The 128,589-nt window shown below is 51.9% G+C and overlaps 1 protein-coding gene and 1 long non-coding RNA gene across 4 annotated transcripts; one reads left to right on the top strand and one right to left on the bottom strand.

The window, feature by feature from the left end:
• Window positions 1-14,467: 14,467 nt before the first annotated feature.
• On the bottom strand, window positions 14,468-125,618 carry ASH1L (ASH1 like histone lysine methyltransferase). Of its 2 annotated transcripts, none has more exons than XM_082275397.1 (28): window positions 125,509-125,618; window positions 83,019-83,315; window positions 64,205-68,057; window positions 59,419-59,508; window positions 54,652-55,294; window positions 54,296-54,475; window positions 50,842-50,936; window positions 49,885-49,958; window positions 49,752-49,797; window positions 48,686-48,794; window positions 48,400-48,606; window positions 47,639-47,785; window positions 43,571-43,679; window positions 42,998-43,159; window positions 40,496-40,590; window positions 35,163-35,311; window positions 34,929-35,081; window positions 33,734-33,788; window positions 30,725-30,857; window positions 30,401-30,649; window positions 24,373-24,459; window positions 24,206-24,296; window positions 23,805-23,943; window positions 22,512-22,684; window positions 22,250-22,416; window positions 21,155-21,195; window positions 20,787-21,061; window positions 14,468-14,672 (listed from the first exon to the last, which is right to left on the bottom strand). In XM_082275397.1, exons 2-28 carry the CDS (start codon window positions 83,313-83,315, stop codon window positions 14,581-14,583), a joined length of 7,911 nt encoding a protein of 2,636 aa, XP_082131523.1. In that variant the 5' UTR covers window positions 125,509-125,618; the 3' UTR covers window positions 14,468-14,580. The 2 variants fall into 2 exon arrangements, with proteins under 2 accessions (XP_082131523.1, XP_082131524.1); XM_082275398.1 differs by lacking the exon at window positions 125,509-125,618 and adding an exon at window positions 95,158-95,270.
• On the top strand, window positions 59,818-61,092 carry LOC309569532. 2 transcript variants are annotated; one of them, XR_014226075.1, is made up of 4 exons: window positions 59,854-59,914; window positions 60,093-60,143; window positions 60,456-60,737; window positions 60,829-61,092. It is a non-coding gene; the product is annotated as an uncharacterized lncRNA (long non-coding RNA). The 2 variants fall into 2 exon arrangements; XR_014226074.1 differs by having other exon boundaries at window positions 59,818-59,914; window positions 60,456-61,092.
• Window positions 125,619-128,589: the final 2,971 nt, after the last annotated feature.

The following is a 128,589-nucleotide window of genomic DNA, read 5'->3' as shown; positions in this document are numbered from 1 at the left end:
CTTTGCTTTCCATTGTGGTGGCTCCTTTAACTTCCAGACTCACCCTAGTAAAATGTTGTACTCACTGTAAAACACCTTTCTTCGAGTTTACTGAGGGACACTGGAAGTCTTACACTATTGGGTTATACTGCAACCTACAGGAAGACTGGGCACTGGGAAACAAACATTTTTTTAGCCAGTCTTGGATAACTCCCTCCTTCTCCCAGTCTTGAAATGGCAGTCCAACTGAGGGTTGGGCAATGGCAAATAAAACACTAACAGTCCCAAGAAAACAATAGAACTGGGGAGTGCCTGTAGCTCAAAGAGCCGCCTGAAAGCCCTTCCACCAGGAGCCAGCATTAGAGGAGGCCTGAACACCTACCTGGTAGAACTTAGAGAATGGGTGCAGAAAAGACCAGGTATCATCCTTATTCTGGGAAGGAGCTGCCTGGAAGACCTTACACCAAATGCTTGCATCAAAGGAGGCCTGGAGAAGCTTCAGAATAGGTAAGTATACAGATCTTCTCTTTACAGGGTTAGATAGAATAATCTTGGAACGGGGGGTGGGAGTAGGTTTAGCCTTAGCTAGAATTTTGCTTGAACTTCCACTTTAAGGCTACAATTGTTCCAAATCTTCTATGACCAGGCGTGCTGGGTAGAGGAGGGGTTATCCTCGACTGGTCTACATTTTTTTTGTTTGTCAATGTTCAGTCCTGTAGTGGTAGGTGGTCGTATAACCTGAAGGGCGAAACTTCCCTTGTCCCTCGATGGACAAGAAAGAACGTGCATTTCTAGACACAGAAGATGACCAAACCTGACCAGATTACATTACCTGACCCATTATCTATACCTGACCCATTATCTATACCTGACCCATTATCTATACCGACCAAGATAACAGCTACACTATGAGTGGCACCTGGAGGATATCCCTGGATAGAGGCACCAAACATGGTAGAGTATATCATGGGAAGGGGAAACCACACACCCTGTGGAGGACATCTTGTGAAGGGGGCGCCACACACACTCAGTGGAGAATATCTCGGGAAGGGGACACCACACACACTCAGTGGAGAATATCTCAGGAAGGGGACACCACACACACTCAGTGGAGAATATCTCAGGAAGGGGACACCACACACACTCAGTGGAGAATATCTCAGGAAGGGGACACCACACACTCGGTGGAGAATATCTCGGGAAGGGGACAACCCACAAACTCAGTGGAGAATATCTCGGGAAGGAGGCACCAAACATACTCGTGGGGGATATTTCGGGAAGGAGACAAAAGACACGCTCAGTGGAGGATATCTGGAGAAGGGGGCACCACACACTCTCGGTGGAGGATATCCCGGGAAGGTGGCACTACACATACTAAGTGGGGGGGCATCTCAGGAAGGGGACAACACACACTCGGGAGGATATTTTGAGATAGAGAAACCACACTCGCTGGAGGAAATCCCAGGTAGGGGGGCCTACACATACTCAGTGGAGGACATCTCAAGAAGGGCACACCACACATACTCATGGGAGGATATCTCAGGAAGGCGGCCCTATATACTCAGTGGAGGACATCTTAGAAAGGGGACACCACACACACTCAGTGGAGGACATCTCAAGAAGGGCACACCACACATACTCATGGGAGGATATCTCAGGAAGGCGGCCCTACATACTCAGTGGAGGACATCTTAGAAAGGGGACACCACACACACTCAGTGGAGGACATCTTAGGAAGGGGACACCACACACACTCAGTGGAGGACATCTTAGGAAGGGGACACCACACACACTCTCTGGAGGATATCTCGGGAAGAGGACACCATACACACTCGATGGGGGACAGTAAGGGAAAGGGGCACTACGCACACTCAGTAAAGGATATCCCTCAGAAAGGGGCACCACATGCTTAGTAAAGGATACCATGAGAATGGGGCACTACACATACCCACTGAAGGATTTCTTAGGGTACAGACAGCAGATACTCATGGGAGAATATTCAGGGAATAGGGTTTCACACACTCAGCAAAGGATAAGGATATATCAGGAAAAGGGAACTACGCACACACTTGGAGGATATGCCAGGAAGGTGGCACCACACACTCTGTTGGATATCGTAGGAAGAGGGCATCACACTCGCATTCCACCATTCGAAATGAAGATGTGATGTAACCAGTAGTAATATTCTTGCTATACAGCAAGGAAAACTGAAGAATGAGCGGCCCTGAGGAAGGAGATTTCTTCTATAATAGGTCCTATGAGTGTACAACACATCACCCTTTCCTACACCCGGGGTTGCCATCTCCTTCAATCACAACTCATCTCCATACTGAGAGATGGCTCTCCACAGACCCTAAGATCTCCCTGCACACCTCATCCACCAATCACATGCCGACTTCCTGATGTCATTACAAAATAAATTCCCGTCAAAGGTATGGCGGGGGAATTGTTCTGTGAATTACTTCGTTCCTAATGAAGATCAGAGGTGAACTGTGTAGGATGCATGGGGGTCACCTCTGACCTGTGACCTCATTGCCTTGACGCCATTTAATTTTGACGCACAAACTCATCAAGGGTGGCTCAGCTGATCAAAGGGGATTCATGGGGATTTCTAGTCACAGGTTTTAACCCCCTAATTGCTGTTTTTACACTGAGCATTGGAGTGATCCAGAACTAATGGAATAAAAGACTGGCTGGAGTGGAGGAGATGGCTTGGAGGTAAGTGTTCCTGCTAGTGAGATAGTATAGTGAGTTCAAACCATTCCTGTATTATGTTATAATCCCACCAGTCCTTGTCCTGGAAGAATAGGATGAACACAACACATCTTGAGAGAGAAGCGGATATCTGGTAAAAAGGTGCTGTGGGTTCTAACCATTCCTTTACCTGCCGTCCTGAAGAGATAACGGGATGAGCAAACTGTCCCACATAAGGAGCAGAAGGCTGGCAGGCAAATGCCAGAATTGTGAGTTCAAGCCTTTCCTTTACCACTTGTCTCCAACCAATCTATGGCCTGGTGACATAAGAGGACAAGCAGACCACATGCTGTTTAGGGGGCTGTGGGCTGACAGGTAAGTCCTCCAGGCAGGCTTTGTGCGTTCAAACCAATCTTTTACCGCTTTGTAATTGGATCAGTCCTTGTCCTGGAGAAATTAGAAGGTGACCCCACTATACTGCGTAATATAGCAGGGAGGTAAGTGCTCTGGCTGGTGAGTAGGTAGTGTGAGTTCAAACCATTCCTCTGTTGTTTTATAAATCTACCAGTCCTTGTCCTGGAGAAATAGGAGGAACACCTCACCACAATGGCCTGGAGGTACTGTAAGTGCTCTGGATGGTGGGCAGGGTCTGTGAGTTTGAACCATTCCTTTGCCTCATTATAATTCCATTAGTCCTTGCCCTGGAGAAGTTGGAAGGTGAACTCACTATACTCTGTAGTATAGCTAAGAGGTAAGTGCTCCAGATTGTTAGCTAAGTCTGTGTGTTCAAACCATTCCTTTACTTCTTTAGAAGTTCACAAGTCCTTGTCCTGGAGAAATTGGAGCACATTGTAGTGTTCATGGTGGAAGAGGGCTAGACAGTCAAATGCCGAGGAGGTGCCAGGGGTTCAATCCCACCCAGCATTGCGCCATCTTTTTTACACCCGGATCCAGAACTCCAGGAGATCTCAGTAGCTGATGGATGTATACCTGATGGCTGTGAGGTAAGTGCTCTAGATAGTGAGATGGTGCTGTGAGTTCTAACCATTCCATTACCTCTTTATATTTCCACCAATCCTCGTTCTGGAGAAATAGGAGAACAAACACTCCATACTCTGTGAGGTAAGTGCCCCTAGCTACTGAGAAGGTACGATGGTCTTGAGCTACGAATTAAGAAGTCCACCAGTTAGTGTTCTGTAAAGATAGGATGAACACCCGATAACCTACATGAGGAGCAGATGGCTGAGAGGTAAGGGCTCTGGATGATGAGAAGGTGTCATGGGTTTGAACTATTGCTTTACAATTCTGAGTCCTTGTCCTGGAAAAATAGGATGGCGGAGCAAACCACCCAATCAAAGGAGCAGATGGCTTAGAGTAAAGTGATTTTGGTTCAAGTCTTTTCTTTACCTCGTTATATCTCCACCAGAAATAATCTCCACCAGAAATAAAAGGACTATCACACCACACTACACTATATAAGGATGAGATGGCCTGGAGGTAACTGCTATGGTTTGTGAGCAGTGTCTGTGAGTTCAAACCCTTCCTTTACCACTTTATAATTCCTCCAGTCCTTGTCCTGGAGAAAAAGGAGGATGAATACATCAAGCTAAATAAGGTGCAGTTGGCTTGGTGGTATGTGCTCCAGCTGCTGTGCTGGCATTGTGAGCTCAAGCCATTCCTTTACATCTTTATAAATCCACCAGTTGCAGTACTGGAAAAAAAAAAAGAGGACACATGGCACTGGGAGAGGTGGAGACAGCTGGGAGGTAAGTCCTGAGAAGGTGCCAATCATTCTACCCCAGGTTGTGTCGTCTTTATTACACCCAAATCCTGGACTCCAGAAGGAGATCTCAGCACCTGAGAACCGGCACAAACCTTTTATTCCCACTATAAAGGAAGAATGAGCCGCCCTGAGAAAGGCGATTCCTATTATAATAGAGTCCTATGAGCCTACAACACATCACCCGTCCCGACACCCGGGGGTGCCATCTCCTCCAATCCATACCGCGAGATGGTTCTCCACAAACCTGAAGGCCTCCCCGCACACCTCTCATACATCACACATCATCCCCCAATCACGACTTCCTGACCTCATTAACAAATGCATTTCCATCAAATATATGGCGGGGGATCCATCTGTGATTTTTCTTCCGATGAAGATCAAAGCTGAATTACAGAGAAGATTCCTGCCCTGACCTGTTACCTCATCACTCTAACGGGATTTAGTTTTTTTTTTTTTTTTTTAATTGTGAGGAACTCACCAGAGGTGGCTCAGCAGGTTAATGGCGGTGGCTGGTGACTTCTAGTCATGGGTTCAAGCCGTCTTATTGCTTGTTTTACACTGAGTATTGGAGAGATTCAGAACTAAGAGAAAAAGTAGTGGCCATCATCAATGGGGGAGATGGCTGGGAGGTAAGTGTTTTGGAACGAAGAGAAGGTGCTGTGAGTTCAAACCCTTCCTTTACCACTTTATAATTCCCACAGTCCTTGTCCTGGAGAAATAGGAGGATGAATAAATCAATCTAAATAAGTTGCAGTTGGCTTGGTGGTAAGTGCTCCAGCTGCTGTGCTGGCATGATGAGCTCAAGCCATTCCTTTACATCTTTATAAATCCACCAGTTGCAGTCCTGGAAAAAAAAAAGAGGACACATGGAACTGGGAGAGGTGGAAACAGCTGGGAGGTAAGTGCTGAGAAGGTGCCAATCATTCCACCCCAGGTTGTGTCGTCTTTATTACACCCAAATCCTGGACTCCAGAAGATCTCAGCACCTGAGAACCGGCACAAACCTTTTATTCCCACTATAAAGAAAGGAGAATGAGCCGCCCTGAGAAAGCCGATTCCTATTATAATAGAGTCCTATGAGCCAACAACACCTCACCCGTCCCGACACCCGGGGGTGCCATCTCCTCCAATCCATACTGCGAGATGGTTCTCCACAAACCTGAAGGCCTCCCCGCACACCTCTCATACATCATCCACCAATCACGACTTCCTGACCTCAATAACAAATGCATTTCCATCAAATATATGGCAGGGGATCCATCTGTGAGTTTTCTTCCGATGAAGATCAAAGCTGAATTACAGAGAAGATTCCTGCCCTGACCTGTGACCTCATCACCCTAACGGAATTTCATTTTTTTTTTTTTTTTTTTAACACAGGCAACTCACACCAGAGGTGGCTCAGCAGGTTAATGGCAGTGGCTGGTGACTTCTAGTCATGGGTTCAAGCCCCCTTATTGCTTGTTTTACACAGAGTATTGGAGGGATTCAGAACTAAGAGAAAAAGTGGTGGCCATCATCAATGGAGGAGATGGCTGGGAGGTAAGTTTTTGGGACAAAGAGAAGGTGCTGTGAGTTCAAACCCTTCCTTTATCACTTTATAATTTCACCAGTGCTCGTCCTAGAGAAAAAGGGCAAACACTCCATACTATGGAGTGTTTGGGAGGTACAGTAAGTGCTCTAGATACTGAGAAGGTACGGTGGGTTTGAACCATTCCTTTACTGCTTTAAATTTCCGCCAGTCCATGATTCTGGAGAATAAGTGCAAGAAGCTCAATTGTGCAGATGGCTTGGATGTAAGTGCTTCGGATAGTGAGAAATTCCTATGAGTTCAAACCATGGCTTTAAAAAGTTTGCCAAGCCTTGTCCTGGAGAAAAAGGGGGGTGAGAAATGCATAGGTAAGTGCTCAGAAAGATGAGAAGGTGCTGCGAGCTCAAGCCTTTCCATTTATAACTCCTGAAATCTGTGTCCTGGAGTAAAAAGGAGGACGAGCTCTCCCAGCAATGTAAATGGGTGATAGCTTGGAGGTTAGTGTTCCGGCTGGTGTGATGACACTGTGAGTTCGAACCCTTCCTTTACCTTCTTATAATTCCACCAGTCCTTCTCCTGGAGAAAAAGGAGGATGAGTTCACCAAGCAATGTAAATGGGTGATAGCTTGGAGGTAAGTTTTTCCGGCTGGTGTGATGACACTGAGTGTTCGAACCCTTCCTTTACCTTCTTATAATTCCACCAGTCCTTCTCCTGGAGAAAAAGGAGGACGAGCTCTCCCGGCAATGTAAATGGGTGATAGCTTGGAGGTAAGTGTTCCAGCTGGTGTGATGACACTGTGAGTTCGAACCCTTCCTTTACCTTCTTATAATTCCACCAGTCCTTCTGGAGAAAAAGGAGGATGAGCTCCCCCAGCAATGTAACGGGGTGATAGCTTGGAGGTAAGTGTTCCGGCTGGTGTGATGACACTGTGAGTTCGAACCCTTCCTTTACCTTCTTATAATTCCACCAGTCCTTCTGGAGAAAAAGGAGGATGAGCTCCCCCAGCAATGTAACTGGGTGATAGCTTGGAGGTTAGTGTTCCGGCTGGTGTGATGACATTGTGAGTTCGAACCCTTCCTTTACCTTCTTATAATTCCACCAGTCATTCTCCTAGAGGAATAGGAGGACGAACGAACACATTATTAAGTGTGAGGAGGAGATGGCTCAGAGGACTAACAGCCTGCAATGTGTGCTGATGGTACGATGAAGCTGAGAGTTTGAATCCCTGAGTCATCTCCTAGTGTCTGTGAACAGGTCACCTCACCTCCAGTGTACCAAGCAGTGCTGCCTGCAATGGATGGTGACACCACAGAAGGCTGTAGGTAAACCCCCGACAAGTCACCCACCTGGTGATAATGTGAAGTCAGTGCAGAAGGTTGCCATCTGGTGATGGTGACTGTCACAAGGGCCGGTGGTAACTTTCCCTTGAGACGTTCCAGTTAATCAGGAAAGGCTCTTATTGGTCCATTTAAAAAAACAAAACAATTTTACAACATTTTGGCAGAGCACCTCACTTCAGGCACCCCCAGATTCTGGGCTGAGATCCCAAGTGCTCCTTGGACTAAACCCCTTCACATTCTAGTGCAACCTTAGGCCCTCAGTCACTGGCTTGCATGGCACTCTTGATCAGGGGTACCCTGTTGTACAGCACTCTTGGTCACAGGCCAAGGCTGAGAGGAGAGGTAAGGTGAACTTGCTCAGAATCACCAGGAGATGAGGGCTCAGGGATTTGAACTCACAGCTCTGAGCTCCACAGCCAGAGTACCTTTCTCTGAGCCATCTCCTCCTCTCACAGATGATATAGGTGCTCGTCCATCATACTTCAGAAGCTTTACCTTCAACATATAAAAATAAAATAAACAACTTCTCCGAGACTGTAATGACTGATGATCATTGGTGGCCCGGCCTTTTCTAAAGCCTCGTACACACGCAACGATTTTACGCCGACCGATCGTCCGTCTTTTGTTGGTTGGAATGTGCCTAGACAGCACACGATTTTTCCCGCCCGACAAAACTCTACTTCAGAAGTGATGTCATGTGTTGGTTTGCTTTCTTTGTGGTCTTTCTTCTCTGAGCATGCCCAGTCTGGCTCATAAGATTTTCCCTGTCGAAATCTGTACTGACTGCACGAAAATCGGCCGTGATTTGATGGAGGACAAAAATTTTATAGTCTGCACACCAGATTTTTTTCGGCCGAAAAGTCAGAGTCGGTTGTCGGAAGCATCATACTAACAATCCGAAAATCGGCAGATCGGTCGTAAGACGAAAATTCCCTGCCGAATTTCGACGCGTGTGTACGAGGCTTAAGGCTGTGGGGAGATCAGATTGACTCTGCAGGTAAAGACTGAGGAATATGCTGAGCAGGGCCAGACCAAGGGGTAGGTAGAAGAGTTGGTTGCAAAAACAGCCGAATCTGCAACCTATACTGCTAAGGTAGTTCACAGCTCATAGGAGAACACTTTGGCCTTTTTTGCCCTGAGTGCTATTGGACCTTGTCCCAGCAGCGAATCCTTGCAGTCAGCGCCTGCGAAAAGTTAAATGTCCAGTGTGACAGCAGTAACGGCCCCTGGTGAAAAGGTAGGAGACTTACCTGCAAAAGGGAACGCTAATGAGGTAGACCCTATACAGGCATTCCCTGAGTTACAAACATCCGACTTACAAACGACTCCTACTTACAAACGGAGAGAGACAACAGGATGTGAGGATAAATCTCCCCCGAGGAAGGGAAATTCACTCCTGTAAGAGTTCTCATGGGAAAAAGGTGTCTCCACTGAAGCTTTATCACCAATCCTTGTTTCCACAACCCCCCCAAAATTTTCATAATCCAGTTGTCATAGGGACAGAAAGAGACGTGAAATCTTCTGAACACAGGTACAGACAGCAAAACAAATGGTACAGGGGTGTTAACCCTTCCCTATGCTATCCAAAAAACATTAAAATTATTATCTTGGCTGGGGCTACACTTAACAAATGTATCTGTTCCTACTTACAAACAAATTTGACTTAAGAACAAACCTACAGTCCCTATCTTGTTTGTAACCCGGGGACCACCTGTAACAAATATGTAGAAGGATTCCAGATCACCATCCTCAGAAGGTAAATGTCTCTGGAATTGTTAGGAGAACGTTGTATGGGATCACCCATTGTCTCCTCTGTGTCTAGGTATACATGTTATCACTGTCGTTTTAAAGCAACCAGCTCAGGCTACAGGGCCAGGACTCAGGTACTCACAAACAGGCAGTTGGTAGCCAATGAGGGTCTGAAGGCCAGAGGTGACCAAGAGAATGGACCAGAGATCAGAGCTCCATGTGGCTCTTTTGCAATGTAGGAGTAGTAGTAGTGGGATGGTGGTGGGAAAGATAGTGCGACACCTGCACATGACATCATCGCTCAGTCCCTCAATATTACCCACTTCCATGGTAAAACGGACAAAAGCAGCAAATTTAAAGGCGTCCAGTGGTAAAAAATAACGAGGAGGCTCCCGCTGTTCAGCCTAATTAGCCTACTTCAGAGTGAGTCTTCAGAGACATGGCAAGTGCAAAGACAAGGGCTCTGAATGTGAAAGGCGATCGACGGCTAACCTGTTACCAGAATAGGGACTGGAAAACACCTAAAGCGCAACTCAGTACCTCAAGGTAACCTCCAGGCTAACTCCCAATGTCCAGTCCAACGGAGTCTTCCAGAGTCATGATTAGGGTACACCGATCAAGATAGGTGCCACCTACAGACCAGCTCCAACAGTGAGGTCATGAGGAATCTTGAAAAAAATTGTAGAAGAAATAAAAATAAAATGGACTAACCCGAAGACATCCATCCGCCTGGGGCACCAGAAAAAAAAGCGAGGAATACCGAGTAGAGGGTTTATTGTAATTGCCAATATCAAACCCTTCAGTAGGCAGCAGTAAAACCCTTCGGTATAGGACTGTGTCCCTCAATGGATAAAAAAAATAAAAATTAAAGAGGCTTTTGAACAACCTCAGAAGTGTCTCAACCCGCCATGAACAGCGCACAGAATCTGAAACCTTTCATAGCCCTTCCATCCAATTATTACAATCTCCACATTTCACAGCGTTGGGGGTTGAAAATATTTTCTAGAAACAGGAGTGTAAAGGAGGCCAAACCTGACAGGACCGACGAACTCCATTATCTATAGAAGATGAGCTAAGAGAACACATCGGGTACGATACACCGGCCAGAGGGGACATGGGCACCTAGAGGGGCAGACACTTGGTGGAGGACACCCCAGAAACAAGGCACTACAAACATACTCTGGGGAAAATATTCCAGTAAAGGGAGCATCACTTACACAAGGTGAAGGATGTCCTAAGAAGAAGGTACCACACACTATTGGCAGAAAATATTCATGGAACGGGGCACCACACACACATTCAGTGGAGTATATTCCAAGAAGGGAGCACCACACACATTGGAGGGCATTGTGGGAGGAGCCAAACACCACAAACACTTTGTGGAAGATATCATGGGAAGAAGGCTACACACACTTGATGAAGGATATTGAAGGAAGGGGGAACCATTGAGGTAATCAAGCAAGAAGGCACCACACACACTTATTGGAGGATATCTTGGGAAGGGAGGAACCACACACACTTGGTGGAGTATATTGAAGGAAGGGGGAACCATTGAGGTAATCCTGCAAAGAAGACACCACACACACTCAGTGGAGTATATTCCGTGTAGTGAGCGCCACACACATTCAGTTCAGTACATTGTGGGAAGGGGTGAACACCACAAACATTTTGTAGAAGATATCACAGGAAGGAGGCTACACACACTTGGAGAAAAATATTGGATGAAGGGAGAACTATTGAGTTAATCCTGCGAAGACACCACACTCAGTGGAGGATCTCGGGAAGGGGACACCACACACACTCAGTGGAGGATATCTCGGGAAGGGGACACCACACACACTCAGTAGAGGATATCTCGGGAAGGGGACACCACACACACTCAGTGGAGGATATCTCGGGAAGGGGACACCACACACACTCAGTAGAGGATATCTCGGGAAGGGGACACCACACACACTCAGTAGAGGATATCTCGGGAAGGGGACACCACACACACTCAGTGGAGGATCTCGGGAAGGGAACACCACACACACTCAGTGGAGGATCTCGGGAAGGGGACACCACACACACTCCGTGGAGGATCTCGGGAAGGGGACACCACACACACTCAGTAGAGGATATCTCGGGAAGGGGACACCACACACACTCAGTGGAGGATATCTCGGGAAGGGGACACCACACACACTCAGTGGAGGATATCTCGGGAAGGGGACACCACAAACACTCGGTGGAGGATATCTCGGGAAGGGGGCACCACACGCTCATTGGAGGAAGGGCGAACCATTGATGTAATCCTGCGAAGAATACACCACACACTCTGTGGAGAATATCTCGAGAAGGGAGTAACACACACACTCGGTGGAGGATACCTCGGGAAGGGGACCCCACACACACACTCGGTGGAGGATATCTCAGGAAGACACCACACACACTCAGTGGAGTATATTCCGTGTAGTGAGCGCCACACACATTCAGTTCAGTACATTGTGGGAAGGGGTGAACACCACAAACATTTTGTAGAAGATATCACAGGAAGGAGGCTACACACACTTGGAGAAAAATATTGGATGAAGGGAGAACTATTGAGTTAATCCTGCGAAGACACCACACTCAGTGGAGGATCTCGGGAAGGGGACACCACACACACTCAGTGGAGGATATCTCGGGAAGGGGACACCACACACACTCAGTGGAGGATATCTCGGGAAGGGGACACCACACACACTCAGTAGAGGATATCTCGGGAAGGGGACACCACACACACTCAGTAGAGGATATCTCGGGAAGGGGACACCACACACACTCAGTGGAGGATCTCGGGAAGGGAACACCACACACACTCAGTGGAGGATCTCGGGAAGGGGACACCACACACACTCCGTGGAGGATCTCGGGAAGGGGACACCACACACACTCAGTAGAGGATATCTCGGGAAGGGGACACCACACACACTCAGTGGAGGATATCTCGGGAAGGGGACACCACACACACTCAGTGGAGGATATCTCGGGAAGGGGACACCACACACACTCAGTGGAGGATATCTCGGGAAGGGGACACCACACACACTCGGTGGAGGATATCTCGGGAAGGGGACACCACAAACACTCGGTGGAGGATATCTCGGGAAGGGGGCACCACACGCTCATTGGAGGAAGGGCGAACCATTGATGTAATCCTGCGAAGAATACACCACACACTCTGTGGAGAATATCTCGAGAAGGGAGTAACACACACACTCGGTGGAGGATACCTCGGGAAGGGGACCCCACACACACACTCGGTGGAGGATATCTCAGGAAGGAGGCACCACACACACTCGATGGAGGATATCTCAGGAAGGGGGCACCACACACACTCGGTAGAGGATATATCAGGAAGGGGGCACCACACACACTCGGTAGAGGATATATCAGGAAGGGGGCACCACACACACTCGGTAGAGGATATCTCGGGAAGGGGGCACCACACACACTCCGTAGAGGATACATCAGGAAGGGGGCACCACACACACTCGGTAGAGGATATCTCGGGAAGGGGGCACCACACAAACTCATTGGAGAAAGGGCGAACCATTAATGTAATCCTGCGTAGAATACACCACACACTTTGTAGAGAATATCTTTAGAAGGGGCACCACACACACTCAGTGAAGGATATCTCGAGAAGGGAACACCACAAACTCAGTGGAGGATATCTTGGGAAGGGGGCACCACACACACTCGGTGGAGGATATCTCGGGAAGGGGTCACCACATGCACACCCGCACAGGTAACATCGGAGATGTGAGGAATTAGCGGAACAAAAAGGAGCAGACAAGAAGCGAGGCGTGCCGAGTAGGAAAACCAGGACTTTTTCTGTTTAATACTAGATTCTCAGGAGCTGAGACTGCAGAGTACATCCATTGCTAGAATCGGGAATACAGAGATTTTTACAGAGATTAACATCAAAACAATCCACTAAGGTTATGTCTCTTCTCTCTTTGTAAAAATGAAAGAAATTAGCAGCAAATTACAGAACCCGATGGGGCCGGGCGCGCCACTCTGTAGTGCTTCTAGACTGTAGAAACCTTCTGCTTCCATTATTATTATTATTATTATAAAACAACAAAAATGACATTTCTACACCGGTAAGAAAAAAAACCAAAAAAACAAAAAACCTCAGAAACACAGGCACACACACAGAGGAATATATATATATATATTTATATCGCTGCTCGCTCGGAATCCTGTGATTGTCAGTCGGAGCCTTGTCGTCGTCTTCTCGTATAATGACTCGATTATAATAAATTGATTTCCCTTTATTATTATTATTTTGCCGTGAAAATGATGTGGAAGTGGGTGAGCCGCAGAAAGTATTACATACTCCACACCGGCTTAGCAGTAAGAAAATATTCAAAACACTTCTCTGGCTTTTTTTTTTTTTTTTTTTAATAAAATATTCTTATTATTCTTCTTCTTTTTATACTGAAAGGAAATTTCATTTTTCTCTGTCAGGAGCTGGCGGCCGGGACGACAGAACACGGAGCTGTATACGTCAGACGTGGCTCCGCGGAGCCCACATGTATAGTATTGCTTTACACCCACGCTTATATACTCATGTATATATATATATATAATATATGTATATATACACACCCCATACTTGGCACATTATTAAACAATCTCTTTTTTTTTCTTTTTCTTTTTTTTTTATAAGGACATTAAAACCGACAAAACAAAATCCTTAGGCTTTGCTTGAGTTTTGTAACCTCCGTTGGCCAGGACGTCCTTGTTCCCAGGCGCTGGGAGGTTATGGGGGCCCTGCAGTCCATCTAGGGGGATGGGGGACGTATGGACTCTTGTCCAGGTGGGGGCGCTCTCTCTATATTATGTGAATTGTTCAGGTAAAGTGCCTCTTCGCGGTTGTCCGATATTAGGGGAAATAAATATAGGCGGATCTGATGGGATGGTTGGCCATCTGTGTCTGAGCTGCCATAGATATGCCGTAGCCAGGGGGGCCTTTTATCATCTACACTCCCCCAGAGGGAACATGGCCGCCCTGTAATGAAGGAGCACTCAGAGGGAGTCCAGCTTCCACCCTGTATATCCCAATTGGACGCTGAGGTTCCAGTTTGCGGCACAGATATTCCTTCATCCAGTTGGGAGAGATCCCCCTTCCTGTGGTCCTCCAGGATGGCCGCCATGTTGTTCGGAGAGGAAAAGTGCTGTTTCTGGGCAAAGTGCGTAAAAGACTGGACAGGTGGGAAGGACAGCGGAGACGTCTAGCAATGAGCTGGGAAGAAGTGACCACACAGCACAGGAAGCCGCCATGACAGGGCCTGCAGGGCTCTGCCCACAATGCTTGCAATACGCACACAGTGCACAATGGGCTCCGGAACATTCTCTGCTCCTTCTGGGTGATGGTAAGTGCTACGCCAGACAAGGGGCCTCCCACCCCCCCCTGCAGGGTTCATAGTGATGTCCTGCGGCCTCCTCTACATTCTGGACACAACAGGCCCCGCCCTCACTTCCTGAAGACGCATTCGGGTAGGTTGAGCGTGCGTCTCCTCAGCTTCCTGCAGGGACCCTCCTCCAGCAGATACGTCACATCGATGGCTGCAGAGAGAGAAAGATAGAGCAGGCGTGTCAGGAATAACCAAAGTGGTCACAGCCCCTCCCCCGAGATTACAGGCACCACCCATCTGAGTAGAAATAACCAATAAGATGTGAACGCAGCAATACTAACTGAAACCTGACGAGATTCGGAATCGGTCAGATTCCCCAATGTGCATATAATATAGTGAATGTATTGTGGGTGGAAAGGGAAGGGATAAATGGCACCATCATCCCTCGGAAAGGAATTTTCTAGGTACAAATTCCTCAGCAACCATGTAACTGTTACAATGACACAAAATGTATTTGCAATTTACTTTAAAACCAATAAAAAAGTAATCTAGAAATCTTGACAATATGTTCTATACATAGTAATGATGTTGAAGAATAGACCTTTACACATAATTCCTGATGAAGCCAGAATGGTGAAACCTGTAGGAGGGATACTAATAAAATATAAAAAAAAAGACCTAGAAGATTCAAGAAACACAAATCTATATACATGAGATGATCCCCAACCAACCAACAATAATTCTGCCTCCCACAGACTGGTTACAGTAGGTGGGACACAGATTAGTCCTGTCAATGTAAGAAGGAGCTCCTAACGACAACTCGTTATTTGTATAGAAGACACCCGTCCACAGAATCTCTTTCCTCCAATCACACCTCACCATCATGGGAAGACCAAAGAGCTGTCAGAGGAGGTCAGGGAGAAGATTGGAGACCGGCACAAGGCTGGGGATGGCTACAAGAATATCAACAAGAAGTTTGGTGAGAAGGAGACAACTGTTGGGGCGATTATTCACAAATAGAAGAAATACAAAATAACCATCAATGGCCCTCAGTCTGGAGCTCCATGCAAGATTTCTCCTCATGGGGGAGGATTGAAGGGGGAAGAGAGAAAGGCCATTTTAGTTATAAATAAAATATTTTTAATATAAAATGCATTGGTAATGAAGCAGATGGTCAAACATGGTCTATTTCCTCTTTTCTGTAGACCACCAGCTACTCACCCCTTCATTTACAAGATTGCCATCTCGGCCATTGAAGACGTATTCAGCCAACGAGCCTTGGAAGTGACAAGTCTATGTGAATGACCATCCGCAAATCAATGAATGTCACCAGAGACTCAAATGGGACTTCAAAGGAATTTAGTTAGCCAGATGCCACCCACTTCAGAGCATATAAATTGTAATAGAAAGTCCTTAGTCAGTCAGAGCTCCTGTATTCCGTTATAAACCAACACTACGTAATGTGATTGTGGTGCTCTGCAGGCGTGTATTTCTACATCGATGTATTTATTATACAAGCATGCATTTTATAATCTGGTTTCAACAGTCAAAAGGTTACTGAAACCCTTGAGTTTTCGGGGTCTCCCCTACAGGATGATCATGGGAAAAGTGAGGGATCCGCCCAGAACTACATGGGAGGAGCTTGTGAAGGATCTCAATGCAGTTGGAACCACAGTCACCAAACACACCATTGGTAACACAATACACCGCCATGGACTGAAATTCTGCAGCTCCCGCAAGGTCCCCCTCCCCCTCAGGAAGACACATGTACAGCCCTGCTGAAGTCTGCCTATAAACATCTAAATGATTCAGAGAAGGATTGTGAGAAAGTGCTGTGGTCAGATGAGACCCAAATTCAGCTCTTTGGCATTAACTCGACTTGCTGTGTTTGGAGGGAAAAAATGCTGACTATGACCCCAAGAACACCTTCCCTACAGTGTCACCCTCCCCTACAGTCACCGTCCCTACAGTGTCACCCTCCCCTACAGTCACCGTTCCTACAGTGTCACCCTCCCCTACAGTCACCGTCCCTACAGTGTCACCCTCCCCTACAGTCACCGTTCCTACAGTCACCGTCCCCTACAGACACCGTCCCTACAGTCACTGTCCCTACAGTGTCCCCCTCCCCTACAGACACCCTCCCCTACAGTCACCATCTCTACAGACACCCTCCCCTACAGTCACCTTCCCTACAGTCACCTTCCCTACAGTCACCATCCCTACAGACACCCTCCCTACAGTCACCATCTCTACAGACACCCTCCCCTACAGTCACCATCCCTACAGACACCCTCCCTACAGTCACCATCTCTACAGACACCCTCCCCTACAGTCACCTTCCCCTACAGTCACCTTCCCTACAGACACCCTCCCCTACAGACACCCTCCCCTACAGACACCCTCCCCTACAGTCACCGTCCCTACAGACACCATCCCTACAGACACCATACCTACAGTCACTGTCCCTACAGACACCCTCCCCTACAGACACCCTCCCCTACAGTCACCGTCCCCTACAATCACCGTCCCCTACAATCACCGTCCCTACAGTGTCCCCCTCCCCTACAGTCACCATCCCTACAGTCACCGTCCCCTACAGTCACCGTCCCCTACAGACACCGTCCCCTACAGACACCGTCCCCTACAGTCACCGTCCCTAAAGACACCCTCCCCTACAGTCACCGTCCCTACAGACACCGTCCCTACAGACACCGTCCCTACAGACACCCTCCCCTACAGTCACCATCTCTACAGACACCCTCCCCTACAGTCACCTTCCCTACAGTCACCTTCCCTACAGTCACCATCCCTACAGACACCCTCCCTACAGTCACCATCTCTATAGACACCCTCCCCTACAGTCACCATCCCTACAGACACCCTCCCTACAGACACCCTCCCTACAGACACCCTCCCCTACAGTCACCTTCCCCTACAGTCACCTTCCCTACAGACACCCTCCCCTACAGACACCCTCCCCTACAGACACCCTCCCCTACAGACACCATCCCTACAGACACCATACCTACAGTCACTGTCCCTACAGACACCCTCCCCTACAGACACCCTCCCCTACAGTCACTGTCCCTACAGAGACCATCCCTACAGAGACCATCCCTACAGACACCGTCCCTACAGTCACTATCCCTACAGCCACCATCCCTACAGCCACCGTCCCTACAGCCACCGTCCCCTACAGTCACCGTCCCCTACAGTCACCGTCCCCTACAGTCACCGTCCCCTACAGTCACCGTACCCTACAGTCACCATCTCTACAGACACCCTCCCCTACAGTCACCTTCCCCTACAGTCACCGTACCCTACAGTCACCGTACCCTACAGTCACCATCCCCTACAGTCACCATCTCTACAGACACCCTCCCCTACAGTCACCCTCCCCTACAGTCACCTTCCCCTACAGTCACCTTCCCCTACAGTCACCCTCCCTACAGTCACCATCTCTACAGACACCCTCCCCTACAGACACCCTCCCCTACAGTCACCTCCCCTACAGACACCCTCCCCTACAGACACCCTCCCCTACAGACACCATCCCTACAGACACCCTCCCCTACAGTCACCGTCCCCTACAGTCACCGTCCCCTACAGTCACCGTCCCCTACAGTCACCGTCCCTACAGTCACCGTCCCTACAGACACCATCCCTACAGACACCGTCCCTACAGTCACCGTCCCCTACAGTCACCGTCCCCTACAGTCACCGTCCCCTACAGTCACCGTCCCCTACAGTCACCGTACCCTACAGTCACCGTCCCTACAGTCACCATCCCTACAGTCACCATCCCTACAGTCAGGCATGGAGGTGGAAACATGATGCTTTGGGGCTGTTTCTCTGATAAAGGTACAGACTGACTTTCCCGCATTGAGGGCCTGGGGCCATGTATTGTAAAAATCTTGGAGGAGAACCTTCTTCCTTTAGCCAGAACACTGGAGATGGGTTGTGTATGGGTCTTCCAGCATGACAATGACCCAAAATGTTGGATTAAGGTTCACACAAAACATACCGCCAAGGTAACAAAGGAGTGGCTCAAGAAGAAGCACATTAAGGTCATGGAGTGGCCTAGCCAGTCTCCAGACCTTCATCCTATAGAAGATTTATGGAGGGAGCTGAAACTTCGAGTTGCCAAGCGACAGCCAAGAAACCTTAAAGATTTATAGAAGATCTGTAAAGAAGAGTGGAGCAAAATCCCTCCTGAGATGTGTGCAAACCTGGGGGCCAACTACAAGAAACGTCTGACCTCTGTGCTTCCAACAAGGGTTTCTCCACCAACTACTAAGGGGATCAAATACTTATTTTATAAAAATTATACACCCGCCATTTCTTTGTAAATGGGCAAACTGACACAATCTGCAGGGATCAAATCATTATTTCCCGCACTCTATCCAAGTATATGGATGTGTAATAGGGAATAACCCTAAAGTATGGGTTAGGAGGACCCAAGACCAAGAATCCTCCACACCTAAGGAAATCGAAAAGGAAAAAAGAACCAGAGATCCAGCGTAATCACTAGAGGCCCAGTAGGATTCCTGGATAAGAATAGAGACAAAAACAAAAGATAGAAACACTAAAGAACAAAGACAAAGGAAAAGATAGAAACACTAAAGAACAAAGACAAAGGAAAAGATAGGAAAAAGTGAGAGCTGGTACCATACGAATATGTTGTATAACTCAGTAATACATCATGTATATAAAACAATCAAAACTTTTATTCTGTAATTAAGATCCAGGAATCCTACTGGACCTCTAGTGGGTACACTGGATCTCCGGTTCTTTTTTCCTTTTCTATTTCCTTAGGTGTGGAGGATTCTTGGCCTTGGGTCCTCCTAACCCATACTTTCGGGTTATTCCCTATTACAAATTCAATTGGGATGTAGGTACCTTGTTTATTAGTAACACATCACCACAATCGCCTTTCTATGTAGTATATGGATGTTTATTATTTTCCCGCCCTCTATCCTATGTATATGGATGTGTACTATTTCCCGCACTCTATCCTATGTATATGGATGTGTATTATTTTCCCGCACTCTATCCTATGTATATGGATGTGTACTATTTCCCGCACTCTATCCTATGTATATGGATGTGTACTATTTCCCGCACTCTATCCTATGTATATGGATGTGTACTATTTCCCGCACTCTATCCTATGTATATGGATGTGTACTATTTCCCGCACTCTATCCTATGTATATGGATGTGTACTATTTCCCGCACTCTATCCTATGTATATGGATGTGTTTGTTGATCCTTTAGGTCTTTTTTGTATATTTTATTGGTATCCCTCACACACAGATGAAGCCAGAATGGTGAAACCTGTAGAAGAGGTGTAAAAGACTGTTTGGTATCCCTCAAACACAGCTCCTGATGAAGCCAGGATGGTGAAACCTGTAGAAGAGGTGTAAAGGACTGTTTGGTATCCCTCACACACAGCTCCTGATGAAGCCAGGATGGTGAAACCTGTAGAAGAGGTGTAAAGGACTGTTTGGTATCCCTCACACGCAGCTCCTGATGAAGCCAGGATGGTGAAACCTGTAGAAGAGGTGTAAAGGACTGTTTGGTATCCCTCAAACACAGCTCCTGATGAAGCCAGGATGGTTAAACCTGTAGAAGATGTGTAAAGGACTGTTCTTCGTTATTATGTATACAGAATATTGGCCAGATTTCTATATTTCTTTTTTATTGGTTGTAAAGTAAATTGGAAATAAATGTTGTATCATTGTAACAGTTTCCTGCTTGTTGAGGACTTTTCCCCTAGAAAATCCCATTCCAAGTACCTTGGTTGGTTCTCAAGGTGCATAATTTTGGACGGCATCCTTGTCAGGTGATTCCCATTTCCCCCCTCCCCCCCCAGTTGTTGAACTCACTACATGCCAGAGACCGCTCTCTTACTGTTATTTGGGGCCCCAGGACTACCGATTGATTGCTTGTATGTGAAAGATAACACCATGAACATGGTGTCCGGGGGGAGGGGATTTAATAACAGGGTCCTCTGAAGCCTCGGGGTCCCTGCTCTGGAGATCCCCACTGTATAAGGGTGTCAGCGTCTCGAATACTCATCCGGAAGTCACCTGTGCAAGTTGTACAGAAACTCCGCCCTCCAGACAACCCGACCCACAGTGAAGGTGAAGACCAGCCCCAGTGGCTGTGCATCAGGGGGCGTGGCTTGGGAGGATCTCAGGCTGGGATTTTAGATCAGGCGGGGGGGCGGAGTTTTCCATAGAACTTGCACATGTCCTGGTGACTTGGTGGTGTTGATGATGTTGCTTATATTGGGTCAGATGGCCTCTGATTGGTTGCTCACCGTTCTTGCTGGGTAGTTTGTCCAGCAGGTGGAGGAGGATCTGGTTGAGTTTGTCTCTTTTGGCTTGCTGTCTCTCGGGGGAGCAGATAGGTGGTGGGGGGATGTCACTCTCCACCGTGGCGCTATCTCCACCCTCCAGCTGCGTGGAGCCCACCTCTGAGTCCTCCTGTACCACGGGGTCATGGTTCACCATCAGATCCTCTATGAGAGGCATGGGGTCCTCCTGCTGGAGATCCGCGATGGGGGGTTTGGGCCGCTCGGACTTCCATGATGACCTATTGATAAACGGCACAGAAGGCGGGGTCTGGTGAGGGATGGACTAGCGGGATGAGAACATGAATGCAGATCAGTGAGGAGAGCACGCTCACCTGCCGCCGTTCCGCTTGTAATTATCTGGCACATAGTGAGGCTGGAAAACAAGATGGCGGAGGGTTACAATGCTGGAGTCACGGGGACCCCCATCCCTTCCCCCGCGTGCCACTCAGTTCAACTCCAACCAAAACCTTCCACTTCTATGGATGGAGCATGAAAGAGGCGGAGCTTCTTCTTCCTGTCCCTGTGACACCCGTACAAGAAATGGGGCGTGTCACCAGGACAGGAAGTTCTAAACTTTATTTCCTGTCCTGACAGGAAGTGAGGGGAACCTGACATGTGCAGAACCAAAACATTTCTTTCCTTTCCTTATTTCAAGAATTTTGTTTTATTTATTTTCTAATTCAATTCGACATTCAAATTTATTCTATCCTATTGTTTTTTTTTCTTTTGAGTTATTTTCTATTCTATTTTCTTATTTTCCTATTCTATTCTAAATCAAATTTATTCTATTCAAAATTCGAAAGACGTTTATATTTTATTTTACTCTATAGTTTTATTTTCTATTCGAATTCAAAAGATGGTTATATTCTATATATTTTTACTCTAAACTATTCTATTCAAATTCATGCTATTGGAAATTCAAATTTCAGAAGAGTTATAGATTTTTTTTTAATTTTATTCTATTGTTTTTTCTATTCTATTCTGATCTCCTCAATTCCATTAATTTCTATTAAATTCTTTTATTTTCTATTCTATTATTTTCTAAATTTTTTTTATTCTCTATTCTATTAAAATGTATTCCTTTATTTTCTATTCTATTTGATTCTTTTCTGTTTTACTCCATTATATTATTTTCTATTGCTATATTCTCTACTCTATTTTATTTGTTTCAGAATTGGATTCTAATTTCGGCCGAATTTCGTTATTTTGGATTCGTTGAAATTTGTTACCTTTGGAAATTTGGATACATCCGAATAACAAAAAATGTATACGAATTTAGTTTTGGAAGGAACGGAAGAGCACAGGTCTAAGGGTAACTCCCCTCCCCCCCTAAGACCGACATAAAAACCCTTCCCTGCTCCATCAGATGTTTGGCCTGGAGGTCCACCCCACCCCCTCCCGGGAGTCAGAGGAAAGGCGCTACTTACAGAGAAGTCTCTTTTTGGGGCCATCTTCTTGGAGAAGTGGTCGAAGGCGTAGCTCTTAGTGCAGACCGGGTAGCGGTTCCGGTGGATTTTGTAGAATAAGTGCGCCGATTTGTCCAGCCGGTAGTCACAGATGTAAACGTCTTGCTCCTTCACTCCCTTCGGCCGACCTGTGGAGAAGACATAGAAGGTGTCACAGAAAAGGTGTCCTGTGCGTCCCGTACAACTGACGCAGCGAAGGACTCCGCCATGGGGTGGCACTCACCTTTGCAGTACGTATACAGGTCCAGCACGCAGCATGTCCCCACCACGGCCTCCAGCGGGATGATCTCGTACAGCGGCATACGGAAAAGCTCGTTGTGGTAAAACTTGCGTGATGGCGCGTGGTGCGTCTCGTGGGGCCGAAAATAATGGTGACCAAAGGCGAATCGTTCACCCCTATGGAGGAATAAGAAACATGATGCACATATAGGGGGGGATAATGGGAAATCCTTTGCTTAGTCCCATTGAAGGACACCGGAATTCATACTGCTTGGTTATACTGCCACCTACAGGACGATTGGTAAACTGAAAATCTGTAGGCCAGCCCCAGGAAAATACCTCCTCCTCCCAGCATGCCTCAGTTTGTAGCAAGCACTACCTACAGTGAGGGGAGGGATCGGAGTCCCTCAATGGACTCCAAGAAAAGGAACTTCCAGTGAATACAATAAACTTTCTTTCTCTCTGGCCCATTGATAGATACAGGAATTCAGATCCAGTCTGGATGTCCACAAGTAGTCCAACTAAAGGGTGGACAACACAGACTAACAGGCCCAGAAATTACTGGGGAATCGCCAGTGGCCAAGAGGCTGCCTGAGGGACCAACGCCCAAATCTGAACCGGATGAGGCCGAACCCCTGACTAGATAGGAGAACCACTAACACAACCAGCGAAGGGATCACCTGGAAGCTCAGACCAGGAAGAAACCATCACCGCCAAAGGAAGGACTCCTCCCTTAATCAGAACCCACCAAAAACAGGCAGGGCAACAATTTCCCACAACCTGATAAGATCAACAAGAAAGGGGGCCAAGTCCTTAGAAGGAACTAAATAAAAAAGCAGGTCCTTCCTTTCCAGTGGCTACCAGTGCTTCAACCCCGACAGCCTTCCTCACCAGAGAAAGTCTTCAGAGACCAGGCAATGCCAATGCAGATACCTCAGGTCTGTACAATGCAGAGCCCAGGGGCCACAATCCAGCATGGCCTCCCAATCCTCCAGTCCAGCTACGGCCTCCAAAGTCAGGCAGGAAAGACCAGCCTGGAGATCAGCCCAAGCGGCAATGTAATGCGGAACCGTGATTGAAGTCAATGGAATCCAAAGAAACATGGTGAGCGAAGATCGGTTAGACTTTCCCCACCCCCAAGGACACCAGCTAAACACTAAGGCATGCAGGGTAGCGGCAGGGTTATCCTGGTGGTATAACCCGATAGAATGTGAATTCCTGTGTCCCTCAATGGAGGAGGAATGGAATATAGAAGACCCCGTGCCCCCCACAGGCAGATCCCAGGCAGCAGACTTACTTTTCATTCTTCCACAGCTTCTCTATGCGAAAGATGTCAAGTTTGTCGCGGTTGATGTGAGATAAGAGCCGGTAGGATTGTCTCACCGGTTGTCCATCTGGCGTCCGCCGGCTGTCCCTCATGAGATACACGCAGTCTCCTGGGAAGACAAACACAATGGAAGAGATGTGTCAGAGCCGTGTGACATAACACCCCTTCCCTGCACCGCTCTGTTTGTCCGTCGAGGTGCTTGGAGATACCGACTAATTTCCAGGTTTGGGGGATCAGGTGACCCCCCCCAGAATGCAGCCAATTGCCATGCCCAAACACTGTCATCAGGGGAGGGGGTGGAAAGTCAGCAGGGATTAGAGGATCCCATGTCTACAGGACGGTGTGGCAATGGTCTGCAGGAGGTGGCGTACCTTGTCGGAGGAGCAGATCGTCGCGCAGGAGGCAGATGAAATAGATAAATCCCGGCTGGGCGTAATGAGGACACGGGATCATGGGAACTTCCTGTAATAGAACATTCTGGGGTCACTCAGTGCACATGGTGGGAACTCACCCCATAAAAAAATTTGACTGTCCTTACCCGATCCACCGGCCGCAGGTCACACTGCTCACACAGGTAATGTTCCACGTCTGACGTCACCCCCATACAGTCACAGTGCTGCCAAACCTGTGGGGACAAACAAGAAGGAAAAGACGCTCAGGTGCAAGTTCAGAGCCTGGTGCAGGTCGGATCCGCCGTCCAAGCACAGAAATTTCCAAAGATAGAGACCGCACTCAAGGTGTAAAAACAATTGAACTCCTTTATTCTTCATAAATGAAGCAGACAGACAGACAGTGCACAAACAGACGTGTCGGGTAGACGCGATCTACAGCATCGTGAAACGCGTCTACCCGACATGTCTGTCTGCTTCATTTATGAAGAATAAAGGAGTTCAATTGTTTTCATCTTAAACACCTTGAGTGCGGTCTCTATCTTTGGAAACCTGTGGGGACACCAATGTCAATGGGGGGATGGGCAAACTAAGATCCCCCAACAAAAATACCCCCAACAATGAGACCCCCCACAATGAGAACCGCCCCAACAATGAGACCGCTCAACAAAGAGACTGCTCAACAAAGAGGACCCCCAACAATGAGACCACCCAACAAAGAGACTGTAACAGAACCACGCCCCACACTGTGTGGGCTTCCGTCAGTATACGGCTTCCTTCAGTCTTGAACATAGATATCAGATTTTCCTAGCCGCCCCCATACAAAGCTAGCCGACAACTTAGCTTGTTCTGGAACCTTCCCCTTTATTGAACAGTCACACGGTTTATATACAGCATGGACCTCCCCCTCCTGATCAAATTACCCCATACAGAAATAGAATTAACCTAAACTAATTATCAAGCCATCTGGACAAAAACAATACGTGAGTTCATTAACAATTAACAATGGGACAGACAGGCTTAACAGAATCCACATCACACCTAAATACACAGACAATAGGGAGAGCCTGTCTCTGACATTGAAGTACAATACACATTATCATAAGTGTAAACACAGAACCCATTTGAAGCAATCCAAACCATTAAGTATCTGTCTTTTACTCCCAGTGATGGCGAGTACCGTCACATATCTTACCCCCAAAGGTAGACTAACCAGGTACCAGACCTCCAATCAGTCTGTGTCTGAGTTAGTCGGGTAACAAGTCCCAAAGGGTCAATCCATCATGGCAGCTTCCCTGACAAAATTCCACATAGTTTGTAAGTTTGTCCCGGCAGGGCGCATGGAGCTCTCATAGCCGATCAGTTTGTGGAAGTCTAGTTTGGGCAGGCCAGACTGGGCTTCTTGGTCACCCTGTGTCACTAATAGACCCCGGGGTGACTTACACATAAGAGGGCCCTAGGGGGCTGAGAGAGGGATTTCCCAACCTCTCTAAGGTAAGCTGTGTTCCAAGCGCCCCCCAAACAAAGTGACTCCTGTCACATCTCTCCCCTTTCTGAAGGAGACTAACACAGGAGGGGACCCCAAACGGGTTGACTTTGAAGGTAGTCTGTAGCTCCAGTCCCCCAATGTCTGTACCCACACAGTACCCCAAATTGTCCCGAACGGAGCAGTACTCACCCAGCCAACCTCTGCCTCTCTCGTAGAACATACCCGCTGCGGGGGAGAAGCGTGGGCTGTCCCTTCTCCCTGGCTGGGCTCACTCCCTCATGCTGTTGGGGACCTGGGCTGACTGCCCAGCATCCCTGGGATATAGAGGGGAAGACCGCAGTCCCATCCACTCCCACAGGAACTCCATCTTTTGTTAGTTGAGGGCAGAGGCCAGCCGCACTCTGCTCTGTTGCCAGCTCTTCTGCTGGGTTGGTGTCATCATTCTGGGGCTCCGTGTGCTGCTGGGAAAGGGAGTCTGCTGCTCCATCATCCTTACCCTCATCTGGCGGTTGGGACAACCTTTCTCTGGTACGGTCTCCCAGATGTACAAATCCTGGCTGGGGAGGGAAGACAGTTTCTTCCGCTCTGACTGTTGGGGAGGGAGGACAACAACCTCCTCTCCCTTCTGACACTGGGCCTCCGGAACTGCCTCAGGTGTGGGGCCGAGGTTGTTGACTCTCTGTCCGGCTGCCAGCGTTTCAGCTGGGTGTAGAAGCTTCACTTCATCAGCTTGTCGCTGGGGCGAGGGGCCGATTTCCCCAGCTTCCTGGAACTCTGTAGCTGTTGTGGGTGCTGGGCAGAGGTTGGTAGCACTCCGCCCTGTTGCCAGCACTTCTGCTGGGGACTCCACATAATCCGTTCCGGTTAACTGTTGGGGAGGGAGGCCGGCTTCCTCCGCTCCCAGACTCTGGATCTCTCGCTGGGGAGGAAGGATGGCCACCTTCTTCTCCGAACTGTGCAGCTGCTGTTTGGGAGTGATCACCACCTTCTCACCCTGGGCCTCTGGAACTGCCACAGGTGTGGGGCAGAGTTCTTGGACCCTCTGTCCAGTTGTCAGCGCTTCAGCTGTAGAAGTTTCTTGTAACTCCACAGATGGTGCTGGCAGGAAATCCCAGGTCCCTGTCAGTGGTGTAGGAGAAAGGCCGGCTGCCTCTTCTCTCAGGGAGGCTGAAGCTGCTGTTGGTGTTGGGCATCGCTCAGTAATGCTAGGCCCTGATGCCCGCTGTTCTGCAGGGAAGTAAACTGAAAAGTCAGTGGCCTTGCACACATCTTGCTGGGTCACCAATTGTTGCAGGCAGAGGTCAGCAACGCTATGCCTGGATCTCCGCTCTTCTGCTGTAAGCTCACTGGGATTTTCCTCCTCAGCAGAAAAGTCTATTAAATCCCCAGCCTCTGGAATTGCTGAAAGTCCAGGGCATGGGCTGGTGGCACTTGGGCCCAGTGCCAACACTTTGGCGGGTGATTTATCATCCATATCATCCTCTGATGGAAAGTTAATTAATCTGTGATCCGTGGTTGGGGAATGAAGATGGCTTCCTCTTCTCCCATACCTTTATCCAGTGGCTGATCAGACGCATTCCTCCATCCAAGCTGTGCAGAAACAGGTTCATCCAGGTGAGTCAGCACTGCATCCGCCATAAGACCTCCGCATCCAAGACCGTGGGTGCAGGGGAGCAAAGCCACTATTACTGTGCCACATAGTCCATTCTTCAGTCAGGATTTCTGGACTTCTGGATATTCTCAGGCAAGGGGAGCCCAGGCCCGGTGTTCCGTGAGAATTACCTACCCGTGAGAAAAACCTACCCTCGTCACTTCCGGTGTACGAAAGTGTCTGTAACGCCGCGGAATTACATTAAAACAGCTCGCCAGAAATATCATGTGATCTCCACTGCTATCCCTGACACTTCCCTGGTCTTGTCTACTAAATATAAAAGCGGCTGTATGACAACATAAATCACGGAGCCGCCAGCCGCTTTTATATTTAGTAGACAAGATCAGGGAAGTGACAGGGCAAGGAGCGGAGCTTACTCATATTGCAGTACAGCTGTTTTAATGTACCCGCCGCGATGGTAGGTTTTTTACACGGAACAGTCATCATTTCAGACTAGTGCGCATGCGCACTAGCGGCTGTGAGCATGCGCACTGCCAGGGTAGGTTTTTCTCACGGGGTAGGTAATTCTCACGGAACACCGGCACTGAGCAGAGTCTAGCAGCCGTCTGTAGGCGATCTCCAGCTCCCATTCCCGAACGGCCAAAAACTCAAAATCTTCCAGTGCCCAGAACACTTCTGAGATGTTCAGGATCTCTTCTCTGTAATCCAAGATTTCCTTCAACCGCCACTCCAAATCGCTCCCAAAGTCGGGGTCCTTTGGACAGCCTCTCTAATAACAGCCCTGGGCCGCCGTAGCAAAAGCCTTTCATTGGGCTGTCGTCCGCTGTCCATGGGCACACTTGGGTTACATACCGGCGGAGGGCTCTGTAGCTCTCGTCCAACCGCATCTTCACCTGGACCAGCCTGCTTAACTCAGCTTTCAATTCCTTGGGAGGTTGTCTCCCCAAAAACACCATTCGCACTTCATACTGTGACCAGTACCTTTCCTGGAAGGAGGGGAGGATTTTTCCCTGGTGTCGCTGCTCACGGGCTAGCGCTTCCTCACCGAGTTCCCAGCGGATTGAATCGTACCATCCCAGCAGAACCTTCTCTGACACCGGTCCCCTGTGCTGAGGACCTTCTCTGACACCGGTCCCCTGTGCTGAGGACCTTCTCTGACACCGGTCCCCTGTGCTGAGGACCTTCTCTGACACCGGTCCCCTGTGCTAAAGGACCTTCTCTGACACCGGTCCCCTGTGCTGAGGACCTTCTCTGACACTGGTCCCCTGTACTGTATCCGCATCTCTCACAACCTCCTTCCAAATTCCTCTTCCATGGCGGCTGATATCTGTACCTCTCCTCTTCTGCTCCCCGGACCTTGGATCCCGGTGGAGGTTTGGATGTCCCAGACTCCAGGAAGCATTCCACCGCTTGCCACCAATGTAACGGAACCTCAGACCCACACTGTGTTTGTGGGCTTCCGTCAGTATACGGCTTCCTCCAGTCTGGACATAGATATCAGATTTTCCTAGCTGCCCCCCATACAAAGTTAGCTGACAACTTAGCTTGTTCTGGAACCTTCTCCTTTATAGAACATTCTCACACAGTTTATATACAGTATGGGCATCCCCCTCCTGATCAGATTATCCCATCAGGTCAGGGGTTGCCTGATTACATTATCATATGCAGATGAAATTGTATACAGAAATAGAATTAACCTGAACTAATTATCTAGCCATCTGGAAAGAAACAATATGTGAGTTCATTAACATTTAACAATAGGACAGACAGGCTTACCAGAATCCACATCACACCTCAATACACAGAGAATAGGGAGAGCCTGTCTAATTGAAGTACAATACACATTATCATAAGTGTAAACAAAGAACCCATTTGAAGCAATTCAAACCATTAAGTAAAAGTATCTGTCTTTCACTCCCAGTGACAGTGAGTGCTGTCACAGAGACCTCCAATGAGACACCCAACAACGAGACCTCCAACAAAGAGACCCCCCAACAATGAGGCTGCCCAACAATGAGATCCCCCCAACAATGAGATCCCCCAACAATGAGATCCCCCCAACAATGAGACCCCCCCAACAATGAGATCCCCCATTTTATTTCCTCAAAGTGTACAAAACAGCAATCACATCGAGACTCCCCTGGATGCAGCCAAAAGGGTGACCCCTCACCATACACTCTTCCATCGGTGACCACTCACCATACACTCTTCCATCGGTGACCACTCACCATACACTCTTCCATCGGTGACCACTCAACATACACTCTTCCATCGGTGACCCCTCACCATACACTCTTCCATCGGCGACCACTCACCATACACTCTTCCATCGGTGACCACTCAACATACACTCTTCCATCGGTGACCCCTCACCATACACTCTTCCATCGGTGACCCCTCACCATACACTCTTCCATCGGAGACCACTCACCATACACTCTTCCATCGGTGACCACTCACCATACACTCTTCTATCGGTGACCACTCACCATACACTCTTCCATCGGTGACCACTCACCATACACTCTTCCATCGGCGACCACTCACCATACACTCTTCCATTGGCGACCACTCACCATACACTCTTCCATCGGTGACCACTCACCATACACTCTTCCATCGGCGACCACTCACCATACACTCTTCCATTGGCGACCACTCACCATACACTCTTCCATCGGTGACCACTCACCATACACTCTTCCATCGGCGACCACTCACCATACACTCTTCCATCGGCGACCACTCACCATACACTCTTCCATCGGTGACCACTCAACATACACTCTTCCATCGGTGACCCCTCACCATACACTCTTCCATCGGTGACCACTCACCATACACTCTTCCATCGGTGACCACTCACCATACACTCTTCCATCGGTGACCACTCAACATACACTCTTCCATCGGTGACCACTCACCATACACTCTTCCATCGGCGACCACTCACCATACACTCTTCCATCGGTGACCCCTCACCATACACTCTTCTATCGGTGACCCCTCACCATACACTCTTCCATCAGTGACCACTCACCATATACTCTTCCATCAGTGACGCGGTGACACTCACCATACATTTCTCGCACTGAATCATCAGCCCCTCGTCTTTGTAGAGGCCGCAGATACAGCGGATGATGTCGTCCTCCTTCTCGTGTCCGCCATCTTTATCACACAAGGAGGTCTCGCAGCTGTCCGCCTCGCTCGCCGTCTCCCCCATGATTTCATCGATCTGCGCCGAGGACTCATGGCGCGCGCTGTAATACGCCTTCCTCAGCCGGCACACATCGCGGCCAATGGCGGACTTCCTCCCGTGGTATTTCTGGAAGGGAAGCAAAGCGATGATTGGCCGGCTCAGTCATTATATGGAGATAATGGAGGTGCGGGACGCACTTACCTCTGCATTGCGGAAAACCTTCAGCATGTCCGTGTCAAACGCTTCCACCGTCTTATAATGACCGCTAAGAATCTGCTTCTCAATGGTCAGCAAGTCCAGGGGGTCCCCCACCTTCTCATAGTAATACGGGTTCCTAGGAGGGACAAAGAGCATCACAAGAGAGGTGACCCCCAACACCCCTCACTGTGTACAGAGTAACCCCAAAACCCCCCCTCCATGTACAGAGTGACCTCATCCCCCCACCGTGTACAGAGTGACCCCAACACTCCCCCCCATATACAGAGTGAACTCATCCCCCCACCATGTACAGAGTGACCCCAACACCCCCCCATGTACAGAGTAACCCCAAACCCCCCCCCCCCATGTACAGAGTGACCTCATCCCCCACCGTGTACAGAGTGACCCCAACACCCCCCCTCCACTGTGTACAGAGTGACCCCAACCCCCCCCCCCCATGTACAAAGTGACCTCATCCCCCCACCGTGTACAGAGTGACCCCAACACCCCCCCATGTACAGAGTAACCCCAAACCCCCCCCCCATGTACAGAGTGACCTCATCCCCCACCGTGTACAGAGTGACCCCAACACCCCCCCTCCACTGTGTATAGAATGACCCCATACCCCCCCCCCCCATGTACAAAGAGACCTCATCCCCCCACCGTGTACAGAGTGACCCCAACACCCCCCACCATGTACAGAGTGACCTCTTCCCCCCACCATGTACAGAGTGACCCCAACAACCCCCCCCCACCGTGTACAGAGTGACCCAACACCCCCCCCCATGTACAGAGTGACCCCAAACCCCCCCCCCCCCCATGCACAGAGTGACCTCATCCCCCCACCGTATACAGAGTGACCCCAACACCCCCCCCATGTACAGAGGGACCCCAAACCCCCCCCCCCCCATGTACAGAGTGACATCATCCCCCCACCATGTACAGAGTGACCCCAACACCCTCCCCCCATTTACAGAGTGACCCCAAACCCCCCCATGTACAGAGTGACCTTGTCCCCCCACCTTGTACAGAGTGACCCCAACACCCCCCCATGTACAGAGTGACCCCAAACCCCCCCATGTACAGAGTGACCCCAAACCCCACCCGGTACAGAGTGACCCCAACGCCCCCCATGTACAGAGTGACCACAACACCCCCCCTCACAGTGTACAGAGTGACCGTGACCCCAACCCCCCATGTACAGAGTGATCTCATACCCCCACCGTGTACAGAGTGACCCCCAACATCCCCCCATGTACAGAGTGACCTCATCCCCCCACCGTGTACAGAGTGACCCTAACAACCCCCCCACCGTGTACAGAGTGACCCCAAACCCCCCCATGTACAAAGTGACCCCAAACCCGGTGTACAGAGTGACCCCAACGCCCCCCCCCCCCCCGTGTACAGAGTGACCCCAACGCCCCCCCTATGTACAGAGTGACCCCATCCCCCACCGTGTATAGCGTGACCCCAATAACCCCCCCATGTACAGAGTGACACCATCCCCCCACCGTGTACAGAGTGACCCCCCCACCACCGTGTACAGAGTGACCCCCCCCCATCGTGTACAGAGTGACTCCAACCCCCTCACCGCATACAGAGTGACCCGATCTCCCCACCGTATACAGAGTGACTCCAAGTACAGGGGATACCCCACCTTCTCATAGTAGTACGGGTTCCTAGGGGGGGCAAAGAGTGTCACAAGAGAGGTGACCTCAACACCCCACAGTGTACTGAGTGACCCCAACACCCCCCCCCCCCCCCCGTACAGAGTGACCTCATCTCCCCATGTACAGAGTGTGACAAACTCACTCAGGACAGAGGTTTTTGGAGGGGACCGCAGGCTAGCCCCTTGCCTACTGACTGTGGGCCCTGGCTTGTGAGGGAACACTGCTCTTTGTGAGGTGTATGCTGGGGGGACCCTTGGAGTAATGTTACTTTGGATTCAAGTCCACATCTCCCGAAGACACACAGACTCTGGGACACTAGGCCTAGGATCCATGTTAAAGGCCTAGCTGCCTATTACCAATAAAGGACTGCTCCACACAGTAAGACTCATAGCAGAGGCTAATATAATCAGCTCAACCAGCTGTCTTCCACACATTATTAATTGTGCTAATTAACTCACCTATTGTCTACTGTGGGGATGTGTTTACACTTATAATAATGTATATAGTGCTTCAATGTAGGAGAAGGAAAGTCGGCTTCTGGGGTCTCCTGCTATTGTCTCTTTAATAAGGTGTTCTGTGTTTATACGTAGGATAATGTGTAATGTACTTTGTTTTAGCCTTGTTGCAGTGCTGAGTTAATTAGCATGTTAATTATAACATTGTCTGGGTCTGGATTCCCATTCACATATTGTTTCTGTCCAGATGGCTAGGTAATTAGCTCAGGTTAATTATGTTTCTGTATACAATTTCATGAGGCACCTGACCTGGTGGGGTATATATTGTGTGTGAGTTTGTTCAATAAATGTTCCAGATCTTATACGAGCTATTCTCAGCTAGTTTTTATTGGGGGGCGGCTAGAATATCTGATATCTATGTTCAAGACTGGAAAGAAGCGGTATACTGAGTGAAGCACACAAGCACATTGTGGGTCGCGGTTTCATTACACAGAACAACCCCCTCCGGTGTAGAGTGACCCCAACAAGCTCCCCCGTGTACAGAGTGACCCCCAACCCCCCCCCCCCCCGTTTACAGAGTGACCCTATCCCCCTACCATGTACAGAGTGACCTCATCCCCCTACCATGTACAGAGTGACCCCAAACCCCCCCCCCCCCCCGGTGTACAGAGTGACCACATCCCCCCCACTGTGTACAGAGTGACCACATCCCCCCACCATGTACAGAGTGACCCCCCCTCCCCCAGTGTGCACACACAGGACAGACAGGCCACAATGAACCTTTCGCCGGGTTATTGTTGGGATTTATATCAGACAGTAGTACTGGAAAGGATGAGGGGAAGAGGGGGAGGGGAAGCGGGGGTGGAGATGGGGTCGGGGGATCTTACTTTTTCTTGGGTGGAAGACTGATCAGGGGGGCTGCCAGGGTCCTGTTCATGGAATCTGGAAGGAAAGGACATCTGTGTTACACACAACGTATATACATCTAATAGGCCTATGAAATCACAGGCTCGGGGCGGAGTCTGAACCTAGCAAATCACAGGCTGGGGCGGAGTCTGGACCTAGCAAACCACAGGCTGGGGGCGGAGTCTGGACCTAGTAGATCACAGGCTAAGGGGGTGGGTTCTGGACCAAGCAAATCAAAGGCTGGGGGGTGGGTTCTGGACCTAGCAAATCACAGGCTGGGGGGGGGGGTGAATACCTAGACCTAGAAAATTACAGGCTGGGGCCTGGACCTAGAAATTTAAGGCTGGGGGGCGGGTTCTGGACCTAGCAAATTACAGGCTGGGTGGGGGGGGGGTCTGGACCTAGCAAATAACAGGCTAGGGGGGTGGGTTCTAGACCTAGCAAATCACAGGCTGGGGGCAGGTCCTGAACCTACGAAATCCAAAGCTGGGGGCGGGTCCTGAACCTAGGAAATCACAGGATTGGAGTGGGATCTGGACCTATGAAACAACAGGCTGGGTGGGTTCTGGACCAAGCAAATCAAAGGCTGGGGGGTGGGTTCTAGACCTAGCAAATCACAGGCTGGGGGGGTGGCTACCTAGACCTAGAAAATTACAGGCTGGGGGCGGGTCCTGGACCTAGAAATTTAAGGCTGGGGGGCGGGTTCTGGACCTAGCAAATTACAGGCTGGGGGTCTGGACCTAGCAAATAACAGGCTAGGGGGGTGGGTTCTAGACCTAGCAAATCACAGGCTGGGGGCAGGTCCTGAACCTACGAAATCCAAAGCTGGGGGCGGGTCCTGAACCTAGGAAATCACAGGATTGGAGTGGGATCTGGACCTATGAAACAACAGGCTGCAGGGTGGGTTCTGGAAGTAGCTAATCACAAGCTGGGGGCGGGCCATGAACCTAGCAAATCACAGGGTGGGGATGGATTCTGGTCCTAGCAAATCACAGACTGAGGATGGGATCTGGACCCATGAAACCACAGGCATGGGGGGTGGGTTCTGGAGCTAGCGAATCACAAGCTGGGGGTTGAAGTCATCAGTGGAAGCCCAGGACCAGGCTGTGCTGTGTGGTAGAGGAGCCTTGATTTTATGTGGGAGACGTGCGTGTGGATTATCGATAAGGAAGTCACCTTTACAGCAGACAATTCCATCGCAGATCTCCTTGAAGATTTGTGCCAGGCGGGCGGCCCGTGCCACCTCGATGTTCTCCTCCGCGGCAGCCAGCCGGCGGGTGCGTACTGACCGCGACGTCTGCAGAGCAGCAAATTGGGTCATGAAGACATCTGGAAAACATGGTGGACAGGAGAGATGAGAGGAGCTCCGGGGAACATGGCCACCATAACACGACTCTCCAGCGCCCTCACCAGCCTTGATGTTTCCATCGTCTCTGCACACACCGTTCCAGCGGGTATACAGCGACGCCGCACTCAGGTCATCCTTCACCTCCTCGTGTCGCCGACGGGTTTTCTCCCAGTTCCGGATCAGGAAGACTCTGTGCTTCAACACAAAGTTCCTGCAAACACAGAGCACCGGGTTCAACGCCATATGACAACACAACATGTGGAAGAGACCAAGAAACAGCAGGACAGGCAGAGACCAGAAGACAGCAGGACAGGCAGAGACCAAGAGACAGCAGGACAGGCAGAGACCAAGAGACAGCAGGACAGGCAGAGACCAAGAGACAGCAGGACAGGCAGAGAACAAGAGACAGCAGGACAGGCAGAGAACAAGAGACAGCCGGACAGGCAGAGAACAAGAGACAGCCGGACATGCAGAGACCAAGAGACAGCAGGACAGGCAGAGACCAAGAGACAGCCGGACATGCAGAGACCAAGAGACAGCAGGACAGGCAGAGACCAAGAGACAGCAGGACAGGCAGAGACCAAGAGACAGCCGGACAGGCAGAGACCAAAATACAGCAGGACAGGCAGAGACCAAAATACAGCAGGACAGGCAGAGACCAAAATGCAGCAGGACAGGCAGAGACCAAAATACAGCAGGACAGGCAGAGACCAAGAGACAGCCGTACAGGCAGAGAACAAGAGACAGCAGGACAGGCTGAGACCAAGAGACAGCAGGACAGGCAGAGAACAAGAGACAGCCGGACATGCAGAGACCAAGAGACAGCAGGACAGGCAGAGACCAAGAGACAGCCGGACATGCAGAGACCAAGAGACAGCAGGACAGGCAGAGACCAAGAGACAGCAGGACAGGCAGAGACCAAGAGACAGCCGGACAGGCAGAGACCAAAATACAGCAGGACAGGCAGAGACCAAAATACAGCAGGACAGGCAGAGAACAAGAGACAGCAGGACAGGCAGAGAACAAGTGACAGCCAGACAGGCAGAGACCAAGAGACAGCCGGACATGCAGAGACCAAGAGACAGCCGGACAGGCAGAGACCAAGAGACAGCAGGACAGGCAGAGAACAAGTGACAGCCGGACAGGCAGAGACCAAGAGACAGCCGGACATGCAGAGACCAAGAGACAGCAGGACAGGCAGAGACCAAGAGACAGCAGGACAGGCAGAGACCAAGAGACAGCCGGACAGGCAGAGACCAAAATACAGCAGGACAGGCAGAGACCAAAATACAGCAGGACAGGCAGAGACCAAAATGCAGCAGGACAGGCAGAGACCAAAATACAGCAGGACAGGCAGAGACCAAGAGACAGCCGTACAGGCAGAGAACAAGAGACAGCAGGACAGGCAGAGACCAAGAGACAGCAGGACAGGCAGAGAACAAGAGACAGCCGGACATGCAGAGACCAAGAGACAGCAGGACAGGCAGAGACCAAGAGACAGCCGGACATGCAGAGACCAAGAGACAGCAGGACAGGCAGAGACCAAGAGACAGCAGGACAGGCAGAGACCAAGAGACAGCCGGACAGGCAGAGACCAAAATACAGCAGGACAGGCAGAGACCAAAATACAGCAGGACAGGCAGAGACCAAAATACAGCAGGACAGGCAGAGAACAAGAGACAGCAGGACAGGCAGAGAACAAGTGACAGCCAGACAGGCAGAGACCAAGAGACAGCCGGACATGCAGAGACCAAGAGACAGCCGGACAGGCAGAGACCAAGAGACAGCAGGACAGGCAGAGAACAAGTGACAGCCGGACAGGCAGAGACCAAGAGACAGCCGGACATGCAGAGACCAAGAGACAGCAGGACAGGCAGAGACCAAGAGACAGCAGGACAGGCAGAGACCAAGAGACAGCAGGACAGGCAGAGACCAAGAGACAGCAGGACAGGCAGAGACCAAGAGACAGCCAGACAGGCAGAGACCAAAATACAGCAGGACAGGCAGAGACCAAAATACAGCAGGACAGGCAGAGACCAAAATACAGCAGGACAGGCAGAGACTAATGCCCCATACACACGTGCAGATTATCTGCAGACTTACCAAAACCATATAATATGAGGTCAAACCTAAACACTTTCAATTGTATGCAATCCGGCAGGCCCTTGCACTACATAGAAAAGGTAAGTCTGCAGATAATCTGCACGTGTGTACGGGGCATAAGAGACAGCAGGACAGGTAGAAGGGAAGAGAACAGCCAGAGACAGGCAGACAGGAAGAGAATAGTCAGAGACAGGCAGAATGGGGCACAGTACAGAGGGTGAAGGGGGGCACAGTACAGAGGGTGAAGGGAGGCACAGTACAGAGGGTGAAGGGAGGCACAGTACCGAGGGTGGAGGGGGGCCCAGTACAGAGGGTGAAGGGGGGCACAGTACAGAGGGTGAAGGGGGGCACAGTACAGAGGGTGAAGGGGGGCACAGTACAGAGGGTGAAGGGAGGCACAGTACAGAGGGTGAAGGGGGGCACAGTACAGAGGGTGAAGGGGGGCACAGTACAGAGGGTGAAGGGAGGCACAGTACAGAGGGTGAAGGGGGGCACAGTACAGAGGGTGAAGGGGGCACAGTACAGAGGGTGAAGGGGGAACAGTACAGAGGGTGAAGGGGGAACAGTACAGAGGGTGAAGGGGGGCACAGTACAGAGGGTGAAGGGGGGCACAGTACAGAGGGTGAAGGGGGGCACAGTACAAAGGGTGAAGGGGGGCACAGTACCGAGGGTGAAGGGGGGCACAGTACCGAGGGTGAAGGGGGGCACAGTACCGAGGGTGAAGGGGGGCACAGTACAGAGGGTGAAGGGAGGCACAGTACAGAGGGTGAAGGGAGGCACAGTACCGAGGGTGGAGGGGGGCCCAGTACAGAGGGTGAAGGGGGGCACAGTACAGAGGGTGAAGGGGGGCACAGTACAGAGGGTGAAGGGGGGCACAGTACAGAGGGTGAAGGGGGGCACAGTACAGAGGGTGAAGGGGGAACAGTACAGAGGGTGAAGGGGGAACAGTACAGAGGGTGAAGGGGGGCACAGTACAGAGGGTGAAGGGGGGCACAGTACAGAGGGTGAAGGGGGGCACAGTACAAAGGGTGAAGGGGGGCACAGTACCGAGGGTGAAGGGGGGCACAGTACCGAGGGTGAAGGGGGGCACAGTACCGAGGGTGAAGGGGGGCACAGTACAGAGGGTGAAGGGGGGCACAGTACCGAGGGTGAAGGGGGGCACAGTACAGAGGGTGAAGGGGGGCACAGTACAGAGGGTGAAGGGGGGCACAGTACAGAGGGTGAAGGGAGGCACAGTACAGAGGGTGAAGGGAGGCACAGTACAGAGGGTGAAGGGGGGCACAGTACAGAGGGTGAAGGGAGGCACAGTACAGAGGGTGAGGGGGGCACAGTACAGAGGGTGAAGGGGGGCACAGTACAGAGGGTGAAGGGAGGCACAGTACAGAGGGTGAGGGGGGCCCAGTACAGAGGGTGAAGGGGGGCACAGTACAGAGGGTGAAGGGGGGCACAGTACAGAGGGTGAAGGGGGGCACAGTACAGAGGGTGAAGGGGGGCACAGTACAGAGGGTGAAGGGGGCACAGTACAGAGGGTGAAGGGGGAACAGTACAGAGGGTGAAGGGGGAACAGTACAGAGGGTGAAGGGAGGCACAGTACAGAGGGTGAAGGGGGCACAGTACTGAGGGTGAGGGGGGCACAGTACAGAGGGTGAAGGGAGGCACAGTACAGAGGGTGAAGGGGGGCACAGTACAGAGGGTGAAGGGGGCACAGTACAGAGGGTGAAGGGGGAACAGTACAGAGGGTGAAGGGGGAACAGTACAGAGGGTGAAGGGGGGCACAGTACAGAGGGTGAAGGGGGGCACAGTACCGAGGGTGAAGGGGGGCACAGTACCGAGGGTGAAGGGGGGCACAGTACGGAGGGTGAAGGGGGGCACAGTACAGAGGGTGAAGGGGGGCACAGTACAGAGGGTGAAGGGAGGCACAGTACAGAGGGTGAAGGGAGGCACAGTACAGAGGGTGAAGGGGGGCACAGTACAGAGGGTGAAGGGAGGCACAGTACAGAGGGTGAAGGGGGGCACAGTACCGAGGGTGAAGGGGGGCACAGTACAGAGGGTGAAGGGGGGCACAGTACAGAGGGTGAAGGGGGGCACAGTACAGAGGGTGAAGGGCGGCACAGTACAGAGGGTGAAAGGAGGCACAGTACAGAGGGTGAAGGGGGGCACAGTACAGAGGGTGAAGGGAGGCACAGTACAGAGGGTGAAGGGAGGCACAGTACAGAGGGTGAGGGGGGCACAGTACAGAGGGTGAAGGGGGCACAGTACAGAGGGTGAAGGGGGGCACAGTACAGAGGGTGAAGGGGGGCACAGTACAGAGGGTGAAGGGAGGCACAGTACAGAGGGTGAAGGGGGGCACAGTACCGAGGGTGAAGGGGGGCACAGTACCGAGGGTGAAGGGGGGCACAGTACCGAGGGTGAAGGGGGGCACAGTACAGAGGGTGAAGGGGGGCACAGTACCGAGGGTGAAGGGGGGCACAGTACAGAGGGTGAAGGGGGCACAGTACAGAGGGTGAAGGGGGCACAGTACAGAGGGTGAAGGGGGGCACAGTACAGAGGGTGAAGGGAGGCACAGTACAGAGGGTGAAGGGGGGCACAGTACCGAGGGTGAAGGGGGGCACAGTACCGAGGGTGAAGGGGGGCACAGTACAGAGGGTGAAGGGGGGCACAGTACAAAGGGTGAAGGGGGCACAGTACCGAGGGTGAAGGGGGGCACAGTACAGAGGGTGAAGGGGGCACAGTACAGAGGGTGAAGGGGGCACAGTACAGAGGGTGAAGGGGGGCACAGTACAGAGGGTGAAGGGGGCACAGTACAGAGGGTGAAGGGGGCACAGTACAGAGGGTGAAGGGGGGCACAGTACAGAGGGTGAAGGTGTGCCCCCCTTCACCCTCTGTACTGTGCCTCCCTTCACCCTCTGTACTGTGCCCCCCTTCACCCTCTGTACTGTGCCCCCCTTCACCCTCTGTACTGTGCCCCCCTTCATCCTCTGTACTGTGCCCCCCCTCACCCTCGGTACTGTGCCTCTCTTCACCCTTTGTACTGTGCCTCCCTTCACCCTCTGTACTGTGCCTCCCTTCACCCTTTGTACTGTGCCCCCCTTCACCCTCTGTACTGTGCCCCCCTTCACCCTCTGTAATGTGCCCCCCTTCACCCTCTGTACTGTGCCTCCCTTCACCCTCTGTACTGTGCCTCCCTTCACCCTCTGTACTGTGCCCCCCTTCACCCTTCACAGTACAAAGGGTGAAGGGGGCACAGTAGAGGGTGAAGGGGGCACAGTGCTGGGATGTGGAAGGTTTATACCTCTCCCTGTTGGACATGGGTTTCATGTGGAGTTGGGAGCCGAGTCTGTTCGATGCCCCGACACTATCGCTGCGATCGTCACTGTGGTAACCCCTCTACAAACAGAAAACTGGATTTAATCTACTCATCACTTTAGAAGTACAGTTGTGGTGAAAAGTCCCCCCCCTGGAGAATTGGGAATATACAGGATGTATGAGTGAGCAGCAAAACCAATTTCTTCTATTTCTTATGGGATTCCTATTCTGTAACTGGAGGTGATCACAGAACTGCCCAATCATAAAACAAACCAATAAAATTCTCCCCCCCCCCTACATTCAGAAGTCTGCACCCCCTTAGTCCTGTGTATTGCCCCCTTTATCACCAATGACAGCGGTTAGTCTTCTAGAATAATGAGGAATTCCTCCCGGCGGTAGAGCTGCCCATTGGTCTTGGCAAAATGCCTCCAGGTCATGCCAAGTCTTTGGTGGTTTTGTATGAGATCCCCCCCCCCCCCCCCAAAGGGGCTCGATTATATGAAGGTCAGGGGATGGCCACTCCAGAACCTTCATCTTCCTATGCTTTAACCACTGGAGGGTCAGCTTGGCCTTGTGCTTCGAGTCATTGTCCTGCTAGAGGGTCAACTTGGCCTTGTGCTTCAGGTTATTGTCCTGCTGGAGGGTCAACTTGGCCTTGTGCTTGGGGTTATTGTCCTGCTGGAGGGTCAGCTTAGCCTTGTGCTTGGGGTCATTGTCCTGCTGGAGGGTCAGCTTAGCCTTGTGCTTGGGGTCATTGTCCTGCTAGAGGGTCAGCTTAGCCTTGTGCTTCAGGTTATTGTCCTGCTGGAGGGTCAGCTTAGCCTTGTGCTTGGGGTCATTGTCCTGCTAGAGGGTAAACTTGGCCTTGTGCTTGGGGTCATTGTCCTGCTAGAGGGTCAACTTGGCCTTGTGCTTGGGGTCATTGTCCTGCTAGAGGGTCAACTTGGCCTTGTGCTTGGGGTCATTGTCCTGCTAGAGGGTCAACTTGGCCTTGTGCTTGGGGTCATTGTCCTGCTAGAGGGTCAGCTTAGCCTTGTGCTTGGGGTCATTGTCCTGCTAGAGGGTCAACTTAGCCTTGTGCTTGGGGTCATTGTCCTGCTAGAGGTTCAACTTGGCCTTTTGCTTGGGGTCATTGTCCTGCTAGAGGGTCGACTTGGCCTTGTGCTTGGGGTCATTGTCCTGCTAGAGGGTCAACTTGGCCTTGTGCTTGGGGTCATTGTCCTGCTAGAGGGTCAGCTTAGCCTTGTGCTTGGGGTCATTGTCCTGCTAGAGGGTCAACTTGGCCTTGTGCTTGGGGTCATTGTCCTGCTAGAGGGTCAGCTTGGCCTTGTGCTTCAGGTCATTGTCCTGCTGGAAAGTCCAAGAGCGTCCAATGAGCAGCTTTTCTGCAGAATTTAAATGGTCTGCCAGTATTTTCTGAAAACACGCTGCATTCATCTTACCATCAATTTTTACAAGATCAACCCCCCACCCATGCTTAGAGCCCCCACCCCCTAAAATAACAGTGAGCCACCACCATGATTCACAGTGGGGATGGGATTTTTCCTCTCCAAACATAGCGCTGATGGTTGTCACCATAAAGCTCCGTTTTGGTCTTGTGACTCCAGATTATGATGCGCCAGAGGCTGGGAGGCGTGCCAAGGTGTTGTCGCCATATTGTAACCGGACTTACTTGTGGCATTGTCGCAGTAAAGGCTTTTTTCTGGCAACTCCATCATGCAGCTCACTTTTGTTGAAGTATTGTCATTGCTCCTTTGGACACCCACACTGACTTTTTCCAGAGCAGCCGATATTTCTCCTGAGGTGACCTGTGGGCTGTTCTTTGTATCGCAAACAAATCTTCTGGCAGTTGTCGCTGCAATCTTTCTTGGTCTACCTGACCTTGGCTCGGTATCAAGAGATCCTCAAATTCTTCCACTTTTTAATAAGGGATTGAACAATACTGACTGGCATATTCAAGGCTTTGTATCCTCTTTCTTCTTTAGAGAGTTCCATTACCTTGTTATGCAAGTCTTTTGACAGTTCTTTTCTGCTCCCCATGGCTCAGTATTTAGTCTGCTCAGTGCAACCACGTGAGGGCTAACAAACTCATTGACTATTTATACCCAGAGACCACAGATATGGGAAGGGAACCTCCGATGTGTGTCACCTTGTGTGTCTGTACCAAGGCCAAACTTTCCTTGGGGGGGACAATCTGATAATTAATGGCTTCATATCATCACTATCCCACCCACACCATCACATACCCCTCCCCCACCATCACATACTCTTCTCCTATCATCATTACCTGAAAATAAAAGATCAGTCATATCTCCACTATCAATGCCGAAATGTCTCCATTTCTGCCGGGGGGGGGGGGGGGGGGGCAAACTTTTCAGCACAATTGTATGAATTGCACCATCTGATGCAGTCACTGGCACCCCCTTGTACAGAGTGCAGCCACAAACTGTATTCTGCTCCCAGCATCCCCCATCTCCCCCGCACTCACCCTTCTCTTCAGCCGATGCTTGGACTTCCTCTTCTCCTTGGAGCGCCCCAACCTCCGATGAGAGGGAATCTGATGAGCGCCTTTGTTGGTCAGTCCGTTCATTCTCTGACTCTTCCCACCAATGATTCCCCGGCATCGATCGAAGCCACACTTGCACAATTGCTGCCAGGAGAGGAAGAAACACCTTTCATGTACACAGAGGTCTAGGAAACCAAAACATGGCTGCCACCACCTACCTAGGGGTACACAATTACCACCTACCTAGGGGTACACAATTACCACCTACCTAGGGGTACACATCTGCCACCTATCTGGAGGTACACAACTGCCACCTACCTAGGGGTACACAATTACCACCTACCTAGGGGTACACAATTACCACCTACCTAAGGGTACACAGCTGCCACCTACCTAGGGGTACACAGCTACCACCTACCTAGGGGTACACAGCTACCACCTACCTAGGGGTACACACCTACCACCTATCAGGGGATACAGAGAAGAGGACACCTCAAAAAATTGGGTCACACAATAAATGGGGTCACACAACAAATGGGGTCACACACCACTCACCTGTTTATCTGTGTTGAATGCGTGGAAGTTGTAGTCGTAGGTCAGCTCGGTTCCCGCTGGCATGTCCTTCAAGGCGTACAGACCGATGCGGTACACCCCATTCACTGACCTGGTCACAAGACAGTGATGTCATTACATGAGACAGATCTTCCAGTAGGGGGCGCTGTAGGTATTATAAAGGAGAGGACAGATCTGGCAGTAGGGGGTGCTGTAGGCATTATACAGAAGTGGACAGATCTGGCAGTAGGGGGCGCTATAGGTATTATACAGAAGTGGACAGATCTGGCAGTAGGGGGCGCTGTAGGTATTATACAGGAGAGGACAGATATGGCAGTAGGGGGCGCTGTAGGTATTATACAGGAGAGGACAGATCTGGCAGTAGGGGGCGCTGTAGGTATTATACAGGAGAGGACAGATCTGGCAGTAGGAGGCGCTGTAGGTATTATACAGGAGAGGACAGATGTGGCAATAGGGGGCGCTGTAGGTATTATACAGGAGAGGACAGATCTGGCAGTAGGGGGCGCTGTAGGTATTATACAGGAGAGGACAGATCTGGCAGTAGGGGGCGCTGTAGGTATTATACAGGAGAGGACAGATGTGGCAGTAGGGGGCGCTGTAGGTATTATACAGGAGAGGACAGATCTGGCAGTAGGGGGCGCAGTAGGTATTATACAGGAGGGGACAGATCGGGCAGTAGGGAGCGCTGTAGGTATTATACAGAAGTGGACAGATCTGGCAGTAGGGGGCGCTGTAGGTATTATACAGGAGGGGACAGATCTGGCAGTAGGGGGCGCTGTAGGTATTATACAGGAGAGGACAGATCTGGCAGTAGGGGGCGCTGTAGGTATTATACAGGAGAGGACAGATGTGGCAGTAGGGGGCGCTGTAGGTATTATACAGGATACAGGAGAGGACAGATGTGGCAGTAGGGGGCGCTGTAGGTATTATACAGGAGAGGACAGACAGGTGCTTCAAAGACAGACAGTCTGTCACTGGCAGTCTCTTCCTATTGTCTGTGTATTGAGGTGTGATGTGGATTCTGGTAAGCCTGTCTGTCCCATTGTTAATGAACTCACATATTGTTTCTGTCCAGATGGCTAGATAATTAGTTCAGGTTAATTCTAAGTCTGTATACAATGTCCTCTGCATATGATAATGTAATCAGGCAACCCTGACCTGTGTGTGGTAATCTGATCAGGAGGGGGAGGTCCATGCTGTATATAAACTGTGTGACTGTTCAATAAAGGGGAAGGTTCCAGAACAAGCTAAGTTGTCGGCTAGTTTTGTATGGGGACTGCTGGAAAATCTGATATCGATGTTCAAGAATGGAGGAAGCCGTATACTGACGGAAGTCCACAAACACAGTGTGGGTCGCGGTTCCGTTACATTGGTGGCATACGGCGGGATGCTTCCTGGAGTCTGGGACATCCAAACCGCCATCTGGATTCAAGGTCTGGATAACAGAAGAGGAGAGGTACAGATATCAGCCGCCATGGAAGAGGAATTCAGGAGGTTGCGAGAGATGCGGATACAGCACGGGGGACCAGTGTCAGAGAAGGTCCTCAGCACAGGGGACCGGTGTCAGAGAAGGTCCTCAGCACAGGGGACCGGTGTCAGAGAAGGTCCTGCTAGGATGGTATGATGTAATCCGCTGGGATCTCTGGGAGGAAGCGCTAGCCTGTGAGCAGCGACACCAGAGAAAAATCCTCCCCTCCTTGGTCGCAGTACGAAGTTCGAAAGGTGTTTTTGGGGAGACAACCGCACAAGGAATGAAAAGCTGAGTTACGAAGGCTGGTCCAGGTGGAGTGTTGGCACTGGGCCCGAGTGCCAATAACCCATGCCCTGGACTTTCAGCAATTCCAGAGACTGAGGATTTCATAGACTTTTCTGCTGGGGGGGGGGGGGAACATCCCAGTGAGCCTCCAGCAGAAGAGCGGCATCCTGCTGACCTCTGCCTGCAACAATTGGTGACCCAGGAAGATGTGTGCAAGGCCACTGACTTTTCAGTTTACTTCCCTGCGGAACAGCTGGCATCAGGGCCTAACATCACTGAGCTCTGCCCAACACCAACAGCAGCTTCAGCCTCCCTGAGAGAAGAGGCAGCCGACCTTTCTCCTACACCACTGACAGGGACATGGAATTTCCTGCCAGCAGCATCTGTGGAGTTACAAGAAACTTCTCCAGCTGAAGCGCTGACAACTGGACAGAGGGTCCAAGACCTCTGCCCCAAACCTGTGGCAGATCCAGGGGCCCAGGGTGAGATAGTGGCGGTCACTCCCCAGCAGCAGATCAGGATCCAGGGGGAGAAGGGAGAGGAGATTGCTGTCTTCCCTCCCCAGCCAGGATCTGTGCATCTGGGAGACAGTACCGGAGAAAGGTTGTCCCAACCGCCAGATGAGGGTAAGGAAGATGGAGCAGCTGACTCCTCTTCCCAGCAGCAGACGGAGCCCCAGAATGATGACACCAACCCAGAAGAAGAGCTGGCAACAGAGCAGAGTGCGGCTGGCCTCTGCCCTCAACGTACAAAAGATGGAGTTCCTGTGGGAGTGGATGGGACTGCGGTCTTCACCTCTATATCCCAGGGATGTTGGGCAGTCGGCCCAGGTCAAAACAGCATGAGGGAGTGACCCCAGCCACCCTGTCCTCTATCCAGCGGCTGAAAGGTCTCCAGGGAGAAGGGCCAGTCCACGCTTCTTCCCCACAGCGGGTATGTTCTATGAGAGAGGCAGAGGTTGCCTGGGTGAGTAATGCTCCAGTCAGGACAATTTGTTTGGGGTACTGTGCGGGTATGGACTTTGGGGGACTGGAGCTACAGACTAACTTCAAAGTGAACCCGTTTGGGGTCTCCTCCTGCGTTAGTCTCCTTCCGAAAGGGGAGAGATGTGACGGGAGTCACTTTAGTTGGGGGGCTCGTGGGACACAGCTTACCTTAGAGAGGTTGGGAAATTCACATAAGAGGGGCCTAGGGGGCTGAGAGAAGTAAGTCACCCTGTGTCTATTAGGGACACAGGGTGCCCAAGAAGCCCAGTCTGGCCGGCCCAAACCAGACTTCCACAGACTGATCGGCTATGAGAGCTCCATGCGCCCTGCCGGGACAAACTTACAAACTATGTGGAACTTTGTCAAGGAAGCTGCCATGGTGGATTGACTCTTTGGGACTTGTTACCCGACTAACTCAGACACAGACCGATTGGAGGTCTGGCACCTGGTTAGTCTACCTTTGGGGGGAAGATATGTGAGGGTACTCACCGTAACTGGGAGTGAAAGACAGATAATTAATGGACACTAAGAATATGGTTTGGATTACTTCAAGTGGGACAGTAATATTTGTCACCCATGTCTCTCGAGAAATATATGAGGACTATTCCTGGCCTGATTGATTCTGAACATGTTCATTGAAAGAACTGATCACATTGGCCTCTGTTCCATGTTCTTCAATGTCAGAGATGGACAGTCTGTCACTGATGGTCTCTCCCTTTTGTCTGTGTATTGAGGTGTGATGTGGATTCTGTTAAGCCTGTCTGTCTCATTGTTAATTGTTAATGAACTCACATATTGTTCCTGTCCAGATGGCTAGATAATTAGTTCAGGTTAATTCTATTTCTGTATATAATTTCATCTGCATATGATAATGTAATCAGGCAGCCCCTGACCTGATGGGATAATCTGATCAGGAGGGGGAGGTCCATGCTGTATATAAATTCTGTGTGACTGTTCAATAAAAGAAGATTCCAGTACAAGTTGTCAGCTAGCTTTGTATGGGGGCGCCTGGAATATTTGATACCTATGTTCAAGACTGAAGGAAGCCGTATACTGACGGAAGTCCACAAACACAGTGTGGGTCGCGGTTCCATTACAGGGACAGTAGGGGGTGCTGTAGGTAGGGGGGAGGGGACAGTAGGGGGTGCTGTAGGTAGGGGGGAAGGGGACAGTAGGGGGCACTGTAGGTAGAGGGAGGGGACAGTAGGAGGAGCTAGGTGGGGGAGAGGGGACAGTAGAGGGTGCTGAAGGTAGGGGGGAGGGGACAGTAGGAGTGCTGTAGGTAGGGGGAGGAGACAGTAGGCTCACCATTTTTGCATCTCACAGTTGGGGTCACAACTGTGGTTGATGAAGCGGGCCTCGTTGCCCATGCGGTAACTGTCTATGACGGTCCCGGAATCCAGGCTCAGGCAGTAATGGTCGTTGTGGTTGTGATATTGTTCAATCGTCCGATTCCTACACACAGAGATCACATTATACCACCCCTGACTCCTCCTACTACCTGCCTGACTCCTCCTACACACAGAGATCACATTATACCAAGCCTGACTAATCCTACTACCGCGCATGACTCCTCCTACTACCCCATTACACTCCTACTACAACCTCGCCTGACTCCTCCTACTACCCTGCCACACTCCTACTAACGTGCCACACTCCTCCTACCATCTCGCATGACTCCTCCTATCACTCCGCCACACTCCTACTACTACCATGCCACGTTCCTCCTACCAACCCCGCCACACCTCTTTTACTATCTTGCCACACTCCTACCAACCCGCCACACTCCTACTACTACCCCGCCAGACTCTTCCTACTACCCCGCCAGACTCTTCCTACTACCCCGCCAGACTCCTCCTGCAACCATGCCATATCCCTCCTACAATGCTGCCACAGACGCAGCTACTGCCGCAAGATTTCCTAACCCGGAAGCAGGTGGCGCCACTGACTGCACTTCAGGGCTTGCTGAATAATGCGCACAATTCTCCCTTCCAATTCCGCCCACAAATCTCTAAGGCCCCCATGCAGCCAGCCAATCACAGCTCTCTGCTGACACACGTGGGACTTACCTGAACTCTTGCTCGCTCACCACTTCCCCCAGATACTCGATGATGAACTGCGAGGCTCTGAGTGGCTCCTTGGTGCGGATGCCCCACCCTTTCCCCTCCGCACGGAAGCGCTCCAGGCACTGCACCCACTCGTGTCTCTGGATTCGCTGGTTGCTGCATTGCTCCCCGCAGGGACACGTGTTCGGGGAACACTCTGCAAATATCATCCTGCAAAGGGGAAGCCAAACCGTCAGCCTGGGAGGAGCCACCAATCACCGACTCTCGTGTCACTGCACCGCATGCTCACCGATTCAGGCAATCCTCCACACAGCCCCAGTCCACCCGACTGTCCGGCCTCCTACAATTACACATGGTGGCCTCATATCCCGACAGCGGCTTCACATCCACGTACACATCTATGGAGACAGAGAGGTCAGAGAGAGGGGCCTGATATCCTGAGAGGGTGAGAGGGAGCTAACCATTGTGTGATGTTTGGGGTAAAAATTTGGCTCATTGTTCATGTAGTGACTGACATACTTCTCAAGTGTATAAAAGTCGGTTTCTTGTTCAATAAAGGAGTTGATGTTTTCAGACACATACAAGGTAAGTTGTCGGCTAGATTGGAATATCTGATATCTATGTCCAGACTGGAGGAAGCTGTATACTGACAAAAGACCACAAGTACAGTGTGGGGATCGCTGAGAGGTCATAGAGATGGCACTATGGAGACTGCTGGGGTCCTACCATCCGGTCACACTAAATCCACAGAGGGCGCTATGGAGACTGTTGGGGTCCCACTAAATTCAGAGAGGGGGAGAGAGGGCGCTATGGAGACTGTAGGGGTCCCACCATCCGGTCACACTAAATCCAGAGAGGGGGAGAGAGGGCGCTATTGAGACTGCTGGGGTCCCACCATCCGGTCACACTAAATCCAGAGAGGGGGGGAGAGAGGGCGCTATTGAGACTGCTGGGGTCCCACCATCCGGTCACACTAAATCCAGAGAGGGGGAGAGAGGGCGCTATTGAGACTGCTGGGGTCCCACCCTCCGGTCACACTAAATCCAGAGAGGGGGAGAGAGGGCGCTATTGAGACTGCTGGGGTCCCACCCTCCGGTCACACTAAATCAAAAGAGGGGGAGAGAGGGTGCTATTGAGACTGCTGGGGTCCCACCATCTGGTCACACTAAATCCAGAGAGGGGGAGAGAGGGCGCTATTGAGACTGCTGGGGTCCCACCATCCGGTCACACTAAATCCAGAGAGGGAGGGGGAGAGCGGGTTCTATGGACACTGTTGGGGTCCCACCCTCCGGTCAGTGATGTGTAATGTTTGGGGGGGGGGGGGGGTTATGAAGGAAAGGACTTGGGGGACTTACTGCATCGGATCTTCTTGTAAAGCGGAACATCCGGCTTCTTATACAACTAGAAGAGAGTAGAGAGGATTGCCCGTCAGATCATTCCATTCCCCACACCCCACAGCGGGTGACCACCCCGGGGGAGGACACTTACCTGATTGTGTTTCCACTGCCACAGGATGTCATATGGAAGCTGGAAGTCACTCCTCTTATGTCTGAGATATTTCCCTGCAAGAGATACACACATGAGACCCAACCCATTGTGGGAGGGGCTGGGACACAAACTACTGCAGGAGATCTCCCCATTGTGGGAGGGGCTGAAACACTAACTACTGCAGGAAATCTCCCCATTGTGGGAGGGGCAGAGACAAACTACTGCAGGGAAATCTCCCCATTGTGGGAGGGGTAGAGAAAAACTACTGCAGGGAAATCTCCCATTTGTGGGAGGGGCAGAGACACAAACTACTGCAGGAGATCTCCCCAATGTGGGAGGGGCCTCTATTGGCTGAGATTATGATGGTTGGGGAAAAATTGTGTGCGGAGTTCCTCCTGGGAGGAGAGATTATATATTGAAGGAGGTGTGATGGAGCGGGGGAGGGAGGGGGAGGTGTGATGGGGTGGGGGAGGGGAGGGTAAAAATTTCTGTAATCAGAGTGTGTGAGTTGCTGTTTATGTGAGAGGAGGGGGCAGGATCCTGGAATGAGCGGGATACTGGAATGGGCGGGCTGTGCGGGGAATTGGCTGGCTCTGGGATGACCTCACTGGAGGAAACAAAAGCTTCTTTTTGTGTTGGTGGCGAGGAACCAGAGGAACCATCCGATTCTGAGATCCTACCGCCCCCTCCCCCCAGAGACTGAGATCCTACCGCCCCCTCCCCCCAGAGACTGAGATCCTACCGCCCCCTCCCCCCAGAGACTGAGATCCTACAGCCCCCCCAGGGAGGCTGTGAGAACTACACTTCCCCTCTCCCCCCCCCCAGGAGGCTGTCTGTACTACACTTTACCCCCCCCCCCCCCAGGAGGCTGTGTGTACTACACTTCCCCTCCCCCCCCCCCCCCCATTTCTGTATGAACGGCACAAACCTGGCCATTACAGGACCCTGAGGACTCACCAATATGGATGGGGGCGGGCAGCAGGCCGTACTCGTGTTCCTTCGGGTTATACTCCAATTTCTCCTTCTTCAGCTGCATCAGACGAGTCTTCGGGCTGTAATAGCAGGAGAGGACACAGCGTGAGAGACCATCCCAGACCCAGAAAGGGGGAGGGGACACAGCGCGAGACCACCCCCATACCCGGACAGGGGGAGGGGGACACAGTGAGATCACCAGAGGCAGAGACCGCCCCTCACCCGGACAGGGGGAGAGGACACAGCTTGAGAGACCCCCCTTATACCCGGACAGGGGGAGGGGACACAATGTGAGAGACCACCCCCATACCCGGACAGGGGGGGAGAGGACACAGCGTGAGAGACCACCCCATACACAGAAAGGGGGAGAGGACACAGCGTGAGAGACCACCCCCATACCCTGACAGGGGGAGGGGACACAGGGTGAGAGACCACCCCCATACCCCGACAGGGGGAGGGGACACAGCGTGAGAGACCACCCCCATACCCAGACAGGGGGAGGGGACATAGCGTAAGAGACCACCCCCATACCCGGACAGGGGGGAGAGGACACAGCGTGAGAAGACCACCCCCATACCCGGACAGGGGGAGAGGACACAGCGTGAGAGACCACCCCCATACCCGGACAGGGGGAGGGGACACAGCGTGAGAGACCACCCCCATACCCGGACAGGGGGAGGGGACACAGCGTGAGAGACCACCCCCATACTCAGACAGGAGGAGGGGACACAGCGTGAGAGACTTCCCTCATACTCAGACAGGGGGAGGGGACACAGTGTGAGAGACCACCCCCATACCCAGACAGGGGGAGGGGACACAGCGTGAGAGACCACCCCCATACCCGGACAGGGGGAGGGAACACAGCATGAGAGACCACCCCCATACCCAGACAGGGGGGAGAGGACACAGCGTGAGAGACCACCCCCATACCTGGACAGGGGCAGGGGACACAGCGTGAGAGACCACCCCCATACCCAGAAAGGGGGAGAGAACACAGCGTGAGAGACCACCCCCATACTCGGACAGGGGACACAGTGTGAGAGACCACCCTCATACCCGGACAGGGGGAAAGGACACAGCGTGAGAGACCACCCCCCATACCCGGACAGGGGGAGGGGGAGGGGACACAGCGTGAGAGACAACCCCCATACCCGGACAGGGGGAGGGGACACAGCATGAGAGACAACCCCCATACCCGGACAGGGGGAGGGGACACAGCGTTAGAGACCACCCCATACCCGGACGGGGGGAGGGATCACAGCGTGAGAGGCCAGCCCCATACTCGGGAAGGGGGAGAGGACACAGTGTGAGAGAGCACGCATACCCGGAAAAGGGGAGGGGACACAGCGTGTGAGACCACCCCATACCCGGAAAGGGGGAGGGGACACTGTATGAGAGACCACCCCATACCCGGAAAGGGGGAGGGGACAGCATGAGATCACCACAGGCGGAGACCACCCCATACCCGGACAGTGGGAGGGGGACAAAGCATGGGATCACCAGAGGCAGAGACCACCTTGTAATGAGATCATGCGCTGGGACACCATTTTGTCATGGTATCCTGCGATGGGACACCATTTTGCGTGGCTCCAGCAGCTGACAGTTTTCAAAACCAAAAAGGTCATTCCTTTACCAGCCCCTAACCCCAGCTCCTTTTTGTAGTGTTAATTACCTCCTGGAATGCAGGAAGTTTGGGCCTCAGAGCTTCAAAGCAAACCTTATTAACACATCCTGGCAGATGCCGGGTCATAAACGAGCAGATCTCATCTCAGAGGTCTGAGAAGATGGCCAGGGAGGTTGCCTTGTAAATTCCACAAGCCCAGTTGTTAATTAAAATGTAACACCTACATCTCACAAATCCATACCCAATTCATAACTTTTTACGCGAACATGACATGTCTCTAGAAAATATATATTTGAATGCCAAATAAAATACCGATCGAATTAAGATCACACATGATCACATTCGATCCTAGGGAAGACAAGCTAGCGATCAGATGCCTTACGGGTCAGAGGTTATTCCGAGATAACCCCTGTTTAGTGTCTGTGGATAATAAATTTATTATTTCGAGATATGACTTCTGTTAGAAATCTGTCTAACCTGGGAGGTCCCTTAGAAGTTTATGAGCCTCCGGACCGCCCATGGCCCCAGTGTTTATTGGTCAAGTACTTCTGGTGACACCCCCTGCGGGCCAGAGAAAAAGATAGGAACCGATGGAGCTCTCAGTTCTCAATTTTAACATCAAGCAGTAACATTGCTGAAGGGAAGAACGGATCCCACATGTTCAGCCTCTGAAACTCTGAAACACCCGGGACTTTTGAATGCAAGTATTTCATTTCTAATTCTTTATCTATTCTTCTAAATTGCTGTATTGTGTCTCTATTTCTTTGTAACCCATTTTTCTGTAAATATTTTTATTTGCACCAATTTTAACCTTTCTTATAATTAAACCTTATTTTGAAAAGTGTTACTTTTGTCTCTAAGATCTAAACGCAAACTGACCCCATGGAACCTGCCTCCTGAAGAGCACTACTGTTTAGCATAAATCCTCCGGACATTCCTGTCTGCTGTGACAGTGTGTGTTACGGATGATTATTCTAAAGTCATAATTGGTATTTCTAAAATTACGAGCGTCCTCTGGGCTCATTATAACTTAGAGGTGGTGGCAGAGAAAGGTTAATTGTTTAATCATCCCGGTGACAATTGCTCTCAGTCTGCTGGCATCTAGATTGTGGTCCTGCAAGCTGGACAATCTGTGTGCAGGGTGCAGCTGAGAGTGGCATTGTTACGCAAGTGACAGCAGGGTGTGAGATTGCCTGGTCTTTGGTCACAAGTTGGATGAGAAGGCCAGGGGTCTGATACCCGCCACCTTCACACACCTCATATCCGGACAGGGGGAGGGGACACAGCGTGAGAGACCTCCTTATACACGGACAAGGGGAGGGGACACAGAGTGAGATCACCAGAGGCAGAGACCACCCCTCACCCGGACAGGGGACACAGCGTGAGAGACCACCCCAGACCCAGACAGGGGGAGGGGACACAGCGTGAGATCACCGCCCCATACCAAGACTGGGGGAGGGGAAACAGTGTGAGATCACAAGAGGCGGAGACCACCTCATACCTGGACGAGGGGGAGACACAGTGTGAGATGACCACAGGCGGAGACCACCCCTTACCCAGGCAGGTAGATGGAACACAGCGTGAGATCACCTCATTCTCGGACAGGGGGAGGGTACACAGCGTGAGATCACCACAGGCGGAGACCACCCCATACCCGGACGAGAGGGGGAGACGCAGCGTGAGATGACAACAGGTGGAGACCACCCTATACCCGGACAGGGGGATGAGACACAGCCTGATATCACCCTATACCCTGAACATTAGAAACCCTTAAGTATTGGGGCGGTGAAGGGTATCCCTGCCCCCGCCACTCACTCGGTGGTCTTATAAACATCAGAGAAAAGTCCAGCCTTCTGGTATTTCTTTTTGGGGGGACGTGCAATCTTCTTCTCCCGCTGCAGGAGAGGAGCAAGGTGACGGGAAAACGCCTCCATCCGTTCCTGGTGACCGATCTCTCGACCCGAAGAATCACCGATGAAAGATATCTCCGCCAGACTGGAAGAGAAGAGAGGAAATGATTGGACAGAGTGTTCTAGAATAATGATGAAAAGAAGAGAAGAGAGGAAATGATTGGACAGAGTGTTCTAGAATAATGATGAAAAGTAGAGGAGAGGAAATGATTGGACGTATAATGATGAATAGAAGAGAAGAAAGGAAATGATTGGTCGTACCTTGTGCTGCTCTCCCGGTCTTCATCCAATGACGTCCTCAGACGTTTCCTCATGGGTTTCTCCACACCTAGATGCTTCCTCTTCCAGCCTTTGTGGTGCTCGGTGGTCAGTGTCACCCCCTGCACTACGGCTTCGATAATGTCCGTCACCGTGTCTGATCGGGCAGCGTTATTCTCCTGCTGGCTGACCAGCGGCATGGCCAGTAGAGAGTCTGGAGGATACTTCCTGGGCCTCCCCGGCCTCCTCTTGACAATATTGTTTCCTGTCCGGGACTGTCTCTGCAGCTTCTTGGCCTTTAGGATTTTATTTACGTGGTCCAGGTTCTTCTTGGAGGACAGAATGGTATCGTAGTTGTACATTCTCCGAGCCTGCTTGTGTATGGCTTCCACCACACTCCTCTTCAGGCTTGGCAGACGACTAGATGATGAGCTGAGGCCATCTGGAGGAGACTCCATGGCAGGCGCTGAAACCAGCAAAGTGTCCGACCTGCTCTGGCCTTTCTCCCGGCTGTGCCCCCTGGCGGGACTGGAGGAGGAGGGGGCAGAGGAGGGGAGGACATCGTCCGTTGTGCGCTGCAGCAAACAATCCACAGACTCCTCCATTGTAGAACTGTGCCGCAGGCTTCGCAATGGGACCCCCATGACTGGAAAGAGACAACAAAATTTAGAAAGTGTTAATATTAATTAGCATGTTAATGACCGGACCCTTCAATGGGCCTACATGCTGTTTACACCCTCCAAATCTACAACGTGGCTGTAAAGAAGATATCACCACAGGCTACGTAACTGCAATGCTGATCTTCCCCGGTACCTGCCACAATCCCCTAACTCTGGGTTTCAGGTAAATGTGCCCCTCCCCAGATGGGATACCACACATAGCACTCTATACAGATGCAGGCCAAGTGTGCTAAAATGTATACTTCTCTTTACTCCCTCTCCATGTTCAGCCAATAGGAGCCAAGAGAGGTCCCAACTTGGATACATTGCTGAGGAGTCATGTGACCGATGCCTAAATGGCCAATCACCTGCTTGGGGTAAAGGAAAAAAAAGGCTCACGCTTCTGATAACTGTAAGAAATAGATTTTCTTCTACATTCCCAGTAGGGACCCAGGAAAAGAAGCATGAGTGTGGTACCAGTGGGATCCCTGCATGATATTCGAAGGCCCATTGTCAGATGTGGATCACTGCTGTAACCTGATCACTGGCCTTTCAAATCTGGACAAACAAAATGATCAGACTGGGTGGGACTGTATCATCAGACTTGGTTGGTGCTGACAACCTCCCATCATCACTGGGTTACATGGGAGATGACCTCGTTCCTCCTGACTCCTGAGCGATGGACATCAGAGGTGAGAGATACAGAGGACTTAAGGCAGCCAGAGAAGGACACCTCACACAGGACAGCCAGAGAAGACCACCACACACAGCAGGGCCAGAGAAGGTCACCTCACACCAGATGGTTAGAGAAGAAGGTCACCTCACACAGGATGGCCAGAGAAGGTCAACATTTGGGACAGCTCACACAACACGGCCAGAAAAGAAGGTCACCTCACACAGGATGACCAGAGAAAAAGGTTACCTCACACTGGATGGCCAGAGAAGTAGGTCACCTCACACAGGACAGTTAGAGAAGGTCACCTGACACGGGTGGCCAGAATAGAAGGTCACTTCACATCGGACAGTTAAAGAATTTCACCTCACACAGGACGGCTAGAGAAGGTGGTCACCTCACACTGGATTACCAGAGAAGAAGGTCAATATTCAGGACACCTCACATCGGATGGACAGAGAAGGTCACCGCAAAACAGATGATCAGAGAAGAAGGTCACCTCACAATGGATGACCAGAGAAGGTCATCTCACACTGGATGGCCAGAAGTCACCTCACATCGGATGGCCAGAGGTCACCTCACATCGGATGGCCAGAGAAGGTTATATCACATCGGATGGAGAGAGGAAAAGGTCACCTCACACAGCACAGCTAGTCACTGCGCACACCACGGCCAGAGAAGGTCACTTCACACACCACGGCCAGAGAAGAAGGTCACTTCACACCGGGCAGCCAGAGAAGAAGGTTACCTTACACCGGATGGTCAGAGAAGAAGGTCACCTCACAGCGGATGGCAAGAGAAGGTGGTCACCTCACACCAGATGGCAAGAGAAGAAGGTCACCTCACACCGGATGGCAAGAGAAGAAGGTCAATATTCAGGACACCTCACACCGGATGGACAGAGAAGGTGGTCATCTCACATCAGACGACCAGAGAAGAAGGTCAATATTCAGGACACCTCACACCGGATGGACAGAGAAGGTCACCTCCCAACAGATGATCAGAGAAGGTCACCTCAGGCTGGATGGCCAGAGAAGAAGGTCACCTCACACTGGATGGCCAGAGAAGAAGGTTACCTCACACACCACTGCCAGAGAAGTTGGTCAATATTCTGGACGCCTTACACTGGATGGCCAGAGAATTACACCGGATAGCCATAGAAGGGCACCTCACACAGGACGGCACCTCACACAGGACAGCCAGAGAAGAAAGTCAACTCACACACAATGGCCAGAGAGTGTCATCTCACACTGGACGGGCAGAGAAGAAGGTTGCCTCACACAGCGCAGCCAGAGAAAAAAAGTTTAATATTTCGCACACATCACACTGGACAGCCAGAGAAGGTCACCTCATACCAGATGGCCGGAAAAGAAGGTCACCTTACACCAGACGGCCAGAGAAGAAGGTCACCTCACACCAGACGGCCAGAGAAGAAGGTTACCTCATACCGGACGGCCAGAGAAGAAGATCACCTCACACAGTACAGTCAGAAAAGAAAGTCACCTCACACAGCACGGCCAGAGAAGAAAGTCACCTCACACAGCACGGCCAGAGAAGAAGGTCACCTCACACTGGATGGCCAGAGAAGGTCACCTCACACCAGACGGCCAGAGAAGAAGGTCACCTCACACCAGACGGCCAGAGAAGAAGGTTACCTCATACCAGACGGCCAGAGAAGAAGGTTACCTCATACCGGACAGCCAGAGAAGAAGATCACCTCACACAGTACAGTCAGAAAAGAAAGTCACCTCACACAGCACGGCCAGAGAAGAAGGTCACCTCACACTGGATGGCCAGAGAAGGTCACCTCACATCGGATGGCCAGAGAAGGTCACCTCACATCGGATGGAGAGAGGAGAAGGTCATCTCACACAGCACAGCTAGAGAAGAAGGTCACTTCACACACCACGGCCAGAGAAGGTCACTTCACATCGGGGCAGCCAGAGAAGAAGGTCACCTCACACTGGACAGCCAGAGAAGGTCACCTCACACCGGATGGCCAGAGAAGAAGGTCACCTCACACTGGATAGCCAGAGAAGGTCACCTCACACCGGAAGGCAAGAGAAGAAGGTCACTTCACACCGGATGGCCAGAGAAGAAGGTCACCTCACACTGGATAGCCAGAGAAGGTCACCTCACACCGGAAGGCAAGAGAAGAAGGTCACTTCACACCGGATGGCCAGAGAAGGTGGTCACCTCACACCAGATGACCAGAGAAGAAGGCCAATATTCAGGACACCTTACATTGGATGGACAGAGAAGGAGGTTACCTCACACACCACACCCAGAGAAGGTCACTTCACACCAGATTGCCAGAGAAGGTCACCTCACACAGCGCGGCCAGAGAAGAAAGTCACCTCATACAGCACGGCCAGAGAAGAAAGTCACCTCACACAGCACGGCCAGAGAAGAAAGTCACCTCACACAGCACAGCCAGAAAAGAAGGTCATCTCACACCGGATGGCCAGAGAAGAAGGTCACCTCACACTGGATGGCCAGAGAAGGTCACCTCACATCGGCTAGTCAGAGAAGGTCACCTCACATCGGATGGCCAGAGAAGGTCACCTCACATCGGATGGCCAGAGAAGGTCACCTCACATCGGATGGCCAGAGAAGGTCACCTCACATCGGATGGCCAGAGAAGAAGGTCACCTCACACTGGATGGCCAGAGAAGAAGGTCACCTCACATCGGATGGCCGGAGGAGAAGGTCACCTCACACAGCACAGCTAGAGAAGGTCACTGCGCACACCACGGCCAGAGAAGGTCACCTAAATCGGATGGCCAGAGAAGAAGGTCACCTGACACTGGATGGCCAGAGAAGGTCACCTTACATCGGATAGCCAGAGAAGGTCACCTCACACTGGATGGCCAGAGAAGGTCACCTCACATCGGATGGCCGGAGGAGAAGGTCACCTCACACAGCACAGCTAGAGAAGGTCACTGCGCACACCACGGCCAGAGAAGGTCTCTTCCCACACCACGGCCAGATAAGAAGGTCACTTCACACTGGGCAGCCAGGGAAGAAGGTCCCTTCAAACCGGACGGCCAGAGAAGGTGGTCACCTCACACCAGAAGGCCAATGAAGAAGGTCACCTCACACCGGATTGCCAGAGAAGAAGGTCACCTGACACCAGATAGCCAGTCATCTTATCTGGTCACACAGATATTCTCATGTGCAGGAACACAGCACTGGAAGGATGTCCAAGATGTCCACACACCAATCCATTCCAACTTCTATTCTGTACAGAACCCAATCATTGTCCAATCCAGAGGGGAGGTGAAAAGTGCGATATCTGTGTCCGGAGTGCCCCCATAACCACTCTTCCCTTTATATAAAGTACACATTCAGGACTGGTTTATGATGAGAAGATGAAGGAGCTGTATGGCCCATGGCTGTTTTACACCTCACCCAACACAAAGATCATTTCTTCATTACCTGAACATGAAGTGCTCTCAGATGCCGTCCTTCTTCTAGAGGGACTGTAACTAGAACTGTCCGGAGTTCTCAGACTACGCTCCTGGGAAGCTGAAAAATAACGGAAGAACCAATCAGATCAGTGCAGTATGGAGCGAAGAATGTTATATTAATTATAAGAAATGTCTGGTAATATGGCTGGAGGTCAGGGACGGGATGTACATAGAGGGTCATACAGAAAATCCCTCCTTGTAGGGACTGATCATGAATGTATTAGTAGGGACAGGATGAAGGTCAGGGATGTACATGGTGGATCATACAGAAGATCCCTCCTTGTAGGGACTGATTATTGATGTAGTAGTAGAGGCAGAATGAAGGTCAGGTATGGGGAGTACATGGTGGATCATACAGAAGATCCCTCCTTGTAGGGACTGATTATTGATGTAGTAGTAGAGGCAGAATGAAGGTCAGGTATGAAATGTACATGGAGGATCATACAGGAGATCCCTCCATGAAGGTCAGGGATGGGATGTACATAGTGGGTCATACAGGTGATCCCTCCTTGTAGAGACTGATCATTGATGTAGTAGTAGGGACAGGTTGAAGGTCAGGGATGGGGTGTACATGGTGGATTATACAGGAAATCCCTCATTGTAGGGACTGATCATTGATGTAGTATTAGGGACAGGATGAAGGTTAGGGACAGGATGTACATGGAGGATCATACAGGAGATCCATCCATGAAGGTCAGGGATGGGTCGTATATGGAGGATCACAGAGGAGATCCCTCCAATTAAGGTCTGGGATGGGTCGTACATGGAGGATCACAGAGGAGATTCCTCCAATGAAGGTATGGGATGGGTCGTACATGGAGGATCACAGAGAAGATTCCACCAATGAAGGTCTGGGATGAGTCGTACATGAAGGATCACAGAGGAGATCCCTCCAATGAAGGTCTGGGATGGGTCGTACATGGAGGATCACAGAGGAGATCCCTCCAATGAAGGTCTGGGATGGGTCGTACATGGAGGATCACAGAGAAGATTCCTCCAATGAAGGTCTGGGATGGGTCGTACATGGAGGATCACAGAGGAGATCCCTCCATGAAGGTCAGGGATGGGGTGTACATGGTGGGAAATACAGGAGATCCCTCCTTGTAGGGACTGATCATTGATGTAGTAGTAGGGACAGGATGAAGGTCAGGGAAGGGATGTACATGGTGGGTCATACAGGAAATCCCTCCATGAAGGTCAGGGATGGGGTGTACATGGTGGATTATACAGAAGATCCCTCCTTGTAGGGACTCTGATTATTGATGTAGTAGTAGGGATGGGATGAAGGTCAGGGATGGGGAGTACATGGTGGATTATACAGGAGATCCCTCCTTGTAGGGACTCTGAATATTGATGTAGTAGTAGGGACGGGATGAAGGTCGGGGGATGGGATATTTTTAGGTCTTCTATTTATAGTCTCTTCTCTCTGCAATGTCACGGCTTCCTCTATGACTGAAGATACAATTCACTCCAGAGATCGCAGAGCTCCTCCCCCCTCATCTGCCACGACAGTACAGGGACTGCAGACGCTAATCAGCAACCGTGTGATCCGCGTCCTCTGAACTCCGGGAAGAGAGAGACGGAGAATTCCCAACATACCAGAGACAGCGAGGTCCATTCACTCAGTTAAATATCGACTGAAAAAATGCGGTAAAATATTACATGTGGTAAAGATTGTAATTTATGGCACGGTAGCTCCTCGTTAAGGAGCGGGTCGGGAAGTCAGCCGCCGTGTCCTTAACAACCGATGAATCATCAGCTGTCAGCGGAATATAAACTAAAAATGCTGGCAGTTAAAAAAAAAAAAAAAATGGTATGGGGTCCCCCCCAAACCCATACCAGACCCTTATTCAAGCATGCAGCCCAGCAGGTCAGGAAAGAAAGGAGGGGCAAGCGAGTGCTCCCCCCTCCCCCCTCAGCCATACCAGGCCACATGCCCTTAACATAGGGGGGTGCTTTGGAGCAAGGGGGCTCTGCCCCTATCCCTCACCCAAAGCACCTTGTCCCCATGTTGATGGACAAGGGCCTCTTCCACACAACCTAGATCCCAGCCCCCATATGTGAATAAGTAGGGGTACATAGCACCCCTACTCATTCACCAATAAAAGTGTAGCGTAAAAAATGAAGAGGCAGTTTTTGAGAGTTCCTTCATTTGGAAACAAAATTAAACAATGTCCCCCGATGTAGATCTATCATCAACCACGCCAAACCCGAAAAAAGACAAGAAAGGCCCGCTCCCACCACCTGGCAGTTCCAACCACGCCAAACCCGAAAAAAGACAAGAAAGGCCGCTCCCACAGCCTGGCAGTTCGAACCACGCCAAACCCGAAAAAAGACAAGAAAGGCCGCTCCCACCACCTGGCAGTTCCAACCATGCCAAACCCGAAAAAAGACAAGAAAGGCCCGCTCCCGCCGCCTGGCAGTTCCAACTACGCCAAACCCGAAAAAAGACAAGAAAGGCCGCTCCCACAGCCTGGCAATTCCAACCACGCCAAACCCGAAAAAAGACAAGAAAGGCCGCTCCCACAGCCTGGCAGTTCCAACCACGCCAAACCCGAAAAAAGACAAGAAAGGCCGCTCCCGCCGCCTGGCAGTTCCAACCACGCCAAACCCGAAAAAAGACAAGAAAGGCCCGCTCCCGCCGCCTGGCAGTTCCAACCACGCCAAACCCGAAAAAAGACAAGAAAGGCCCGCTCCCGCCGCCTGGCAGTTCCAACCACGCCAAACCCGAAAAAAGACAAGAAAGGCCGCTCCCACAGCCTGGCAGTTCCAACCACGCCAAACCCAAAAAAAGACAAGAAAGGCCCGCTCCCGCCGCCTGGCAGTTCCAACCACGCCAAACCCGAAAAAAGACAAGAAAGGCCGCTCCCACAGCCTGGCAGTTCCAACCACGCCAAACCCAAAAAAACACAAGAAAGGCCGCTCCCGCCGCCTGGCAGTTCCAACCACGCCAAACTTGAAAAAAGACAAGAAAGGCCCGCTCCCACCACCTGGCAGTCCTGTAATAACTAAGGGAAGGGGGCCACGTGGAAAAGTCACCAAGTGACCCCCCCTTCTGACTTCGTCCCGGCCTAGGACTTGCTGGATGGATGTCACAAGGGGGTGTCACCCGAATGACCATGTTCCATAGTTATGTAAGAACTGTCAGATGGCAGGAGCGGACCTTTCTTTTTTCAGGTGCGGCGGTGTGATGGATGACGGATCTACACCAGGGGGCAGCGTTACATTGTTCTTTAAATAAAGGAACTCTCAAAAACGCCTCCTGTCATTTTTTACATTTTTTTGATGAATGAGTAGGAGTACTATGCACCACATACTCATTTCACAGATAGGGGGGGGGGGGGGAAGGTGGTCGGGATCTGGGGGTCCCACTGTTAAAAGGGGGCTTCTAGATTTAAAAAAAAAAAAAACCCTACCTGCAGACCCCCACAAGCACCGCCAAGGGTTGTGTGTAACAGGCCCTTGTTCCCATCAACATGTTAACAAGGTGCTATAAGGTGGGGGGGGGGCGGGCTGCCCATAATCACCCCTCCCCCCCCCCCCCGTTGAGGGCATATTGCCTGGTATGGTTCGGGGGGAATCCTATGCAGTTTTTTTTAAGATTTTGAACTGCCAGCATTTTTGGCTTATATTCAGCTGTCATCGGTTGGTAAGGACGCAGCAGGTGGTTTCCTGGCCCCCTCCTTAACAACCAGCTACTGTGCCATAAATTACTACATTACCAAATCTTTACCGCATGGAGCATTTATAGGAGATGTTCAGTCATTCATACGTGTCAACTTATTCATACATATTCCCTCCCCCTTCCTACCTGCTGACGACGGGGCGGCCTCCTTCCTTCAGCTCATTCATACGTGTTTCCATCATTCAGATGCATCAGCTCATTCATACGTGTCCGCTCATTTATACACATCAGCTCATTCATACGCGTTCCCTCATTCATATGAGTTCCCTCATTCATAGGCATTAAATCAAGCATTGGCGTTCGGTCAAGCATACATTTTCAGAAATGCATACACATTCAGACACAGAGTCCCTCCCCCTTCTTACCTGAGGACGGGCCGGCCTCCTCCCTTCAGCTCATTCATACACGTTCAGTCAAGTATGGGGGTTCACTCATTGATACAGATTTGCTCATTCATGTGTGTTCGCTCATTCATATGTATTCCCTCATTCATACACATTTGCTCATTCATACACAGAGTCCCTCCCCCTTCTTACCTGAGGACGGGCCGGCCTCCTCCCTTCAGTTCATTCATACACGTTCAGTCAAGTATGGGGGTTCACTCATTGATACAGATTTGCTCATTCATGTGTGTTCGCTCATTCATATGTATTCCCTCATTCATACACATTTGCTCATTCATACACAGAGTCCCTCCCCCTTCTTACCTGAGGACGGGCCAGCCTCCTCCCTTCAGCTCATTCATACGCGTTCACTCATTTTTTACGCGTTCGGTCAAGTATGGGGGTTCGCTCATTGATACAGATTTGCTCATTCATGCGTGTTCGCTCATTCATATGTATTCCCTCATTCATACACAGAGTCCCTCCCCCTTCTTACCTGCTGAGGACGGGCCGGCCTCCTCCCTTCAGCTCATTCATACACGTCCGCTCATTCATACGTGTTCGGTCAAGCATGGGTGTTCACTCATTGATACAGATTTGCTCATTCATGCGTGTTCGCTCATTCATATGCGTTCCCTCACTCATACACATTTGCTCATTCATACAGAGTCCCTCCCCCTTCTTACCTGCTGAGGAAGGGGCTGCCTCCTTCCTAGCGGATCGACTGTCTGTAAAGAAGGCGGGGCCATCACTTAGCGTCTTGCCCCCGGCATTGCTGGCAGACATGGCGCCCCGGCAGCTGCCTATTGCACTTGTGAAGAGGTTGGTATGTTCGTCGCTGCTGGCGGGTTCGGAGCCGGAGGTGAAGCCACTGAGGGACAGGCTGGGCGAGCTGTTGGAACAATCGATCTGTAGAGGAGTCTGAAGTCCCACGGCCAGCAGGCCAGACTCGGGGGTCTCCCTACGCACCCACTGCTCCTCTCTGCTCAGCAGCCCCTTGGGAGGAGACAGGTGGGTGCAAGGTAAGTGACACCTGTGCTTGTCTTTGTGTTTGTACCGCTCAGTAATATTGTCCTTCCCCGACCTGTAACGTTTTAAAGATTCCAGGACCGCCCTAGAGGACCCCACCCCCGCCAAGGAGTCCATGGAGAGCTGCTGTGGGTCTGATCGGTGTTCTCTATGTTTATGGCGGTGGCGGTGCTTGTGCTCAACCATCCATCCGTAGGCCATGTCAGGCGGGACGCTGGGGTAGGTGCCCACAGGGAGGAGAGGGGTGCGGCTGGTGGTCAGGAACGCCTCTTGGCGCAGAAGCTTGTGTTTCTTCTTATGGTATTTGGCGGGGTTCAACAATAAATGGCCTGTATGCATGTAGGAAGGGGGGTGCAGCGGGGTGGTAAAAGAAGGGGAAGGCGGAGGAGGGTACAGAGTCGGGGGGTACCGTCCATAATAACTTAAGCCAATGGGGGCTGCAGTGATGGGGGAGGGGGAGTAAGGCATGCTGTATGAAGGGTAAAAGCCAGTGCTAGAGAGGGGAAAACCAAGACTGTGGACGAAGGGCATCTCTGACATTGAGTCCCGCATTTTGGGGGGTCGCCCCCTCTTCTTTTTTAGATCCGGTTTTCGGATGTAGTGCAAAGGGTCCAAGGGGAACGTTGGGTGGCTGTAGAAGCTGTTGAAATTGAGGCGGAATATGGTAGGGAGCAGATCCCTGGGGATGAAATGGTGGCTCCTATGAGAGAGGTGGATCTCACTCAAGCGCGTTATGAGCTCCTCCAGCTCGGCCAGGAAGTCCGGGTCCTGCCGGGTGCGCAGCTGCGGGTACTTCTTTTTCCGCTTCCGCTTTTGCCTCTTGAGTTTGTCGAAAGTGAGGAAGTCATGACTCCTGCGCTTGCACTTGTGCTTGTGCTTCTCTTTGAGGCTGCTGAGAACCGGCGAGGTCTGAGGCGCCAGAAGGGAAACATGTTCAAAGGAATGCCGCCGCTTCTTTTGTGCACAGAACTTCTCGGCCCGGTCTGACGTGCTGTTGTTGTCTGTCCCGATGCCGCTGTCGCTGGGGATGGTCTCATCACTGTGAGACTCGCTGATGGGGGAAGACGTGGCTTCCTTTAAGGAAGGGATTTCGTGTAAGTGGGAGGAGGGGGAGTTTGGCAGCAACGTTGGGGGTGAAGGTTGTCTACAGTCCTTGGAGGCTTTCCTCATGGCGAGGGTCTGAAGGAAGGTACCTTGTCTGGAGTGTGGGTGGGGATATGGCACAGGGCTTGGCTCCACAAAGCTGGCATCGCTGCTGATGGGACTCTGGGCACCGCTGGCTCCAGGCGAGAGGGAACTGGCTGGAGAAGGAAGAACCTCCGAACTGGATACGTTTGTTGATATGACCGGTGCTACAACATGACCCAATGTTGTGTGAGCCTCCTGCTGGCCTGTATTCTCCATGACGGAATTGTTGACCTCCGATGTTGACTTGGGCTTCCTGCCTCTCCTCTTGCCCATGTAAATAGTGCCTTTTTTGCTGACGTTGATCTGCTGACCCAACTTTGAGGTGAACGTGGCGGCAAGGGTCGACACCGTGCCTTGCAGCTTCCCTGGAGTCTTCCCTCTGGAGCTTTGCTCGGCCGTGCTGGAAAGAATCTGACTCAGCAGCTTCTTCCGTTTCATCGTCTTCATCTTATTGATCTTTCGGATGATATTTTTCACAAGTTGCCCATTATTTTTCTTCAGAGATTTCTTATCTGCCTCTGAGCAATCGGCACCGTCCTCGAGCCTGCTGTTTGGATGCTCGTCGTTCTGTCGCTTCTCGCTTTCACATTCAGTCTGCTTGCGATTATCGGTCACCAGAAAAGGCGCGACAGACAGGACAGGTGGAGTTCGCATCGGTGCTGCAGAATCCCTCCTCGGCCTCCCTCTCTTCCTGGGAAACGCCGGCCTGGGAAGGCTCGTTTTTAGAGACGACATCTCGATCTCGGGCTGGAGAATAGGGGGCCCTTGCTCTTCTTTGGATTGCGGTGAGGCTACTTTAAAAGCTGGGATTTTAAGTGCTCTTTTCGGGGGGCCATCCAGATGGGGCATATCCTTACTTTTAGGCTTCCCTCTCTTAGGTTTGTAAGCATTGGAACCATCGGCGGACATACAAACCATTCTGTAATTCCTATGGGAACTGTATAGCTTGTGTGTTTCGGTGATGGCTCCTTCATTGGAAAGGTTTGCTTTGGATAATGACTTGGAAACTTGACCATGAACTGAGGTTTTCCCGGCAGGTTTCTCCGGAGACCGATCACTTCCCACTGATGCCGGCCTTACCACACCATGCTCAGGTGATACTTTCTGGCTGGTTTTGTTGGACACCTTTGTCCACCGGGGCTTTTTGCCTTTCCGTTTCCTAAAATGTTTAGTCTGTGAGTTGGTGCTGCCATGTTGGCTGCCGTAAGGTGGCTTTTCCGAGAGGCTGCTGACCTTCACTAACTGTTTTTTCTTAAGTAAACTTGCAAAACTGACAACAGATGGGTCCGAACGGTGGCTGCCAGGCTCCACCCTCTGCGTGGGCTTTTTGTCTTGTACAGGGGGAACAGGAGTCCTTAAATTCCCACTGGGGACACTTTTGACCTCTTTGCTTGTTTTTTCGTTTGATAAGAAGTCCATAGAGTTCTGAGGGATTCTATGAGTCCTGTTAGCAGGTAAAGTGTCGGATGTAAACTTGCTTTTGTCGCTTGGCTCATTAATACATTCCGCACGCGTTGCGTCAGGAGTTAAGTGCAATGAGCTTGAGGGGGATTGGGGACAATTCACATTTGAACTCCTACAGGAGGATGTCAGAGACGTCGCTGGTGCTGGGGAAGGTAGGTTACCTTCTCCGACGGCACTGAAGGGCGACACGGCTGCCGACGCGTCAGACGCACCCCCCTTCCGGTAGTCCAATGAAGTGCAATACACAGGGCAAAGCTTTTCCTGCATCTCCGTATCAGGGACACCTTTCTCAGAGAGGGAACTTTTCTCCACTGGGATGGAAGTCCTGTTTTTAAATTTCTCTCTCTCCCCAGCGGATCCCTCTTTCCCGATACAGAACTTTTCCAAGATGGCGTCCTTGGCCTGCCGTACGTTACCCCTCTCCAAGGTATGACCGCTCATTCTTTCCTCTGAACCCCTAGATTTGGAAGCAGAGCTCAGGCGTTCCGGGGCAGGGGAGTCATCTTTCAGCGCTACCCGTTCCTCCAAGGGTGAGCTGACCGGGGCAGACAAGGCCTGCTTTTTGGCTCTGATTTTGGAAGACTTGGAAGGAGGGCATGTTGCAATGAGCTGAGCGAGTTTTTCAGTAACACTGGCGGCTGTGCCGTTCACTGGGACCCTGTCCTTTGAGTCAGGGTCTTTGTTACTGACAAGTCCAGGTGGCGAAGCTTTGCTGAGCTCCGCCGCTTCTGAGTGCAAAGGTGAAGAGTTCTTTGTTGCTGGGACCTTCTCCTCCTCGGAGCGAAGGTGTAAACGCTCGGCCTTCAGGCCATCCAGACTTGGGTTCTCCGCAGACTTCTTAGACGATCTGGAAGAGTCCTGGAAGAGAAAACAAAAAAAGTGATTTAGAAGAGCAAACCACCAATATTATCCTCCTACCAACCTATCCTCCTACATTAACCAACCTACAGGCCTGAAGCCCAGGACTAGGCCCAGCTGAATCTCACCGGCACATTCTAAACACAGCTCGATTGGAAGGTTATATCCGGGTGAAGAACATGCATACCAAAACGTAAAATATGGCGTATTGGCTACTCCCATACAAAGGATTGTTGGAATAATCATAAAAGGTGAAGAACGGGGAGAGAGCAGATCGCTCTTCCTGGAAGAAGAATCCTACGCACCCGTATTCGGCAGCCAGCTGGATTCGGCCGTACGTGACGGCGTTCGCCAGTTATTTATGTAAATAAACGTGGCACCTTGTTTTATTTTGCAGGCAGGCGGGGAGGGAGATGGTGGCTGCGGCGTTCCGCTGCTTGTTTTGTGTACGCCAAGAACAAGAGGGGGGGAAAAATAAAAAAAACCCTACGGAGGAATTCAAAGCTTGAGCAGAATTTGCATAATAGCAACCGCTGCCATGGAAAAACTGGGCAGCGTGCCAAGCGTCGTGTCCGCGCCACCCCTCTATAAAACGGATCTACGCCTTCCGTGTAATTCAATCATCGGCCGCGCTGGCTCTCCGCTTTCTCTCATTCAGATGGCCTCGGGGTAAAGCTTTCTCTCACAGCTGCTGGACCTCTCTTAGTGGATAAGGTGTAATGACTGGAGGAGGACACGGGGGCTCTGGAGACCGCGGCTGGATCATGTGCAGCAAGGGGAGCTCGGAAGACCACGGCTGGATCATGTCCCAGCAAGGGGGGCTCGGAAGACCATGGCTGGATCTTGTGCAGCAAGGGGGGTTCTTAAGACCACAGCAAAGGGGCTCTGAAGACCGTGGCTGCATCATGTGCCGCAAAGGAAGCTCTGAAAACCGCAGCAGGATCATATGCAGCAAGGGGGGCTCTGGAAACTACGGCTGGATCATGTGTAGCAAAGGGGGGGCTCTGGAGACTATGGCTGGATCATGTGCAGCAAGAAGGCTCTGGAGACCGTGGCTGGATCATGTGCAACAAGGGGAGATCTGAAGACCACAGCTGGATATTGTGCAGCAAGAAGGCTCTGGAGACTATGGCTGGATCATGTGCAGCAAAGAGGGGGTTTGGAGACTGCGACTGGTTTATGTGCAGCAAATCTGAATACTGCAGCTGGATCATGTGCAGGATTATGTGCAGCAAAGGGAGCTCTGAGGACCGTGGCTGGATCATGTGCAGCAAGGGGGCTCTAAAGACTGCAGGAAGGGGACTTTGGAGACTGCAGCTGGATCATGTGCACCAAGAGGAGATCTGAAGAGCACGGCTGGATCATGTGCAGCAAAGGGAGCTCTGGAGACTGTGGCTGGATCATGTGCAGCAAAGGGAGCTCTGGAGACTGTGGCTGGATCATGTGCAGTGAGGGGGCTCTAGAGACTGTGGCTGGATCATGTGCAGTGAGGGGGCTCTAGAGACTGTGGCTGGATCATGTGCAGTGAGGGGGCTCTAGAGACTGTGGCTGGATCATGTGCAGTGAGGGGGCTCTAGACACTGTGGCTGGATCATGTGCAGCAAGGGGGGCTCTGAAGACTGCAGTAAGGGGGCTGTAGAGACTGTGGCTGGATCATGTGCAGCAAAGGGGAAGGATGGGGCTGTACAGAGACTCATTGGGCAGACTTCTCCCATACTTGAGAAGACCCCTAATCTCCACCCTGATGTGACCTCCCAGAGATGATGGCGCCTCCTAACAATGGACCACATCGCCCCAAATTACACATCTGAGGCCCGGAATTTGTGATGCTTTTTCCCTGTTAGTGAGGGGGGGGGAGGGGTGAGGGGGAACTGTAGAGGTAGGAGGAGCTTAGATGAGAGCTCCACCTATAATGGTCATCTGTAATAGACTACCATGCAGATAGAAGGATGCGTGAAGTCGGTTTGGTTTGGGGAGAAGCCGGTAATATACAAAGGAAACAAATACCGCCTAGCAACCAATCAGAAATGATATGACTGCGAAATGTGGAATCTCATTGGTTGCTATGTGATCTCACCGCCCTAACCTATACAGCCTAATGGCGGATCTGTCATTATATTGCACCAATCCCCCTCAGGTGGGAGGGACCACTAACATGTAAATTGACTGAAAGCAGGCGCTCAGTGTGGACCCTACCACACGTTCTATGGGTGTCATTCAGAGGCGTGGTGTCTGGGCCCGCCTTCTTTATGAATGAAACATAAGAAGGAATGATCTGATTGGTTTGTGGGGGCAGAAATAGACCGGCTCAGTCATGGAGTGCTGGGAGGAGCCAAGGAGGTTCTTCCAAAAGTAGCCGGTGACCCCACGGAGCAGCCGGCGACCACAAAGAGGAGCCGGCCACCACACAGAGGACCCGGCCACCCCACAGAGGAGCCGGCCACCACACAGAGGAGCCGGCCACCACACAGAGGAGCCGGCGACCACACAGAGGAGCCGGCGACCCCACAGAGGAGCCGGCAAACCCCACAGAGGAGCCGGCAAACCCCACAGAGGAGCCGGAGACCACACAGAGGAGCCGGCCACCACACAGAAGAGCCGGCCACCACACAGAGGAGCCGGCCACCACACAGAGGAGCCGGCCACCACACAGAGGAGCCGGCCACCACACAGAGGAGCCGGCGACCACACAGAGGAGCCGGCGACCCCACAGAGGAGCCGGCAAACCCCACAGAGGAGCCGGCAAACCCCACAGAGGAGCCGGAGACCACACAGAGGAGCCGGCCACCACACAGAGGAGCCGGCCACCACACAGAGGAGCCGGCCACCACACAGAGGAGCCGGCGACCCCACAGAGGAGCCGGCGACCACACAGAGGAGCCGGCGACCACACAGAGGAGCCGGAGACCACACAGAGGAGCCGGAGACCACACAGAGGAGCCGGCGACCACACAGAGGAGCCGGCGACCCCACAGAGGAGCCGGCAAACCCCACAGAGGAGCCGGCGACCCCACAGAAGAGCCGGCGACCACACAGAGGAGCCGGAGACCACACAGAGGAGCCGGCGACCCCACAGAAGAGCCGGCGACCCCACAGAAGAGCCGGCGACCCCACAGAAGAGCCGGCGACCACACAGAGGAGCCGGAGACCACACAGAGGAGCCGGAGACCACACAGAGGAGCCGGAGACCCCACAGAGGAGCCGGCCACCACACAGAGGAGCCGGCCACCACACAGAGGAGCCGGAGACCACACAGAGGAGCCGGTGACCCCACAGAGGAGCCGGCCACCCCACAGAGGAGCCGGAGACCACACAGAGGAGCCGGAGACCACACAGAGGAGCCGGAGACCACACAGAGGAGCCGGCCACCACACAGAGGAGCCGGCCACCACACAGAGGAGCCGGCCACCACACAGAGGAGCCGGCGACCCCACAGAGGAGCCGGCGACCACACAGAAGAGCCGGCGACCACACAGAGGAGCCGGAGACCACACAGAGGAGCCGGAGACCACACAGAGGAGCCGGCCACCCCACAGAGGAGCCGGAGACCACACAGAGGAGCCGGAGACCACACAGAGGAGCCGGAGACCACACAGAGGAGCCGGCGACCACACAGAGGAGCCGGAGACCACACAGAGGAGCCGGAGACCACACAGAGGAGCCGGCCACCCCACAGAGGAGCCGGAGACCACACAGAGGAGCCGGAGACCACACAGAGGAGCCGGAGACCACACAGAGGAGCCGGCGACCACACAGAGGAGCCGGAGACCACACAGAGGAGCCGGAGACCACACAGAGGAGCCGGCGACCCCACAGAAGATCCGGCGACCCCACAGAGGAGCCGGCGACCCCACAGAGGATCTGGCAACACCACCAAGGAGCCGGCGACCCCACAGAGGATCCGGTGACCACACAGAGGAGCCGGCGACCCCACAGAGGAGCCGGCGACCCCACAGAGGAGCCGGCGACACCGATTGTACACGGATCAGACATGCATTGTACATACATTGTACATGGATCCTACACAGATTGTACACGGATCAGACATGCATTGTACACAGATCAGACATGCATTGCACATTGATCCTAAACAGATTGTACACGGATCAAACATGCATTGTACACGGATCAGACATGCATTGGACATTGATCCTACACAGATTGTACACGGATCAGACATGCATTGTACATTGATCCTACACAGATTGTACACGGATCAGACATGCATTGTACACGGATCAGACATGCATTGTACATGGATCAGACATGCATTGTACACGGATCAGACATGCATTGTACATTGATCCTACACAGATTGTACACGGATCAGACATGCATTGTACACGGATCAGACATGCATTGTACATGGATCAGACATGCATTGTACACGGATCAGACATGCATTGTACATTGATCCTACACAGATTGTACACGGATCAGACACATAGTAATGTCTTATCACGGATTGGAACATACAGAGGAACACACGTGTCCAATGTACAGTAGAAGAGGGGAAATACAATGATCATGGTGGTGTTCTCCTCAGCCATTCATCTGATTGGTTGTTTCCTCCTCCAGTAATGTGGAGTCTCATAAACAGCTGCCTGAATCGCCTGAACTAGGTCAGCTGTTGCCATGGAAACCACCTAAAGTTGCAACGAGATACAAACTAATGCTAACATTTCCTCACGGCAACTAAAAATATCATGGCGTCCAGAGGTCACCGAGACCGCCAGATCCATGTCCGCCTGACAGATGACCCATTATTATCTCCACTCCATAGGACCAACCAGAGACCCATAACCAATCATCAACCCTATCCAACCACATGTGACCCCAATCTGTACTATTCCCACCCCATATCCTCCTCCAACACCAACCAGAGACCCATAACCAATCATCAACCCTATCCAACCACATGTGACCCCCAATCTGTACTATTCCCACCCCATATCCTCCTCCAACACCAACCAGAGACCCATAACCAATCATCAACCCTATCCAACCACATGTGACCCCAATCTGTACTATCCCCACCCCATATCCTCCTCCAATACCAGGACCAACCAGAGATCCATAACCAATCATCAATCCTATCCAACCACATGTGACCCCAATCTGTACTATCCCCACCCTATATACTCCTCCAATACCAGGACCAACCAGAGACCCATAACCAATCATCAACCCTATCCAACCACATGTGACCCCCCAATCTGTACTATCCCCACCCCATATCCTCCTCCAACACCAACCAGAGACCCTAACCAATCATCAACCCTATCCAACCACATGTGACCCCAATCTGTACTATCCCCACCCCATATACTCCTCCAATACCAGGACCAACCGGAGACCCATAACCAATCATCAATCCTATCCAACCACATGTGACCCCCAATCTGTACTATGCCCACCCCATATACTCCTCCAATACCAGGACCAACCAGAGACCCATAACCAATCATCAACCCAATCCAACCACATGTGACCCCCAATCTGTACTATCCCCACCCCATATCCTCCTCCAACACCAACCAGAGACCCTAACCAATCATCAACCCTATCCAACCACATGTGACCCCAATCTGTACTATCCCCACCCCATATACTCCTCCAATACCAGGACCAACCAGAGACCCATAACCAATCATCAACCCTATCCAACCACATGTGACCCCCAATCTGTACTATCCCCACCCCATATCCTCCTCCAATACCAGGACCAACCAGAGATCCATAACCAATCATCAACCCAATCCAACCACATGTGACCCCCAATCTGTACTATCCCCACCCCATATCCTCCTCCAACACCAACCAGAGATCCATAACCAATCATCAACCCTATCCAACCTCATGTGACCCCCCAATCTGTACTATCCCCACCCCATATCCTCCTCCAACACCAACACCAACCAGAGACCCATAACCAATCATCAACCCTTTCCAACCACATGTGACCCCCAATCTGCACTATCCCCACCCCATATCCTCCTCCAACACTGGGACCAGGGACCCATAACCAATCATCAACCCTATCCAACCACATGTGACCCCCAATCTGTACTATCCCCACCCCATATCCTCCTCCAACACCAACCAGAGATCCATAACCAATCATCAACCCTATGCAACCACATGTGACCCCCCAATCTGTACTATCCCCACCCCATATCCTCCTCCAACACCAACACCAACCAGAGATCCATAACCAATCATCAACCCTTTCCAACCACATGTGACCCCCAATCTGCACTATCCCCACCCCATATCCTTCTCCAACACTGGGACCAGAGACCCATAACCAATCATCAACCCTATGCAACCACATGTGACCCCCCAATCTGTACTATCCCCACCCCATATACTCCTCCAACACCAACACCAACCAGAGACCCATAACCAATCATCAACCCTATGCAACCACATGTGACCCCCCAATCTGTACTATCCCCACCCCATATCCTCCTCCAACACTGGGACCAACCAGAGATCCATAACCAATCATCATTCCTATCCAACCACATGTGACCCCCCAATCTGTACTATCCCCACCCCATATCCTCCTCCAACACCAACACCAACCAGAGATCCATAACCAATCATCAACCCTTTCCAACCACATGTGACCCCCAATCTGCACTATCCCCACCCCATATCCTCCTCCAACACTGGGACCAGGGACCCATAACCAATCATCAACCCTATCCAACCACATGTGACCCCCAATCTGTACTATCCCCACCCCATATCCTCCTCCAACACCAACCAGAGATCCATAACCAATCATCAACCCCATGCAACCACATGTGACCCCCCAATCTGTACTATCCCCACCCCATATCCTCCTCCAACACCAACACCAACCAGAGATCCATAACCAATCATCAACCCTTTCCAACCACATGTGACCCCCAATCTGCACTATCCCCACCCCATATCCTTCTCCAACACTGGGACCAGAGACCCATAACCAATCATCAACCCTATGCAACCACATGTGACCCCCAATCTGTACTATCCCCACCCCATATCCTCCTCCAACACCAACACCAACCAGAGACCCATAACCAATCATCAACCCTATGCAACCACATGTGACCCCCCAATCTGTACTATCCCCACCCCATATACTCCTCCAACACCAACACCAACCAGAGACCCATAACCAATCATCAACCCTATGCAACCACATGTGACCCCCCAATCTGTACTATCCCCACCCCATATCCTCCTCCAACACTGGGACCAACCAGAGATCCATAACCAATCATCATTCCTATCCAACCACATGTGACCCCCCAATCTGTACTATCCCCACCCCATATCCTCCTCCAACACCAACCAGAGACCCATAACCAATCATCAATCCTATCCAACCACATGTGACCCCCAATCTGTACTATCCCCACCCCATATCCTCCTCCAACACTGGGACCAACCAGAGATCCATAACCAATCATCAACCCTATCCAACCAGCTAGGGGACATCCCCCTATTTACATCCGTTGACTCCTAGCTAGGAGGACATCCCCCTATATAAAACTCCTCTCATTCCCAGCTAAGGAACATCCCCCTATATAACTCCTCAGAGTCCTAGCTATAAGGACATCCCCCTATATAACTCCTCAGAGTCCTAGCTATAAGGACATCCCCCTATATAACTCCTCAGAGTCCTAGCTATAAGGAGATCCCCCTATATAACTCCTCAGAGTCCTAGCTATGAGGACATCCCCCTATATAGCTTCTCACACTGACAGCTATGGGGACATCCCTCTATATAACTCCTCCGCCTCCTAGCTATAAGGAGATCCCCCTATATAACTCCTCCCAATCCCAGATAGGGGAGATCCTCCTATATAACTCCTCCGCCTCCTAGCTATGAGGACATCCCCCTATATAACTCCTCCCACTCCCAGATAGGGGAGATCCTCCTATATAACTCCTCCGCCTCCTAGCTATGAGGACATCCCCCTATATAAAACTCCTCCCAATCCCAGATAGGGGAGATCCTCCTATATAACTCCTCCGCCTCCTAGCTATGAGGACATCCCCCTATATAAAAGTCCTCTCATTCCCAGCTAAGGAACATCCCCCTATATAACGCCTCCCACTCCCAGATAGGGGACATCCTCCTATATAACTCCTCCGCCTCCTAGCTATAAGGACATCCCCCTATATAACTCCTCCCACCAGGCCTCGACAAAACCTGGGCGCCAGGTCGCGTTTGCGACTAGAATTAGCGACCTGGCGCCTGGGGGGCCCTGCAGAAGGTGTCCTGTCATTTTTGCACGGACTTCCGCGCACGGAGTGCACGGACTTCCGGGCCGTCCGAAAATTGAGGCCCCGGCTTTTCGGCCTACTTGAGATGAGAAGCTTCCAATGGGGAACTGGCGCCCTCTTGTGGTGGACGGGAGTAATGACTGTTGTAATTACTGTTTCCACTGTTTGTTCACAATGCATTACCATCTCCCTGTCCAGTTAGTTACCTTTGACAGGGAGTGTGGTTATTTATTATTAATTTCATTTATTTTTTAAATGTAAAATCTAAATAATATTTCTTTCTTTTTTTTAATTAAAAAAAATATATATTTTTTTCCAATTATTATTATTAAAAAAAAATAAAATATATATATAATCTTTTTTTTTTTCCTCATCACCATGCCACAGCCGAAGGCCCCTTTCACACGGGCTGTCTGATCAGGTCCGCCTGTCAGTTTTTCAGGCAGACTTGATCGGACCCTTCATTCTCCTCTATGGAGCAGTAATCTGCCGCCATCTGATCCTGTCCGCCAAAAGCAGACGGATGGTGGTTCTATTTTCTATCCATCCCGTGGATCGGATCAGATGGCATCGGATGGAAAGAGACAGACAGTCTGTTTTCATCCAATTGCGCTATAGAGGAGAGTGGGGTTCTAGTCGTATTTATGTGTAAATTTAGTATCCGTTTTATTAAATAAAGCTTGGTTGTAAGTTTAAAAAAAAAAAAAAAAACTGGCTCCTAACTTTTTTAGCTGGCTCCTAGATTTCAGGAAAAATTGTCAAGCCCTGCCTCCCACTCCCAGATAGGGGAGATCCTCCTATATAACTCCTCCGCCTCCTAGCTATAAGGAGATCCCCCTATATAATTGCTCCCACTGCCAGCTATAGGGACATCCCCCTATATAACTCCTACTCCCAGCTAGGGGAGATCCCCCTATATAAATTCTCCGCCTCCTAGCTATAAGGAAATCCCCCTATATAAATTCTCCGCCTCCTAGCTATAAGGAAATCCCCCTATATAAATCCTCCGCCTCCTAGCTATAAGGAAATCCCCCTATATAAATCCTCCGCCTCCTTGCTAGAAGGACATCCCACTATATAAATCCTCCGCCTCCTTGCTAGAAGGACATCCCACTATATAACTCCTCCAAATGCCAGCTATAAGGACAATCCCCTATACAACTCTTCCGTCTCCTAGCTAGAAGGACATCCCATATTTAGCTGCTCCCACTGCCAGCTACATTGGACATCCCCCTTTATAACCCCACCCACACCCGGCTAGCTTCAGTTTTGATGATACAGAACAGAGAGGGAGTGACCTGTATACTGGACTACAGGAAACCAATTCTACTGGTAAGTCACAAATCCCAGTTTCTTAGTCGTGCTGTACATCTTTAGTCTTAGACAACTGGGGCATCCAAAAGCCGTCCAACTAAGGGGTGGGCAACACAGCAACCAAAGGCTAACAGGCTCACGTTACAAACGGGTCTAAAGAACTCCGCTGCCTGGAGCTCCTTACATCCTAAACTGGCATCAGAGGAGACCCGATCATCCACCGGGGAGAACTCCGAGAACGTGTGAATGGTGGCAACCTTACCAATCTGAGATAGAGATAGCGGATCCTGAAAAGCCCAACGCAAAGCGTGTCAATGGAAGAAGGAACCCAATCCACCTGGTCCACCATGCATGGGTTTTTTTTTTCTCCAGTTTTGGACCCTCCCACTAGAGAGGCTCATCATTTCTATGTGTACCGGGGAGGGTTGGACCCTCCCACTAGAGAGGCTCATCATTTCTATGTGTACCAGGGAGGGTTGGACCCTCCCACTAGAGAGGCTCATCATTTCTATGTGTACCGGGGAGGGTTGGACCCTCCCACTAGAGAGGCTCATCATTTCTATGTGTACCGGGGAGGGTTGGACCCTCCCACTAGAGAGGCTCATCATTTCTATGTGTACCGGGGAAGGGGTGGACCCTCCCACTAGAGAGGCTCATCATTTCTATGTGTACCGGGAAGGGTTGGACCCTCCCACTAGAGAGGCTCATCATTTCTATGTGTACCGGGGAAGGGTTGGACCCGGTACACCAATATAACTCACAGATTATTACTAGAACCCGATATAACCCACAGATTATTACTAGAACCCGATATAACTCACAGATTATTACTAGATCCCGATATATCTCACAGATTATTACTAGATCCCGATATATCTCACAGATTATTACTAGAACCCGATATAACTCACAGATTATTACTAGAACCCGATATAACTCACAGATTATTACTAGAACCCGATATTAATCACAGATTATTACTAGAACCCGATATAACTCACAGATTATTACTAGAACCCAATATATATCTCACAGATTATTACTAGAACCCGATATTACTCACAGATTATTACTAGATCCCGATATATCTCACGGATTATTACTAGAACCCGATATAACTCACAGATTATTACTAGAACCCGATATTACTCACAGATTATTACTAGATCCCAATATAACTCACAGATTATTACTAGAACCCGATATAACTCACAGATTATTACTAGAACCCGATATAACTCAGATTATTACTAGAACCCGATATATCTCACAGATTATTACTAGAACCCGATATAACTCACAGATTATTACTAGAACCCGATATTACTCACAGATTATTACTAGAACCCGATATAACTCACAGATTATTACTAGAACCCGATATTACTCACAGATTATTACTAGAACCCGATATAACTCACAGATTATTACTAGAACCCGATATAACTCACAGATTATTACTAGAACCCGATATAACTCACAGATTATTACTAGAACCCGATATTACTCACAGATTATTACTAGAACCCGATATAACTCAGATTATTACTAGAACCCGATATATCTCACAGATTATTACTAGAACCCGATATAACTCACAGATTATTACTAGAACCCGATATAACTCACAGATTATTACTAGAACCCGATATTAATCACAGATTATTACTAGAACCCGATATAACTCACAGATTATTACTAGAACCCAATATATATCTCACAGATTATTACTAGAACCCGATATTACTTACAGATTATTACTAGATCCCGATATATCTCACGGATTATTACTAGAACCCGATATTACTCACAGATTATTACTAGAACCCGATATAACTCACAGATTATTACTAGAACCCGATATATCTCACGGATTATTACTAGAACCCGATATTACTCACAGATTATTACTAGAACCCGATATAACTCACAGATTATTACTAGAACCCGATATAACTCACAGATTATTACTAGAACCCGATATTACTCACAGATTATTACTAGAACCCGATATAACTCACAGATTATTACTAGAACCCGATATATATCTCACGGATTATTACTAGAACCCGATATTACTCACAGATTATTACTAGAACCCGATATAACTCACAGATTATTACTAGAACCCGATATAACTCACAGATTATTACTAGAACCCGATATAACTCAGATTATTACTAGAACCCGATATATCTCACAGATTATTACTAGAACCCGATATAACTCACAGATTATTACTAGAACCCGATATTACTCACAGATTATTACTAGAACCCGATATAACTCACAGATTATTACTAGAACCCGATATTACTCACAGATTATTACTAGAACCCGATATAACTCACAGATTATTACTAGAACCCGATATAACTCACAGATTATTACTAGAACCCGATATAACTCACAGATTATTACTAGAACCCGATATTACTCACAGATTATTACTAGAACCCGATATAACTCACAGATTATTACTAGAACCCGATATATCTCACAGATTATTACTAGAACCCGATATAACTCACAGATTATTACTAGAACCCGATATATCTCACAGATTATTACTAGAACCCGATATAACTCACAGATTATTACTAGAACCCGATATTACTCACAGATTATTACTAGAACCCGATATAACTCACAGATTATTACTAGAACCCGATATTACTCACAGATTATTACTAGATCCCGATATATCTCACAGATTATTACTAGATCCCAATATAACTCACAGATTATTACTAGAACCCGATATAACTCACAGATTATTACTACAACCCGATATAACTCACAGATTATTACTAGAACCCGATATAACTCACAGATTATTACTAGAACCCGATATAACTCACAGATTATTACTAGAACCCGATATTACTCACAGATTATTACTAGAACCCGATATAACTCACAGATTATTACTAGAACCCGATATATCTCACAGATTATTACTAGAACCCGATATTACTCACAGATTATTACTAGAACCCGATATAACTCACAGATTATTACTAGATCCCGATATTACTCACAGATTATTACCAGAACCCGATATAACTCACAGATTATTACTAGATCCCAATATAACTCACAGATTATTACTAGATCCCGATATTACTAACAGATTATTACTACAACCCGATATAACTCACAGATTATTACTAGAACCCAATATAACTCACAGATTATTACTAGAACCCGATATATCTCACAGATTATTACTAGAACCCGATACTACTCACAGATTATTACTAGAACCCGATATATCTCACAGATTATTACTAGAACCCGATATTACTCACAGATTATTACTAGAACCCGATATTACTCACAGATTATTACTAGAACCCGATATAACTCACAGATTATTACTAGAACCCGATATATCTCACAGATTATTACTAGAACCCGATATTACTCACAGATTATTACTAGAACCCGATATAACTCACAGATTATTACTAGAACCCGATATAACACACAGATTATTACCAGATCCCGATATAACTCACAGATTATTACTAGAACCCGATATAACTCACAGATTATTACTAGAACCCGATATAACTCACAGATTATTACTAGAACCCGATATAACCCACAGATTATTACTAGAACCCGATATAACTCACAGATTATTACTAGAACCCGATATAACTCACAGATTATTACTAGAACCCGATATAACCCACAGATTATTACTAGAACCCGATATAACTCACAGATTATTACTAGAACCCGATATAACCCACAGATTATTACTAGAACCCGATATAACCCACAGATTATTACTAGAACCCGATATAACTCACAGATTACTAGAACTCGATATAACTCACAGATTATTACTAGAACCCAATATAACTCACAGATTATTACTAGAACCCGATATAACGTACAGATTATTACTAGAACCCGATATAACCCACAGATTATTACTAGAACCCGATATAACCCACAGATTATTACTAGAACCCTGAAATAACTCACAGATTACTAGAACCCGATATTACTAACAGATTATTACTACAACCCGATATAACTCACAGATTATTACTAGATCCCGATATTACTCACAGATTATTACCAGAACCCGATATAACTCACGGATTATTACTAGATCCCAATATTACTCACAGATTATTACTAGAACCCGATATATCTCACAGATTATTACTAGAACCCGATATAACGTACAGATTATTACTAGAAACCCGATATATCTCACAGATTATTACTAGAACCCGATATATCTCACAGATTATTACTAGAACCCGATATAACTCACAGATTATTACTAGAACCCGATATAACTCACAGATTATTACTAGATCCCGATATTACTCACAGATTATTACTAGAACCCGATATAACTCACAGATTATTACTAGAACCCGATATAACTCACAGATTATTACTAGAACCCGATATTACTCACAGATTATTACTAGAACCCGATATAACGCACAGATTATTACTAGAACCCGATATATCTCACAGATTATTACTAGAACCCGATATTACTCACAGATTATTACTAGAACCCGATATTACTCACAGATTATTACTAGAACCCGATATTACTCACAGATTATTACTAGAACCCGATATATCTCACAGATCATTACTAGAACCCGATATTACTCACAGATTATTACTAGAACCCGATATTACTCACAGATTATTACTAGAACCCGATATTACTCACAGATTATTACTAGAACCCGATATAACGCACAGATTATTACTAGAACCCGATATATCTCACAGATTATTACTAGAACCCGATATTACTCACAGATTATTACTAGAACCCGATATTACTCACAGATTATTACTAGAACCCGATATTACTCACAGATTATTACTAGAACCCGATATAACGCACAGATTATTACTAGAACCCGATATATCTCACAGATTATTACTAGAACCCGATATTACTCACAGATTATTACTAGAACCCGATACTACTCACAGATTATTACTAGAACCCGATATATCTCACAGATTATTACTAGAACCCGATATATCTCACAGATTATTACTAGATCCCGATATAACCCACAGATTATTACTAGAACCCGATATAACTCACGGATTATTACTAGAACCCGATATATCTCACAGATTATTACTAGAACCCGATATATCTCACAGATTATTACTAGAACCCGATATATCTCACAGATTATTACTAGAACCCGATATATCTCACAGATTATTACTAGAACCCGATATAACTCAGAGGTTCTAGTAATAAACTCTCAGTTATATTTGGTTCCTGTTCAGGTGCCCCCTCCCCCCCAGGTGGGCCCCCCAGGTGAAGAGAAGTCGGGGGCTCTTACCCACCTCCTCACCGCTCTCCTCGGTCATCTTGCGGCTCCTCCTGGTCTGTTTGATGCTGGTCCTTATTGCCGGCCGGCACACATAGTTCTCCAGGTTCTTCGGGGGTTTCTTAGTCCGTTTGGCCTGCAGCTGAAGGTTGTCCTCGGGCTGGGTGGGGGTGGGGGAGAAGTGCTGTGGGTCCTGGTTGGGGCGGCTCTCCAGGCTTTGATCCTTGCTGTCTGCAGTGGGGGGGTTCAGTGGCCCTTCAGGATCAGATCCCACTCCTAACATAGCCGCCCTCCTATGGTCCATTCCAGACATCTGCAGGACATGAGAAGGGGGGGGGAGGAGTCAGGGTTATCAATACTCCAACCAATCACAGCGCCTGCATAATAATGGGGGTACAGAAGGGGGGGGGGTCTATCTGTACATATATACACACACACTCATATATAATCAGGAGTACAAGAAATTCAAGATGGTGGCTCAATGACTCCCCAACCCCAATATATGACCAAAAGTCTGAGACCATGACCAGCACACATAAACTTGTTCAAACCCCCGAAATTCGAACCCTTCACCACATAGAGAGATACAAAGTAACATTGTTTATAAACATTGATCAGACGGGAGATAAAAATGGGTCGCGGTCCATTCAGCGCTATGGGAACCCTTCTAATAGGAGAGACTCAAGTCGTTCCTACACTACTTTGACCGAAGTCGGAGCGACTTGCATTGACTGCCATTATGTGAAGTCCATGAAAGTCCCGCCGAAGTCGGATCGCCATAGTGTGAACCGTACCGTAAAATCCATTTCTCTGATGTTCATTGACGGACACAGCTCCTGATCTACATAACCATTGGGTTATACTGCCCCCTACAGGAGTAGGATACTAGTCAGGAAAAAAAGTCTGGCTATGCCTATGGGCGGTCCCAGGGGGTATACTCCTCCTCTCTGCTATAGGCACTCAGTTTAGTTACAGGCAGTGTCAGAAGAATTATAACTCCACAGAGAGGTGGGTGCTGTGTCCATCAATGAACATCAGAGAAATGGAATTTACGGGAAGTCAAGAATCCCATTTTCTCTTTCGTCCATTGACAGACACAGCTCCTGATCTTCATAACCAATGGGACGTCCCAAAGCAGTGTTAAACATGAGGGGTGGGAACAACAAAAAGAAATTCCCAAGGCCAACTATAGCCAACCAGGTAAAGAGGAGCTCAACCAAGACAACTGGAGTCCACCAGAAAAAAAACAATCCACCCTCACAGAGGACCAGGTCCTCTAAACAGCAGCTTGCAAAACCTTGCGGCCAAAGGAAGCATCTGCAGATGCCAACACATCCACTTTATACAACTTTGTTGAAGTGTGCACCGACAACCAGGTGGCCGCCTTGAAACCTGCGTCACTGAGGCCTGATGATGGAAGGCCCAGGAGGCACTGAGCGCCCGGGTAGAGTGTGCCTCAACAGGGAATGGAGGAACCTGACCCCTGGTGATGGAAGGCCCAGGAGGCACTGAGTGTCCGGGTAGAGTGCGCCTCAACAGGGAAAGGAGGAACCTGACCCCTGATGATGGAAGGCCCAGGAGGCACGGAGTGCCCGGGTAGAGTGCGCCTCAACAGGGAATGGAGGAACCTGACCCCTGATGATGGAAGGCCCAGGAGGCACGGAGCGCCCGGGTAGAGTGTGCCTCAACAGGGAATGGAGGAACCTGACCCCTGATGATGGAAGGCCCAGGAGGCACTAAGAGCCCGAGTAGAGTGCGCCTCAACAGGGAATGGAGGAACCTGACCCCTGATGATGGAAGGCCCAGGAGGCACTGAGCACCCAGGTAGAGTGCGCCTCAACAGGGAATGGAGGAACCTGACCCCTGATGATGGAAGGCCCAGGAGGCACTGAGCGCCCGGGTAGAGTGTGCCTCAACAGGGAATGGAGGAACCTGACCCCTGATGATGGAAGGCCCAGGAGGCACTGAGCGCCCGGATAGAGTGTGCCTCAACAGGGAATGGAGGAACCTGACCCCTGATGATGGAAGGCCCAGGAGGCACTGAGTGTCCGGGTAGAGTGCGCCTCAACAGGGAAAGGAGGAACCTGACCCCTGATGATGGAAGGCCCAGGAGGCACGGAGCGCCCGGGTAGAGTGCGCCTCAACAGGGAATGGAGGAACCTGACCCCTGATGATGGAAGGCCCAGGAGGCATGGAGCGCCCGGGTAGAGTGCGCCTCAACAGGGAATGGAGGAACCTGACCCCTGATGATGGAAGGCCCAGGAGGCACGGAGCGCCCGGGTAGAGTGCGCCTCAACAGGGAATGGAGGAACCTGACCCCTGATGATGGAAGGCCCAGGAGTCACTGAGCGCCCGGGTAGAGTGCGCCTCAACAGGGAATGGAGGAACCTGACCCCTGATGATGGAAGGCCCAGGAGGCACTGAGCGCCCGGGTAGAGTGCGCCTCAACAGGGAATGGAGGAACCTGACCCCTGATGATGGAAGGCCCAGGAGGCACTGAGCGCCCGGGTAGAGTGTGCCTCAACAGGGAATGGAGGAACCTGACCCCTGATGATGGAAGGCCCAGGAGGCACTGAGCGTCCGGGTAGAGTGTGCCTCAACAGGGAATGGAGGAACCTGACCCCTGATGATGGAAGGCCTGAATCACCGTCTGTCTGATCCATCTGGAGGAAGCGGACAGCCCTTTCCGAGGCCCATCCATGAGCACAAATAGTGAGACTGATTTCCTAAAAAGCACCGTAGCTGCCAGGTACCCCCCAATTGCCCAGACCACATCCAAGGCATGCAAGGCAATTTCCTTAGGATGTTTTGGGCTGGGACACAGGGAAGGCAACACAATGCCTTCATTGAAATGAAAATCAGAGACAACCTTTGGAAGGAACGACGGACGAGGCGAAGAACCACCAGTAAGGTGAACGACAGGATAAAGCTGCCAGTTCTGACACCCTGCTCGCAGAGGGGACAGCCACCAAAAAGGCCACCTTCTGGGACAGCGTAAGCAGGGGAATCTTCTGAAGATTCTCAAAAGGAGGTTCTGGAGGACTGAGAGCACCAAGCTGAAGTCCCAAGACGGCAACAGAGATTGCACAGGAGAAGTCAAGTGCCTAACTCCCTGAAGAAAAGTACGCACCAAGGAGTATGTGACAAAGGGCCGTTGAAAGAAGACCGCTAAGGCCGACAACGGACCCTTGATGGCACTCAAAGCCAGTTTCTGCTCAAACCCCCTTTGAAGAAAGGTCAAAATCCAAGCCACTGAAAAAAGAGCGAGGAAGAGACTCATACAATGCAATGTAAGTCTTTCACGTACAATGGTAGATCTTCCTAGAAGTAGATTTCCTAGCTTTTATCAGCGTTGGAATCACCAATTCAGATAAACCTCTATCCTTTAGCACCTGGGGTGCAACAGCCAAGCCGTCAAAGCCAGCGACTGTAAAGCAGGATGGAAGATTGGTCCTTGGGACAGCTGTTCCTCCCTGAGAGGAAACTTCCAAGGAACGTCAGCGATCAGTCGCACCAGATCGGTGTACCAAGCCCAGTGAGGTCAGTCCAGGGCCACTAAGAGGACCGGAATCCCTTCTGCCTCGATCCTGCATAGAAGTCTTGGCAGAAGCTTGAGAGGAGGGAAGGAGTAAATCAGCCGATACTGACCCCACGGGGCCACCAGCGCATCTGTGGCATCCGCCAGAGGATTCCGTGACCAAGCCACAAACCTCTCTGTACCTTTCTGTTTAGCCGGGATGACAACAGATCCACCTCGGCATGCCCCACTGGAGACACAACTGATAAAACATCTCCAGATGAAGGGACCACTCTCCTTGGGTCCAACGCCTGCCAACTGAGGTAATCCGCCTACCAGTTTTCCACTCCAGGAATGTGTACAGCGGAGAGGGCTGGAACAAACCCCGCTGCCCAACTTAGATGGCCAGCTACCTCCAGAACAGACAGGACACTTCTTTTGCCCCCCTAGTGATTGACATAAGCCACGGCCGTGGCATTGTCCGACTGAATGCGCACTGGACATCCCTAAAGACGATCTGTCAAATGTTCCAGACACAGTCTGATCGCTTGGAGTACCAAGACATTGATTGGTAGTCTGGACTCTTTCAGTGTATAGACCCCCTCAGCAGAAATTTTGCGGAGGACGCCTCCCCAGCTAGACAGGCTGGCATCCATGGTGACTACTGTCCACTACAATGGGAGGAACGATTTGCCCAACCGAAGTGCCGAAGAACGAAACTACCATATCAGGGACTCTTTCATTCCCAATGTTAACTGGATCGGATTTTCCAGAGACTGCGGATTCTTGCCCCATTTGGCCAGAATCTCCCTTGCAGACCTCGTATGGAACTGTGCAAATGGAACAGGTAAAGGTAGTCACCATCAGGCCCAGCAACGGCATACATGTCCGGAGGAATTACCATCTGCTGGAGAGCAGGAGACAAATTAAACCCTGAAGTTTCTGGAGATTGTCCAGAGGAAGGAAAACTCTGGCTAAGGCCGAGTCCAGAGTCAGACCCAGATAGTCCAGCTTTGTGAATGGAACCAGAGCAGACTTCTGAAAATTCAGAATCCAGCCAAACACCCTCAAGATCGTATGGTGATTTCCATGCTTTCCACCAGAGCAGTAGGAGACTCCGCTCGCAGAAGGAGGTTGTCCAAGTAGCCCAATACAACGATCCTCCATTGGCATAACATTGCTAGCACTGGAGCAAACACTTTTGTGAAGATCCGAGGAGCAGAAGCGAGACCAAAGGGTAACGCCACAAACTCATAATGCTCCTCTCCCACGGCAAAGCGGAGGAAGTGGTGGAGACCAACACGTATTGGAATGGGAGGGTAAGCGTTCTTGAGGTCGATGGAGACAAGAAAAATCCCCCTGATGTAGGGAATCCACCACCGAACGAACTCCATTCTGAACTTCTGCACCCGCACAAAGCAGTTCAGAGCCTTGAGGTCCAGAAATGGACGCACCTTGCCTTCCTTCCTAGGGACTGTAAACAGGTTTAAGTAAAACCCCTGGAAACTTTCCAAAATCAGAACCATCACCCTAAAGTAAAAGGTCTTGCACCACCCCAAAAAGAGCCTGTAAGCGGACCGGGGACAGTCACACGTTGGAAGGAAGAACCTTACACTAGGGTAAGAATGACCTCGTGGACCCACCTGACTTGTACCAGGGGAGTCCACAAGTCCTGGAAACCAGGGAAGGCGTCCCCCCACCTCCGATACGGGTGAGGGCGCACCTTCATGCTGAAAAGGCTTTGTCCACGAGTCTGTAGAAGCCCGCTCTTCACTTGCCAGACCAAGTTCGCTTGGATCCTCCAGAGAAGGCCCCGAAGGGCTCCAATCTCTTGTCAGTCGACCCTGAGGGACGAAAAAAACTTCTTATGAGCCGAGAAGGAGGGCCCACGTCTATGACAAGGGGCCTTGCCCTTAGTGGCCTGCGGGAGAAAAGGTACTCTTCCCCCCTGCGAGACCTTTAATGATGTCATCCAGGCGATCTCCTTGAAAGGGAAGATCATTCAAGGCCTTTTTAGAAGTCTAATCTGCAGACCAGCATTTGAGCAAAAGAAACGCCGAAGGACCACTGCTGAAAGAGTGCCAAGCCATCAGGGGAGCCACATCCAAAGAGACATCGCAGATAAACTGCAGCCCCTGGACCAGTTGGTCCACCAGCTCAGCAAAGGCAGGGGGGAGCTACTCCGCCTCCAGGTCACGGCATAAAAGCCTAGCCCATTTGGTCAGAGTCTGACACCAGGGCAATGGTGAACACCGGCCTCAGTGCCGAACCAGCCAGAGTGTACATATTGTGGGCCACTGCCTCCGCCTTCCTGTCAGTCGGGTCCTTAAAGGCCGGAGACTCTTCAACCAGAATCAGGGTTGCCTTGTTTTATCTGGAAACCAGAGGGTCCACCACTGGTGGAACAGTCCACTTCTTAAGAAGGGACTCCTCATAGGGATATCCCCTAGCAAAATCTCTTAGGGAACCCAAGGGGACGCTTTGGTCGTCCCCATTCTTTAGTGACAATTCTGTAAAAATAGGAAGGGAAAGGAAACGCCTTTGCCGCTCTGGATGGCTTGTGAATGCCAAAGGGAACCTGCGCCCCTGTTGCAGCCGCAGCTGCGTCCTTCATCTTTAAGGCGTCACGCACAGCTACAATCAGTAATCATCCATACTATCTGAGTCACCAGGGGGAAGGATAAAACACTGCTAAGGGACAACTCCCTCCGCTCTGGCAGCCCACCCGGTTACCAGCCACAGAGCACCAATCAATCCTTAGTAGAGAGGGAAAGGACCCCACCAGACTCATCACCGCCAGGAACCGCAGCTACCAGGAGAATCTGCACTGCATGCACAATGATCAGCACTGGGGATGAGGAGTGAGGAACTTCCCAAATTGCCACCCAGAGGGCTCTACTGTCATCGCCATCGCTACTTTCAATAGCAAAAGCAACAAAAAATGGTGGCCGGACTACACAAACATGGCCGCTGTGCATTAAGCACACCGGCTAAAAAAAAAAAAAAACGTCAGCCCGCATGGCACCAGGAGGGATCCCTAGGCCTCAGAAAAACGGCAAAGATAGGAAGGGGGGGGGGGGCGGTGGCATGAGCCCCCACCAGGTACATTCCCCCCGCCACAGCTGATCATCCAGTCGCCGGCGGCACAACCCCCACCCCCCTCGCCAGCATAGCACCCTGCTCCCACCTTAGGCAGTGGACCAGGCCACCCCACCGCCCCAGCATCAGTTAAGGGGGGGGGGGGAGCGGATGGGGGGGCGAGATGGCCCACAGGGACCACCAGACCGATGAGGGTGGGAGTCGAATGGGAGGGAGGGGATCACAGGGGTCCGACCGTCTCATGGAGGGGCCCATGTCCTGCGCGCGCTCGCTGGCCAGACTGGGGTGAGGATGAGGAGCTGTGTCCGTCAATGAACGAAAGAGAAATGTAGATTCGGTGTCACTACACAGATTGCATGTTCCATAGTGGGAATGGTGGGAACCCCTCTTATGGGGGACAGAATGGATGGTGGAAACCCCTCTTATTGGGCACGGGGGGATGGTAGGAACCCCTCTTATTGGGCACAGGGGGGATGGTAGGACACCCTCTTATTGGGCAGAGTGGGAATAGAGGAACCCTTCTTATTGGGCACAGCAGAGATGGAAGGACCCCTCTTATTGGGCACAGCTTATTGGGCACAGGTGGGAACCCCTCTTATTGGGCACAGCGGGTGATGGTGGGAACCCCTCTTATTGGGCACAGCAGAGATGGAGGGACCCCTCTTATTGGGCACAGTGGGGATGGTGGGAACCCCCTCTTATTGGGCACAGTGGGGATGGTGGGAACCGTCTTATTGGGCACAGCGGGGATAATAGGAACCCCTCTTATTGGGCAGAGTGGGAATAGAGAAACCCTTCTTATTGGGCACAGCGGAGATGGAAGGACCCCTCTTATTGGGCACAGGTGGGATGGTGGGAACCCCTCTTATTGGGCACAGGTGGGATGGTGGGAACCCCTCTTATTGGGCACAGCGGGTGATGGTGGGAACCCCTCTTATTGGGCACAGCAGAGATGGAAGGATCCCTCTTATTGGGCACAGCAGAGATGGACGGACTCCTCATATTAGGCACAGCGGGGATGGTAGGAACCCCTCTTATTGGGTACAGCGGTTATGGTGGGAACTCCTGTTATTGGGCACAGCGGGGTTGGTGGGAACCCCTCTTATTGGGTATAGCGGAGATGGCGGGAACCCCTCTTATTGGGCATGGAGGGAACTCCTCTTATTGGGCACAGCTGGATTGGAAGGACCCCTCTCTTTGGGCACAGCAAGGATTGTGGGAACCCCTCTTATTGGGCACAGCAGGGATGGTGGGAACCCCCCTTATTGGGCACAGCAGGGATGGTGGGAACCCCCCTTATTGGGCACAGCGGGATGGTGGGAACCCCCCTTATTAGGCACAGCGGGATGGTGGGAACCCCCCTTATTAGGCACAGCGGGGATGGTGGGAACCCCTCTTATTTGGCACAGCGGGGATGGTGGGAACCCCTCTTATTGGGCATAGTGGGAATGGGGGAACCCCTTTTCTTATTGGGCACAGCAAGGATTGTGGGAACCCTTCTTATTGGGTACAGCGGGATGGTGGGAACCCCCCTTATTGGGTACAGCGGGATGGTGGGAACCCCCCTTATTGGGCACAGCGGGGATGGTGGGAACCCCTCTTATTTGGCACAGCGGGGATGGTGGGAACCCCTCTTATTGGGCATAGTGGGAATGGGGGAACCCCTTTTCTTATTGGGCACAGTAAGGATTGTGGGAACCCTTCTTATTGGGTACAGCGGGATGGTGGGAACCCCCCTTATTGGGCACAGCGGGGATGGTGGGAACCCCTCTTATTTGGCACAGCGGGGATGGTGGGAACCCCTCTTATTGGGCATAGTGGGAATGGGGGAACCCCTTTTCTTATTGGGCACAGCAGGGATGGTGGGAACCCCTCTTATTGGACAGCGGGGATGGTGGGCACCCTTCTTATTGGACACAGCGGGGATGGAAGGACCCCTCTCTTTGGGCACAGCAAGGATGGTGGGAACCCTTCTTATTGGGTATAGCAGAGATGGTGGGAACCCTTCTTATTGGGCACAGCAGGGATGGTGGGAACCCCCCTTATTGGGCACAGCGGGGATGGGGGGAACCCCCCTTATTGGGCACAGCGGGGATGGTGGGAACCCCCCCTTATTGGGCACAGCGGGGATGGTGGGAAGCCCCCTTATTTGGCACAGCGGGGATGGTGGGAACCCCTCTTATTGGGCATAGTGGGAATGGGGGAACCCCTTTTCTTATTGGGCACAGCAGGGATGGTGGGAACCCCTCTTATTGGACAGCGGGGATGGTGGGCACCCTTCTTAGTGGACACAGCGGGGATGGAAGGACCCCTCTCTTTGGGCACAGCAAGGATGGTAGGAACCCCTCTTATTGGGTACAGCAGGGATGGTGGGAACCCTTCTTAATGGACACAGCGGGGATGGTGGGAACCCTTATAATTGGGCACAGCAGGGTTAGAAAGACCCCTCTTATTGGGCACAGCGGGGATGGAAGAATTCTTATTGGCAGGGCAGGGTTCCCACTCCGGAGACTGGACGCCAGAGTTCCGACCCGGGAGACAGGACGCCAGGGATTCGACCCGGGAGACAGGACGCCAGGGATTCGACCCGGGAGACAGGACGCCAGGGATTCGACCCGGGAGACAGGACGCCAGGGATTCGACCCGGGAGACAGGACGCCAGGGATTCGACCCGGGAGACAGGACGCCAGGGATTCGACCCGGGAGACAGGACGCCAGGGATTCGACCAGGGATTCGACCTGGGAGACAGGACGCCAGGGATTCGACCCAGAAGACAGGACGCCAGGGATTCGACCCGGGAGACAGGACGCCAGGGATTCGACCCGGGAGACAGGACGCCAGGGATTCGACCCGGGAGACAGGACGCCAGGGATTCGACCCGGGAGACAGGACGCCAGGGATTCGACCCGGGAGACAGGACGCCAGGGATTCGACCAGGGATTCGACCTGGGAGACAGGACGCCAGGGATTCGACCCGGAAGACAGGACGCCAGGGATTCGACCCGGGAGACAGGACGCCAGGGATTCGACCCGGGAGACAGGACGCCAGGGATTCGACCCGGGAGACAGGACGCCAGGGTTCCCACTGCGGAGACAGGACGCCAGGGTTCCCACTGCGGAAACTGGACGCCAGGGTTCCCACTGCGGAAACTGGACGCCAGGGTTCCCACTGCGGAGACTGGACGCCAGGGTTCCCACTGCGGAGACTGGACGCCAGGGTTCCCACTGCGGAGACTGGACGCCAGGGTTCCCACTGCGGAGACTGGACGCCAGGGTTCCCACTGCGGAGACTGGACGCCAGGGTTCCCACTGCGGAGACTGGACGCCAGGGTTCCCACTGCGGAGACTGGACGCCAGGGTTCCCACTGCGGAGACTGGAAGCCAGGGTTCCCACTGCGGAGACTGGAAGCCAGGGTTCCCACTGCGGAGACTGGACGCCAGGGTTCGCACTGCGGAGACTGGACGCCAGGGTTCCCACTGCGGAGACTGGACGCCAGGGTTCCCACTGCGGAGACTGGACGCCAGGGTTCCCACTGCGGAGACTGGACGCCAGGGTTCCGACGGCGGAGACTGGACGCCAGGGTTTCCGACTGTGGAGACTGGACACCAGGTTTCCCGCCACAGAGACTGAACGCCAGGGTTCCCGCTTCGGGGGCTGGCCCCCTGGAATCCGACCCCGGAGACCAAACGCCAGGGTTCCCGCCCCGGAGACCAAAAGCCAGGGTTCCCGCCCCGGAGACCAAACGCCAGGGTTCCCGCCCCGGAGACCAAACGCCAGGGTTCTGACTGCGGAGAGATTTTCCCACATTTCCCACATTTTCTCATATTACAACCAAAAAGGTAAATGTATTTTATTGGGATTTTATGTGATAGACCGACACAAAGTGGCCATAATTGTGAAGTGGAAGGAAAATGATAAATGATACAAATAAATCTGTGAAAAGTGTGGCTGCATTTGTATTCACCCCCCTTTACTCTGATACCCCCAACTAAAATCTAGAGGAACCAATTGCCTTTAGAAGTCACCTAATTAGTAAATAGAATCCACCTGTGTGCCATTTAATCTCAGTATAAATACAGCTGTTCTGTATAGCCCTCAGAGGTTTGTTAGAGAACCTTAGTGAACAAACAGCATCATGAAGGCCAAGGAACACACCAGACAGGTCAGGGATAAAGTTGTGGAGAAGTGTAAAGCAGGGTTAGGTTATAAAAAAATCTCCCAAGCTTTGACCATCTCACGGAGCGCTGTTCAATCCATCATGGGAAAATGGAAAGAGTATGGCACAACTGCAACCCTACCAAGACATGGCCGTCCACCTAAACTGACCGGCCGTGGGAACCCTACCAAGACATGGCCGTCCACCTAAACTGACCGGCCAGGCCCCAACCAAGACATGGCCGTCCACCTAAACTGACCGGCCGGGAAAGGAGAGCATTCATCAGAGAAGCAGCCAAGGAGGCCCATGGGAACTCTGGAGGAGCTGCAGAGATCCACAGCTCAGGTGGGAGAATCTGTCCACAGGACAACTATTAGTCATGCGCTCCACAAATCTGCCCTTTATGGAAGAGTGAGAAGAAGAAAGCCATTGGTGGAAGAAAGCCATAAGAAGTCCTGTTTGCAGTTTGGGAGAAGCCATGTGGGGGAGGAGCAAACATGTGGGGGGAGGAGCTCTGCTCAGAGGAGACAAAAATTCAACTTTTTGGCCTAAAAGCAAAATGCTTTTTGTGGGGGAAAACTAACACTGCACATCACCCTGATCACACCATCCCCACTGTGAAACATGGTGGTGGCAGCATCATGGTGTGGGGATGCTTTTCTTCAGCAGGGACAGGGAAGCTGGTCAGAGTTGATGGGAAGATGGATGGAGACAAATACAGGACAACCTTAGAAGAAAAGACCTGAGACTGGGGCGGAGGTTCACCTTCCAGCAGGACAACGACCCTAAACATCCAGCCAGAGCTACAATGGAATGGTTTCATGTGTTAGAATGGCCCAGTCACAGTCCAGACCTAAATCACATTGAGAATCTGTGGCAAGACTTGAAAATTGCTGATCACAGACGCTCTCCATCCAATCTGACAGAGATGAGATATTCTGCAGAGAAGAATGGGCAGAAATGTCCTCTCTAGATGTGCAAAGCTGGTAGAGAAATCCCCAAAAAGACTCCCAGCTGTAATTGTAGGGAAAGGCGGTTCTACAAAGTATTGACTCCGGGGGGTGAATACAAATGCAGCCACACTTTTCACAGATTTATTTGTATCATTTTCCTTCCACTTCACAATTATGGCCACTTTGTGTCGGTCTATCACATAAATCCCAATAAAATACATTTACGGTTTTGGTTGTAACATGAGAAAATGTGGGAAATCTCAGGGGGTGTAAATACTTTTTCATGGCACTGTATACAGAGTGATGTCACTATAGACAGGACAGATGATGTCATTCTGCAGAGCCGTGTCCCCGGGTGTTATACGCAGATCCCTATCCTGCCCGCCTCCCCCCATCGGGGTCCCTGGGACCCCCCCACACTCACATACCGGGGCCCGTCATCCTGGCGGAGGCCTCTCTGTTGTGTTTACACTGAAGACAGCTCTGCTGCTGGAACCCAACCCGCTGCTATAGAGAGAGGAGGAGGGGGAGGGGGGAGAGGAGGAGGGGGGAGGGGAGAGAGGAGGAGAGAGACACCAATCCCAGGATCCATCGCTCTGTCTACTACACCCACCAATAACCCCTCCCCCTCTGTATATACTGACACCTTCCCTCCGTATACTGACACCTTCCCTCCGTATACTGACACCTTCCCTCCGTATACTGACACCTTCCCTCCGTATACTGACACTATCCCTCCGTATACTGACACTATCCCTCCGTATACTGACACCATCCATCCGTATACTGACACCGTCCCTCAGTATACTGACACCGTCCCTCCGTATACTGACACCGTCCCTCCGTATACTGACACCTTCCCTCCGTATACTGACACCTTCCCTCCGTATACTGACACCTTCCCTCCGTATACTGACACCTTCCCTCCGTATACTGACACTATCCCTCCGTATACTGACACTATCCCTCCGTATACTGACACCGTCCCTCCGTATACTGACACCGTCCCTCCGTATACTGACACCTTCCCTCCGTATACTGACACCGACCCTCCGTATACTGACACCTTCCCTCCGTATACTGACACCTTCCCTCCGTATACTGACACCTTCCCTCCGTATACTGACACTATCCCTCCGTATACTGACACTATCCCTCCGTATACTGACACCATCCATCCGTATACTGACACCGTCCCTCAGTATACTGACACCGTCCCTCCGTATACTGACACCGTCCCTCCGTATACTGACACCTTCCCTCCGTATACTGACACCTTCCCTCCGTATACTGACACCTTCCCTCCGTATAATGACACTATCCCTCCGTATACTGACACTATCCCTCCGTATACTGACACCGTCCCTCCGTATACTGACACCGTCCCTCCGTATACTAACACCTACCCTCCGTATACTGACACCGTCCCTCCGTATACTGACACCTTCCCTCCGTATACTGACACCGACCCTCCGTATACTGACACCTTCCCTCCATATACTGACACCTTCCCTCCGTATACCGACACTGACACCGTCCCTCCATATATTGACACCTTCCCTCCGTATACTGACACCTTCCCTCCGTATACTGACACCTTCCCTCCGTATACTGACACCTTCCCTCCGTATACTGACACCGTCCCTCCGTATACTGACACCGTCCCTCCGTATACTGACACCGTCCCTCCGTATACTGACACCGTCCCTCCGTATACTGACACCTTCCCTCCGTATACTGACACCTTCCCTCCGTATACCGACACTGACACCGTCCCTCTGTATACTGACACCTTCCCTCCGTATACCGACACTGACACCTTCCCTCCGTATACTGACACCTTCCCTCCGTATACCGACACTGACACCGTCCCTCCATATATTGACACCTTCCCTCCGTATACCGACACTGACACCGTCCCTCCATATATTGACACCTTCCCTCCGTATACCGACACCGACACCGTCCCTCCGTATACTGACACCGTCCCTCCGTATACTGACACCGTCCCTCCGTATACTGACACCGTCCCTCCGTATACTGACACCTTCCCTCCATATACTGACACCTTCCCTCCATATACTGACACCTTCCCTCCGTATACCGACACTGACACCGTCCCTCCGTATACTGACACCGTCCCTCCGTATACTGACACCGTCCCTCCGTATACTGACACCGTCCCTCCGTATACTGATACCTTCCCTCCGTATACTGACACCTTCCCTCCGTATACTGACACCTTCCCTCCGTATACTGACACTGTCCCTCCGTACACTCACACTGTCCCTCCGTATACTGACACTGTCCCTCCGTATACTGACACCTTCCCTTCGTATACTGACACCTTCCCTCCGTATACTGACACCTTCCCTCCGTATACTGACACTGTCCCTCCGTATACTGACACTGTCCCTCCGTATACTGACACTGTCCCTCCGTATACTGACACCGTCCCTCCGTATACTGACACTGTCCCTCCATATACTGACACCTTCCCTCCGTATACCGACACTGTCCCTCCGTATACTGACACCGTCCCTCCGTATACTGACACCATTCCTCCGTATACTGACCCCATCCCTCCGTATACTGACCCCATCCCTCCGTATACTGACACCTTCCCTCCGTATACTGACACTGACATTGTCCCTCCGTATACTGACACCTTCCCTCCGTATACTGACACTGACATTGTCCCTCCATATACTGACACTTTCCCTCCGTATACTGACACTGTCCCTCCGTATACCGACACCTTCCCTCCGTATACCGACACTGACACCGTCCCTCCGTATACTGACACTGTCCCTCCGTATACTGACACCTTCCCTCCGTATACCGACACTGTCACAATCCCTCCGTATACCGACACCATCCCTCCGTATATTGACACCGTCCCTCCGTATACTGACACCATCCCTCCGTATACTGACACCGCCCCTCCGTATACTGACACCGTCCCTCCTTATACCGAAACTGACACCGTTCCTCCGTATACTGACACCGTCCCTCCATATACTGACACCTTCCCACCGTATACTGACACCTTCCCTCCGTATACAGACACTGACACCGTCCCTCCGTATACTGACACCTTCCCTCCGTATACTGACACCTTCCCTCCGTATACCGACACTGACACCGTCCCTCCATATACTGACACAGTCCCTCCGTATACTGACACCGTCCCTCCGTATACTGACACCTTCCCTCCGTATACTGACACCTTCCCTCCGTATACAGACACTGACACCGTCCCTCCATATACTGACACCTTCCCTCCGTATACTGACACCTTCCCTCCGTATACCGACACTGACACCGTCCCTCCATATATTGACACCTTCCCTCCGTATACCGACACTGACACCGTCCCTCCGTATACTGACACCGTCCCTCCATATACTGACACCGTCCCTCCATATACTGACACCGTCCCTCCGTATACTGACACCGTCCCTCCGTATACTGATACCGTCCCTCCGTATACTGATACCTTCCCTCCGTATACTGACACCTTCCCTCCGTATACTGACACCTTCCCTCCGTATACTGACACTGTCCCTCCGTATACTGACACCGTCCCTCCGTATACTGACACCTTCCCTCCGTATACTGACACCTTCCCTCCGTATACTGACACCTTCCCTCCGTATACTGACACTGTCCCTCCGTATACTGACACTGTCCCTCCGTATACTGACACTGTCCCTCCGTATACTGACACCGTCCCTCCGTATACTGACATTGTCCCTCCGTATACTGACACCTTCCCTCCGTATACCGACACTGTCCCTCCGTATACTGACACCGTCCCTCCGTATACTGACACCATTCCTCCGTATACTGACCCCATCCCTCCGTATACTGACCCCATCCCTCCGTATACTGACACCTTCCCTCCGTATACTGACACTGACATTGTCCCTCCGTATACTGACACCTTCCCTCCGTATACTGACACTGACATTGTCCCTCCATATACTGACACTTTCCCTCCGTATACTGACACTGTTCCTCCGTATACCGACACCTTCCCTCCGTATACCGACACTGACACCGTCCCTCCGTATACTGACACTGTCCCTCCGTATACTGACACCTTCCCTCCGTATACCGACACTGTCACAATCCCTCCGTATACCGACACCATCCCTCCGTATATTGACACCGTCCCTCCGTATACTGACACCATCCCTCCGTATACTGACACCGTCCCTCCGTATACTGACACCGTCCCTCCGTATACTGACACCGTCCCTCCATATACTGACACCTTCCCACCGTATACTGACACCTTCCCTCCGTATACAGACACTGACACCGTCCCTCCGTATACTGACACCTTCCCTCCGTATACTGACACCTTCCCTCCGTATACTGACACCATCCCTCCGTATACTGACACCATCCCTCCGTATACTGACACCATCCCTCCGTATACAGACACTGACACCGTCCCTCCATATACTGACACAGTCCCTCCGTATACTGACACCGTCCCTCCGTATACTGACACCTTCCCTCCGTATACTGACACCTTCCCTCCGTATACAGACACTGACACCGTCCCTCCGTATACTGACACCTTCCCTCCGTATACTGACACCTTCCCTCCGTATACCGACACTGACACCGTCCCTCCATATACTGACACAGTCCCTCCATATACTGACACCGTCCCTCCGTATACTGACACCTTCCCTCCGTATACTGACACCATCCCTCCGTATACTGACACCATCCCTCCGTATACTGACACCGTCCCTCCATATACTGGCACCATCCCTCCATATACCTACACCATCCCTCCATATACCTACACCATCCCTCCATATACCTACACCATCCCTCCGTATACCGATACCATCCCTCCATATACTGACACCTTCCCTCCGTATACCGATACCATCCCTCCGTATACTGACACCTTCCCTCCGTATACTGACACCGTCCCTCCATATACTGGCACCATCCCTCCATATACTGACACCTTCCCTCCATATACCAATACCATCCCTCCATATACTGACACCTTCCCTCCGTATACTGACACCGTCCCTCCATATACTGGCACCATCCCTCCATATACCGACACCATCCCTCCGTATACCGATACCATCCCTCCGTATACCGATACCGTCCCTCCTTTAACCCGAAACTGACACCGTCCCTCTGTATACTGACACCGTCCCTCCATATACTGACACCTTCCCTCCGTATACTGACACCTTCCCTCCGTATACCGACACTGACACCGTCCCTCCGTATACTGACACTATCCCTCCGAATACTGAAACCTTCCCTCCGTATACCATCCCTCCGTATACTGACACCACCCCTCCGTATACTGACACCTTCCCTCCGTATACTGACACCTTCCCTCTGTATACCATCCCTCCATATACTGACACTATCCCTCCGAATACTGAAACCTTCCCTCCGTATACCATCCCTCCGTATACCATCCCTCCATATACTGACACCACCCCTCCGTATACTGACACCTTCCCTCCGTATACTGACACCATCCCTCCATATACTGGCACCATCCCTCCGTATACTGACACCTTCCCTCCGTATACTGACACCCTTCCTCCGTATACTGACACCTTCCCTCCGTATACTGACACCATCCCTCCGTATACTGACACCATCCCTCCGTATACTGACACCATCCCTCCGTATACTGACACCATCCCTCCGTATACTGACACCATCCCTCCGTATACTGACACCTTCCCTCCGTATACTGACACCTTCCCTCCGTATACTGACACCATCCCTCCGTATACTGACACCATCCCTCCGTATACTGACACCATCCCTCTGTATACTGACACCTTCCCTCCGTATACTGACACCTTCCCTCCGTATACTGACACCTTCCATCCGTATACTGACACCATCCCTCCGTATACAGACACCTTCCCTCCGTATACTGACACAATTCCTCCGTATACTGACACCTTCCCTCCGTATACTGATACCTTCCCTCTGTATACTGACACCTTCCCTCCATATACTGACACCTTCCCTCCATATACTGACACCTTCCCTCCGTATACTGACACCATCCCTCCGTATACTGATACCTTCCCTCCGTATACTGACACCTTCCCTCCGTATACTGACACCATCCCTCCGTATACTGACACCTTCCCTCCGTATACTGACAACTTCCCTCCGTATACTGACACCTTCCCTCCGTATACTGATACCTTCCCTCCGTATACTGACACCTTCCCTCCGTATACTGACACCATCCCTCTGTATACTGACACCTTCCCTCTGTATACTGACACCATCCCTCCATATACTGACACTGTCCTTCCGTATACTGACACTGACACCGTCCCTCCGTATACCGACATCATCCCTCCGTATACCGACATCATCCCTCCGTATACCGACACCTTCCCTCCATATACTGACACTGACACCGTCCCTCCGTATACTGACACCGTCCCTCCGTATACTGACCCCTTCCCTCCGTATACTGACTCTGACACCGTCCCTCCGTATACTGACACCTTCCCTCCGTATACTGACCCCTTCCCTCCATATACTGACACCTTCCCTCCGTATACTGACACCTTCCCTCCGTATACTGACACCTTCCCTCCGTATACTGACACCGTCCCTCCGTATACTGACCCCTTCCCTCCATATACTGACTCTGACACCGTCCCTCCGTATACTGACACCTTCCCTCCGTATACTGACCCCTTCCCTCCATATACTGACACCTTCCCTCCGTATACTGACACCTTCCCTCCATATACTGACACTGACACCGTCCCTCCGTATACTGACACCGTCCCTCCGTATACTGACCCCTTCCCTCCGTATACTGACTCTGACACCGTCCCTCCGTATACTGACACCTTCCCTCCGTATACTGACACCTTCCCTCTGTATACCATCCCTCCATATACTGACACTATCCCTCCGAATACTGAAACCTTCCCTCCGTATACCATCCCTCCGTATACCATCCCTCCATATACTGACACCACCCCTCCGTATACTGACACCTTCCCTCCGTATACTGACACCATCCCTCCATATACTGGCACCATCCCTCCGTATACTGACACCTTCCCTCCGTATACTGACACCCTTCCTCCGTATACTGACACCATCCCTCCGTATACTGACACCATCCCTCCGTATACTGACACCATCCCTCCGTATACTGACACCATCCCTCCGTATACTGACACCTTCCCTCCGTATACTGACACCTTCCCTCCGTATACTGACACCTTCCCTCCGTATACTGACACCATCCATCCGTATACTGACACCATCCCTCCGTATACTGACACCATCCCTCTGTATACTGACACCTTCCCTCCGTATACTGACACCTTCCCTCCGTATACTGACACCATCCCTCCGTATACAGACACTTTCCCTCCGTATACTGACACAATTCCTCCGTATACTGACACCTTCCCTCCGTATACTGATACCTTCCCTCTGTATACTGACACCTTCCCTCCATATACTGACACCTTCCCTCCGTATACTGACACCATCCCTCCGTATACTGATACCTTCCCTCCGTATACTGACACCTTCCCTCCGTATACTGACACCATCCCTCCGTATACTGACACCTTCCCTCCGTATACTGACAACTTCCCTCCGTATACTGACACCTTCCCTCCGTATACTGATACCTTCCCTCCGTATACTGACACCTTCCCTCCGTATACTGACACCATCCCTCTGTATACTGACACCATCCCTCCATATACTGACACTGTCCTTCCGTATACTGACACTGACACCGTCCCTCCGTATACTGACACCGTCCCTCCGTATACCGACATCATCCCTCCGTATACCGACACCATCCCTCCGTATACCGACACCATCCCTCCGTATACCGACACCATCCCTCCGTATACCGACACCTTCCCTCCATATACTGACACTGACACCGTCCCTCCGTATACTGACACCGTCCCTCCGTATACTGACCCCTTCCCTCCGTATACTGACTCTGACACCGTCCCTCCGTATACTGACACCTTCCCTCCGTATACTGACCCCTTCCCTCCATATACTGACACCTTCCCTCCGTATACTGACACCTTCCCTCCGTATACTGACACCTTCCCTCCGTATACTGACACCGTCCCTCCGTATACTGACCCCTTCCCTCCGTATACTGACTCTGACACCGTCCCTCCGTATACTGACACCTTCCCTCCGTATACTGACCCCTTCCCTCCATATACTGACACCTTCCCTCCGTATACTGACACCTTCCCTCCGTATACTGACACCTTCCCTCCGTATACTGACACCGTCCCTCCGTATACCGACACTGACACAATCCCTCCGTATACCGACACCATCCCTCCGTATACGGACACAGTCCCTCCGTATACCGACACAGTCCCTCTGTATACCGACACAGTCCCTCCGTATACCGACACCGTCCCTCCGTATACCGACACCATCCCTCCGCATACTGACACCGTCCCTCCGTATACTGACATCTTCCCTCCGTATACTGACACTGTCCCTACGTATACTGACACCGTCCCTCCGTATACTGACACCGTCCCTCCGTATACTGACACCGTCCCTCCGTATACCGACACTGACACAATCCCTCCGTATACCGACACCATCCCTCCGTATACCGACACCGTCCCTCCGTATACTGACACCATCCCTCCGTATACTGACACCGTCCCTCCGTATACTGACACCGCCCCTCCGTATACTGACACCTTCCCTCCGTATACTGACACTGACACCGTCCCTCCGTATACTGACACCATCCCTCCGCATACTGACACCTTCCCTCCGTATACTGACCCCTTCCCTCCGTATACTGACCCCTTCCCTCCGTATACCACCCCTCTGTAAAGTGACACCATCCCTCCGTATTGTAACACCTTTGGACGCAATCCTCGGTCTGTACTTATGTGAGGAATACATATTACTTAGTTTTAGAAGTCCATAAGCGGGTGGGCGGGGCACCCTTTCCCGCCTGAGTTACGCGGAGCGGTCATACGGGGCTTTTCAGACTTGCAGCCAAAGGGAGCATCCACAGATGCCAACACATCCACTTTATAGAACTTTGTGGAAGTGTGCACCGACGGACTAGGTGGCCGCCTCGCAAACCTGTCACTGACGTCTGATGACGGAAGACCCAGGAAGCACTGAGCTCCCGAGTAGAGTGTGCCTCAACAGGGGGAGGAGGAACCTGACCCTTATCAAATAGGCCTGAGTCACCGTCTGTCTGATCCATCTGGAAATGGTCGTAGAAGAAGTGGACAGCCCTTTTCTTGGCCCGTCCATGATAACAAACAGTGAGTCTGACCTCCGAAAAAAACTCAGTGGCTGCCAAATACACCCGAATCGGCCGAACCACATCCAAGGCATGCAACACAAATTCCTCAGGATGTTTAGGCCTGGGACACAAGGAAGGCAACATGATGGCTTCATTCAAACTGAAATCAGAGACTACTTTAGTAAGAAACGTGGACATGGGCGAAGAACCACCTTATCTTTGTGGACCACCAAGTAGGGGGTACGACAAGATAACGCCGTCAGTTCCGACATCCTGCAAGCAGAGGCGAATGCCACCTAATAATATTAAGATTCCTTGGTGGTAAAGGAGACCTCACCGGTGGAGTCAGATGTCGGACCTAATGACTTGAACAAAAGGTACGCACCAGAGAGTGCGTGGCTGGGGGGGGGGGGGGGGGGTTTCGCTGAAAGAAGACCACCAAGGCTGACACCTGGCCCTTGATGGTACTCAAGGCCAATATCTGCTCAACACCTCGTTGAAGGCCATGGCACCTTTCTGTTGAGCCGGGACGCCAAAAGATCCACCTCGGGGATGCCCCACCGGAGACATATCTGATGAAACACATCCGGATAAGGGGACCACTGCCCTCGGTCCAATGTCTGCCGACAGAAATAGTCCGTCTGGCAGTTTTCCACTCCTGGAATGTGTACAACGGAGAGGGACGAAACGAACCGTTCCGCCCACAAGAGAATGTCGGCTACTTCCAGGGCTGCCAATACACTTTTGTTCTGCCCTGGTGATTGACATAAGCTACTGCCGTGGCACTGTCCGACTGAATCCGCACCGAAAGCCCCCGGAGTCAATCCATCCAGTGACGATCTCCCGAAGTTCCAAGACAATTTATCAGCAGTCTGTACTCTTCCAGTGTCCAAACACCCTGAGCAGAGCTCAGACCCAGAACGCCTCCCCACCTGGACTGGCATTCGTGGTGACCACTGTCCAATACAAGGGAAGAAAGGATTTGCCCTGCCGTAGGGCCGGAGAGCTAAGCCACCAGACCAGAGACCCCTTGGTTTCTCAGCTCAGCTGGATCGGATTGTCCAGAGACTTTGGACACTTTTCCCATTTGAGCAGGATCTCCCTTTGAAGAGAAAAAGGTAGTAGATACCATCAGGCCCAGCACCAGAGGGACGACCATCTGCTGGACAGCAGGAGATGATGAATCCTAGCATGCAACTTCTGGAGTTTGTCCAGAGGAAGGAACACTCTGGCTAGAGGAAGGAACACTCTGGCTAGAGCTGAATCCAGAATCCAACACTTTTGTGAAGACCCAAGGAGCGGAGGCAAGACCAATAACTGATAATACTGCTCTCCTACAGCAAAGCAGAGGAAGCGCTGATGCCGGACACATATTGAAATGTGCAAGTAAGCATCCTTGATGTTGATAGAGGAAAGAAAATTCCCCTGATTTAGAGATGCCACTACTGTGCGAATGGACTCCATTTTTAACTTCTGTACCCGCACAAAGCAGTTCAGGGCCTTGAGGTCCAGAATCAGATGTACCTTGCCCTCTTTATTTGGAACCGTAAACAGGTTTGAATAAAAACCCCAAGACCGTTCAGAGTCCGCACCTGGTATAATCACCCCCTGAAGTAGCAGGTCTTGCACCGCCAGAAGAGAGCTCCAATCACTCCGGGAAGAGACGCACATTGGAAGGAAAGAACCTTTCCGGAGGGTAAGAACGAAACTCGATGTTGTAGCCGGACCAAATCACTTCGTGGACCCATTTGTCATTTACCAAAGGGGGTCCACGGGCCCGGAAAGAAGTAAAGATGTCCCCCCACCCCAGGCACAGGTGAGGGCTTACCTTCATGCTGAAGGAGCCTTGTCCGCGGGTCTAGAGAATTCCGCTCTCGGCTTGCCAGATCAGGGCCGTTTGGAACCTCCCGAAGAGGACTTGAAAGGCTTTAAACCATTGTCAGTGAAACCTGAGGGACGAAAAAATTTATTGTGAGCCGAGAAAAAACGGGCCACATCTGCAACGAGGTTCCTTACCCTTTCCAGCCTTTGGAAGAAGGGTACTCTTCCCCCCTGCGAGACTTCTTAATGATATCATCCAGGTAGCCCAGGGTAGCCCCTGAAAAGGAAATTCAGTCAAAGCTTTTTTAGAGGTCTACCCTGCAGCCCAACACTTAAGCCACAATACGTGCCTAAGTACCACTGCCAAAACAGACAGCCTAGAGATCAGGGGAGCCACATCCAAAGAGGCATCGCAGACAAACTGCAGCTCCTGGACCAACTGGTCGGCCACTCCAGCAAAGGCAGGGGGAATCTGCTCACCCTTTAGGTCACGGCACAAAAGGTCAGCGTTTGCGACACCAGGACAATGGTGAAGACCGGCCTAAGCGCCAAACCAGTAACAGTGAACATATTGCAGGCCACACACTCCACATTCCTGTCAGCCGGATCTTTAAAGGCCGGCGATTCCTCAACCGGAATCATGGTTTCCTTATTCAACCTGGAAAACGGGGGGTCCACCACCGGTGGAACAGTCCACTTTTTAGGGAGGGAATCCTCAAAGGGGTACCTCACCGAAAAGTGCTTAGGACCCACAAAAGGGACATTTTGGACGCTCCCACTCTTGCAACAAATCTGTCAAAGTAGGGGGATAATGAAACGCTTTAGGGGGCGAGACGGCTTGTGAGTGCCAAAGGGGACCCATGCCTCCGCACCCTCCATTTTTATTGTTTTATGCACAGATACAATCAGTACGTCCACCAGCGCCTTCTTGTGCGCAGCCACAGTTGTGGAGGAATCATCCTCACTATCAGATACTTCAGGGAGCGTGGCCTCAGACCCCGCAGGGTGGACCTGGTCCGCGGTGGCCGAGTCAGATTCCGGATCTGAAGAGACCCCCACTGCGCTGGCAGCACCACCAGGTCGCAAAGCAAACAGAGCACCCACAGCGTGCAGCAGAGAGGAGGGACCCCATCAGGATGCACTTGCTCCACGTGTGGTATACAAGGTAAAGACCCAGGAGGCAGCACCAGGGGAAGAGGAGGAGCTCCCAGAGGCTCCTCTGTAATGGCCGCCGCTCTTTAGCATGCTGGACCAAAAAAATGTCCCCTGGACAAGACAAACATGGCCCCTACAGGGACCACCATTATCAGTCGGGTGTGATGGGAAGGAGGGGAACGCACGGGTGCGACCGTCCCAGGGTCCCTGCATCCACCCAAAACCCTCCAGGGGGAGAGGGGAATAGCTACTCACCATACCAGGAACCAGGCGGGCCCCGCTCCAGACAGAACCTCCTTGGCATCGAAATGGGGGGGCTGTCGGCCAGGAGGAACCCTCCGACTTGGGCTGAGACCCGGTTGTATGAGACCTCGAGAGGCGTCTAACTTGTAGGCTGGTCAGTGGGTCTATGTCACGGCCGGTCCCCATTCAGTGGGTCTATGTCATGGCCGGTCCCCATTCAGTGGCTCTATGTCATGGCCGGTCCCCATTCAGTGGGTCTATGTCATGGCCGGTCCCCATTCAGTGGGTCTATGTCATGGCCGGTCCCCATTCAGTGGGTCTATGTCACGGCCGGTCCCCATTCAGTGGGTCTATGTCATGGCCGGTCCCCATTCAGTGGGTCTATGTCACGTCCGGTGCCCATTCAGTGGCTCTATGTCATGGCCGGTCCCCATTCAGTGGCTCTATGTCATGGCCGGTCCCCATTCAGTGGGTCTATGTCATGGCCGGTCCCCATTCAGTGGGTCTATGTCATGTCCGGTCCCCATTCAGTGGGTCTATGTCATGGCCGGTCCCCATTCAGTGGCTCTATGTCATGGCCGGTCCCCATTCAGTGGCTCTATGTCATGGCCGGTCCCCATTCAGTGGGTCTATGTCATGGCCGGTCCCCATTCAGTGGGTCTATGATACGGCCGGTCCCCATTCAGTGGGTCTATGATACGGCCGGTCCCCATTCAGTGGGTCTATGTCACGGCCGGTCCCCATTCAGTGGGTCTATGTCATGGCCGGTCCCCATTCAGTGGGTCTATGTCACGGCCGGTCCCCATTCAGTGGGTCTATGTCATGGCCGGTCCCCATTCAGTGGGTCTATGTCACGTCCGGTGCCCATTCAGTGGCTCTATGTCATGGCCGGTCCCCATTCAGTGGCTCTATGTCATGGCCGGTCCCCATTCAGTGGGTCTATGTCATGGCCGGTCCCCATTCAGTGGGTCTATGTCATGGCCGGTCCCCATTCAGTGGCTCTATGTCATGGCCGGTCCCCATTCAGTGGGTCTATGTCATGGCCGGTCCCCATTCAGTGGGTCTATGTCACGTCCGGTGCCCATTCAGTGGCTCTATGTCATGGCCGGTCCCCATTCAGTGGCTCTATGTCATGGCCGGTCCCCATTCAGTGGGTCTATGTCATGGCCGGTCCCCATTCAGTGGGTCTATGTCATGTCCGGTCCCCATTCAGTGGGTCTATGTCATGGCCGGTCCCCATTCAGTGGCTCTATGTCATGGCCGGTCCCCATTCAGTGGCTCTATGTCATGGCCGGTCCCCATTCAGTGGGTCTATGTCATGGCCGGTCCCCATTCAGTGGGTCTATGATACGGCCGGTCCCCATTCAGTGGGTCTATGATACGGCCGGTCCCCATTCAGTGGGTCTATGTCACGGCCGGTCCCCATTCAGTGGGTCTATGTCATGGCCGGTCCCCATTCAGTGGGTCTATGTCACGGCCGGTCCCCATTCAGTGGGTCTATGTCATGGCCGGTCCCCATTCAGTGGGTCTATGTCACGTCCGGTGCCCATTCAGTGGCTCTATGTCATGGCCGGTCCCCATTCAGTGGCTCTATGTCATGGCCGGTCCCCATTCAGTGGGTCTATGTCATGGCCGGTCCCCATTCAGTGGGTCTATGTCATGGCCGGTCCCCATTCAGTGGCTCTATGTCATGGCCGGTCCCCATTCAGTGGGTCTATGTCATGGCCGGTCCCCATTCAGTGGGTCTATGTCACGGCCGGTCCCCATTCAGTGGGTCTATGTCATGGCCGGTCCCCATTCAGTGGGTCTATGTCACGTCCGGTGCCCATTCAGTGGCTCTATGTCATGGCCGGTCCCCATTCAGTGGCTCTATGTCATGGCCGGTCCCCATTCAGTGGGTCTATGTCATGTCCGGTCCCCATTCAGTGGGTCTATGTCATGGCCGGTCCCCATTCAGTGGCTCTATGTCATGGCCGGTCCCCATTCAGTGGGTCTATGTCATGGCCGGTCCCCATTCAGTGGGTCTATGTCATGGCCGGTCCCCATTCAGTGGGTCTATGATACGGCCGGTCCCCATTCAGTGGGTCTATGATACGGCCGGTCCCCATTCAGTGGGTCTATGTCACGGCCGGTCCCCATTCAGTGGGTCTATGTCATGGCCGGTCCCCATTCAGTGGGTCTATGATACGGCCGGTCCCCATTCAGTGGGTCTATGTCACGGCCGGTCCCCATTCAGTGGGTCTATGATATGGCCGGTCCCCATTCAGTGGGTCTATGATACGGCCGGTCCCCATTCAGTGGGTCTATGTCACGGCCGGTCCCCATTCAGTGGGTCTATGATACGGCCGGTCCCCATTCAGTGGGTCTATGTCACGGCCGGTCCCCATTCAGTGGGTCTATGTCATGGCCGGTCCCCATTCAGTGGGTCTATGTCATGGCCGGTCCCCATTCAGTGGGTCTATGATACTATTTTTTTTTACTAGTAATGGCGGCAATCGGTGATTTTGCGACATTTCGGGGGACAAATCTAGCACTGACACTTTTTGGGGACCAATGACACGAATACAGTGATCAGTGCTAAACATATGGACTGTGACTGTATAAATGACACTGGCAGGGAAGGGGTAACACCAGGGGGTGATCAAGGGGTTAAGTGTGCTCCTAGGGAGTGCTTTCTATCTGTGGGGGGAGTGGATGCACTGGAGGAAATCAGAGATCTGGGTTTCTGCTTAGCTGTCATTCTGCCCAATGATTGGCGGATCTCGGGCGGCCATCGCGGCTTCCGGACCCCCTGAATGGCTCCTGCTGTGTCCAGTCACAGTGGGAGGGGTGCTCTGGCAGCGCCCCCATAGACTCCTCCACAAAATCACATACATCTACGTGGGCCTCCCTATCGCAGTATATATATATATACACGGTGGGCGGTCCGGAAATGGTGGGCGGTCCGGAAATGGTGGGCGGTCCGGAAATGGTGGGCGGTCCGCACGTGGTTACAAGGAAATCATTTGCCAGTACAAGAAAATCCGGCAGGGAATGAGATCCTTACTCCTGACTAGGCAGAAAAAACTGAGCACCTATAGCAGAGAGGGGGCGTATACCTCCTGGGACCGCCCATAGGCGTAGCCAGATTCTTTTTCTGCCTAGTGTCCTACTCCTGTAGGGGGCAGTACAGAATCCTGGAGAGCAGAGTCCATCAATGAAGAGAAAAGCCGATGTAATCTGTTATTATGAATTCTATATTCATGGAATTATCTTCCTTTCTGTCTTTGTAAGATTTATAATAAATAAACATTTACACATTACTGGGGTGTGGTTTATATACAGGCCCCTCCCACCATTACATCACCAAACAGGAAACTAGGAGAGACATTATTGGAGGGGATGTACAGGGGGGAGGAGACAGACCGGGAACGGATCCCTCTATGACATCATATGAAGGAGAGACATTACTGGAGGGGAGCACAGGGGGGGGGGGGGGAGGGGTCAGACAAGACAGAATGGGATTGGACGCCTCTATTTCGGGATTGGACGGCCCCTATTGGGGGATTGGATGAGGATTGAACAGCTTCTGTTCGGGGATTGGGTGGCCCCTATTCTGGGATTGGACGACCGGAAACCGGACTGAGGACCCAATACCGACCGGAAAATTGGACGACCTCTATTTGGGGATTGGACGGCCCCTTTTGGGGGATTGGCTGGGGATTGGACGGCCTCTATTCGGGGGTTGGATGAGGATTGGACGGCCTCTATTCAGGGATTGGAAGGCCTCTATTCGGGGATTGGAAGGCCTCTATTCGGGGGGTTGGATGAGGATTGGGCGGCCTCTATTCGGGGATTGGATGAGGATTGGGCGGCCTCTATTCGGGGATTGGACGGCCTCTGTTCGGGGATTGGACGGCCTCTATTCAGGGATTGGACGGCCTCTATTCAGGGATTGGACGGCCTCTATTCAGGGATTGGACGGCCTCTATTCAGGGATTGGATGAGGATTGGACGGCCTCTATTCAGGGATTGGACGGCCTCTATTCGGGGATTGGACGGCCTCTATTCGGGAATTGGATGAGGATTGGACGGCCTCTATTCGGGGGTTGGATGAGGATTGGACGGCCTCTATTCGGGGGTTGGATGAGGATTGGACGGCCTCTATTCGGGGGTTGGACAGCCTCTGTTTGCGGTTGGATGAGGATTGGACGAGGATTGGACGACCTCTATTCAGGGATTGGACGGTCTCTGTTCAGGGGTTGGATGAGGATTGGACTGCCTCTATTCCGGGATTGAACGGCCTCTGTTCAGGGATTGGACGGCCTCTGTTCAGGGATTGGACGGCCTCTATTCGGGGGTTGGGTGAGGATTGGACGGCCTCCATTCGGGGATTGGATGAGGATTGGACGGCCTCTATTCTGGGATTGGATGAGGATTGGACGGCCTCTATTCTGGGATTGGATGAGGATTGGACGGCCTCTATTCAGGGGTTGGATGAGGATTGGACGGCCTCTATTCCGGGATTGGACGGCCTCTGTTCAGGGATTGGACGGCCTCTGTTCGGGGATTGGACGGCCTCTGTTCGGGGATTGGACGGCCTCTGTTCTGGGATTGGATGAGGATTGGACGGCCTCTATTCAGGGATTGGACGGCCTCTATTCTAGGATTGGATGAGGATTGGACGGCCTCTATTCAGGGATTGAATGGGGATTGGACGGCCTCTATTCAGGGATTGGATGGCCTCTATTCGGGGATTGGACGGCTTCTGTTCAGGGATTGGACGGCCTCTGTTCAGGGATTGGACGGCCTCTGTTCAGGGATTGGACGGCCTCTGTTCGGGGATTGGATGAGGATTGGACGGCCTCTGTTCGGGGATTGGACGGCCTCTATTCGGGGATTGGACGGTCTCTGTTCGGGGGTTGGATGAGGATTGGACGGCCTCTGTTCAGGGATTGGATGAGGATTGGACGGCCTCTGTTCAGGGATTGGACGGCCTCTGTTCGGGGATTGGATGAGGATTGGACGGCCTCTATTCGGGGGTTGGACGGCCTCTGTTTGGGGTTGGATGAGGATTGGACGACCTCTATTCAGGGATTGGACGGTCTCTGTTCAGGGGTTGGATGAGGATTGGACGGCCTCTATTCCGGGATTGGACGGCCTCTGTTCAGGGATTGGACGGTCTCTGTTCAGGGATTGGACGGCCTCTGTTCAGGGATTGGACGGCCTCTGTTCGGGGATTGGATGAGGATTGGACGGCCTCTATTCAGGGATTGGATGAGGATTGGACGGCCTCTATTCTAGGATTGGATGAGGATTGGACGGCCTCTATTCAGGGATTGGCTGGGGATTGGACGGCCTCTATTCAGGGATTGGATGGCCTCTATTCGGGGATTGGACGGCTTCTGTTCAGGGATTGGACGGCCTCTGTTCGGGGATTGGATGAGGATTGGACGGCCTCTGTTCGGGGATTGGACGGCCTCTATTCGGGGATTGGACGGTCTCTGTTCGGGGGTTGGATGAGGATTGGACGGCCTCTGTTCAGGGATTGGATGAGGATTGGACGGCCTCTGTTCAGGGATTGGACGGCCTCTGTTCGGGGATTGGATGAGGATTGGACGGCCTCTATTCGGGGGTTGGACGGCCTCTGTTTGGGGTTGGATGAGGATTGGACGAGGATTGGACGACCTCTATTCAGGGATTGGACGGTCTCTGTTCAGGGGTTGGATGAGGATTGGACGGCCTCTATTCCGGGATTGGATGGCCTCTATTCAGGGATTGGATGGCCTCTATTCGGGGATTGGACGGCTTCTGTTCAGGGATTGGACGGCCTCTGTTCAGGGATTGGACGGCCTCTGTTCGGGGATTGGATGAGGATTGGACGGCCTCTGTTCGGGGATTGGACGGCCTCTATTCGGGGATTGGACGGTCTCTGTTCGGGGGTTGGATGAGGATTGGACGGCCTCTGTTCAGGGATTGGATGGCCTCTATTCGGGGATTGGACGGCTTCTGTTCGGGGGTTGGACGGCCTCTGTTCAGGGATTGGACGGCCTCTGTTCGGGGATTGGACGGCCTCTGTTCGGGGATTGGACGGCCTCTGTTCGGGGATTGGACGGCCTCTGTTCGGGGGTTGGATGAGGATTGGACGGCCTCTATTGCGGGATTGGATGAGGATTGGACGGCCTCTATTCTGGGATTGGATGAGGATTGGACGGCCTCTATTCTGGGATTGGATGAGGATTGGACGGCCTCTATTCTGGGATTGGATGAGGATTGGACGGCCTCTATTCAGGGATTGGATGAGGATTGGACGGCCTCTGTTCAGGGATTGGACGGCCTCTGTTCAGGGATTGGATGAGGATTGGATGGCCTCTATTCGGGGGTTGGACGGCCTCTGTTTGGGGTTGGATGAGGATTGGACGAGGATTGGACGACCTCTATTCAGGGATTGGACGGTCTCTGTTCAGGGGTTGGATGAGGATTGGACGGCCTCTATTCCGGGATTGGACGGCCTCTGTTCAGGGATTGGACGGCCTCTGTTCAGGGATTGGACGGCCTCTGTTCAGGGATTGGACGGCCTCTGTTCAGGGATTGGACGGCCTCTATTCGGGGGTTGGGTGAGGATTGGACGGCCTCCATTCGGGGATTGGATGAGGATTGGACGGCCTCTATTCTGGGATTGGATGAGGATTGGACGGCCTCTATTCTGGGATTGGATGAGGATTGGACGGCCTCTATTCAGGGATTGGATGAGGATTGGACGGCCTCTATTCTGGGATTGGATGAGGATTGGACGGCCTCTATTCTGGGATTGGATGAGGATTGGACGGCCTCTATTCAGGGATTGGATGAGGATTGGACGGCCTCTGTTCAGGGATTGGACGGCCTCTGTTCGGGGATTGGATGAGGATTGGACGGCCTCTATTCGGGGGTTGGACGGCCTCTGTTTGGGGTTGGATGAGGATTGGACGAGGATTGGACGACCTCTATTCAGGGATTGGACGGTCTCTGTTCAGGGGTTGGATGAGGATTGGACGGCCTCTATTCCGGGATTGGACGGCCTCTGTTCAGGGATTGGACGGCCTCTGTTCGGGGATTGGACGGCCTCTGTTCGGGGATTGGACGGCCTCTGTTCTGGGATTGGATGAGGATTGGACGGCCTCTATTCAGGGATTGGACGGCCTCTATTCTAGGATTGGATGAGGATTGGACGGCCTCTATTCAGGGATTGAATGGGGATTGGACGGCCTCTATTCAGGGATTGGATGGCCTCTATTCGGGGATTGGACGGCTTCTGTTCAGGGATTGGACGGCCTCTGTTCAGGGATTGGACGGCCTCTGTTCGGGGATTGGATGAGGATTGGACGGCCTCTGTTCGGGGATTGGACGGCCTCTATTCGGGGATTGGACGGTCTCTGTTCGGGGGTTGGATGAGGATTGGACGGCCTCTGTTCAGGGATTGGATGAGGATTGGACGGCCTCTGTTCAGGGATTGGACGGCCTCTGTTCGGGGATTGGATGAGGATTGGACGGCCTCTATTCGGGGGTTGGACGGCCTCTGTTTGGGGTTGGATGAGGATTGGACGACCTCTATTCAGGGATTGGACGGTCTCTGTTCAGGGGTTGGATGAGGATTGGACGGCCTCTATTCCGGGATTGGACGGCCTCTGTTCAGGGATTGGACGGTCTCTGTTCAGGGATTGGACGGCCTCTGTTCAGGGATTGGACGGCCTCTGTTCGGGGATTGGATGAGGATTGGACGGCCTCTATTCAGGGATTGGATGAGGATTGGACGGCCTCTATTCTAGGATTGGATGAGGATTGGACGGCCTCTATTCAGGGATTGGATGAGGATTGGACGGCCTCTATTCTAGGATTGGATGAGGATTGGACGGCCTCTATTCAGGGATTGGCTGGGGATTGGACGGCCTCTATTCAGGGATTGGATGGCCTCTATTCGGGGATTGGACGGCTTCTGTTCAGGGATTGGACGGCCTCTGTTCGGGGATTGGATGAGGATTGGACGGCCTCTGTTCGGGGATTGGACGGCCTCTATTCGGGGATTGGACGGTCTCTGTTCGGGGGTTGGATGAGGATTGGACGGCCTCTGTTCAGGGATTGGATGAGGATTGGACGGCCTCTGTTCAGGGATTGGACGGCCTCTGTTCGGGGATTGGACGGCCTCTATTCGGGGGTTGGACGGCCTCTGTTTGGGGTTGGATGAGGATTGGACGAGGATTGGACGACCTCTATTCAGGGATTGGACGGTCTCTGTTCAGGGGTTGGATGAGGATTGGACGGCCTCTATTCCGGGATTGGATGGCCTCTATTCAGGGATTGGATGGCCTCTATTCGGGGATTGGACGGCTTCTGTTCAGGGATTGGACGGCCTCTGTTCAGGGATTGGACGGCCTCTGTTCGGGGATTGGATGAGGATTGGACGGCCTCTGTTCGGGGATTGGACGGCCTCTATTCGGGGATTGGACGGTCTCTGTTCGGGGGTTGGATGAGGATTGGACGGCCTCTGTTCAGGGATTGGATGGCCTCTATTCGGGGATTGGACGGCTTCTGTTCGGGGGTTGGACGGCCTCTGTTCAGGGATTGGACGGCCTCTGTTCGGGGATTGGACGGCCTCTGTTCGGGGATTGGACGGCCTCTGTTCGGGGATTGGACGGCCTCTGTTCGGGGGTTGGATGAGGATTGGACGGCCTCTATTGCGGGATTGGATGAGGATTGGACGGCCTCTATTCTGGGATTGGATGAGGATTGGACGGCCTCTATTCTGGGATTGGATGAGGATTGGACGGCCTCTATTCTGGGATTGGATGAGGATTGGACGGCCTCTATTCAGGGATTGGATGAGGATTGGACGGCCTCTGTTCAGGGATTGGACGGCCTCTGTTCAGGGATTGGATGAGGATTGGATGGCCTCTATTCGGGGGTTGGACGGCCTCTGTTTGGGGTTGGATGAGGATTGGACGAGGATTGGACGACCTCTATTCAGGGATTGGACGGTCTCTGTTCAGGGGTTGGATGAGGATTGGACGGCCTCTATTCCGGGATTGGACGGCCTCTGTTCAGGGATTGGACGGCCTCTGTTCAGGGATTGGACGGCCTCTGTTCAGGGGTTGGGTGAGGATTGGACGGCCTCTATTCAGGGATTGGATGAGGATTGGACGGCCTCTATTCAGGGATTGGATGAGGATTGGACGGCCTCTATTCAGGGATTGGCTGGGGATTGGACGACCTCTATTCAGGGATTGGACGGTCTCTGTTCAGGGGTTGGATGAGGATTGGACGGCCTCTATTCCGGGATTGGACGGCCTCTGTTCAGGGATTGGACGGCCTCTATTCAGGGATTGGATGGCCTCTATTCGGGGATTGGACGGCTTCTGTTCAGGGATTGGACGGCCTCTGTTCAGGGATTGGATGAGGATTGGACGGCCTCTATTCGGGGATTGGACGGTCTCTGTTCGGGGGTTGGATGAGGATTGGACGGCCTCTGTTCAGGGATTGGATGGCCTCTATTCAGGGATTGGATGAGGATTGGACGGCCTCTATTCGGGGATTGGACGGTCTCTGTTCGGGGGTTGGATGAGGATTGGACGGCCTCTGTTCAGGTATTGGATGGCCTCTATTCGGGGATTGGACGGCTTCTGTTCGGGGGTTGGACGGCCTCTGTTCGGGGGTTGGACGGCCTCTGTTCGGGGGTTGGACGGCCTCTGTTCGGGGATTGGACGGCCTCTGTTCGGGGATTGGACGGCCTCTGTTCGGGGATTGGACGGCCTCTGTTCGGGGATTGGACGGCCTCTGTTCAGGGATTGGACGGCCTCTGTTCAGGGATTGGACGGCCTCTGTTCAGGGATTGGACGGCCTCTGTTCGGGGGTTGGATGAGGATTGGACGGCCTCTATTGCGGGATTGGACGGCCTCTGTTCGGGGATTGGACGGCCTCTATTCGGGGATTGGACGGCCTCTATTCGGGGATTGGACGGCCTCTGTTCGGGGATTGGACGGCCTCTATTCGGGGATTGGACGGCCTCTGTTCAGGGGTTGGATGAGGATTGGACGGCCTCTATTCCGGGATTGGACGGCCTCTGTTCAGGGATTGGACGGCCTCTGTTCGGGGATTGGACGGCCTCTGTTCGGGGATTGGACGGCCTCTGGTCGGGGATTGGACGGCCTCTATTCTGGGATTGGATGAGGATTGGACGGCCTCTATTCAGGGATTGGATGAGGATTGGACGGCCTCTATTCAGGGATTGGCTGGGGATTGGACGGCCTCTATTCAGGGATTGGATGGCCTCTATTCGGGGATTGGACGGCTTCTGTTCAGGGATTGGACGGCCTCTGTTCAGGGATTGGACGGCCTCTGTTCGGGGATTGGATGAGGATTGGACGGCCTCTGTTCGGGGATTGGACGGCCTCTATTCGGGGATTGGACGGTCTCTGTTCGGGGGTTGGATGAGGATTGGACGGCCTCTGTTCAGGGATTGGATGAGGATTGGACGACCTCTGTTCAGGGATTGGACGGCCTCTGTTCGGGGATTGGATGAGGATTGGACGGCCTCTATTCGGGGGTTGGACGGCCTCTGTTTGGGGTTGGATGAGGATTGGACGACCTCTATTCAGGGATTGGACGGTCTCTGTTCAGGGGTTGGATGAGGATTGGACGGCCTCTATTCCGGGATTGGACGGCCTCTGTTCAGGGATTGGACGGCCTCTGTTCAGGGATTGGACGGCCTCTGTTCAGGGATTGGACGGCCTCTGTTCGGGGATTGGATGAGGATTGGACGGCCTCTATTCAGGGATTGGATGAGGATTGGACGGCCTCTATTCTAGGATTGGATGAGGATTGGACGGCCTCCATTCAGGGATTGGCTGGGGATTGGACGGCCTCTATTCAGGGATTGGATGGCCTCTATTCGGGGATTGGACGGCTTCTGTTCAGGGATTGGACGGCCTCTGTTCAGGGATTGGACGGCCTCTGTTCGGGGATTGGATGAGGATTGGACGGCCTCTGTTCGGGGATTGGACGGCCTCTATTCGGGGATTGGACGGTCTCTGTTCGGGGGTTGGATGAGGATTGGACGGCCTCTGTTCAGGGATTGGATGAGGATTGGACGGCCTCTGTTCAGGGATTGGACGGCCTCTGTTCGGGGATTGGATGAGGATTGGACGGCCTCTATTCGGGGGTTGGACGGCCTCTGTTTGGGGTTGGATGAGGATTGGACGAGGATTGGACGACCTCTATTCAGGGATTGGACGGTCTCTGTTCAGGGGTTGGATGAGGATTGGACGGCCTCTATTCCGGGATTGGACGGCCTCTGTTCAGGGATTGGACGGCCTCTGTTCAGGGATTGGACGGCCTCTGTTCAGGGATTGGACGGCCTCTGTTCGGGGATTGGATGAGGATTGGACGGCCTCTATTCAGGGATTGGATGAGGATTGGACGGCCTCTATTCAGGGATTGGATGAGGATTGGATGGCCTCTATTCAGGGATTGGATGGCCTCTATTCGGGGATTGGACGGCTTCTGTTCAGGGATTGGACGGCCTCTGTTCAGGGATTGGACGGCCTCTGTTCGGGGATTGGATGAGGATTGGACGGCCTCTGTTCGGGGATTGGACGGCCTCTATTCGGGGATTGGACGGTCTCTGTTCGGGGGTTGGATGAGGATTGGACGGCCTCTGTTCAGGGATTGGATGGCCTCTATTCGGGGATTGGACGGCTTCTGTTCGGGGGTTGGACGGCCTCTGTTCAGGGATTGGATGGCCTCTGTTCAGGGATTGGACGGCCTCTGTTCGGGGATTGGACGGCCTCTGTTCGGGGATTGGACGGCCTCTGTTCGGGGATTGGACGGCCTCTGTTCGGGGGTTGGATGAGGATTGGACGGCCTCTATTGCGGGATTGGATGAGGATTGGACGGCCTCTATTCTGGGATTGGATGAGGATTGGACGGCCTCTATTCTGGGATTGGATGAGGATTGGACGGCCTCTATTCTGGGATTGGATGAGGATTGGACGGCCTCTATTCAGGGATTGGATGAGGATTGGACGGCCTCTGTTCAGGGATTGGACGGCCTCTGTTCAGGGATTGGATGAGGATTGGATGGCCTCTATTCGGGGGTTGGACGGCCTCTGTTTGGGGTTGGATGAGGATTGGACGAGGATTGGACGACCTCTATTCAGGGATTGGACGGTCTCTGTTCAGGGGTTGGATGAGGATTGGACGGCCTCTATTCCGGGATTGGACGGCCTCTGTTCAGGGATTGGACGGCCTCTGTTCAGGGATTGGACGGCCTCTGTTCGGGGGTTGGGTGAGGATTGGACGGCCTCTATTCAGGGATTGGATGAGGATTGGACGGCCTCTATTCAGGGATTGGACGAGGATTGGACGGCCTCTATTCAGGGATTGGCTGGGGATTGGACGACCTCTATTCAGGGATTGGACGGTCTCTGTTCAGGGGTTGGATGAGGATTGGACGGCCTCTATTCCGGGATTGGACGGCCTCTGTTCAGGGATTGGACGGCCTCTATTCAGGGATTGGATGGCCTCTATTCGGGGATTGGACGGCTTCTGTTCAGGGATTGGACGGCCTCTGTTCAGGGATTGGATGAGGATTGGACGGCCTCTATTCGGGGATTGGACGGTCTCTGTTCGGGGGTTGGATGAGGATTGGACGGCCTCTGTTCAGGGATTGGATGGCCTCTATTCAGGGATTGGATGAGGATTGGACGGCCTCTATTCGGGGATTGGACGGTCTCTGTTCGGGGGTTGGATGAGGATTGGACGGCCTCTGTTCAGGGATTGGATGGCCTCTATTCGGGGGTTGGACGGCCTCTGTTCGGGGGTTGGACGGCCTCTGTTCGGGGGTTGGACGGCCTCTGTTCGGGGGTTGGACGGCCTCTGTTCGGGGGTTGGACGGCCTCTGTTCGGGGGTTGGACGGCCTCTATTCGGGGATTGGACGGCCTCTGTTCGGGGATTGGACGGCCTCTGTTCGGGGATTGGACGGCCTCTGTTCAGGGATTGGACGGCCTCTGTTCGGGGGTTGGATGAGGATTGGACGGCCTCTATTGCGGGATTGGACGGCCTCTGTTCGGGGATTGGACGGCCTCTATTCGGGGATTGGACGGCCTCTATTCGGGGATTGGACGGCCTCTATTCGGGGATTGGACGGCCTCTGTTCAGGGATTGGACGGCCTCTGTTCGGGGATTGGATGAGGATTGGACGGCCTCTATTCAGGGATTGGATGGCCTCTATTCGGGGATTGGATGGCCTCTATTCTGGGATTGGATGAGGATTGGACGGCCTCTATTGCGGGATTGGACGGCCTCTGTTCGGGGGTTGGATGAGGATTGGACGGCCTCTATTGCGGGATTGGATGAGGATTGGACGGCCTCTATTCTGGGATTGGATGAGGATTGGACGGCCTCTATTCTGGGATTGGATGAGGATTGGACGGCCTCTATTCTGGGATTGGATGAGGATTGGACGGCCTCTATTCAGGGATTGGATGAGGATTGGACGGCCTCTGTTCAGGGATTGGACGGCCTCTGTTCAGGGATTGGATGAGGATTGGATGGCCTCTATTCGGGGGTTGGACGGCCTCTGTTTGGGGTTGGATGAGGATTGGACGAGGATTGGACGACCTCTATTCAGGGATTGGACGGTCTCTGTTCAGGGGTTGGATGAGGATTGGACGGCCTCTATTCCGGGATTGGACGGCCTCTGTTCAGGGATTGGACGGCCTCTGTTCAGGGATTGGACGGCCTCTGTTCGGGGGTTGGGTGAGGATTGGACGGCCTCTATTCAGGGATTGGATGAGGATTGGACGGCCTCTATTCAGGGATTGGATGAGGATTGGACGGCCTCTATTCAGGGATTGGCTGGGGATTGGACGACCTCTATTCAGGGATTGGACGGTCTCTGTTCAGGGGTTGGATGAGGATTGGACGGCCTCTATTCCGGGATTGGACGGCCTCTGTTCAGGGATTGGACGGCCTCTATTCAGGGATTGGATGGCCTCTATTCGGGGATTGGACGGCTTCTGTTCAGGGATTGGACGGCCTCTGTTCAGGGATTGGATGAGGATTGGACGGCCTCTATTCGGGGATTGGACGGTCTCTGTTCGGGGGTTGGATGAGGATTGGACGGCCTCTGTTCAGGGATTGGATGGCCTCTATTCAGGGATTGGATGAGGATTGGACGGCCTCTATTCGGGGATTGGACGGTCTCTGTTCGGGGGTTGGATGAGGATTGGACGGCCTCTGTTCAGGGATTGGATGGCCTCTATTCGGGGATTGGACGGCTTCTGTTCGGGGGTTGGACGGCCTCTGTTCGGGGGTTGGACGGCCTCTGTTCGGGGGTTGGACGGCCTCTGTTCGGGGGTTGGACGGCCTCTGTTCGGGGATTGGACGGCCTCTGTTCAGGGATTGGACGGCCTCTGTTCAGGGATTGGACGGCCTCTGTTCGGGGGTTGGATGAGGATTGGACGGCCTCTATTGCGGGATTGGACGGCCTCTGTTCGGGGATTGGACGGCCTCTATTCGGGGATTGGACGGCCTCTGTTCGGGGATTGGACGGCCTCTGTTCGGGGATTGGACGGCCTCTGTTCAGGGGTTGGATGAGGATTGGACGGCCTCTATTCCGGGATTGGACGGCCTCTGTTCAGGGATTGGACGGCCTCTGTTCGGGGATTGGACGGCCTCTGTTCGGGGATTGGACGGCCTCTGTTCGGGGATTGGACGGCCTCTATTCTGGGATTGGATGAGGATTGGACGGCCTCTATTCAGGGATTGGATGAGGATTGGACGGCCTCTATTCAGGGATTGGCTGGGGATTGGACGGCCTCTATTCAGGGATTGGATGGCCTCTATTCGGGGATTGGACGGCTTCTGTTCAGGGATTGGACGGCCTCTGTTCAGGGATTGGACGGCCTCTGTTCGGGGATTGGATGAGGATTGGACGGCCTCTGTTCGGGGATTGGACGGCCTCTATTCGGGGATTGGACGGTCTCTGTTCGGGGGTTGGATGAGGATTGGACGGCCTCTGTTCAGGGATTGGATGAGGATTGGACGACCTCTGTTCAGGGATTGGACGGCCTCTATTCGGGGGTTGGACGGCCTCTGTTCAGGGGTTGGATGAGGATTGGACGGCCTCTATTCCGGGATTGGACGGCCTCTGTTCAGGGATTGGACGGCCTCTGTTCAGGGATTGGACGGCCTCTGTTCGGGGATTGGACGGCCTCTGTTCGGGGATTGGATGAGGATTGGACGGCCTCTATTCAGGGATTGGATGAGGATTGGACGGCCTCTATTCTAGGATTGGATGAGGATTGGACGGCCTCCATTCAGGGATTGGCTGGGGATTGGACGGCCTCTATTCAGGGATTGGATGGCCTCTATTCGGGGATTGGACGGCTTCTGTTCAGGGATTGGACGGCCTCTGTTCGGGGATTGGATGAGGATTGGACGGCCTCTGTTCGGGGATTGGACGGCCTCTATTCGGGGATTGGACGGTCTCTGTTCGGGGGTTGGATGAGGATTGGACGGCCTCTGTTCAGGGATTGGATGAGGATTGGACGGCCTCTGTTCAGGGATTGGACGGCCTCTGTTCGGGGATTGGATGAGGATTGGACGGCCTCTATTCGGGGGTTGGACGGCCTCTGTTTGGGGTTGGATGAGGATTGGACGAGGATTGGACGACCTCTATTCAGGGATTGGACGGTCTCTGTTCAGGGGTTGGATGAGGATTGGACGGCCTCTATTCCGGGATTGGACGGCCTCTGTTCAGGGATTGGACGGCCTCTGTTCAGGGATTGGACGGCCTCTGTTCAGGGATTGGACGGCCTCTGTTCGGGGATTGGATGAGGATTGGACGGCCTCTATTCAGGGATTGGATGAGGATTGGACGGCCTCTATTCAGGGATTGGATGAGGATTGGATGGCCTCTATTCAGGGATTGGATGGCCTCTATTCGGGGATTGGACGGCTTCTGTTCAGGGATTGGACGGCCTCTGTTCAGGGATTGGACGGCCTCTGTTCGGGGATTGGATGAGGATTGGACGGCCTCTGTTCGGGGATTGGACGGCCTCTATTCGGGGATTGGACGGTCTCTGTTCGGGGGTTGGATGAGGATTGGACGGCCTCTGTTCAGGGATTGGATGGCCTCTATTCGGGGATTGGACGGCTTCTGTTCGGGGGTTGGACGGCCTCTGTTCAGGGATTGGATGGCCTCTGTTCGGGGATTGGACGGCCTCTGTTCGGGGATTGGACGGCCTCTGTTCGGGGATTGGACGGCCTCTGTTCGGGGGTTGGATGAGGATTGGACGGCCTCTATTGCGGGATTGGATGAGGATTGGACGGCCTCTATTCTGGGATTGGATGAGGATTGGACGGCCTCTATTCTGGGATTGGATGAGGATTGGACGGCCTCTATTCTGGGATTGGATGAGGATTGGACGGCCTCTATTCAGGGATTGGATGAGGATTGGACGGCCTCTGTTCAGGGATTGGACGGCCTCTGTTCAGGGATTGGATGAGGATTGGATGGCCTCTATTCGGGGGTTGGACGGCCTCTGTTTGGGGTTGGATGAGGATTGGACGAGGATTGGACGACCTCTATTCAGGGATTGGACGGTCTCTGTTCAGGGGTTGGATGAGGATTGGACGGCCTCTATTCCGGGATTGGACGGCCTCTGTTCAGGGATTGGACGGCCTCTGTTCAGGGATTGGACGGCCTCTGTTCGGGGGTTGGGTGAGGATTGGACGGCCTCTATTCAGGGATTGGATGAGGATTGGACGGCCTCTATTCAGGGATTGGATGAGGATTGGACGGCCTCTATTCAGGGATTGGCTGGGGATTGGACGACCTCTATTCAGGGATTGGACGGTCTCTGTTCAGGGGTTGGATGAGGATTGGACGGCCTCTATTCCGGGATTGGACGGCCTCTGTTCAGGGATTGGACGGCCTCTATTCAGGGATTGGATGGCCTCTATTCGGGGATTGGATGGCTTCTGTTCAGGGATTGGATGGCCTCTATTCAGGGATTGGATGAGGATTGGACGGCCTCTGTTCGGGGGTTGGATGAGGATTGGACGGCCTCTGTTCAGGGATTGGATGGCCTCTATTCGGGGGTTGGACGGCCTCTGTTCGGGGGTTGGACGGCCTCTGTTCGGGGGTTGGACGGCCTCTGTTCGGGGGTTGGACGGCCTCTATTCGGGGATTGGACGGCCTCAATTCGGGGATTGGACGGCCTCTGTTCGGGGACTGGACGGCCTCTGTTCGGGGATTGGACGGCCTCTGTTCAGGGATTGGACGGCCTCTGTTCGGGGACTGGACGGCCTCTGTTCAGGGATTGGACGGCCTCTGTTCGGGGGTTGGATGAGGATTGGACGGCCTCTATTGCGGGATTGGACGGCCTCTGTTCGGGGATTGGACGGCCTCTGTTCGGGGACTGGACGGCCTCTGTTCAGGGATTGGACGGCCTCTGTTCGGGGACTGGACGGCCTCTGTTCAGGGATTGGACGGCCTCTGTTCGGGGGTTGGATGAGGATTGGACGGCCTCTATTGCGGGATTGGACGGCCTCTGTTCGGGGATTGGACGGCCTCTGTTCGGGGATTGGACGGCCTCTGTTCGGGGATTGGACGGCCTCTATTCGGGGATTGGACGGCCTCTGTTCAGGGATTGGATGAGGATTGGACGGCCTCTATTCAGGGATTGGATGGCCTCTATTCGGGGATTGGATGGCCTCTATTCTGGGATTGGATGAGGATTGGACGGCCTCTATTGCGGGATTGGACGGTCTCTGTTCGGGGGTTGGACGGTGTGTGATGTGGAGGATGGGATTGTACAATCAGATTGTATGTATATGAATGTGATGGGGGAGGGGAGACATTTCTATATAGAGGAGGTGGAGCCTAGCACAGCCAATCCTGCCTCATCCATGGGATCTCCTGATTGGACGGTGTGTGGTCCCAGAGATGCCATGGTACTGAGGAGCCAATCAGATTCCTGGTCTCCTGAGGAGAAGGTGGGGGCGGGGCCTCTGAAGGCAGCCCTGAGGTGATATAGTGATCCCAGGCAGGAGGGGGCGGGGCTCCGCACTCACAGTGACCAATACAAGGCCCCCCCCTCCCCCTCACAGCCACAATGTCTCTGGACAGCCAGGTACACAGCTCCTCCCACTCACACACCTTGCCCCGCCCCTTCCTATCCTCCCGGGTGCAGCTCCGCCCTCCGGCGGGTCACTTACCGCTTGTCGCTTCTCTCCTCACATTCCGCGTCACCAACACTCAGCGGAGCGACCTCTTCCCGCCAGTGACGTCACATCGCCCCGCCCACTGCGACGGAGATGGGGAAGCAGGAAGTGGCTGAGGCGCCATCTTTATTCAGGGAAAAAAGCCTGGCAAACCGCATCACGTGACCATTCCTCAGGAACCCCGCAATACCCCTCCCCCAATATATCCCTCCCCCCACTACCCTCCCCCTAATCTATCCCCCCCACAATATATACCCCCCAAACCCCCCGCCCCTAATAATGTCCTCCCCCATAATACCCCTCCCCCAATATATCCCCCCCATAATATCCCTCCCCCACTATACCCCTCCCCCAATATATCCCTCACCCAATATATCCCCTCTAATATATCCCCCCCAATTTACCCCCCCAATATTCCCCCCCCCCAATATTCCCCGCCCCAATTTACCCCCCAATATACCCCTCCCCCAATATATCCCCTCCCCCAATATATCCCCTCCCCCAAATTTATCCTCCCCTAATATACCCCTCCCCCAATATCCCCGCCCAATATTCCCCGCCCCAATTTACCCCCCAATATACCCCTCCCCCAATATATCCCTCCCCCAATATATCCCTCCCCCAATATATCCCTCCCCCAATATATCCCCCTAATATATCCCTCCCCCAATATATCCCTCCCCCAATATATCCCTCCCCCAATATATCCCCCTAATATATCCCTCCTAATATATCCCTCCCCCAATATATCCCCCCTAATATATCCCTCCCCTAATATATCCCTCCCCCAATATATCCCTCCCCCAATATATCCCTCCTAATATATCCCTCCCCCAATATCCCCCCCCCAATATCCCCGCCAAATATTCCCCGCCCCAATTTACCCCCCAATATACCCCTCCCCCAATATATCCCACCCCCCAATTTACCCCCCAATATATCCCTCCCCCAATATATCCCCCCTAATATACCCCTCCCCCAATATATCCCTCCCCCAATATATCCCTCCCCCAATATATCCCTCCCCCAATATATCCCTCCCCCAAAATACCCCCCCTAATATATCCCTCCCCCAATATATCCCTCCTAATATATCCCTCCCCCAATATATCCCTCCCCCAATATATCCCTCCCCCAATATATCCCCCCCCTAATATATCCCTCCCCCAATATATCCCCCCCAATATATCCCTCCCCAATATATCCCTCCCCCAATATATCCCTCCCCCAATATATCCCCCCTAATATATCCCTCCCCCAATATATCCCTCCTAATATATCCCTCCCCCAATATATCCCTCCCCCAATATATCCCTCCTAATATATCCCTCCCCCAATATATCCCCCCAATATATCCCTCCCCCAATATATCCCTCCCCCAATATATCCCTCCCCCAATATATCCCCCTAATATATCCCTCCCCCAATATATCCCTCCCCCTAATATATCCCTCCCCCAATATATCCCTCCCCCAATATATCCCTCCCCCAATATATCCCCCCTAATATATCCCTCCTAATATATCCCTCCCCCAATATATCCCCCCCCAATATATCCCTCCCCCAATATATCCCCCCCAATATATCCCTCCCCCAATATATCCCTCCTAATATAGCCCTCCCCCAATATATCCCCCCTAATATATCCCTCCCCCAATATATCCCTCCTAATATATCCCTCCCCCAATATATCCCTCCCCCAATATATCCCTCCCCCAATATATCCCCCCTAATATATCCCTCCCCCAATATATCGCTCCCCCAATATATCCCCCTAATATATCCCTCCCCCAATATATCCCTCCCCCTAATATATCCCTCCCCCAATATATCCCTCCCCCAATATATCCCTCCCCCAATATATACCCCCTAATATATTCCTCCCCCAATATATACCCCCCTAATATATCCCTCCCCCAATATATCCCCCCCCCAATATATCCCTCCCCCAATATATCCCCCTAATATATCCCTCCCCCTAATATATCCCTCCCCCAATATATCCCTCCCCCAATATATCCCCCCTGATATATCCCTCCCCCAATATATCCCTCCCCTAATATATCCCCCCTAATATATCCCTCCCCCAATATATACCCCCTAATATATCCCTCCCCCAATATATCCCCCCCAATATATCCCTCCCCTAATATATCCCTCCCCCTAATATATCCCTCCCCCAATATATCCCCCCCTAATATATCCCTCCCCCAATATATCCCCCCCTAATATATCCCTCCCCCAATATATCCCTCCCCCAATATATCCCCCCCCTAATATATCCCTCCCCCAATATATCCCTCCCCCTAATATATCCCTCCCCCAATATATCCCCCCTAATATATCCCTCCCCCAATATATCCCTCCCCCAATATATCCCCCCCCTAATATATCCCTCCCCCAATATATCCCCCCCAATATATCCCTTCCCCAATATATCCCCCTAATATATCCCTCCCCCAATATTTCCCCCCTAATATATCTCTCCCCTAATATATCCCTCCCCCAATATATCCCTCCCCCTAATATATCCCTCCCCCAATATATCCCTCCCCCAATATATCCCCCCCTAATATATCCCTCCCCCTAATATATCCCCCCTAATATATCCCTCCACCAATATATCCCTCCCCCAATATATCCCCCCCTAATATATCCCTCCCCCTAATATATCCCCCCTAATATATCCTCCCCTAATATATCCCTCCCCCAATATATCCCCCCTAATATATCCCTCCCCCTAATATCTCCCTCCCCCAATATATCCCCCTAATATATCCCTCCCCCAATATATCCCTCCCCCAATATATCCCCCCTAATATATCCCCTCCCCCAATGTATCCCTCCCCCAATATATCCCCTAATATATCCCTCCCCCAATATATCCCCCCTAATATATCCCTCCCCAATATATCCCCCCTAATATATCCCTCCCCCAATATATCCCTCGCCCAATATATCCCTCCCCTAATATATCCCTCCCCAATATATCCCCCCTAATATATCCCTCCCCCAATATATCCCCCCCCTAATATATCCCTCCCCCAATATATCCCTCCCCCAATATATCCCTCC

The sequence above is a fragment of the Pelophylax lessonae genome, assembly GCF_965119305.1.
Source record: "Pelophylax lessonae genome assembly, chromosome: 13".
NCBI lineage: Eukaryota > Metazoa > Chordata > Amphibia > Anura > Ranidae > Pelophylax > Pelophylax lessonae.
The sequence above is the reverse complement of the archived record's forward strand: the minus strand, read 5'-3'. Positions and strand labels throughout refer to the sequence as shown.

Bases quoted from the DNA above. Each gene is read 5' to 3' on its own strand.
- ASH1L (XM_082275397.1), bottom strand. From the start codon at position 83,315: ATGTCTGGAATGGACCATAGGAGGGCGGCTATGTTAGGAGTGGGATCT. The intron at 43,680-47,638 runs GTGAGCCTACTG...TCTTGTGACCAG, and splicing joins AACTGTGAGATGCAAAAATG to GTCAGTGAATGGGGTGTACC. The intron at 43,160-43,570 runs GTGAGTGGTGTG...CTCTCCTGGCAG, and splicing joins CATTCAACACAGATAAACAG to CAATTGTGCAAGTGTGGCTT.